General features: G+C 38.7%; 19 protein-coding genes, 2 long non-coding RNA genes and 2 other non-coding genes across 28 annotated transcripts; 13 read left to right on the forward strand and 10 right to left on the reverse strand.

Annotated features, from left to right (window-relative positions):
• Positions 1-2,363: 2,363 nt before the first annotated feature.
• LOC140791871 (protein GRAVITROPIC IN THE LIGHT 1) lies at positions 2,364-5,598 on the reverse strand. 2 transcript variants are annotated; one of them, XM_073142563.1, is made up of 2 exons: positions 5,240-5,598; positions 2,364-3,990 (listed from the first exon to the last, which is right to left on the reverse strand). In XM_073142563.1, exon 2 carries the CDS (start codon positions 3,880-3,882, stop codon positions 2,506-2,508), a length of 1,377 nt encoding a protein of 458 aa, XP_072998664.1. In that variant the 5' UTR covers positions 3,883-3,990; positions 5,240-5,598; the 3' UTR covers positions 2,364-2,505. The 2 variants fall into 2 exon arrangements, with proteins under 2 accessions (XP_072998664.1, XP_072998663.1); XM_073142562.1 differs by having other exon boundaries at positions 2,364-3,995; positions 5,240-5,564.
• A 3,920-nt stretch (positions 5,599-9,518) lies between these two features.
• Positions 9,519-18,007, forward strand: LOC140792976 (probable sugar phosphate/phosphate translocator At1g06470). The gene is made up of 12 exons (XM_073144254.1): positions 9,519-10,083; positions 10,195-10,364; positions 11,139-11,224; positions 11,346-11,395; positions 11,957-12,024; positions 12,519-12,619; positions 12,766-12,778; positions 13,069-13,253; positions 13,439-13,525; positions 14,209-14,303; positions 15,950-16,105; positions 17,382-18,007. Exons 1-11 carry the CDS (start codon positions 9,653-9,655, stop codon positions 16,065-16,067), a joined length of 1,404 nt encoding a protein of 467 aa, XP_073000355.1. The 5' UTR covers positions 9,519-9,652; the 3' UTR covers positions 16,068-16,105; positions 17,382-18,007.
• Positions 18,008-19,129: 1,122 nt separating this feature from the next.
• On the forward strand, positions 19,130-21,785 carry LOC140791919 (G-type lectin S-receptor-like serine/threonine-protein kinase SD2-5). The gene has a single exon (XM_073142647.1). The coding sequence runs from the start codon at positions 19,204-19,206 to the stop codon at positions 21,700-21,702; it is 2,499 nt and encodes an 832-aa protein (XP_072998748.1). The 5' UTR covers positions 19,130-19,203; the 3' UTR covers positions 21,703-21,785.
• A 128-nt stretch (positions 21,786-21,913) lies between these two features.
• LOC140791920 (small ribosomal subunit protein mL103 (rPPR7)) lies at positions 21,914-23,440 on the reverse strand. The gene has a single exon (XM_073142648.1). The coding sequence runs from the start codon at positions 23,374-23,376 to the stop codon at positions 21,994-21,996; it is 1,383 nt and encodes a 460-aa protein (XP_072998749.1). The 5' UTR covers positions 23,377-23,440; the 3' UTR covers positions 21,914-21,993.
• Positions 23,441-23,534: 94 nt separating this feature from the next.
• On the forward strand, positions 23,535-26,913 carry LOC140791922 (ras-related protein RABA1d). Its single transcript, XM_073142650.1, has 2 exons — positions 23,535-23,878; positions 26,009-26,913. Exons 1-2 carry the CDS (start codon positions 23,658-23,660, stop codon positions 26,439-26,441), a joined length of 654 nt encoding a protein of 217 aa, XP_072998751.1. The 5' UTR covers positions 23,535-23,657; the 3' UTR covers positions 26,442-26,913.
• A 181-nt stretch (positions 26,914-27,094) lies between these two features.
• LOC140791924 (uncharacterized) lies at positions 27,095-27,560 on the reverse strand. Its single transcript, XR_012109656.1, has 2 exons — positions 27,421-27,560; positions 27,095-27,323 (listed from the first exon to the last, which is right to left on the reverse strand). It is a non-coding gene; the product is annotated as an uncharacterized lncRNA (long non-coding RNA).
• On the forward strand, positions 27,318-32,324 carry LOC140791921 (uncharacterized). The gene is made up of 11 exons (XM_073142649.1): positions 27,318-28,094; positions 28,216-28,312; positions 28,834-28,895; positions 28,982-29,035; positions 29,265-29,324; positions 29,500-29,556; positions 29,811-29,853; positions 30,244-30,321; positions 30,541-30,880; positions 30,948-31,098; positions 31,729-32,324. Exons 1-11 carry the CDS (start codon positions 28,002-28,004, stop codon positions 31,813-31,815), a joined length of 1,122 nt encoding a protein of 373 aa, XP_072998750.1. The 5' UTR covers positions 27,318-28,001; the 3' UTR covers positions 31,816-32,324.
• A 192-nt stretch (positions 32,325-32,516) lies between these two features.
• On the reverse strand, positions 32,517-39,248 carry LOC140792126 (pentatricopeptide repeat-containing protein DOT4, chloroplastic). Its single transcript, XM_073142965.1, has 2 exons — positions 36,984-39,248; positions 32,517-35,456 (listed from the first exon to the last, which is right to left on the reverse strand). Exons 1-2 carry the CDS (start codon positions 38,898-38,900, stop codon positions 32,799-32,801), a joined length of 4,575 nt encoding a protein of 1,524 aa, XP_072999066.1. The 5' UTR covers positions 38,901-39,248; the 3' UTR covers positions 32,517-32,798.
• TRNAE-CUC (transfer RNA glutamic acid (anticodon CUC)) lies at positions 35,572-35,644 on the forward strand. Its single transcript has one exon. It is a non-coding gene; the product is annotated as a tRNA-Glu (tRNA).
• Positions 39,249-39,705: 457 nt separating the features above from the next.
• LOC140791968 (shaggy-related protein kinase eta-like) lies at positions 39,706-43,237 on the reverse strand. The gene is made up of 12 exons (XM_073142704.1): positions 43,102-43,237; positions 42,773-42,862; positions 42,629-42,688; positions 42,269-42,541; positions 42,110-42,184; positions 41,961-42,017; positions 41,736-41,876; positions 41,572-41,622; positions 41,390-41,485; positions 41,082-41,165; positions 40,466-40,567; positions 39,706-40,246 (listed from the first exon to the last, which is right to left on the reverse strand). The coding sequence occupies exons 1-12, from the start codon at positions 43,180-43,182 to the stop codon at positions 40,151-40,153; spliced, it is 1,206 nt and encodes a 401-aa protein (XP_072998805.1). The 5' UTR covers positions 43,183-43,237; the 3' UTR covers positions 39,706-40,150.
• A 4,434-nt stretch (positions 43,238-47,671) lies between these two features.
• Positions 47,672-49,260, forward strand: LOC140791969 (peroxidase P7-like). Its single transcript, XM_073142705.1, has 3 exons — positions 47,672-48,113; positions 48,218-48,409; positions 48,483-49,260. The coding sequence occupies exons 1-3, from the start codon at positions 47,889-47,891 to the stop codon at positions 49,032-49,034; spliced, it is 969 nt and encodes a 322-aa protein (XP_072998806.1). The 5' UTR covers positions 47,672-47,888; the 3' UTR covers positions 49,035-49,260.
• A 2,221-nt stretch (positions 49,261-51,481) lies between these two features.
• LOC140791971 (peroxidase 52-like) lies at positions 51,482-53,131 on the forward strand. Of its 2 annotated transcripts, XM_073142709.1 has the most exons (4): positions 51,482-51,605; positions 51,702-51,864; positions 51,971-52,162; positions 52,394-53,131. In XM_073142709.1, the coding sequence occupies exons 2-4, from the start codon at positions 51,817-51,819 to the stop codon at positions 52,946-52,948; spliced, it is 795 nt and encodes a 264-aa protein (XP_072998810.1). In that variant the 5' UTR covers positions 51,482-51,605; positions 51,702-51,816; the 3' UTR covers positions 52,949-53,131. The 2 variants fall into 2 exon arrangements, with proteins under 2 accessions (XP_072998810.1, XP_072998809.1); XM_073142708.1 differs by lacking the exon at positions 51,482-51,605 and having other exon boundaries at positions 51,627-51,864.
• A 1,738-nt stretch (positions 53,132-54,869) lies between these two features.
• LOC140791970 (peroxidase P7-like) lies at positions 54,870-56,245 on the forward strand. The gene is made up of 3 exons (XM_073142706.1): positions 54,870-55,118; positions 55,239-55,430; positions 55,515-56,245. The coding sequence occupies exons 1-3, from the start codon at positions 54,909-54,911 to the stop codon at positions 56,064-56,066; spliced, it is 954 nt and encodes a 317-aa protein (XP_072998807.1). The 5' UTR covers positions 54,870-54,908; the 3' UTR covers positions 56,067-56,245.
• A 1,034-nt stretch (positions 56,246-57,279) lies between these two features.
• LOC140791974 (probable serine/threonine-protein kinase PBL7) lies at positions 57,280-60,804 on the reverse strand. The gene is made up of 6 exons (XM_073142714.1): positions 60,203-60,804; positions 59,842-60,107; positions 59,611-59,746; positions 58,598-58,856; positions 58,294-58,426; positions 57,280-57,875 (listed from the first exon to the last, which is right to left on the reverse strand). Exons 1-6 carry the CDS (start codon positions 60,348-60,350, stop codon positions 57,606-57,608), a joined length of 1,212 nt encoding a protein of 403 aa, XP_072998815.1. The 5' UTR covers positions 60,351-60,804; the 3' UTR covers positions 57,280-57,605.
• Positions 60,805-61,811: 1,007 nt separating this feature from the next.
• Positions 61,812-65,138, forward strand: LOC140791975 (mitochondrial dicarboxylate/tricarboxylate transporter DTC-like). Its single transcript, XM_073142716.1, has 6 exons — positions 61,812-62,176; positions 62,477-62,560; positions 63,184-63,245; positions 63,693-64,054; positions 64,495-64,709; positions 64,802-65,138. Exons 1-6 carry the CDS (start codon positions 62,057-62,059, stop codon positions 64,856-64,858), a joined length of 900 nt encoding a protein of 299 aa, XP_072998817.1. The 5' UTR covers positions 61,812-62,056; the 3' UTR covers positions 64,859-65,138.
• A 542-nt stretch (positions 65,139-65,680) lies between these two features.
• LOC140791973 (CBL-interacting serine/threonine-protein kinase 12-like) lies at positions 65,681-67,356 on the forward strand. The gene has a single exon (XM_073142713.1). The coding sequence runs from the start codon at positions 65,730-65,732 to the stop codon at positions 67,131-67,133; it is 1,404 nt and encodes a 467-aa protein (XP_072998814.1). The 5' UTR covers positions 65,681-65,729; the 3' UTR covers positions 67,134-67,356.
• Positions 67,357-70,093: 2,737 nt separating this feature from the next.
• On the reverse strand, positions 70,094-74,706 carry LOC140791972 (protein MALE DISCOVERER 2). Of its 3 annotated transcripts, none has more exons than XM_073142712.1 (12): positions 74,455-74,706; positions 74,227-74,359; positions 73,929-74,000; positions 73,376-73,519; positions 73,178-73,300; positions 72,727-72,824; positions 72,186-72,638; positions 71,492-71,682; positions 71,285-71,417; positions 71,036-71,193; positions 70,775-70,963; positions 70,094-70,625 (listed from the first exon to the last, which is right to left on the reverse strand). In XM_073142712.1, exons 1-12 carry the CDS (start codon positions 74,540-74,542, stop codon positions 70,365-70,367), a joined length of 2,043 nt encoding a protein of 680 aa, XP_072998813.1. In that variant the 5' UTR covers positions 74,543-74,706; the 3' UTR covers positions 70,094-70,364. The 3 variants fall into 3 exon arrangements, with proteins under 3 accessions (XP_072998813.1, XP_072998811.1, XP_072998812.1); XM_073142710.1 differs by having other exon boundaries at positions 72,727-72,791; positions 74,455-74,673; XM_073142711.1 differs by lacking the exon at positions 74,455-74,706 and having other exon boundaries at positions 73,929-73,989; positions 74,227-74,325.
• Positions 74,707-82,287: 7,581 nt separating this feature from the next.
• LOC140792437 (uncharacterized) lies at positions 82,288-84,810 on the forward strand. Of its 2 annotated transcripts, XM_073143438.1 has the most exons (7): positions 82,318-82,359; positions 82,481-83,011; positions 83,154-83,230; positions 83,327-83,384; positions 83,505-83,685; positions 83,774-84,164; positions 84,264-84,810. In XM_073143438.1, exons 2-7 carry the CDS (start codon positions 82,570-82,572, stop codon positions 84,558-84,560), a joined length of 1,446 nt encoding a protein of 481 aa, XP_072999539.1. In that variant the 5' UTR covers positions 82,318-82,359; positions 82,481-82,569; the 3' UTR covers positions 84,561-84,810. The 2 variants fall into 2 exon arrangements, with proteins under 2 accessions (XP_072999538.1, XP_072999539.1); XM_073143437.1 differs by having other exon boundaries at positions 82,288-83,011.
• A 1,939-nt stretch (positions 84,811-86,749) lies between these two features.
• LOC140791861 (low-temperature-induced cysteine proteinase-like) lies at positions 86,750-89,293 on the reverse strand. Its single transcript, XM_073142549.1, has 5 exons — positions 88,697-89,293; positions 87,854-88,086; positions 87,627-87,764; positions 87,067-87,543; positions 86,750-86,958 (listed from the first exon to the last, which is right to left on the reverse strand). Exons 1-5 carry the CDS (start codon positions 89,229-89,231, stop codon positions 86,815-86,817), a joined length of 1,527 nt encoding a protein of 508 aa, XP_072998650.1. The 5' UTR covers positions 89,232-89,293; the 3' UTR covers positions 86,750-86,814.
• An 829-nt stretch (positions 89,294-90,122) lies between these two features.
• Positions 90,123-93,301, forward strand: LOC140791910 (uncharacterized). Its single transcript, XR_012109651.1, has 3 exons — positions 90,123-90,391; positions 91,950-92,239; positions 93,063-93,301. It is a non-coding gene; the product is annotated as an uncharacterized lncRNA (long non-coding RNA).
• Positions 93,302-93,829: 528 nt separating this feature from the next.
• Positions 93,830-96,302, reverse strand: LOC140791908 (F-box/LRR-repeat MAX2 homolog). The gene has a single exon (XM_073142632.1). The coding sequence runs from the start codon at positions 96,149-96,151 to the stop codon at positions 93,989-93,991; it is 2,163 nt and encodes a 720-aa protein (XP_072998733.1). The 5' UTR covers positions 96,152-96,302; the 3' UTR covers positions 93,830-93,988.
• A 9,786-nt stretch (positions 96,303-106,088) lies between these two features.
• LOC140791909 (EP1-like glycoprotein 2) lies at positions 106,089-108,016 on the reverse strand. Its single transcript, XM_073142634.1, has 2 exons — positions 107,540-108,016; positions 106,089-107,208 (listed from the first exon to the last, which is right to left on the reverse strand). The coding sequence occupies exons 1-2, from the start codon at positions 107,946-107,948 to the stop codon at positions 106,343-106,345; spliced, it is 1,275 nt and encodes a 424-aa protein (XP_072998735.1). The 5' UTR covers positions 107,949-108,016; the 3' UTR covers positions 106,089-106,342.
• A 1,223-nt stretch (positions 108,017-109,239) lies between these two features.
• On the forward strand, positions 109,240-109,310 carry TRNAG-GCC (transfer RNA glycine (anticodon GCC)). The gene has a single exon. It is a non-coding gene; the product is annotated as a tRNA-Gly (tRNA).
• Positions 109,311-112,698: the final 3,388 nt, after the last annotated feature.

The following is a 112,698-nucleotide window of genomic DNA, read 5'->3' on the forward strand; positions in this document are numbered from 1 at the left end:
ATGTGTAGTGTGGGGACAATATAAATTAACTCAAGTAAAGCAAGTGAAGAAGATTGAAACGAAGGGGAAAGAATAAGTGATTAAATTCCAAAGCCATCACCGACCCATCCATGTCATTCCTTTCATCTGCAAAAGAAACATATGTTCGGCAATAATCTCGGATTTTGATTGAAATTATAAGTTACCAACTTATTATTAGACCCAAAAAAAAAAATGTTAGATGCCTAGTTTCATGGCAGTGATTACTTTCTGTCGAATTCTTTGCGGGTTTTTAGGGCCAGTTTGATTTGAACGATTCTTAAGAGTTTGGCAGCTTAATGATGGGTCGCAATCCGATGAGATAGGTTAGAATGGAAGTGAGCGTGGACTTGGAAAATTGCAGTTCTGATAAGGGGCAAGAGGCAAGAGGGGTTTGCAATTGTTCACAAGTCATGCTGATGTTGATGCTCAACTATGATCTCCTCTTTTGGTTTTAAAATTAATTGGATGTTGTCTACTTTAGTGCGATTATTCCTATGCCTGCTCCCAGATGAGGTTAAAATGTCTAATTCGAAAAGGATGTTTCAAAATTTATTCATCTCTTTCGATCACTGCTCTGAAAGGTCACTGCAGTGCAGTCTCAAAACAGCCGTTGCATTCCCCAACAATAATAAGTTTTTCAGATTCCGAAACAATAATTGAGAGATAACATATACGATATTCACCAAGTTGTGCACAAGTTTCTTGCAATCGTATTCGGACAACAATATTGTGCACAAGTATGGGCTGAAAATAGTCCAGAAAGATGTCAAATGATTGTTTGAGCAATTCTGACAAAAAAAGTAAACGTACTCTGGTCTCTGTAGGAAAATCCTCAGAGATGTGTATCTCAGATTACACGACTGTGAGAAATTAAGCACACTGCAAGAGACATTACGGTAATCCATGACAATGACGACCATGATCATATTAAGGCAAATGGCAGCAATCCCAGGCTACATGCCAAAACTAGTGGAACAGCCGATCCCACATTCACCCTAGGCTAAACCGAAAGTCAGGCACGTCCTTTCAATCTCTATCTTCCCTTTTGCTGCAAATAATTCTCCAAACTAGCATCAGCTAACCGAGCCGGCTTCGGTCGCACACTCAATTTGAAATTATTTTTGAATTTGCCCCAGCTTGAACTGCTCATTTATTTTATTTTCAAAGCCCTAACTAGCGTCTAACAACTTCCAACGTTAGCCAGATTTTAGGGGAACAGGAAATCACGTAGGCATAACCTTTGGTAATTAACTAGCAATTTAGGGTTAAACTTGGTTATAAGTAGTTAGCAATTCCAAATCTCAAAGTCTGAGAACCCGAGAATAAGGTCAGGTAAATTTCAACTTTTCGGGAGCTGTTTGCTTGTTGCGGTTAAATTCCAAATCTCAAAGGTCTCAGAACCCAGAAATATTAATTATGTTGAGCTTGTGACATCAGCTGTGGTCAAGCGTAGTTCTTGATGAACTATGTCTGCAAATAATAAGAGATCTTTAACAATTCTTGTCAAACCTACTATCCAGCATAGTTATAATTTCCAACATAAAGAATCTCTAGAGCGAGGCTGGAAGACTGTTTGAGGCCCATCGGGCTGGGCCAAGTTTGAGGCCACCAAAAGCAGCCCACCCATCCAAAGCCTTTAGTTTGGTGAGGACGTTGTACCATCGCAACTTATTTAGACATGAGGAAATGCAACCAGTAAAACGGGGACTTTTCGAAGCAAAGTAAAGTTGTCCTTCACTTTAAATCCAATATTATATTATTATCTCTGCCGTCCTTTATAGACTTAATCACGCTTTTCACGATAACAAGAGTTTCAAATTTCAACAGCTATCCATGTCTTTTGTCCGGTAGGCAGCCTACACCGAACGATCAGCATCCAACTGACAACAAAGACTGGTCAAAGCATGGATTTAGCTCACAGGATTGGCACACTAATTCTTGAATTGGGCGAGCTAAAATCGAACAGAGAATAGCGGTCGTGACAAAGTACCCTGTCTCCCTTAAAGATGAGCAAGCTCAGAATTGAAACACAAACCACCAAGTAAATACCAATTCACAAGAAGCATACGAAAACTGACCCTTGGGCCTTGGCCTTTGGCACTTCCACACTAGCCGCGATGTCGACGGACAGGGACATGGTCTAATAATACGTATATATGTCCACATCTTCCCAGTTATACCCACCATAATATTACACCTTGAGAGCATGCCCACCCACCTGGAAAAATTCTAATCTAATTCCTCAACTACCAGTATCCTTCTCTTTTAATCAACAAATTTTAATTATGTCTCCGTAGCCTGTCATTATATGAGTGATGTAATGCATATGAGAGAGGGAGAGGGAAACAAAAAAACGCTCTACATATTATATTAGGATAATATATTGTACATAGCCGTTTAGAGTAATCTACGCCTACCAAACTACTACTAACCCCTTACACACGAGCACGAGCACGAGCACCTGAAGCCCGACAAGAAACTTGATCACGACCGTCCGCCGCGAGATGACAGGTAGACCTTACACTGTATGACCGTTCGCCCCACCCTGAACCCCGGCACGACGGTGAACGCCACAGTGGGCCTCCCGCCGAAGTCATCGCCGCCCTCCTCTTCGACGAGGCTCTCCATGTACACCTCCGAGTACCGGGAACCGCTCCGGACTTGGAATATGGAACCGACCGCCCCTCCTCCCTCCTCGTCCTTGGATTCGAACGCGAAGAAGAGGCAGTGGAGGATCCACACCCGCCTCGCCATCTCGGCAAACTCGGCGAACCACGGCGACTCCGGAAACCCCCTTCCGGAGCTTAACAGAGCCCTCTGCTCGAGGTTCCCAAAGAAGGACGCTTCCATTTTTGGGTGGACTAAAGACAGATACTTCGTGGTACAAAACTTCCCAAACTCCGAATCAAACAACTGCTTCGGATTTGCCGATTTCAGTAGGGTGAACTCCTCAAAAAACCTTCGTCCATCCCATTTCGATCTCTCTTCCAAAAAGGTGAGGTTGAAATCACGCCGATGGAAGTCGGAGAACATCTTGTTGCAGACATAGGATTCGAAGGCGAATAAATGATGCCCGGGCTTTGACCTACGCGCTGCGGGATGGATAGCTGCGGCGGCGTTGTCGAGATCCCAGCCGTTAGATTCCATCTCTTTTGTCATAAGCTTAACGAAGGATCTCACCGACTTGAAAGCATACCGCAGAGCGGTGAGGAAGTGGGTCGGGTTCAGGCCTGAGAGGTGGAGATCGTCGAGAGCCGCGAGCGATCGGCCTGGGTAAAGCCGGGCCTCGACAGCTCGGTGCTGCTTCTCGGAGTGGAGGAGCTGGTCTTGGAGGGATCGAACATCAGCGTCCTTGAGCTGGAGGTCGGTTTCGAGCTTGCGAGTGGTGATTTGGTAGGTCTTGAGTAGATTCCGCTGCTCCTCGATCTGGACGGCGAGGGGGGAAGGGAGCTGGAGCTGGAGCTGGTTGTTGATGTAGGATTTCTTGAGATTGGAGAGGCGCTTGAGCTCGGCGACGACCGCGGCGTCGGCGGATTGGATCGAGTCCGGGTCGTAGGGGGATTGGGCGAACTGGAGCTGAGCGTAGGACGCTTTAATGGCGGAGATGCTCGCGAAGAGGTTCGCAAGAAGGGAGTCCATCGCTTCTCTCTCTTTACTGAGTTGATGCTTATCGGCTTCGGGATTGAAAAAGGAGTCCAGACGGTGGTGGTCGCAGAGTTTGGTGGGGAAGTCTCCGATGTTGGCCGAGAACTTGAGCTTCTCAATGCCGTCGTCGTCGTGACGGCGAAGGCGGCGGAGCTTGGTGATGGCCTTCGCGATGGTGCCAAGGTTGGGCGGCGCCGCTGTTCTCGTGGACTCCATCTTCCTCTAAAGCAAGAAGAAGAAGAAGAACAAGAAAGAAAGAAGAAGAAGAAGAAACCGAGAGGACCGGAGGAGAGTGGTGGAGAGCTCAGACCTCCCAATATTATTCTGCCCTTCAGAAAAAAAAAAAAGAAATTTTTGAGGTGGGGAAATGGCGAAAAGAGGAAGGGGGTAGGAAATGCAGAAAGGGAGCGATGAGTAAACACGTAGTACTCTTCTTCTTCAGAAAAAAAGAAAGAAAAAAGAATAAAAGAAAGTAGACAAGTAGTACTAACGGCAATATATATATATATATATTATATATATATAAAGGTATCAATAATTTAGCTTCATATTCCCTTTAAATAAATAAAGAAATAATACGGTACTTGCTAGTAAAGTTCTTGATATATTTTTGGCGTAGAGAAATCAGGAATATGTTCTTAAAAAAAAATAAGGAATATGTTGCTGGTGTCAAACAGCTGGTAAGAAATAACAAAAGAGGGGACATTGATCTACACCGTGCTCGCTTGTCAGAGTTTATTATTAGATTTGGGTTACATGTATCAGTAGTAGCCCAGACGATCTCGACTACAACCTACATGGTTATAACTTACAGCCCACTCCTTGTCACAATAATGAATACTTGATACATCAAGTATAACCCTTAACAAATTGTTTGACTAGAGAAAATTCCAGATAATCTCTAACTACATTTTAGAACTACGAAATCTACCAGGATAGTTGTTACAATTACTACGTGGTATTAAGGCACAATGTCCTGATACCGGGACCAGCGTAGTCCCTGACTGCTTTATACCTACAAAGTGGACCTAATTACATAATGCAACACTCCTACCAGGATGGAACCAATGAGATGTCGGCATGAATTTGCAGAGTGGAAAGCCAACACTTTTCTTCTACATCTCACAGGATCGCTGCCATTCTACACCATATTGCTAATGGAGCCAACTTAGAAAGCCACAAAGACGTCTTTGGGAGCTTAATTTAATGGTGAAACCAAAACGGTTTGTCTATATCTCCGAGATGCCTCTTGTTGTTTGTCATACTTCGCACGTACCACCACCGGGATCACGTGCCACAACAGCAGTTTGAGATAATTAACCCCGAATCCGACAAGGCAAGGCGGTTCACCAAGGAAAAATGATAAGGACATCCAACCCAGTCTACACACTACTACTATACAGGGAATAAATTTATTACTCATATGCCATTCATTTCCACTTCTCCCAACTCGGAATGCGATTGGGCGAGTTCACACTCAGGCTTCGTTTAGCAAATAAGAAATAACCTACTATGGAAAGAAAGGGAGAAACCCTAGGATGCAGTTGATTGGATTTAGAAACCGGGAGCTTACCAGCCGGATCAAGGATCAAGGATCGGCGACGGGAGCTTCTCTCGCACCTCTTCCGACCTCGTCAACGGCGGAAACGAGTCAAAAATGGAGCCTTGGGCTCGCTTCGCCTTCTATCTCTCTCTGGATCAAATCTCCTCCGATGCGACGAGTGTAAATTTCTGAAGGAGGAGAGCAGAAGCGGCAAGGAGAGAGTAAAGTGAGGGGTTGGAAAGGACGGGTGGAGAGAGAAAGGGGCGCGGGAAGTGAGAAAAGGGGACAGGGAAAGCGCACAGATGAATAGGGAAACGCAGCGTCGGTATTAAAAACCCTACTCATTGGTGTTGATGCATCTACTCATATTACCGATACTACCCTTGCCTGCGAGAGAAATCTGAGGTAATTTAGTAATAAAGGGACTATTTGGTAAATCGGGTATGTTATACTCTTGAACGGGGTTAATTTTGTAAAAAATGTTTTCTTTTTCTTTTTCTTTTACTCGGAGTAAGTTAAAAGGAAGGACTGTCGTCCAGCTGGAGTCGCAGAGGCAACCAACGGACTGGAGGAGTTTTTAGGCGCGACTCACTTTTTAAAGAAAAAGTACACTCTCATTCCATTTTAATTTTCAGAAAAACTTGCATTCTTATAAAATTACATTTTACCTCCTATATTTTTTATAATTTAACAACTATATATATATATATATATATATATATAATATTTTTAAAATTATAATAATATTCTCTACCAAATCACACTGAGGGTATTTAAGTCATTTTAAATATAAAATATTTAACAAAATATTTTTACAAGTGATATTTTTAGAAGAAAATAAGATGTAAACAACAGTTTGGTTTAAAGAAAATAAGAAGTTATATACAAATTTGTCTAATTTTTAGGAGTTTACTGTAAAATTGGATCCAAGATCGGGTACTTAAAAGAAAACTCGTATAATAAATATTAATTTGGTTAAAAATTTCTAGCAATTAGAATCAGGATGATGGCACGTTAATATTATAAACGAATAAAGTTGATTTCTTTCAGCTACATGACAGTTCATATAGCCCTTGTCGTGATATCTCTCCATAGTATAAGAATTAACGCGTTGTTTTATTCTTAAAAATACCTGCGTGACGTTGAACATTGTCAATAGATTCGTCTATGATAATAATATATATGGTGCAATGATGGAACTACTCGGAACCAAATCTCACAACGCTACCATTTTATTATACAATAATACACGAAAGAGAACAAGATATAATCATGTCAGAGGACCTCATACTCTCATAGGCATTAGATTAGCAAGCCCTTTTTATTCCAATTTCCAACTGGGCTCATGATGATAGAATCAATATTAATTTTTGAATAATATACAAAATCCAAGATCTAACACGCTGTTTATATATTTTTTTTTAAAACGAGTTAATGTTGTTTAAATTTAAACTCAGAAATACTGACAACATTAACCTCTTTAATCGCGGTTTGACAAAAGTACACCTCTTCTGTCTTTTAACTCCTTAGCTTCCAAGGCTTTAATAATTGCTCATGCTCACAAGTTGGCAGGGCTACAATCTAATGTTTCCTATGACCAGACCCCGCATTTGCGAACCTCGGTGATACTACTGTTTAACAGTGATGGTTCAATTGGTAGGTAAAGCACATGATATATATATATATTTGTTTGTATGTATTGTTAATATAACTTTAAAAAAATAATCAGGTATAAGTTTTATTTTATTGGGTTCTTTTTCTAACCTACCATTTATGCGAGACAAGTTATGTGGGACAAAAGAGGTCCATGGCGATAGGCATTAGTGTCAAAATCAAACAAAAGATAGTCTTGAATCCATGGCTTTTTATTGGGCAGGATGGGGTTGTGCGCTCTCGTGGACCCGAAAAAAGACGAGATTTCATTATTTCGGCTAAGTTAGTGGCGTTGGGTGCATGAAGGCTGGCGTTGGAAAGTAGTCTTGATGTTTTAGATTGGATTTTGGAGTTTTGCTTTCTGGATCCTTTTTGTCCCATCAATCTTTTTGATATGAACTTATCACTGTAGTTTGGTAGTTAGATCTTGATGAACAACTTATAACAGACAACATGGTTTTATTTTTTCTATATTTAATATATTTTCAATTTTTAACGTCATATTTATCTGTGTATTAAGGGTATTATTATTGTGCTTGCTTGGTTTTTGAAGTATATTAGTTAGCCTTATTTTTCAGTTTTGATTTAAGTATCGTTTGACTAAACTAAAATAATGTGGTGTTTGGTTCTAAAAATATGTTTATTATTTATAATGTGATATGAAAGTGAAAAATATGTATTAAGAAAAAAAATAAATAATATGTAAATTTGATAGACAAAAATACTCTCTTACTTTCATGATAGTGGTTATTATTATAATATACGAAATATTATACGGTGACTATAATTATATTTTGTGATTTTAAGCGCATATCTCAAAGCAACATGCCTTAACCCCCCTTAATATGTACCAAATAGTATGGACTTGTAGCTTTAACCATGTAGATAGCCACTGCTGTCTTATTGTAAGCCCACAAATGAAACAAAATTGATAATGTGTTTGACGAGTAAACCAGCAAACAAAAGACAAGTAATAGCAGACAATTACACTAACAGCCTATTCATACATGTTAACATTACAGGCACCAAAATCTTTCTAACTAAAAGTTTAAAACATATATTATTTATGCATTACGTTATAACAATGATTCATTTTCAACTTTATTCTAACTAATTCATCCAAAACATGACAATGGCCTTATTTCAATTTTCAAACCCCCCCCCCCCCCCCTCATGTTACCAACATTCTAAATTTAAAGTATAAAATATAAATATTTTGAAAGAGATAAGAGAGAATATTAAATTAAAAATATTAAAATTAATATACCATTATTTAATAGTATATTTAGAATATAAAATTTATTGAATAATTTATATAAATTTAAATAATTTGTGTATAACTTGTTTATATGACTCGTAAGTATAAAATTTTGATAGTTTAATATGGTCAAGAGTTGAAATAGATGGCCCACACGTTATAGAAGTTAAGCATTGAATCCAATTTGAATTCTTTCTTGGGCTGAGAGGGAGACACAATCTTGGGCTGGCCCAAGCTAGGGCCCAAGTTTGAGATCTTGGCCAAGCCCATTATGAACAAAATATCTCCTAATTTGTAATGAAAATTCTAATCCGGTGAGTTACTTACTGTATCCAAATTCTAGGAAAAATAAATCGATATTTAAGATTAGTACAGAGGTGAGGTGTGAAAGAAAGAAAAGAAAAGAAAGAGAGACCAAAATGTTTCATTTCTTCGTCATAGCACAACGAAATCAATGCAATAGAATAAGGTGAAGAAGGTACAAGGTATGTGTGTAATTTTGAATTTTATTTTGTCACAACCTCCACAAAAATATCATGCCCTTAGGATTATAGGAGGATTTACTAATCAAGTCAAATGTATTTTAAGGGTAATGGGAACACAGGGACAATCCATGACATGGGAAATAAGTCTTATATTAATTGCTCCATGTTGGGATATTTACATTTTAAATGTCAATTAAACCAAAAAATCAGGATACCATCTTAGCCTATTCAAATAAAGGCAACAAATGGCATATAAATAATAATTGAAAAAAATTTATGGTGTCAATTATGATGTTTTAAATATTTTTTTTGAAAAAAAATATATCTAAAAGAAATGAGAAAAATCAAAAGAGACCATCATCGCTGGAATGACTGTTTAATATATGGTAGCAGGTGAGTTTATTCATACATATATATATCCATCCATCCACATCATGCCAACACTCTATCAAACCACCAACTATCTCATGGCCATGGGCCATAGTGCCACGGCCCATGCAGCAAGGAAAGGACCCAAATGCCCTTCCCCTAGAAACTTAGAAGTCAACAAACTTACTTAATATATATTGTATAATTTCCGGTCAAATATTAAGGAGTTAGATTAATAGCTCTACTCCCAAGTAAACCGCCAACATTTTATCAGACAACCTAAAAATTAATGACACCATAAATTAAATAATCACAAGAAGTCAAGACACGGAACTAATCGTAATTACTAATTAGTGGATTAACACCCAAGAAGAAGGAGAGGGGCAGTTTTGAAGATAAGAATATATGCGGAGGACTATTCTGTCCTTTCAGCGTTTAAACGTTCCAATAGCTGGTCTCTCTTTTTCTCAAATCTATCTATTTTTCCGACTACCTTCCCTTGGATTGCCCGCGACAACGACACCCAAACCAAAAGCTCACGTCGTCAACCCAATCCTAAATTCCAACATCGCTGGGGTTCAGGAAGATATCGTCTTGAATCAGATCGATCTCAGACGCCTTCGACTCCCGTTTTGAAACGTTTATATGGCGTTTTGAGATCTAGACAAGCGAGAACAGATGGGGGATAGCGATCTCGAATTGGGAAAGCAGGGGGAATTGGCTAAGACGAGCGCGGATGAGGCCGCGCTCGAAGACTCGAACCCTGCAATCCAGAGAGATGCATCCTTCTCGCGGGGGAGATCCTGCGAGGACACTTCAATGGAAGGAGTTGAGAACGGCGAGTTGCCGTTGATCCAAGACGGGGATTCGCCGAGATCTAATTTCTTCCGGCAGAGGAGCATGCATTCGAGTTCGAATGGTCACGAGGGGGATGCCAATGGGAAAAAGGTCGCTTCTTTTGATGTGGAGAATGGGATTCATACGAGTGATTCGATGGCGAAGCTGGAATCGTTGGAGCAAGCGGCCCATAATTCCATCTCGGCGGTTGTTGTACTCAAGACCCTGTTCTATATCTTGGTTTGGTATACCTTCAGTACTTGTTTGACGCTGTAAGTGCTAGGTTCTCAGCTTCTTGTTTGTTGAAATGCGCCAGTGAGATGATTAGATGAGTGATATTAATTGGTTGATTTGTTTTTTGTTTTTGTTTGTTTTTGGTTTAGGTATAATAAGACGCTTTTAGGGGAAAAATTGGGAAAGTTTCCTGCCCCATTGTTGATGAATACCTTCCACTTCACGTTACAAGCTGTTTTGTCGAAGATCATTGTGTGCTTCCAGTCCAGAGGAGCTGACAGTAGCGTAAAAATGACATGGAAGGATTACTTCCTTAGAGGTATGGATCTACTCTTGTTTCCTTATATTCATTCTAGAAGGTTTACATATTTGTCTGTTGGAAAGACATGGACTTAATTGTTTCTGCTTGTATGGGCTAAAGTCAAAACTTTGGATAAGGATTCAAATATTGCTACTTGCTAATGAAATCAATAATGTTCAGAGAGTCAGCATGGGATGCATAATTTCATTGTCTTGATGATTTATAGATTTTTTTGTGACAAAGTACAGAATTACCTTCTTAAATTTTGAGAAATCTATAATCGAGCAATTGCATATGTTCTTGTTTAATCAAATTCCATGCTTACATGGTAAATTTATGATCCAATGGGAATAGGAAAAGGATCATTACTCTGCTAGTCATTTCCTCTCATGTCTTCATGTCCCTTAGATAAAATTATTGTGAAATGCTGAGCGGAAAAGATCTTTTCATTTGTACATGATATTTCAGCCTCTGGTAATTGCTTTAACTTAATAAGGATCAGCCTCTGACCTATTGCTTGTGGAGAAATAGAAGGTGTGGGATGTTAGATATGCTTATATTAGAGCTACTGAAAATTGGATGTAAATTTTTCATACCCCAAGATATCTATCTTCCTACATCTTATGAAAATTGTTTTGAGAGTAAATTATTTATGCCATTTTATGGTTGTCTATTGAGCATGTCTTGACGATAACTAGATTTGCCTATTTTATGTCTTGAGATGTAAGAAGAGGCATATGTGTTCTAAGCTTTCTAATCACTAATGCTACAGATGGACTTGATGTTTTGCAGTTGTGCCAACAGCTCTTGGAACTGCACTGGACATAAACCTAAGCAATGCTTCTCTTGTTTTCATATCTGTAACCTTTGCAACAATGGTTTGTTTTTCTTTTCTTATTTATAAGGAAATCTCCTTTCAATTCATTCTTGTTACTGTACTAGTTGGGAATTTTTTTTTTTTTGACCGGTGCTTGTTTTTCCATTAACCATCTTATGCAGTGTAAATCAGCCTCCCCGATATTTCTTCTACTGTTTGCTTTTGCATTTAGGTAAGTTTTGATGGATCAGCTAAATTTAGCTTGTATTTTACATTCTCTCTAAGCAGGTTCCATTTGCAACTATTACTCTTGTCCATTTATATTTTAAATAAATGTTTGTTGGACCTTTAATGATCAAATTTGTAGATCAACATTTTTGTGTACTTAGTGTATACCAAGTTTTCCAATTCCATATATCTCCTATTTCTCACACGTAATAATTCCAGTTGAAGTGGCTTTAGAGAGGGGTTGTGACAGACGAAAATCTGAACTGAAAAATATAGCTGGACCTAAAGGCAGCCTTTTCTTTATACCAGTATTACAGTATGCAAGATCCTTCTTTGCTGTGTGTACTTGAAGTTCGCACATGAAATTCGTATGCTTGACATTTTCTATATCTTGGGTATTCGTTGTCTTCTGCTTTTGTGTGGTAGTATTTTGTTCCTATATGAATATTGAGGCTAAGGTCATAATTTAGTTGATCTAATGAATATCTTTCTCTCTTTCAGTTTTCCTTGTTTCTTTAAATAAATCATGGTTTAGCTAATCAGAAGTTGCCTTCAACTTTGTAAGGTTGGAGACTCCCAGCATCAGGCTTCTAGGAATCATATTGGTTATTTCCGTCGGAGTCCTATTAACAGGTGTGTAACTTCTCTTCACAAACTATTGACATTAGCTTTCTCTTTACAAAAAGTATATAGTCATGTACTCTGCTAATATTAAAAGTTTGGTTCCGAACATAGCATCATAGTATTCCATTTATAGTGAATATGTTTTCATCATTCAAGCGACAAAGATTATGCAGATGATGGTGTAATGAATTAGAGCAGTTTAGGGTTAAAGAGGGTTAAGTTGATCAAAATGTGATCAGTGTCGCACCTTATTTTGACTGTACACATTTTCAAATTGATTATTTCTTTCTTGCTAAAACCTATTTATTGGACTTGATATGCATGGATCTTACACAAATGACCTCAAAAGTCAAACTAATGAATCTTGAACTATTGTTGTCCATATGTATATGGTTGTCTGATAATTTTGCACTGTGTTGCTAGCTGATGCAGTGTTACAATTGAATGTATAACATTTTAGTTGGCTTTCTATAATAAGTATTGACTGATAATATTCTTCTCAGTTGCCAAGGAGACAGAATTCAAATTCTGGGGGTTCATTTTTGTTATGCTTGCTGCGGTTATGTCGGGCTTCCGTTGGTCCATGACTCAGATTCTTTTGCAGGTGTGGCTATAGATTCCCATTTATGGCAACTTTGTTTAAGCGTATTAATTACAAGTTATTCTTTTATAACCAACTTCCTAGTGTTCTCTTCCTACTCTGATGTTTTGCTCTGTTTTCTTGTACGCGGATTTGAACTTGACATGAAGAAAGAGGCTTATGGTAAGCAGTCCACCCTGCTCTATTTAGATGTCTTTGTAACTATTAATCTACTAGAGGATGAATATTGTGAATTCATGTGCACACATGAGTGCCTATGTTGATTTCTCTTTCTTTATCTAATCAGATTTGCATGCAAGTTGAAGCAATTACTTCTGCAACTTGTCTTAAACTTGACTCATACTACGCCTGAAATGCGATAAAATTGTTTTTCATTTTCACCTGTTGATATCTCCATAAATGTGACATACAAGATTATGGGTACATTCTGATGTTCTTTTGGTGAAATGCAGGTCTTAAGGATCCAATTACCCTTATGAGTAATGTTACTCCCGTGATGGCAGTGGCAACTTTAATCCTTTCTCTTGCAATGGATCCTTGGAATAACTTTGAAACAAATGTATATTTTGATAATCCATGGCATATTGTACGGAGTTGCTTATTGATGCTAATTGGGGGAGCTCTAGCCTTTTTCATGGTAATCATTGCATGCTTGGTTCAAAGATGTTTCTATCATACATCGATATTTGCATAAGTAAATGTATAGCCATCTTAATGTTATAATGTACACATGTTCATTCTTAAACAAGTATTTTCTTATTAAGATGATATATATTGCATTATCAGTGGTACTAGTAAATGAGACTCATTCATCAATTGCAGGTTTTAACGGAGTATATTCTCGTATCAGCAACAAGTGCAGTAACTGTAACAATAGCAGGTGTTGTAAAGGAAGCTGTTACCATTTTGGTAAGAGATGACAACTCTTGATTCAGATTGTTCTTGAAGAAATTGCATTATATTATTTGACTTCCTGCAATTGTGTAAATTCATTCTAACTTTCTATATTTTATTTTAACTTTATCTACATATAAATGTAAATATGGTGGATGGTGGGCCATCTATAGCCAGACTGTCTGGTAGTCTGGTTTGCATCTGCTTAACATAAAAGGATTCTTTTTTGTAAAAGTTAGAAGACGGAACAATCAGAGAAAGGCTCAAATAACAACCCTGCTTACTTCTTCAAAAGAAATATATGAAAGTTGCGATATTTTTGAGGTTATCCTAATTTTTCTTCACCTTTAGAAGGAGTACAACCCATACGTTGAAAATTTTTCTACCATATACAAATTATAAGTTTCATTTCTTACATGTATTCATGGTGACTCCTTAATCTTCTAAATGGTAGGAATAAATGATGAAGTGGTCATGCCAAACACTACTTAATCATTTAAATGCTAAACCCAGAAGAAGTAATAAACAAGAAGTGAATTGTTCCACCACTTTATCACTTCTCTTTTTGAATGCATCACTCAATGTTTTGACAACATGGTATGTGACATTCTTGTTTTCCTTTGGTAATGATATCTTAGGTATGTTGAAAAATGCAAAAATCTAATGTATTTATATCTTCTCAATCAATGTTGTTCCAGGTTGCTGTATTTTACTTCCATGACCAGTTTACCTTGTTAAAGGGGATTGGGCTTCTCACAATTCTGCTTGGTGTCAGCTTATTCAACTGGTACAAGTGAGTGAACAAACCTTTCTTCTGATATGTAGGGGTTAATGCTCAGAGATTGGAACAACTAAATGATACTTGTGTGATTTGAAAGGCATTTTTTTCTTTTACCATTAATACAGTTTTAAGTATAAAATATGGATAAATTATAAATCCAGGATTTTTCTTTTCAGATTTCTTTCCTCATTAGAACAGAAATACATTTAATTCTAGATAAATTTATTACACTTATCCTAACACTTCCCTTTGTTTCGAATGCATGACTTAATCTGAGCGGTATATCATACTTGACTCCCAGTTTCTTATTTTCTTGTGACCAAGAACACTCCATGTTTGTTCTCTAATACCTTTTGTGGACAGAACTGCCTAGCATTATGTCATGTTAGCAGTCATGAATGTCATGGATATGTGCCAACATTCTGCCTTCCTGTAAGATACAAGCAATCATTCTTAGTTCTTTCAAACTGGTGATAGATTTTTCTCCTCTTATCTCCTATGATGTGCAATTTTTATGGTCATCCGAAATGCTCTGTAGTTCCATGTCAGCTCATCGGTTAATTTGGCTCCTGTATTTGCATCTTTGTAGCATTAACTAAGAAACACAGAGACATATACTCTCACCATATCTGTATCGGATAAGATATTTGTCGGATGCTCCCTTAAAGTATCCAATTTTTTTACAAATAAAAGTACTTCTCGTATACTTGTTAGACTTATAAGATACTTTTGAGATTTCTACCAATATGAGTTAAATTGAAGGAGACAATTACCTTTCATTCCTTATCAGATGTAGAATTATTTGTGAAAAGATTGAGTTCACTTGTTTATTTTATAATCTATATTAGGAAATCATGTTACATTGGCAATTTCTTCTAATTTATAAATTGAATTCGCTTTTTTTTTTATCTTATACTGCTTAATATACTGAACTTTTGTATATGAATGGTATTTCTTTTAATGGATAAATTGGAGGTCTCCTTATATAAATTACCATATGCAACAATATTATAGAATTCCCCAATTATGAAAATGCAAGCATGCTCATAATATATATGTGTGGATGTAAAAATATACATATATGAGCTATATATCCTATGCGTATCATATCCTTTTATTTTAAGATTTACCGTATCACCATATTCGTATTCGTATTCCGTATATGTATCCATGCTTCATACTAGCATATAATGCTCGAAAAGCATTTGGCTTGCTATCCAGTTGGCAAAACCAACGTTATTGAGCAATGAGCATTATCTGTTTTCATGTTTCGAACTCAAGAAATTTCACTTTCACTTCATTTTATATGCCTCAATTCTTTGCTGTATCTCGTTGTACCATGTGATTGGTCCTTTTAGTAGCTGTCTTGATCCAATATTAAACATAGAACCCTTGAATCTGTTATTTGGATGTTGTCTGTGATTCTGTTCATCTCTGCTATTTACATGATCTCCAGAACTTTCCAAGACATTTTTTTTTCTCATTTTGACTCTTGAAAGCAATCTGCTTTGTTCATTCATCTCTATTTAATTTAGTACATCAGTTTATGCCAGATCAAGTGCTATCGTATCTTCTCTTTTTGAACGTGGATCAATATGAAGGATCGAATTGTTCTTTTATCATTTCAATATGTAATTTTGTTTTATAATTAATTCCAGATACGAGAAATACAAGAAGGGCCAGCTGATAGAGAATGAAGAAGTAGAGCCCTCTTCAAATGAAGCTGCAAAATATGTTATCCTTGATGACTTGGATCTTCAAGATGATGACACTTGATTCTCACCATCGTGGGAGCCCTGCTGCTACTCCAAATGGTAATATCCTTTTACATAATTTCCAAGGAAACAACCTGAGAACTCCTTGAAAGTTGATATCTTTGTAAGCATATTCTGTTGATTACAGGATGGTCTTTGAGTTAGCTAATTATAGTGGTTCAATCACTCTGGGCTTCCAATTTATTTAAATTCCAGATGAGTGTGAGATGGATTACAATATTTATTTGTGTTGCTAATGTATCTGCGCACACTTCTTTAAACTTTAAAGCCCTCTTCTAGAGAATGCCTGAAATATTAAAATAGATCCTCAATTCTGTTCCATCTTTTGGTAGCCGATGACAAAAAGTATATTTACCATCCTTTAGTAAAACTAGTGGAAGGAAGGATCTGTCCTATTAGGAGAAAAGATAATAATGCTTGTCTCATAAACCTGACATGATCTCTGAGACCTCCCTAATCTGAAAATTAATTTGCTACCAGTCACCAGCCACACAGAATCGATGTTTCAAAGTGGGGGCCAACTACCAACTGGTCCCAGATCTACGGTTGGTGTTGACACTAATCAGCTTACTAATAATTTGCAATGGAAATTACCTGCTAGCATGCAGCAAGTTTCCCTAGAAGATTTAGGCATTTACGCTTCCCTTATTGCTATTTCTTGACTATCTTTTTATGTTGCATGTCGTATCTTTTTAATTCAATAATGCGCTGATGATGCAAAGATACTTACTCATGGTAGTAGATTCTTTGGTAGATTAATCTTTCATATATTTTATCTTTTTCAAATTAAAATTGAAGTTCAAAGATCAAAATATGAGCTAATCAGGTGTTGAACATCTTTATTTCTCTGAACTCTCCCAAGACTTATAATAAGAACTCTGATCTTCTAAATATAAGTAGTTTTGGCTAAATTGACTAAACTGGCAAAGTTCACTAGTCTAAATCATTTAGTTGGTTGGCATTCGTATCTGATGGCATATATTATAGGAGTTCTATCGCTCCTGCTTCTCTGCATTTCTTCCTTAGGCTACGGATATGGACTTAAAAGTACTCTAAAGTTATCCTTCTCATTTTCTACTCTTTATTTATTGATGAAACCACTATGTTATCTCACCATATTTGACATCCACATTTAATCCATTTCTAATATTAATTTCATTTGGCAACTAAATAGTCAATTTAAAATGATGGGGCATATATAATAGTTTTTTTTTCTCTTACAAAAAGCTTAACAAAATTATATCTACATATGCCTTTCTTCTGCTTCCTCAGCCCAACCGATTGATTGTACTGATGTTTATGATGACTTCTACAGGAGGAATTATGCCCTCATGCTTTTTGTAGATTATTAGTCACTCAAATTGTTTCAGCCATGGAGCAAGTCATCTCCAAACAACGCGCGGAAGTTGAAGTCATGTGAATAGCTCTATTTCCACATGAGCAGAGAGCCTTCACACCATTTATGCTGCAAACTTCCACTCATCTCCTGAAAGCAAAGGATGTTCTCCATGAGTCGTCCTTGTTCATATGTTTACTACAGCTACTGCCGAAGAATCAGAAAGTCTGAAGTTAACAACAGGACAAAGGATATCTTGTTGCCATGCTAATTGGAGCCAACAGTACAAGAGATTGCATATTATTTATGCGAGTTAGATTCTGTATGTTCCATTCAATTGTTTCTTCATTCCTTAGATCCCCTTTTTTATTTTTTGTTAGATGCATTTGATATATGTTGAATTGTACAGCTTCCAGCCTCCAACTAAGACATAATGAAGTTTGTCAGGCTTGGAGAACTGTAATCGACTCCCTTGTAGTCTATAAACAGAACCAACGAGCAGAGAATAAGCTCTGCCCTTTTCTCATATATTTTTCATCACCAACTGTAACATTGATTGTAATTTCTTAGTCCTACAGTAATTTCAGTAGCTTTTTGTGTCTAAATTTGTCGTTATCTAGCCCTTGATGGTCAACATCCTTTAATTTGAAGTCAATTGTTTGCTTACAATTACTTAATTGCTCTTTGTGACTTGAATTACTTTTACAATCTATTGGAAAATGAAGACACTCGATTGCTTGATTTTGTTGTGGAATTGACCTTTTCTTCATGCAGGAGTGCTCCTCCTCCCAATTTTTCATCTTTTGACTGTTCAACAAAACTAAAGCTTGTTCTATGTTGTCAATTTATTCCATAAAGTGGCAGGTGGAAGTATTTTGAAACATGTTTTTGAATCTAGATGTGAAACTAATTGGAGGATAACAAAAGCAACTAGTTTTTAAATAATGAGCATTAGAGAAGTCAACTATCCATTCGGTCTGCATTCCCAATGGATAACGAGCATTGGAGGAATCAACAAACCCGGTCCTAGTATTCCCATGAATAATAATATATTATATAGGGATTTACGGAAATTTAAAATAGGAAAACTTATAAAAAATACCCCTCGTGTCTTAATTGTCACTTGTCTATAGAAAAGAAATCCTATTTTAAGGTTTTATATTTTTTATTAAAAGTAATAAGATATTATTTATTTCTTTAATTGTCATTAGATGAAAGTGAAACATTATAAGAAAAATATAAGATTAAAATGTATAACTTATGGATAACAATAAAAAAACAAAATGTACGGTGTCTCTATATAATACCCACTATTTTTATAAAATTATAATTTACACATTATATTTTTATTTTTTATAAATTAAGTCATATATTTTATCGAATATGTACAAAAAATACTCTAGGTTAGATTTGAACTAATATCGTAAAAATATTTCGTTAAGTAGAGATATATTATTTTTAAAATATTAAAATGCCCTTATATCTAGAATGACTAAAATGCCCTTAGTATGATTTGATTGAGAATATTTTCATAATTTTTTTAGTATAGTTAACTTAACTTAGAGATTTAATTAAATTTAACTAATAATCTAATGGCACAATATTTTTTAATAATACAACATGATTTATAAATAGTAAAAATATAGGATATAGATACAGGGTGTAATCTGTAAATTTCTCTACAAAATAAAATATACATTTCCCTCGTCGATCTTCCCCACAGTCCAGAACGCGGCTGTTGGTGACTAAGTTTCCACTCTTCCCAAAAAAGCAAGCAGTTTACAGAGAGATCTAAATTCCTATGCCTCCTCCCCTCTTCTTCTTCTTCTTCTTCTTCTTCTTCCCGACTCTCCATTCCCAACCATTCGACTACCCAATCGCAAACCTCTCCACTCTCTGGACCAACGACCCCTCTCTCCCCCACCATGTCTCCTACCCTGACGGCTCCTCCATCCGCGCCATCCTCCTCCGCCTTAACCCTTCCGGCTTCGGCCCCTCCTTCGCCGCTGGTTTTTTCTGCACCTCCCCTTGCGCCTCCTTCTTCTTTGCGGCCTTCGTTGTCTACGCCAACAGCGGCGGCCGCATCACCAACCCAACCCTCGCCATCCCCCAAGTCGTTTGGTCCGCCAACCGCCACCGCCCAGTGCAAGAGAACGCCACCCTCCATTTTACCCCAAACGGCGACTTGGTCCTTAAAGACCTCGATGGCGGCCTCGTCTGGTCGACGAATACCTCGTCCCGCAATGTTGTTTCCATGTCCGTCTCCGAGTCCGGCAACCTGGTGTTGGTCGACAGGAACAATTTGGCGGTTTGGCAATCTTTCGAACACCCTACGGACGCTTTAGTTCTCGGGCAGTCTCTTAGCCAAGGGATGAGACTGACAGCTAACACTTCTTCTACGAATTGGACAGAGAGTGATTTGTATCTCACCGTCCTCTCTGATGGGTTGCACGCGTTTGTCGACTCGAGTCCGCCGCAATTATACTTTCAAACAGGGATTAGTGGGACTAAAGCGGAGAATAGATCGACGTATGTGAGTTTCTTGAATGGTAGCCTTGCGATCTTTGCGCTATTCTTGCAGCCAGGCGAGCCGGACATGGTGATCTCTTTGCCTCCGGCGGATTCGGTGCAGTATATGAGGTTGGAGTCTGATGGGCATCTGAGGCTTTATGAATGGAGGACAGATTGGAAGATGGTGATGGACGTCCTGAATGTTTTCCCGGATAATTGCGCTTATCCGACTGTTTGCGGGCAGTATGGCATTTGCTCGAACGGGCAGTGCAGTTGCCCGAGTGCGGAGTACTTCCGGCCGGTGAATGATCGGCAAGCTAATCTCGGCTGCGCTGCGGTGACTTCTATTTCTTGTCAATCTATACAGGGTCACCAGCTCTTGGCTCTTGACAACGTTTCTTACTTCAATTACATCGATCTTGATGCAGCACTGCCCCAAGGGATCAGTGAGACGAGCTGCAAACAGGCTTGTCTAAACAACTGTTCTTGCAAGGCTGCTCTTTTCCAGTATGGTGGAAATGTCTCTCACGGTAGCTGCTTCTTGCCGTCGCAGATCTTTTCGTTGCAGACGAATCGGCCCGAAGTTACTCATTATAACTCTTCCGCGTTCATTAAGGTGCAGGTCATCCCCTCAACTTCTTCTCTGAGGAATTCGACAACGGAAAAGGGAGCTGGAGTTGGAGTTGTGGTAGGTTCCTCGCTTGGAGCTTTCCTTGTTTTGTTGTCCATCGTTGCCCTTGTCCTTGTGTTTGTACGCAGACGATCTAGAGAGGCATCTGAAGAGGACTTTCTTGATCAAGTACCTGGAATGCCGACAAGGTTTACTTTTGAAGAGTTGAGAGTAGCTACTTGGGAGTTCAGCACAAAGCTCGGAGAAGGAGGATTCGGGTCTGTTTTTGAAGGAAAGATAGGCGACGATCGAATTGCAGTGAAACGCTTGGATGGCATCGGTCAAGGAAAGAAGGAATTCTTAGCTGAGGTTGAGACAATTGGTAGTGTTCATCACTTCAATCTGGTGAGGTTGATTGGCTTCTGCGCCGACCGATCCCATAGGCTTCTGGTCTACGAGTATATGTGCAATGGATCACTGGATAAGTGGATCTACTACAGAGATGAGAATGTTCCTCTTGATTGGCAAACTAGACATAAGATCATGACTGACATAGCCAAAGGCCTGTCCTATCTTCATGAAGAGTGCAGGCAAAGAATTGCTCATTTGGATATCAAGCCACAGAACATCCTCCTAGATGATAAGTTCACTGCTAAGGTTTCTGATTTTGGACTATCTAAGCTAATAGACAGAGATCAGAGCCATGTGATGACTAGAATGAGAGGAACGCCTGGATATCTAGCACCTGAGTGGTTGACATCGATTATTACAGAAAAGGTTGATATCTATAGCTTCGGTGTCGTAGTTATGGAAATTGTATGTGGAAGAAAAAACCTGGATCACTCCCAGCCTGAAGGGGGTGTTCATCTAATTAGCTTATTGCAAGATAAGGCCAAGATTGGTCGGTTACTGGATTTAGTTGACCATCATAGCAACGATATGCAGTTACATGAGAACGAAGCCATTCGAATTATCAAGCTTGCAATGTGGTGTTTGCAGATTGATAGCAGTAGGAGGCCTTCCATGTCAATGGTAGTAAAGGTCTTGGAAGGTGCAATGGATGTAGAGACTAGCATAGACTACAATTTTGTAATCACGACTCCAGGCATTACTAGCAAAGCTGGTTACTTGGATGACTCACCTCCACCTTCTGCATCACTTTTATCAGGTCCTAGATGAAATATGATTTGTGACAACTGGTAATGCCGGTTGCATGCTGTACTTACATTTAAATGAATAAATTATGTCGTATGCTTTGATAATCTTTTTTGAAGTGCAATGTGGTCTTTCATCTGAAGGAAATATTTCAGTAAATTTCTCTGGTTTCATTTGTTTTTTTGAGGTGCAATTTTGTCTCCTTGCTTATTACACATAATGCAAAAAATTCGAAGGTAGAAAGACATAGCAATTATATATTTACTTGTAAATAAATAGATATAACACTTGTAAGATGACAAACTAAATGTTTATTCAATCCAAAATCAAACAGTCCACAAGCTCTGCTATCTTCCCCTGTTGAGAATCCTTCAAGACATCACCAACTGCCTTCTCCCACATACTCAGCTCCAAAGCGTTCACCTCCACCAATCTACGCAAAGTTGACTCCACTGAAACCCCATCACCTTCCCCATTAATTCCCTCCAAGAATTTCTTCAAACTCTCAGCTCTTGGTACATACCCTTTGAACAACATCTCATCAAACACCAAAACAGCCTCCTTAAACTCTCTAGCATTACACAAACCCTCAAATAGAGTCCGGTAACTCACCACATCTCGCCGGCATTCTCGCCTTGGCATATCGTCGAACAAATCGTATGCCTCCCTCCATCTTCCCTCCTTACAAAACCCAGCAATAATTATATTATAGCTTACCACATCCGGCTTACATCCGTTCTTCTCCATCTCATTCAACACCTCAAATGCAGCATCGAAGTCCTTCTCGTCGGTGCAAAACCCTGCTATCATTGCATTATATGCCACTGTATCCGGCTTTACTCCATTCTTCTTCATCTCCTCCAATATATCGACTACCTCCCCTTTCCGGCCAGCTCGAAACATCGCCCTGATAAGAGTAGAATACACCGCAGAATCCAAGCCTAGTTCTTTGTCCGACATCATCTCCTCTTTCAGCTTAAGAGCCAAATCCAATTCATTCTTATTACAAAGGGCCTTGATAAGAGTAGTGTATACATGAGCGTTAGGCTCCATGTTGTAAGAGTTTAGCATCATTTCTTTAACCCTAAATGCGTCATGTACTTTCGACTTATCGCACAGGATGGCTATTAGTGTCCCAAAAGTTGTCACTGTGGGAGGAATTCCTCTCCTCCGCATTTCGTCGAATAAGAACCGAGCGCTGTCTGGGAAAGCACGGATAAGAATGTTACAAGTGCACGCGTCCGGATTAAACTCCCCCGCATCGACATCGCGAATAAGAGATCGGATCGCCTCAAGATTCCTGCACTGGAGGAAAGCGTCGAGGAGGGAATTGAAGGATTTGATCGTCCTGGGACAGCGGAAGGAGGGGATCTGATCGAAGGTGTGGTGCGCCCTGTCGGCCAATCGGGCCCGGCCGTAGAAGGAGATGACGTGGCAGAAGAGGGGCTCTCTGGGACTGACGCGTGTGTCGAGGAGGAGCTGGGAGAGGACCTCCTCCATCTCTGGGAACATGCGCGCTTTCCCGAGCTTGGTGATGATGAGGTCGTAGGAGCGAGCGCTGTAGCGGAAGCGAGGGGTTCTCGACGTGGAAGGGGAGGGGTTAGGATTTCGGAAGAGGTCCAGGGCAAGGAGGGGGTTCTTCTCGAGGCGGAGGATGGAAGGGAGATGGAAAGGTGAGATCTTGGTGGGTTTCGCCATTGCGATGGAAAGGGAGAGGGAGAGGAGCGCGAACGGCACGAATCACTTCAAATGACTAAATTACCCCAAATCCATAACTCCTTGATGAGGTCAACTCGGTCATTTCACCTTTACGGCGTGTCGGGTTTAAAGCCGCTCCTTTCGGCCCGTGTCACTTCCCCACAAGAAACATCACCTCAACCAGATCGAAATCTCCGCTTTTTTCCCTTCCAAAGTTTTTAGAGAGAGAGCGCTCAGAGGGCTTGTGGGTTTTCTCGTAAGAGGAGAAGAGAGAAGAGTTAATGGCCGGATATAGAGCAGAAGACGACTATGATTACCTCTTCAAGGTGGTCCTAATCGGGGACTCGGGAGTCGGCAAGTCTAATCTCCTCTCGCGGTTTACAAGGAACGAGTTTAGCCTCGAGTCCAAGTCCACCATCGGAGTCGAGTTCGCTACCCGGAGCTTGAATGTGGACGAGAAGGTGATAAAAGCTCAGATTTGGGACACCGCGGGGCAAGAGAGGTAGCACTTTATTGGTTTTTAAGGAATACCCATCATCTGTTTGGTGTTTTTATTACTTGGCTTTTGGTTTTCTTGGTTGGATTCTGTGTCGGGTTTTATTTATTGGTGGCTTATGATTGTGGTTGTGTTCTACTATTTAGTAGTTTTGTAATTGTCTGCTTAAAACTTGTATACATTTGTAAGCTGTATAACTAGATCTGGTTTTAGATTCTCATGTTATATGGTGATTAGTGGAGCTTAAATCATATATTATGAAGCCGAATGCGTATCAATTTCCTACGGATCCATCATGGGGGGGGCGGGTTGTGGTGGACTTTGTAATGGAATGAATCAATGAGATTAGGGGTATCGAGCGTAACCACTTTATTAGTTGAGGAGGGGGTTGTCAATGTAATTATCCATTAGAAAAATAAAAGGTGAAAGTTTCAAAATTCACTTTGAGAAACTTATTTATCCTCGCATTATCTGTCCTTAACTAGAATTTTCATGATCTTCAAAAGTTCAATTTGCACCCTTGTAAAGGGTACATATAATAAAACGGCATAGCTTCGATTTTTCTTTTCTTTTCTAATTTATACCTGATTTTAATTTGGTCTCATAATTCCCTAAAATTTCTAGGAAGCCCTTCTTCCCTGCCCTTGCACATTTTCTTTATGCAATAATATTGGATGGCTGCATCATATTCCGGGAGGTGAAGGTCATGTATTTTGTTGCTAGGAGTTATCGTTTTTATACCTGGCAAAAGCATTCTAGGAGTCTAGAACACTTCTGGCTGAACCAACTTAGTACATGAATTTGCACAGACCTATCCTGATGTGCATATATTTAAAAGAGACTAATAGTTAATCATATCAAGACCATATAACTTCAGTAAGTTTTTCCCCATTTGATACCTGAAAGAAGCTTTTCAAGTATATTCAACTAGTTATATAGTTTGAGATCCTAGTAACTCTTCAAACCCCTTATCTCTGACATCCATGTGTAACACTGGAACCTCTATCTGTGGACAAGTATAAGCAAGTCCTACTTTTCTTTTCTTTTCTTTTTTCTTTTTTGAATTAGATATTTACTCTTATTTCTGAATTGTAGCTTAAATATTTGTAATTCTCGTAGTTAATTTTTTGGATTTCCTTATTGTATAGTGGTGTAGGTTTCCAGCTGTTTAACATCTTTATGTGCTTATATTTTAATATTTCTGCAGCTTTAAAGTAAAGGACTCAATAGTCTTAGTTGCATATGTATGTGTCTTTAATAGTTTTTCTGTCTCAACTAGTTTTTCTAATGGTTGATCTCAATAATCTTTACTGTTACTTTCATTCCCTCTATTTGTTCTTTCAGCATGTTGTATCCTATTTAAAAATGAATATGGAAATGGTTGATATGTCAATTATAGTCATACCAAGAACATATCATGTATACTGAAGATATTTGCTTGTCAACTGTTGCAAGAATACTTTCAAAAATGTAAGACATTTAGGCCCATATTTGCTCTGTTTCTAGTCCATGTCAGTTTTCCAAGGATTTTTTTTTTTCTGCTTTAGTCCCTTGAATATATGCAACTGTTATTGTATGCCCTTAACCTATGTCCTGTTTCCTCGGAAGAGCATAAGTTATATCATGGGTAATATCACCCAGAAAAATGCTGTTGCTAAATTTATGAAGAAATATCATATTTGCAAACTAATTTGCCAAAGTAAATCCAACTTTCTGTGCTTGCATATCTTGTAAATTAATATTTGTGCCATTATGTAGCACTAAAGATTCACAGGATTAGTGAGAAAATTCATAGCATTCGATGAGCAAATTCATAAAAGCAGAGGAATATATCAGAATGGCTAAATTCCATATGAATTCTCTTCGCACCTCCTTTGAGAGAAGAAGTTGTAGATGCTGATTGCTGTGCATTACAATGTAAAATTTAAAAAACTATGTGATGCTATGACAGTCTGCTTGATCTGGTACCGTAGGTAAATTCCATCTTGGCATAGTTATTTCTTGTTAGTTTGCCACTATCTCTAACTCTACATTAAAGTTTGCTTATTAGTTATTACTAGGCCTAATAACAGAATATTTTATGCATATTTATAATCAGCATGCCTTCTGAAGTCGTTAACTGTCTTCTTTCTTCAGGTATCGTGCTATCACCAGTGCATACTATCGAGGAGCTGTAGGTGCATTGCTAGTTTATGATGTTACTCGGCGTGCTACGTTTGAGAATGCTGAGCGCTGGTTGCGTGAGTTGAGAGATCATACAGATCCGAATATAGTGGTCATATTGCTTGGGAACAAGTCAGACCTTCGGCACCTCGTGGCTGTTTCAGCTGAAGATGGGAAAGCTTTTGCAGAGAGGGAATCACTCTATTTCATGGAAACATCTGCCTTAGACTCAACAAATGTGGAAAATGCTTTTGCTGAGGTCCTGACTCAGATCTATCATATCGTGAGCAAAAAAGCAGTTGACGCTGGCGACGATGCGTCTTCTTCTTTGCCTAGTAAAGGAGAGAGGATTGATGTAAAGGACGATGTTTCCGCGCTAAAGAGAGTTGGCTGCTGCTCAACTTAGATTAGTGCCCGCGTTTGGTTAGACTGTTTCTACAATTACTTCTGTTGAAACATGAGAGGTTGATTAGGTTTGATTTAGTTATATAGGTCATGTTATGAATTTGGCTGAATTAGATCTAATGGTTCTTTTGGTACATGCATTAGCATAATGTGCTTGTAATGTTGCAATTACAGAAAAGGATATTAGTGCTATTTGTGGCAACAGTGTTGTTTAATTTGTTGCGGTATGAACCTTTGGTGTTATTGATTGATTGATGTATTAAGGGATATGGCTGTCTGATTCGCGTGTGAGACCATACCATCTCAGGGACTTTTCAATCTGCAAATTGGAAAGTATGTTGGCTTTGCACAAGAGTGTTAATGAAGTGCAAGGGTTTTCCTCCTGCAGTGTATGTAATCTTTATGTACCATAGTGCAAAACATTGTCATGGAAACTTTGGTTGTGCACCTGAAATTTTTATGTTCCAGAATGACTACCTTGTATTATAACTAATCAGCTGTATGTATTTTGGGATATGGTTGCAAAGTTCTACAGCAGATTGGTTAATTAACATTATTTGCCATCTCCTCATTACCAATATCTCCTTCATCGGATCTGGCTTCTACTTTCTCTTAAGAATTCACGATCTATTAAAGAAATAGAAAACCGGCTAATTCTTAATTTAAGATCAAACTCATTAATTCGAAGAATGAGTGTTAATGGATTACATCTACGGTCATTTCAGAATCAAAACAATCAAACCATCAACCAAAAAAGACCCACCACCACCAATTTGTTGATGCACGATTACAAACTAACAGTTCACGGGATGATTAGCTTCCTCCCGGCATATATGGTGTCCCCGGTTATCCCGTTCGCCTCTTTGAGCGAATCTATCGACACCTACTAAGAGAAAACCACAGCAATCCATCATCAGATTCCGACAAAGATCGGATTTGAAACAGGAAGGAAGACGGGTAAGGAATGCAACAGAGCTCACCCCATGTTCTCTAGAGAGACCCCAAAGCGTATCTCCCTTCACAATCTCTATAGTACGACTGGGTCTCGGTTCCTCTTCCACCACCACGGGCTCCGAAGGTGTTGATTTCGGGGGGACTTCTTCAAGGGGAGGTAGAGTTGGAGAAGGTGGGGATTTGGGTCTAGGGGGTTTGAAGGTGAGGGCTTTGAAGATGCTCATGGCGAACTCAGACAAGGCGACTAACACGGTGGTCTTCGCCGCAGTCTGGTTTTCCTCTTCCTCCTTATCGGCGGAGGGCATCTCGTCAGGATTTGGATCTCTTCCTATGCTTGGTGTGCGTCTGCTCTCAGTTTAACTGAGCACTTTTGTACCAGATCGTCTGCGGTGCAGGATGTCTGAAATTTTTACAGTTAGGTATGGTAACCTGTGATTTGGTGTCAGAATCCTTGTTTGATTTGGGCTTGGACAGGGGCTCTGAGCCTCTGATATAGGCCCAGGTTCCACTTCGAGCAACGAAACTACATCGTTGCGACAAATCCGCAAACACTAATCTGGCACAAGAAAACGGGGGCGGGAGGTCACTCGATTGCGAGAGGAGAAGGATGAAGCCAAGGCGACTAAAAGGTCACAAGGCTGCAGTCACCTGCTGCATAGCCTCGCGCTCCCGCCCAGGGATCATCGCTTCTTCCGGCGAGGCAATCCCTAGTTCTCTCCTTCCCCTCTACTCTTTACGCAGGGGAAAATATGTAGATTTTTTTGTCAAATTGCCAAAGAAGTTTCCTTTTGATGACACAACCTGTCCTGTTGGTGATATAGGATGGTTGCATTTGCTGGTTCGATTTGCGCTGCAAAGATATCATTTTTACCATCGAGGTGGGGAAGGAACCTGTTTCTTCTCTATGTTTCAAAGGAGGTTAGTTGGGATTTCGAAGAATTGATCACTGTTCATCAATAATATGACTATTGTATCTGGAAATTTATATTTCAAGATTATATGGATGGGTTGTAATGCCATAAGTTGTTGCAAGATAATAGAATTATGTTTTCTTGTATCTTCTACTTCTCGGTCGCTCTTTATCAAGCACTACCAAATGTTAGTCATGGATCTCTTCTAAAAATATTTCTAAAGTAACCTAATGTGACATATGCTGTTTTTTATATTCTTGTTGTTTCATGACTAAGGTAAGAAAGTATCCAGGTAGGCTTCTATAAATTTTAGGTTGAGAAATTCTAAAATGTGTGAAGAATATCCACCCAGAAACCCTCGCTATTGACTAGTAGATTATATAAATGGTACTTTTGACTTTTCAAGCTTAGGTTAGGATTGAAATTGTTTGGTGTCACAGCTTTCATATTATTGTGTCTATGCTTGATGAATTTATTTACAAAAAACTACTTAAATGAATATCTGAAAAACTGTCCTTTTCTTGTCAGGAAATGAAGAGTTTGTATATGTTTCCTCTGGAGCTGAAATTTCATGTTTTGATGTACATATGGTATGAATTGCACTGTTATTTATCTATTTCCTCATGTACCATAAGTTGTGTAGGACTATTTTATACAAAAAGAATTTCTCTTGTAGGGCCCAGGGAAGCCATTGGAGACCTATAACTATAACAAGGATGAAATAAATCAGGTATCTGTGCCACTGTTTTAAGTCATTCTTCGTAAAACATTTCTTTTGGTTTGCAATCGGATATTTGAAGTTTCCTTTTGGAAACATTCCATTCTTGCTGTTCTCACCTACTGCATACTGCACTTTAGGCTAAAGCACATATATAAATGGAAGATTGTCTAATATTAAAGTAACAACATAATAGGTTTTGTACTCGTCTAATGGTTTGATTGCTTGTATGTTTATGCAGATAGCTTTCAGCTCAAGGTTAGGTTTTCTTGCTGCTGCAGATGATAGTGGTGATGTCAAGGTACTTATGGTGGTGGCATATCATTTTGTCGAAGTAATCCATATCAAATATAAAGTGTTTGCTTGAGTTTAATGATAGTATCTGTTTGGTTCTGAGAAGTTACCTAAACAGGCTTTGATTTGCGTTTTTTATATCTATTCAGCTATCTAAGGATTATGTTTTCTTCCTGTTGCAGATTGTCAAGACACACCAGAAAAGCCTCTACAAATCATTAAGAGCAGCCCATACAACTGTAACCTCATCCAGCACGCTACCTAGAACTTTTTACAGACATCCAATATAGTCAATTTTACTTTTGCTTTAGACTACTCATGTATTGTCATTATTATGACAATATCCTGACTAGGGAATTTTATAATTAATTATGATTCTTTCATCATTTGTATGCATTATGGTTTTCTGGTTAAATTTTGACTATACTGAGAAATCTATTTCTCTGCTGCACTTGTGCTAATTTTCATGGACCTTAGCTGATCTTTTCTACAGATCTGCAGCGCTGTGCAGTTCATTCCCTGGAAACCTTGGACAGGTAGCTCCCTGAAAAGCTAAGTAACTCAAATATATCAACAAGCTGTATTTTTCATTTTATCATCAATTAAGCTATTCGAGAATGCATGACAAAGTAGTATTTTTTTGGATGGAATTTCTCCATGTGCCTTTGCTTCTTTATTTCGTAGTTAAACTACAGAATTGCAATTGTACTCTTGGTGTAATATTCCTTCATTTCAGAACAGCAGAGATGTTCATAACTAGAAACATATAATTTTGATGATTTTTTTTTTCAGTTGGTGATGTTATTTACAATTCTAAAAAGTAGTTGTAGAAATGATTGTGATAGGCTCTCTTCATCTTAAACCATTAAAATACATGATGGTTTTGTTTTACCTTACCATTGATATCATTTAGGTGTATTTGGCAGCTATTACTGGCGGTCTCGACTCAAAACTTATTATGTGGGATTTTTCAAAAGGGCGGCAACTTTGTGTAATTGATTACGGTATGCGTACAACTGATTACTCTTTGCTTCTCCATTTCATGACCTCACAAGTCAATTCAATTGGAAGCTACTACCTTCGTTTTGGCTTCAACTTCGTTTTGGCTGCTCAGTTTCATTTATATTTTCTGTTCTTTTTTGAAGCAGAGTACAGATTCGACTATTTTCTTTGGTTTCAGATCTGCATGTTATCATATTTATTGCTCTTTTCTCTTTTTTCAGGAATACCTGAAATTGCCAATAATGCATCCTCCGGTAATGTAGGACAGTGTTTTAATCCTGCCTTTGTACACTCAACAGCAGTTCCTGAAGTGGATATGTTGGGGGGTTCTTACAAAGTTTGTGCTGTTGCAAGAGGAGATGGTGTTGTTGATGTAATTGATTTAGAATCTCTGTTGGCCCCAATGAAACCAAAGAGTAGCCATCAGCCAACAGGTTCTCAGTTAAGATCCAAAAAGAATGATGTCCGAGCTGCAAACAGTCGTATGTCTGGTCAAAGTGAATGGAAGATGATGCATCTAGATTACAGTTTGGCAGGCCATACTGCTGCTGCCTCCTGTGTGTAAGTAATTTTCATGTAGTGTTTCCGAATAGTCCTCTGAGATGTCTAACATTTGTTGGTTAAACAGGTCATTTTCAACATTTGGCGAGAGAGGCAAGTTTCTCATTTCGGGTGGAAATGATGCATCGGTGAAGCTATGGGACTGGTCCAATCGTTTTTCTTCTGTAGAAACAAGCTGCAATGACGTTTTAGCACTGAATATTGATGTGAATAAAAAGGTGATATCTACACTTTATTGTGACAAAGTTGTGTTCTTGACTATATAATAGGCAATGCTTTACAGTTTCTACATTTTCGACACAATTATTTTTATTTTTGTGTATGTTTGCATTGACATGAACAGAAGGTCATATCTACATTTCATTGGTTTGAATTCTGATTTCTTGACTATCTGATGGGAATACTTTGCTAGTTTGTCAACTTTTGACACAATTATCGTCTTGAAATTTGTTTGTGATAGCCAGAATATGTCCATGAGAGCATGCTCATTATTACGTCCTCTTTTATTAGTTTTTCCTTGCCTTATTGCTAGTAGTGTTGTTATTCCACAATTCTCTCACTGACATGAGATTATGTGACAGCCAACCAGCAGCTGATGTTCATGGGTATTGGTTATGTTTGTAGGCTATTTCATGGTTCTTGCAACTTATCTGCCTTTTAGTCGTATTCAGTTACCTTTTAGGTTTATTTGTTTTTCAGCCACTTTTTAGCAATCAAGATCTTTTTGTTTCTGGGTGTCATAGTACTTCCTCATCATCATCTTACTATGTATCAAGAAGGTGATTTGCCTTTATGCTACCTGTAAATTTTGAATATCTATAATAAACACTTATCCCCCATGTTGGCAGGTCAATTGGCTATGTACTTCCCCAAGTGATTCAGAAAATCTAATTGTGTGTGATACGTCCAAGGTACTAAAAGTTTATAGTGTTTAATAGACTGAAGGACTGGAAGCAAAAATAAACAACAGTGCTTCTAATTGAAATATCGTCATGCTGATGAGTTATTGGAGCATAGAGCTACAAGTGTTTCAGCTTTGCTAAAAGATTTTGATGTAGGCGGCAGGCTTCTCATCAAAAGTGGCTGTATTCCGGTTCTTCGATATGTATATCTATAACCTATGGACGACAAAAGAAGAGCAATGCCTGGTTTCGTGTCCATCTTGTATTGTAAATGGTGGTTGTACTCTTACGGTTCTGGCTCGTTATATATTCCCCTTTGGTAGGAATGTTCATTTCTCGTAAATGTACGCCATTTCTTTTTCTTATAGAACTTATTCAGTGAAGAGTCTGCCGTAGAAACTTTAAAGATGCTAACTTGACTGTCATATTGTTTCCCTGCAACGTTTTGGGAGCTTCATTCATGTAACTATTAAGGCTAGTGGCCACTGGTGACATTTTGAGCATTCCTTTTCTAATAAGTCGGTATGTTTTCTCTCTGCAAAGTATTATTGCTTCCATTTATTATGCACGGCTTTGAGACAATCACGTTATCAGTGGTTCTGTTGTTGGTCTTGCTTCTTTAAATTGTGGTCTTCTAAGGTTCAAAAAATACTTACATAACAATAAGATACAATCCACGTCAACTCTGGAGATAAATAATTGCAAGGAAAGGATGTCTCGATGCAAGCTCAGCGAAACTAAGATTTACATTTCGTTACACTAATTGATGGAAAATTGTTTACACGACATTGACCCCCTACCACTGATACATGATGATGTACAACACTAATTGGAACATGAACTTGAAATGGAATTCTTATTGAAGAACTCTTAATTACATCAGACTGCCAATAATAAGTTATATTTCGTGGAATGGTAGCTTGATATTGACCGCTCTTTGTAAGTTCTTCTCTGTATAAATACCAACAATTTGCTAGTAATCTAGCATGATAAGGATCAGTTTGTTGCTATTGTTTTTACCAATAACCTCTGCAGGAGCACCTCCCTTCTTCAAAATGATGAAAGCGGTTGGAATCTCTTAATATGATTTCTCTACTCACCATCTTGGATATGAACTTGGCAACCTCATGGCAGTCGCCACAGACTCTTAGATTCTTTGCAACTCGAATTGGTTTTCCTTTAGGGGAGTTCAAGATGCCAAAAGCGATTGCAAGCTTCTCACTATGTCCACAGAGAGCCTCTTCTTTCACTGTGTCATCTGCATTCATCAAAGCATACCTTGTCTTTGGAACATACGCTGCATAATTCATCTTTTGTCGAACCACTCCAAGGAACTCTTCTATCTTCTTTGAACTCGGATGTGATTTGTCCCCTGTAAAAAAGATATAGACTTTACTCTTAATCTCTATCCAACTGCATCCTGGGTTCTTCCTCAATCCACGGCCACCAATCCTCTCCCTGAGTTTCTTCACAGCCTCCCACTTTTCTGCTTCAGCATATATATTTGCAAGAAGTATATAGTACCCAGTATTCTCTGGCTCCAATTCGAAAACTCGCTCAGCAACTCTTTCTGCAAGTTTTACATCCCTATGGATTCTACAGCCACAAAGCAATGCACCCCAAACAGTGGAATCTGGTTCAATTGGCATTGACTCTATAAACTTATATGCTTTAGTTAAACGCCCAGCACGACTAAGTAGGTCAACCATGCAGGCATAGTGCTCCAACTTTGGCTCAATTTTGAATTCATTTCTCATGATATTGAAAAATCTCCATCCCTCATCTATTAAACCTGAATGACTGCAAGCATATAATATGGCAATGAAAGAAACTTCATCTGGCTCAATGCCCTTACCTCTCATTTCCTTGAAGGTAGCAATAGCACTTTTGCCATGACCATGCATGCCATATCCAGCAATCATCACAGTCCATGAGATGAGGTCCTTCGTGATCATTCTATCAAAGATCACACAAGCGAGCAGCAGTGCACCACATTTAATATACATGTCTACAAGAGCATTTGCCACATGACCATCCGCAAAGCAACCTGTTCTTAGTATGTGACCATGAATCTCTCTGCCTCGCTCAAGAGTTGAAAGGCTCGCAACAGCAGGAAGGATGCAGGCCATGGTCACTGAATTAGGTCTAAGGTGGAATTGCATTTCGCTGAACAAACTTAGTGCCTCATTAGGAAGACAATTCCTCGAATAACCTCCTATCATTGTATTCCATGAGATGATATCCTTGTTGACTGTGTGATCAAAAAGTGACCTGGCTTCTTCCATATCTCCACATTTTGCGTACATGTCCATAAGTGCATTGGCAACATACAGGCTCTTTTCCATAAAATTCCTCACCACATAATCATGAACAACCTTGCCTTTGTCAAGTGACCCTCGGCATGCACAAGCATGAAGAACACTTGTTACAGCAAATAGATCTGGTTTGATACCGTCTGATTCCATTTCTTCAAATAATGCAATTGCTTCATCAAACCGTCCAGCTCGAGTGTAAGCAGCAATCATTGCAGTCCATGACACGACACTTTTCTGACCCATCTTCTCAAAAATTTGAATTGCATTATCCAAATTTAGACATTTTGAATACATATCAATCAGAGAATTATTGAGAGTTACCTCTCTAGTGAATCCAGATTTTGCTGAATATCCATGAATTGCTCTGCCAACTGAAAGATAACCCATTTCAGTGCAAGCAGGTAGAGCACACACCACTGTTGCTAAATCTATGTCAACCCCACTATGCCACATAGTTATAAGCAATTCCACTGCCTTATTAGGAAATCCATTTGAAGCAAAACCACTAATTATTGAATTCCAAGATATGATATCCTTATGAGGCATTTCGTCGAACAAGTTGATTGCAATATCATTTTTTTTGCACTTCGAGTAGAAAGAGATGAGCGCATTCCCAACTGCATTATGAGCTTCAAAACCAAGCTTAGTTAAATACCCATGAATTGTTTCACCTCCCCTAACACTACGTAAAATGGAAAGGCACTTCAAGATACAAGAAAAGGTGTGCGAATCAGGCTTTGTGCTTGAACCCTGCATCTCCTTGAAAAGCAACATGCTGCCTTCAAAATCACCAGCCCTAACATACGCATTCAATAATAGATTCCAAGCGAAGGGTTCACCCTTTGGTGCAATCTGATCGAAAACTCTTCTCCCTTCTCTCACGTCACCGCATTTAACATACATAAACACCAATTTCGATCCCAAAACGGTGTCTATTTCAACATCTGAAGAGGATATCATGCAATGGACTTTCCTTCCATCATCCAAAGACCTGACCTTGCCGCAGAGCTGTAGAACCGAGCAATAAGTCTCGGAGTCAATGTTGGGACTCTTTGAATCAAGGTGGGTGACTATTCTCATGGCCTCTCTTAGATCACCCAATTGGCAAAACCTTCGGATTTCGGCATTAAGATCAATGTGCTGCTTCTCATGGATTGCAAGGGATGCTTTCTTAATGGTTGTTCGAGGATCTGGATGCAAAATTGCAAGTTGGGATTTCGAAGAGAATGGAATACGAGGGCGGTTTAGTTTCTTCCGCTTCCACTGATCGTTGGAAGGAGAAGGAAAGGAGTAATGGAGATTAGATAAAGAAGAAAGGAGCAATGCTGCCGCCATTTGAGTAAGAGAGGAACGAGCAGGCGTTCAAAATTTCCCGGGAAATTATCCAGCAATGACTAGTAGAAGTGTAAAACGGAATATAGGCAGAGCAGTTGCATACAGTCCTTAATCATTGAAATTGGAAACCTATCAACAATCCGTTGTAGTCTAGTTGGTTAGGATATTCGGCTCTCACCCGAAAGACCCGGGTTCAAGTCCCGGCAACGGAATACGTTTTTGGCAATGTATTTTGGTAAAAGGTAGTGGCACTTTCGTCATTTTACATTACGAATGTTCTCACGAGAATTAAGGTCTCGTCTCCTTCTCCCGCCTTTACAGGAGGAAGCTAAAAAGAAACCCTCGGCTACTCTCTGCTTCTGATCTCCCACATTTCTCTCTCCCTCCATGCAAGAAGTTCTATGAGGGAGATCAAGTTGCAGAACCTGAAGCGAGAAAGAGAATTTGCCTAAGCAGGCTGTCTATACTAATTCGTCTTAGGGATTTACGATGACAAGAGAAGAAGAGATCGTCTCGGCCGCGACGCTAAGGTTAGATTCTATTATCATAGTAGAAAACCTCGTTGGTGTAATCTTCAATCTTAGTGTCCTTTTTTCTCCAATTTCTCATATAAATTTTCCTTCAATATTTTTCAGCAAAAACATGTCTAACAATATGTTATTGCTGTATTCACTTGTTTTGAGATCTTTCTTAGCATAGATGTGAAAAGAATTGGAATACGAGATGAACCATGAATGTATACTCTAAGTGATTAATACAACACGAAGTATAATAATGCTGTAAGCCTGGTATCATCCAATTAGCATCCAGTTACACTGAAATCAAACATACGCATTTGATATGCATAGAAATAATCGCTTTCTATATTGACTTGGTCTTTTTTTCCTACGGGGGATAAAACATCTTGCTGCTATACTTGGGTCATTTGAGAGATTCCTCTCTCTCTCTCTCTCCCCCCCTAAATCACGAAGCAGGGAATCAAGAAATAAGAGAATGGTTGATCCCTCCAGCAATTGTCACTAGTTAGTCTGCTTCAGTTGCTATTGTTCCCCAACGTGCTCCTGTCCTGCCATTCTTGCATGAAATTGTAGTCCTTCTTACCAATTATATTTTTTGCATTTGCTCCACAGATTTCACAGTACAACCTACATCACAAAGACATTCCTTGGTATGATAACAATGTAGGATGAAAAAAAAAAGAATTGTAGTTAGCATTGACTGACATAGGCTTAATTTCCCATTTCAGAAGAGAAGAAAACTGAAAATTCAAGAAAGGAACAATAGCAAGAGTATACCCATGGAGGGAGAGAAAACATGGAAAAGAGTACGAGGGGAGCTAAGTGCACAAGCACGTCAGCCAGGGGTAAAGAGATGATAAGGACCAACTGAAATGGTTAGATCAACTGAAATTCGATGTACTATTTAGTCCTTTGGTTGTTAGGTGTTGTTGCTTCCAATAAATGCGTTCCTTTTATTTCTAGTAGTTAGTTCTACGTTTTAAGGAAAGAAATGAGAGAGCTCAAGCTTGGATTGCCTAAATTAAAGTTTCACTTCTCTCATGTGTTCATTTAAGATACTCAAAACATTAAACAAGACCTCCCACTCTGGATGCTGTGTTCTTCCTTCGGAAACAAAAGAATAGACTCCATGATCCAACTCTATCCAACTATGGCCAATGCCTTTCTTCACTCCCTTCTCCTTCATCAACTTTCTTATCACCTCCACATCTTCCCACCTCCCAAAATCTGCTAACATATTCGAAATCAGTACATAATATCCGGAATTATCGCTTGCTGACTCGATTATTTGGGCGCCTGTGTATATCCCGATTTCCAAATTTTTGTGTACTTTGCATGCTCCAAGTAACACTCCCCAGATTTCTATGCTTGGTTTCATTGGCATTGTAACAATTAAGTCGAGAGCTTGATTTAATCTTCCTGCTCGTGCCAATAAATCCACCATACATGAGTAGTGACTATCTCTAGGACTAGCTTTGGAGTTCTTCATGGTATTGAAGATTCTGATGCCTTCCTCAACTAGACCTCCATGGCTGCAAGCTGACAGCGCTGCGATGAAACTGACCTGGTCAGGATCTTCTAACATCCGAAAGACTTCAAGTGCATTCTCTCCTTGGCCATGGACAGCATAAGCTCCGATCATCGCATTGTAAGTGACCAAGTTCTTGTCCTCCATTAGATCAAACACTCTTCTAGACTCCTCTATCCTTCCACATTTCGCGTACATGTCAAGTAGTGCACTTCCTACAAAGGATTGATCCTCGTATTTGTTCTTAATTGCCCACAAATGGACTTCCCTTCCTAGTTTAAGTCCAGATACACCTGCACAAGCTGAAAGAACACTTGTAATTGTAATTGGATTTGGTTCAATCTTGGCTCTTGTCATTTGTCTGAAGGTGTCAAGTGCTTCAGTGAAATATTGGTTCTGCGCATAGCCTACGATCATCGAACTCCATGAAATGACATCCCTATCTCCGATCACACCAAAAACTTGCTCTGCACTTTGGATTGCACCATACTTGCTATAAACCGATACCAGAGCATTTCTAATCCTTCTATCTGGCTCTAAATTATGCCTGCAACAGTAGGCATGGATTTCTTTGCAATAACCAAAGCAAGGAAAACTAGAAATTGCTGGAAGAATACTAGCAATAGCAATAACATCGGGCTTCAAGCCTGTGCTTACCAACTCCTTAAAGACTGCCAGTGCTTCACTGGATAGACCATTCTGAGATAAGGAAGATATTATCCCGCTGTAAGTAACCACATCAACATCCAAACAAGAGAGTTTCATGTCTCTAAGAAGTTGTATGCTCTCTTCAAATAACCCATTCTGAGCATAGGCAGAGATAATGGCATTCCATGTAACTCGATCCTTTCCAGTCGAGCCATTGAATGTTCTACAAGCTTCAACAACTCTGCCACATTTTCCATACGCAGAAATGAGTGAATTTAGAACCATGGAGTCCTGATCAAACCCCATTCTCAAAACATAGCCATGCACTTCCCTGACAACCATAGCAACGGAACACAACATTATAATACCTATGATCGTTACTTGATCTGGCTTCAATCCAGATTCAAACATCGTCCTTACTTCTTCATAAGCCTCAAAATCCAATCCGTTAGTAGCAAATGCTGAAATGACTGAGTTCCACGAAACAATGTCTCTTTGGGGCATTTTGTCGAATATCTCAATAGTATCTTCCAAGCTCCCACATTTCGCGTACATATGAATCAAAGAGTTACAAACAAAAACATCTGAATGGAATCCGCTCCCCCTTGCCAATTCATGCAGCTCCCTGCCTTGGCGAATGTCCGAAAGAGAAGCACACGCCTTGAGTACACATGAGAAGGTGTAAGAATCGGGTCGAATCCCTTCTTTTCTCTTCCGGTGAAACAAGTCTATGGCTTCTTGGTACGACCCATTACAGGAATAACCCCTGATCATAGAATTGAGCAGGAACACGTTGCAATCTGCGGCTTTATAGAAGATGGTAATCGCCGTCTTTAGATCGCCGCATAGAGAGTACAAAGTAATGAGCTTGGTTGAGAGGAAGGAATCGTTCACGAGCCCAGAGATTAGAATCCTGGAATGGATTTGTGAGGCTAGCGTTCGGTGCTTGTAGTTGATGCAGGAGTCGAGCAGTTGGAGATAGTCTCGTGGTCCAAGGTGAGAGTTTGGCGGGAGGAGATGCCTCGTGGATGTAGTGAGAGAGGAGATAATGTAGAGATGGGTTTGGGGTAGTGAGATGGCAGCTCTCGTAATTGTGGTGGTGGTAAGAGGTGGGAATAGTTTCATGGCATTCTATTATTTTGGAAGTGAAGAGGCCATGAACATATATATATATATATATATATATATATATATATATATATACATCTAAACTATTGCTCACTTTTTTAACCTAAACGCCAGCATTTATTTTTCTCATTGACCCTCTTTATCTATGAAAAAGTTTTTAATTTCCTCATTACATTAGTTATATGTTAGATTTTTTCATTAAAAAATAAAATAAATATCATATAATCATTTTAGGCTTTATAAGAACTATTTCACCTTTATTTTAGTGGAAAGAAAAAATATTACAAATAAAATGATCACATAATGTTCTCTATTGATGTCGTAAGAGAGATGTTTCATATATTCAAAAATCAACGTTTGAACGCACATGTAAACAGAAGCAAATGTTAAGTCCCTAAATTAAATCAAAAGGCTATACCAACTCACCATCTAGTGAGATGAATCGACAACAGAAGAAAAGAGGACAATGATCAAATATACAAATATAAGGAACCACAATTTCCAATAGGTTAGAATGATGACATAATTGCACTATCAAGGCAAGAAGTAATATTAATATGTCAAAAAGGTAAGAAGCATGGTTAAGATGTTAAGGGTTGATACTACAGCTGCATCAGTCTTTACAGAACCACCCCCATTTTGCCCAAGCAATACTTCCAATTCCAACTGATCGCAAGGCATCAGCATCTCTCCGTGGTTAGACAATATACATGGTAGTCATATTGGCAGTGCAGAATTAGGCACCTTCCAATGCATCAGGACTGGTTCAGCTTCCATGAAGCAGAAAATTCTAATGATAGAAGTTTAAGATCATATCTGTCCTGCCGCAGGTTGTGCTTCATCAAAAAAAAAAAACAAAAAAAAAAAGAGAGAGAAGCTAAAACTAGTAACTCAGTCTATATCCCAGTAGGGTGCGGGAAATTGAAGCCACTTTGTCGCCTCACATGTTCTGGTAACAGCTTGTTAATAAGCTCAGGTGAAGCATTTGCCAACTGCAAACCAATAGAAGTCATGATAAGCGGAACTACAGCAAGATATCTTTTAACACTATGAATTGAAAGTCACACTTCTATGCTTTTCCTTTTTCTGTTCTTTAGTAAGATCAGCAAATCATTAGTACAGTCATTAATATTGTTCTCAGGAAACTCTACCAACAATCGAATAACAGCTAATGAAATGCAACGAAATATTACAACAGTTTCTAAACTTACTTCTTGCTTAAAGTTGAAAAGAGGAGGAAATGGACGACAATTTGGCAACCGTGCATTGGGTTCTCGCAGCTCATCAAAGAAGGGATGCGCGCATGCTTCGAGCTGTAATAAAGAAAATGTAAATGCATAAGAAAAGCAGCACTCCAATCCCAGAATGTTGATATTTTATTACTTGAGCATCACTTTTTAAACACTGCAATTGTCTGTATAATCTACTATACACAAACTTAGAAGCCTAACATCGTGCTCTTCTCATCACCCAGCAGAATAGACCAATGAGCCAAGAGGATGGCTGAGCTTAGACAGCAATAAAAGGGCATTACACCCACAACAGCAAACGTTGCCCTGACTCATTGGCTAACAACAAGCTGATTGAGAGATATCTAAATGAATGTGCAAGAAGAATAGAAATATACAAGTCACCAATCAGAAAATTTTGGCAGGTGAGGAAAAAATTTATAAGTATACAAAAGTATTCATTGTCAAATAATCTCATATATAGGAGAAAAAATGGTAAAACAATGAAGTGAAGATACTTGTATCTTTCTGTTCTCAAAATCACTATTTAATGCAACCGATACGTTATGCACAGCAAAACAAAGAAAAGAAAACTCACAGCAGTGCAGCGAAGACTTGGTGAATACTGAAGAAGACGTGATGCAAGATCTATAGCTTCTGGAGGCATTCGCTTGTGAAAGATCTGAACCAAAAAAAATCATTTGTTAAATCGTAAGGTTATATCCATCAAACTCCATAGACAGTGTCAACAAAACTATTATTTACAAACTGGTAGCATGTAAGATATGAGGAAAATGGCTTTCCCTAAAACAGATAACTCAATGAGTAAGCCATAGCACACATTCTTGAAGGCTAGACTTTGAACAAAGGAAGAAATAAGACAAAGGAATTGTATTAGATGCCTACCTTGTGCCATGGATGAGCTTTGATCTGAGGAAACCTAAACTCTGTATAATTGGGATTCATACACCGAATTTCTTCACGTGTTGGAGTGCCAAGAACCTGTGAGAGCAACATATATAAAAATGACTTTCCTTGAAAATTTAAAGAAAAAATAAAGGCAAATAATAAATGATATTATGATGTACCTTGATTATCTCAACAAGCTGGCCAACGGCACTTTCTCCAGGAAACAGTGGCTGATGACATGTGAATAAGGAAGAAATATAAGTATGAGCATAAATGCAAAACAATGTCGACCAAGAATTAATGGATAGGTATCCTAATAACCAAAGGAAGAAAAAGAACAAACCTGACCAAGAAGTAATTCAGCAAGAACACATCCTGCTGACCATATATCAATTGACGTGGTATACTCGGTGGCACCAAATATGAGCTCCGGAGCACGATAATAGCGAGAACATATATATGATATATTTGGTTCACCCTTGACCTGACACAGAAAAGTACAAAACAGAATATAAAGCAAATCCCGGTAAGATGATAAGTACATGGAAATTTGAACAAAGCAACATACCAGAACTTTTGCACTTCCAAAATCACAAAGCTTCACTTGGTGAGTGAGAGGATCAACCTGTATGATGCCATAAATCACAGACAGGGAACATCAGAACATATCTGCCAAATGTATCCATCATAACACTACAACACTAACTACAAACTTACCAAAAGATTTTGTGGCTTCACATCTCTGTGAGAAACGCCAAGGACTGCATGAATATAAGCTAGCCCCATAAAAATCTGTGGTCAGAAAGATGAGCATCAGAACCCTCATCCAAATATCCATTTCTTTCGTGTGACATTTGGATGACAAACTGAGCACACCTGATACATGTAAAGTTTCACGTAAATAAGTGGCATCCGTTGGTTCACATTGCTGTAATGCTTCATGACGCGGTAAACAGTCTCAGGAACATACTCCATCACCAAATTAAGGAAAAGCTCATCTTTATTTGTCGTAGAGAAGAAGCAGTGCTTCAAAGAGATCACATTGGGATGATCCATTGTACGCATCAATTGAAGCTCCCGGTTTTTGTATCGCTTGTCCTGCAATACCTTCTTTATGGCAACAGTCTCCCCTGTTTCCAAGCATTTGGCCTACATACAAGTAAGCAAATATAAAAACTATTTCTACTCAGGATTAATCACTGTCGAAAGAGGCACAAATTAACGATCCATGTATACCTGGAAAACGATTCCAAAAGATCCAGTTCCCACAACTCGCTCCGCCATGTAGGTAATGGTCTAGAAATTTTAAGCCACTGCCCAAGTTAGCAGAAACTCATTAAAACTCATACCAATCCATGCAGTAATTTCAGAAAAACTCACTCTTTTGGGTTCACCATTCTTTCCTCCAATTGTGGTGGAGATAATATTACCAGTGACCGGATCATTCCCCTCCAAAGCAGATGCTTCTCGCTATCGTTTGCAATGAAAACATCAATATATTATTCTTGAAAAACAAATTGCAAGATGAATAAGCATCGTATATGGTAAGATGTTTCAAGAGTAATAGAAAATTAGAGGAAATTAGGCAAACAGCGAAAATAAAACAAAGAAACCAAAAGGAAGGACACAAGTAATAATTTGGAAACCCTAGGTTACCGGAAAAGCCGGAAAGATCGACCGGCAAAGGGGGAAGGAGGGCATAAAATTACCTTCTCTGCACCCATCTCAAACCTCACCGGATCTACCGCCATCGCCATCAACGCCGCCGGTTGATGAGGCAACGACGCCATAATCTCTCTCTCTCTCTCTATTCTATTTCTCCACCCCGTCGAATTCCCAAAATACCACTCCTTTAACATTAATGCTTCTCCTAGATAATTAAAAGGAATTAATAACAAATTACCACTTACACAGTCATTCAATAAAATTACACTTTTGACACTTTTAGTCTTTTTGTTAATATGTCCATTCAGCGTATATTTTTGATATTATTATAATACACTCCTAAAATTCCAAACCCACCCTATATTTCTTTTAAATAAAATTTATATACGAAAACGTTTTTCTATGCTCTAAATAATAAACTCATAAATGCCTTTAAGCTCAGCTAGTTTACACCCCTTCTCAAATAGTGCATGAGTTTTATATTTTTTTTCTTTATTATTTTAAGATGTAAAATAAAATAGTTTTGATATAAATATATGACGAGAAAAAAAATTGAATTAGGAAGTAATTTTTGTCATATAAATATCAATTTATTACCCTTAATGTTTTGTTGAGGTGTGGCACGTGGCACCCTGGAGTTGTTGACGTTTGATAAGGATATCGAGATAAAATAACTGAGCCGTTGGACCGCATCTCATAAATCTTCTGTGTACTTTTGACCCAATCCTATCTAACGGTGAACCTAAGGGCATCTTTATGAGAAGGACCGTAATAACTTTTATTTTAGATTATTCTTAGAGTCGGTGGTCTAAATATAAGATGAACAAAATATAATAACGGAGCCACAAATATGGTCATCTAACTTAAAATAATAAGCTGTTCAGTCTAAGCTCTGAAATAGTGTGATGCTGAGTCTCGTAAACACTACTGAATCATTGCTCTAATTTAATCCAAATTAAACCCTGAGTCCGTAGCCAAGCAACAACGTATCACTTCATGCACGACTAACGCCACGTTTTAAAAGTTTCCAAAATCTATTATAAATTTGTAGCTTTCCTCTCAAACTCATGGAAAGATAATGCAGGTGGTTTAAAGTGGTGCTCTGTAATGAATGCTAGTGGTGGGACTTAAATGGCGCCCAATTTGCAATGTTATCAGCGGGAAGCAAAAATGGTTATTGATTTATTAATTATTGAGTTTGAGCCATAAAGAAAATGGCAATCACGCTAGTTTTGACATCTTTTACTACCTTCTTGGTTGCCAGTTTGCTCACGTTTTCCTAGTGAAAAATGTTAGCATCACAAACGGCTTCATGGTTCAAATGTTGAATTGAATTGAGAACCAACACATTTTATTATCATTTTCCCATGATACAAATCTAGTAGAGCTACAATTCTACAAAGGAAGAAAGCTTCATCTGACTTACTATTTTTTTTGGTTGAAATTTAGTTTAAATTTAGTTTTTCAGTATTTTTCACTCTTATTGTGTCAATGCGTTCGAACGCCCCTATAGCTCATTTGAACGTAATATCACGAGAGCAAATATTTTTGCAAGCGTTCAAATAACCTACAGGTGTTCGAATGACCCACAGGTGTTCGAACACAATATCCCGAAAACAAACATTTCTATAGGCATTCAAACACAATATTCGAAAAGCAAATGTGCTCGAACACCGGTCTACGTTCCGCATCAGAATTTTAGGGGCATTCGAACCGGCCCCGCGGGAGTTCTAATGCCTCGCAAGATTTTCCAACTTAAATCTAGCCCTATAAATTCTAAAGTGAGTTTTTAGGGCTTTCGAATGCGAGAGATAAAATAAAGAGAACTAGCTACCATTGTGATGAAGGAGATTAGAGTTGGAAAACTCATTATAATTGAAGATTTGTATAGTGAAGGAAAAATATTTTGCCCGTGGATATAGGTGTTAACCATATTGAGCATGATTCTCATAATCCTCTCAATCCAAGCTCTTTTGGTATTAACATATTACCCAATATTGTCCCAAAGGAATTAAGCAATAATGATATTACAGAAAAAGCAAGAAGATATGAAGAATCAGTGACAGCTAAATAATGAACATTCCATGTTAATATGTTTCACATTTAGATATTTTGTACAGCTGTAAAATTATTGTAATTAAGCAGAGAAACTTTATTTATAGGTAATGATTCAGACAATATAATGTGTGAGATTATTACAACTAATCATCTCTTTCTTATTTATTTTTAATAAGTATATTGTCAAACCACGTAAATCTTGTCTCACCTTTTTTATATTGTCTCTGTTACTTCTATTCTTAAGATTATTTACATATGACGACTAATATGTGATATGAAGTTATTTATTGCTATCACTAATAGCATCATATTAGAGTTTTTCTCCAGATTTATTTGATTTTGTCAGCAACATTTAGGGTGAAAATTTTAATTCCGCTTCCCTCGCCCTTTGAGCATTTAGCACAACATTTCTATCATCTAAGGCCACATGATACAAATCTCTCCTGGAAGTGGTGGGAAGTTTTAACGAAGCATACATCCACTTTCAACATAGGAAGCAACAACTTGGATGGTGATTAGATTGGATACATTATGTTTTATCTTGCTTTCAGTTTCGCGCTATGATGAAGTATTGTCGTGTTCTGGTTGTGATATTATTCAGAAAGCGATGAAGAGAATAAATTGAGAGCGATTTCTAAGTCTATTATGCAATCACTTTGTTGTTGACAAGGATGAGCATCTCTCGATCACTTTGGTGTTCCATCCACGGGTAGAACACTAGAAGACATAGAATAACTCATTTCATTGGCTTGGGCCAGCCCATTAGTGTGAAACCCGACATAAACTATCCCAAAATCTTGCAACTATGATAGGTTGTAGTTTGTTTTCAAGAAAAGGGACAAGATGCTTACAAGATCCGAGTTAAAGCAACATTAGATTAATCAAAAAGCATAAAGTTTTTAAGTGGTTGTGACATATCCCCAGAGCTTTAATTTGTAGTCATACTGTCCGGTACCCGTGTGTATGTAATCCACCAAATCCTTAGCATCTAAATCTACTATAATCTTAATTAAGCTTAATCCAACTAGAGCCATATAGGTGAACCAAGCCCACACAGCCAATGGGCCGAATAACCTGGACTGGCCCATGACACCCTTGGTTTAAATTTAACAATTAACTATATATTTCATTTTACTTTCATAGAAAACTGTTGGTGGACACAGCATGACAACGAAAGGAGTTTACTTCCTATGCTTCTTTCTTCCCCTCCAATGGCTCGCTTCATTGTTCAAACTTTGCATGAATTGAGAAGCAGCACATGCAAATTATATGCCATGACATAATCCCAGAAGAATTAGAAAGCAAGAAACATTTGTCTCTCAACACTTTCCATCATCTACAACTACATAAAAGCCTCGATCTCCTGGAGTTGGTGGCAAGTATCTATCAATTTGCAATAGGGAAAGCTATAACTCGATGATGATGATGATAAGATCGGCTAATTGGTGGTGAACAGAGGTGGTTGGGCCTATTAGAATTCCCTAATGGAATAGGCTAGTTCTAACCACCAAAGACCCATTTATTTTGAGACAGAGAAAGATAAAAGGAATGAAAAGAAACATATATATCAATTATCAGCTCGATAGAGAGACTGCCTAGTGAGCCAAAAGATCACCTTATCTGTGTAACTTTCATCAGATAGAGATATTTTACTCGGAAGGATTTCCAAAAATGCTGTTACAAGACAATGAAAGATAAATAGATAAAGAGATCCAAAGTGATATATTTTAGATATTTTCATAGGCATAAAGAATTATTTAAATATAGGTTAAATTATAATTTACCCATATGGGCTACAACAAGTTAAGGCCCTTAGTCAATCAATCGTTAACGAAGACGTGGAAAGACATAATTATCCCTATAAAAGTTATAATTTAAATTGAAAATGATAGAAATAGTTTAATTTAAATTCAAAATAAATAATGCATCTTGTAAAATATTCTCTTCCTATAGGCTATAGCACACCTCAAGGCTTCTTTCTAGAGTTGGGGGACATACCTACTTTATGCTTCAAAACTGAAGAAAAAAAGAATAGCAAAAGAACATAAGAAAGAGGTTTAGCTCCATAAAAATCCATTTTCTTATCCAAACACCCCACATGGCCTTGATAGTGCTAGCATTACCTCGAAGGCCTCATTACTGTTCATGAATTATATGAATAAAGAAATTAATCTACCCACCATAACCAGCCAGATCTAAACAAATGGTATGTACTATGAGTTTGTCTCACTTAACGAGATTACAATTTAAGAATTCCATAACTTGTTTGATGCGTATTGCAACGAATCTCTCAGCAGCCACTGCACAAACCTCATCGGGACATGTTGGGTTTAGTAGAATATTCTGCCTAATTGATTCCAAAGCAGGTAGAAATTTTGTAGTCACAACTTACAAGCATAAGTGGGTGGCCATTTCGAATAACCAAGAGACAAAAGATGTGATCATCTTAGAACACGTATTGGTATATATGTATATTTATATATAAACAACGAGACACGTGAAGCTTCCTTCCATTCCCTCTCACTACTATGTGTTAGGTAGTCAACATCGCTAATAATCCAGCAATCAACAAGTAGATAAAAGAGTATGGGGAGTCTTTGTATACTTACTTCAATCCCCATCAGTCTATATATTTACGATAGAAGGACCATTATATTAGTCAAAGAGAGATAAGCTGCGTTAGCTCCACGTACATGAATACATCATGTGCTCAAAAAGACTACTATAAATACGAGGCCAATGCAGGACATCCCAGCCATCCCAATTCAAAGCTATGGGTTTCTCCTCCTCCTCCTCCTCCTCCAATCGCTTCCTCACCATTTGTCTCTTATCTCTGCTAGCTTTCTCTGTCAATGGCCAACTAAACCCAAATTTCTATGCAACAAGATGCCCAAATTTGCAAAGCATAGTGCGTTCGGTCATGGCTCAAGCTGTGGCTAGGGAGGCAAGGATGGGTGCTTCTATTCTTCGCCTATTCTTCCACGACTGCTTCGTTAACGTAATAAAGTTATAATTAGTTCCTATTCCTTTGCTATATATGGCGCTACTCTTTATCTGAACAGATCTTGTTAACATATATCTATGTATTTATTTTCGTGACAGGGATGTGATGGTTCGATTTTATTGGACGACACTGCTAATTTCACGGGAGAGAAGAATGCGGGGCCGAATATGAACTCGGTGCGGGGTTTCGAAGTGATCGACGCCATCAAAACCCAAGTCGAGGCGGCTTGCAGAGCAACCGTCTCGTGCGCAGATATCCTCGCGCTCGCCGCGCGCGATGGCGTAAACTTGGTCCGTATCCAACTTACTATTCACGAAGAACTTCATATGCATGCTTGCTGATTGGTGCTCGTTATCCTTGTAGCTGGGAGGACCGACGTGGGCCGTGCAATTGGGCCGCCGCGACGCGCGAACGGCGAGCCAGAGCGCGGCGAACAGCAACCTCCCCGGGCCCGGGTCGAGCCTGTCGACCTTGATCTCCATGTTCGGGGCGAAGCAGCTGACGGCGCGCGACATGACGGCGCTCTCGGGGGCCCACACCATCGGGCTGGCGCGGTGCACGACGTTCCGCGGCCACATCTACAACGACAGGAACATCAACTCCACCTTCGCCGCCCTCCGCAAGCAGACGTGTCCGCAGTCCGGCGGCGACGGCAACCTCGCGCCGCTCGACATCCAGAGCCCGACCAGATTCGACAACGTCTACTACCAGAATCTAATATCTCAACGTGGACTGCTCCACTCCGACCAGGAATTATTCAACGGGGGGTCGCAGGATGCGTTGGTGCGGACGTACAGCACCAGTCCCGCGGCCTTCTCCAATGATTTCGTGATGGCTATGATTAAGATGGGTAATGTCAGCCCGTTAACTGGAAGTAACGGCGAAATTAGATTAAACTGCAGGAAGGTGAACTAATGGTAATAGAGATTAAATGGAGATATTAGATCTTGGGAACCAAGGTCTACGGGTACTTTAAGTACCAATAATGTTTTCTTTTGTTATAATTCGTGCTATTTTTAATTACTTGTGTAATTATGTGATTGCCGACATTGGTCACAGGCATCTGGCTGTGTTTATATGTCAGTTCAGAAGTGGAAGAAATAAACTGAGAGAGATTTATATGTCAAGTTGTTGACAAGTACTAAGATTGTTCTTTTATATATATATACGTGTTCATGAATTGTGAAAGATGCCATGAGGCACCACACTCGATCATTTAGGGGCCCATCCCACGTGGTTCCACATGGAAGTTTGTTGGCTAATTGAGAATACTTAGAGATTAGTTATATCCCCCCATAAAGTTAAAATTATTTCATAAAGTATAACTAATTTTGTACCCATCCTGATTTGATGTCAAGAGTCAGTCTCAAACGTCTTCCCAAAGAAAGGGGAAAAGTTAGAGCGGGACAACATGCTATTGATGAGAAATTAATCTGTGAATCTTTTTTATCAGTAATTTAGCCTTCTTAAACTCTTAACAATTCTTCTCTTGAAGATTGGTTTCTTCTTTCTCACATAAACAAGTTGAGCCCACGAAATTCTTGAATTTTTTTTAAAAATTAAGGATTCTTGAAGTATGGGATTTTAGGGTCCCTCACCTCGCATCCCTGGCTTCATTGGATTCTTCTAAGTACAGTAAATTAAGTTGGCCCTGTATATGGTCCATGTTAATCATTTATATAGCTCATAGTTGGCAAGTTTGAGCTGGCTATTCTATATAAAGTCTCCAAGGAAAAAAAAGCCAGGCTAAAGGCTAAAAAGCTAGATCAAAACATGGGGTAATTTGGAAGATGCAAAATAAAGTAAGTTGGAATAATGAGATGGAAAGAGAGAAATGAGATGGAAAGAGGAACAATATGAGTAATGTATGAAGATGCTAATAATGATCAAGGATCAATGGCTTGTTATGCCTTGCGGAGAAGCTTGAAGATGGTGGTTGTTTGCAATCAATTAAAGATAACTTAGAGTGGCAGTCATAATATAGAGGAGCAATAGTGCAACATATAAAAAATTCAATAGGATAGTATTTAGATAATTAAACTAATTCATAACATATAGGTGTATCTTGGTTCAAATCCCAACAGCGTCCGTTTAATTGAGACATTATTACATTCTTTTTTTTTAATAATATACATATAATTGTCCTTGTAGATTTATTATTGTTTACACCTTATATTTTCATAATACTCCATTTAAGCCTATATTTTTTTATTTATCTCCAAAAACACTTTACATAACAGTGTAGCTTAAAAGTAAGAATATTATTATTTTTAGAATGTTAAATACCATATACATATATATATATATATATATATATATATATATATATATTTGTATATGTATATTTGGCATTAGATATCTATTGTAAAGTCAAAATAATACCGTATTAATGGGCTAGTGCTCAGATATTTTAATTATTTGAATCATGTTAAATAAAATATGTCAAAAAAGAAGGAAGAATGTAAACAATAATAAACAAAAAAAGGGTATAAAATATTGTTTTCCTCGCATAAAATGCCGGCGGTTTAAAAGTAAAGGAGGTTAGTTAAGACATATTTACTACTTAGATAAACATAGTTATAGATAAAATCTTGGAGAATCCATTTATTTTGTAAGAAACATCTTGTAGAATGTAATAAATCTCACCGGAAATCTCGGATGCGTGAAACAGTGAGTTACAGCCTCGTGAGTGTTGAATAGATGACAGCTTGTGGTGGTACTCCATTATTTTGGAGCCATTATTAGCATTACAAAACGGTATTCATGCATTTGTTGACAAAGATGGAGATGGAGATGGAGACTCCAACGGCTCTCAGTTTGTTTACACAATTTGGATCGATTAGTTGACATTCTTACCCAAATGTGACTTAGAATCCACCTAGTTAAGTTAAAGAAAGGGAAATCAATTCTCTTTCGGTTCTTTAATACTTTTTAAAATCTATAGCAACAAAACAAATTAACTTAAATTACTTAAGAGTATGAAAATTTTGATCTTGAGAGAGACTTATAGCACCCAATAAATTAAAATAATTTAAGTTTTAAAATGGTAACTTAAATGAGTGAAAGGGAATAGAGATAGTGACTTATAGCACGTAACAAAAGGCACAATTTTGGTCCATATACAATAGCAACTGAGGCCGTTGGCCAATGAAAGAGGAAGTCCGAGTGATTGATGCAGCGATTCAAGTGGTCTAAAGAAGTCCACACTTACCCACTATGCTTACAAAATCTGGATAGGAAACGACAATAATTAGAACCGGATTTGATCTTTTATGGGTCAACTTTAATCAACTCCTGTGATGCAACTTTGAACAGTATCCACTATCCAGTTGTATAGCATAGTAGAAGCTTTTAATTCCTCTGACCAGCTATTAATCTATTCTCTAAAATATAACGCACGCGTATGGAGCAGCAAAGTTTGAAAAGAAGACCATTAACAACCCATTAACATTTGCATGCACGTAAGGAGGAAACTATATATACGAGGTAAGGGTGGTTTTCTTCTTTCATAACTCAAGCTTAGAATTCCTTCAAGTAGCTAGCCATGGCTTCTCATCTTATCGGCCTCTTGCTTGTCTTTAGTTTAGCTTTTGCTGCCCGCGGGCAGTTGTCTCCCACGTTTTATTCGAGCTCCTGCCCGAACGTACAGAGCATCGTAAGGGCAGGCGTCGCTCGGGCAGTTAATAGGGAGCTAAGAATGGGTGCATCCCTCCTCAGACTCTTCTTTCATGACTGCTTTGTGAACGTGAGCTATATATATATATATATATATTGATATATTCTTCTTTTGTACTAACATACTATATATATAAACGTGCCATCTTGTTACTCATCTCATCTCCTTTAACCAGGGCTGCGATGGCTCGATCCTCCTCGCCGACACGTCGACCTTCACCGGCGAGCAGAACGCATTCCCGAATAAGAACTCCGTTCGCGGATTCGATGTCATAGATGCAATTAAATCCCAGGTTGAAGCATCTTGCCCGTCTACTGTCTCCTGCGCCGACATACTTGCCCTCGCTGCTCGAGACGGTGTCGTCTTGGTATGAATCGATATCTTCTAAATGCTAAAATATGATGATTTTAGTGTCCCTTTGTCCAAAAAATTTTAAGGAATGCTAGGCGACTTTTATTTTTTTTATTATTCCATCGGAGATGAGAGTGAATAATAAATTGGGTTACGGACCAAACACTACCTTATATAATATTTACATAAACAAAAATGTAACAGCAATAATAATAGTAATAATATATAACAGTAGAAATCCTTGCAGCTAGGCGGACCAACATGGACAGTACAACTTGGTCGCCGCGATGCAACGACGGCGAGCCAGAGCTCAGCGAACAGCGACCTTCCGGCCCCGAGCTCGAGCCTCTCCACCCTCATCACCAAATTCTCCGACAAAGGTCTCGACGCCCGCGACATGACCGCGCTCTCCGGCGCCCACAGCATCGGCCAGGCCCGGTGCGTCAACTTCCGCGCCCACATCTACAACGACACCGACATCGACGCCAACTTCGCCGCGCTCCGCCAGAAGAACTGCCCGTTCTCCGGCGGCGACGACAATTTGGCGCCGCTCGATCAGCAGAGCCCCAACCGGTTCGGAAACAACTACTACCAGAATTTATTGTCTCAGCGTGGTTTGCTCCATTCTGACCAGGAGCTATTTAACGGCGGGTCGCAGGACTCGTTGGTGAAGCAGTATAGTAGCAACGCGGTGTCGTTCGCGAGCGACTTCAGAGCGGCGATGGTGAAGATGGGAGGGATCTCTCCGTTGACCGGGACGAGCGGGGAGATTAGATTGAACTGTGGGAAAGTCAACTCGTGATATAAGACCTATAACTCTGTGAGAGAGACTCATAAGTTTACTGCAACGGATATGACTGCTGCTTATCTTATTGTAATGGTCAGCAGCCAACTAAAGGGTGCAGCTAGCTTCCTAGTCTTGTAACGTCTTATAATGAGAATAAATTGCATCAAAACTTTGCCTACGATTGAATAGTAGGTTTAACTAGTTGTTATTAAGTAACTTCATATGGTTCTTTCATATTAAATTAAAGGTTTCATCCAGACGAAAAAGAAGAAGCCAATTGCTCCCTGACATGCGTGTGAAAAAGTTCAATATCTCTCCATAATTCGCAGTTGCTAGTCTGCATCAACGTCACTTTCTTCCCAGTTGGAGGCTTTAAATAAGCCCATCCGTAATAGCAAAATTAATTCACATAGAATTTTAACCAAACTTGAGCAACGTATTATAATTTTCTAGCTCCATGAAGCAGCAGATGATAATATTGTATTATTTTTGTTAAAGGAAAGAGAACATATATTAAAACTTAGCCACCTATACACAGGAGGGATTATATTGTATTTGAACATCAGTATGTCTTCCTACTTCTTAAATTAGGTAAATTAAATATCCAAAATTTGCATATATTACCCATCTAGAAGTCCAAAATTGCACACACGTCCACGGTCTACCTAGCCTTTAAATTACATATACTCCTACTAATTAAATGATATTGTTTAATATATATATACGTACCACTTAAAATTGCGACAGTATCCTTTAGCTAGGCCTTGGCCTTAATAAACGCTTCATATTAAACCACATGCATGAATTAGCACCGTTCGCTCATAGTTAATGGACACATCCTTGCAAGGAAAGTCTACTGTGACCCAAAGAAAAGTCTGAGAGACAAAGACGCCTACCTTCCTATATCGAGTATTATACTGTTACAGGACCCATTGGAAAAACGAAATAATATTCATATTTAAATGATGATTAATTCGATCTGTGTCGGCTGCTGACTACTCCTTTGCCTGTATGGCTAAGAGCACGTCTCTTATGTTTAATCAACAAGGACCACTAATCCTGGGTAGTGACTTATATCTACACTAATAAACATACGGAAAGTGACAATACAATAGGATTCACGATTCATATAAAATAGGAATAATATATACAATGTACACACGGAATACTAATCAAAGATATATCTGTCATTTGCCATATTAGTCAAATTTAACTGACTCGTTACTTGACCCATCATGTCATAATGAATTAATGTAAGTATCACTTTTCATTTAGATAAAATCTAATAGAATCGTGGTGACTCTGAGAAGTGTTCGACAGCACAGCCATGCCTAACTTCTTAATTCTTAAATGATAAAGTAGATCCATTGAAAATTAAGAACACTGGCACTTCCACTTGTACTTCGACTTTGTCCAACAAACATGCATGCATGAGAGCTGCGTACTGCATGTCGAAGAAAACTAAGCAATTGGAAGTTGTAAGCCATAATCCAAATACAGACAAGCAGATCAGAGCTGACCATTCCCAAAAGTCCACGCTAAACCACTCTACTATGAGAGAGAGGGCGAGTAAACGACACTCTTTGACGCGTCAACATCGGCGCCGCGTTTCACGTTGCATGAATCCAGTTGTATGGCCGGCTGAAATCGAACCCCTAATTTGACCCATATATCATTAGTCCATCGTGGTCGCATGAGGCCCGAAAAAAGTGGCTCGTCGGTGGAAGGTCACGTCACCTAGTCCACACTACATGTGAGTAAGGCCGGATCTTTTTCTTTCCAATTTATTATTTAATTATATATTGCCAAATGTGGACGCGTTTTGGCAGCAAAGCTTGACAATTTCGACCATCTCATTCCAATCCAATCCAATCTGTGCATGCAAAGGATCCAATCCATTATAAGTAGTGGTTCATGTCAAGGCTCTTCTACCATCTCAACTGAAGCTTATCAATTATTTCAAAAACAACAAAAAATGGCCTACTCCTCCAAATGCTTACTTGCACTTAGCCTTCTTCTTCTCTTTGCCTTTGCTGCACAAGGGCAGCTCTCGGCTAACTTCTATGCAAGGACTTGTCCAAATTTACAACGCATTGTGCGTTCGGCGATGATCCGGGCCATCAACAATGAGGCCCGGATTGGTGCGTCCATCCTTAGGCTATTCTTCCATGACTGCTTTGTTAATGTGAGTTGTCATTAAAATGCGTTGAGTTAAAAAAAAATTTTCTTTCTTGTAGCTCCTTCAACTAAGTGTGTATATATATATATATATATATATTTGTTTCCATTGTTTTAATTGTTCTAGGGTTGTGATGGTTCGATCCTTCTCGATGACACGTCGACCTTCACCGGCGAGAAGAATGCGTTCCCGAATAGGAACTCCGTTCGCGGTTTTGAAGTCATTGACACCATTAAATCGAATGTCGAAGCAGCTTGCAGTGGAACCGTGTCTTGTGCTGATATCCTCGCCCTTGCTGCTCGCGATGGTGTCTTCTTGGTGCGTGTAAATTTAAGCTGACAGAGAGAACGATATATTTTATTTTCTTCTTCAGGAAAGCATTTATAATATTTGATTTTGCAGCTTGGAGGACCATCCTGGCAAGTACAACTAGGTCGCCGGGATGCGACCACCGCCAGCCAGGCCACGGCCAACGCCGACCTCCCCGCCCCGAGCTCCGACCTCTCAACCCTGCTCTCCAAATTCTCCGTCAAGGGCCTCAACGCCCGCGACATGACGGCGCTCTCCGGCGGCCACACCTTCGGCAAGGCGCAATGCACCAACTTCCGGGCGCACATCTACAACGACTCCAACATCGACCCGAACTTTGCGGCGCTCCGCCAGCAGAATTGCCCGGCGTCCGGCGGCGACACGAACCTGGCTCCATTGGACGTGAAAAGCCCGACAAGGTTCGGCAATAACTACTACCAGAACTTAGTGGCTCAACGTGGTTTATTGCACTCGGACCAGGAGCTATTTAATGGAGGATCGCAGGACCAATTGGTGAGGTTGTATAGCTCCAATCAAGCCTTGTTCTTTAAAGACTTTGTTACGTCTATGATTAAGATGGGGAACATTAGTCCATTGACTGGAACCAACGGTGAGATTAGATTGATTTGCGGAAAGGTGAACTAATTTGTTCGAGTTGGAGCAAGATCTTGTTTAGTTTGCGGTATATGTGAGCAATATTTCTATTTGTTGTTGAATATGGTGAATTTTAGCCCTGGTTGTTGGGCTTTAATTATGTTTGTAATCTTCTGGACCTATACTTATTTCTGTCAAAAGTTGGAATGAAGCAAATTACGATTCATTTATTTCTAGCTTTCCTTTTGAATCATTGCCTTACATAGTTAATGATAAAGAATTAAGGGTAAACAGTATATTTATATTTCTTGCTTCATATGATTTGCAAGCCAATCATGCACTGCCAAGTATGCAATCAAAATCTAGCAATTGACTGCAGAGAATCACTTCCCATATTCTGGCTCTATTACTCAGTAAAAAGGCCACAAATAATGCAACAGATTTTTTTTTTTCCGAGTAATTTTAAAGCTTCCACTTTCAAACATATTTGAAATCATAGAAAAATCTCAGAGATTGTCTCGCTGACTCATCAACCACTACAGATAAATTTGAAACTAAACAAGACGGGCAGTCATGAGATTAAACAAAACTTTAGTTTTGTTTGGTATGATTGACGACAACTTTGGTCAGAAGTTCCATGCAAAAAATATAAAAAATAAAAACTTAGTCGGAAGTATCTTCTTCTTATGATTGACTATTGACATTAACCACTTCTGAGTATGTTAACATCAAATAGTTCTCTAATTAAAGCTTGATGGCGACTAGGTATGGAGTACAGGTGACAACGTTTAATGAAAGACTAATGTGTCCAGCTGTGACGCTGATTAAAAGCTTCTATCTTCCTGAATAGCGACATGGAGAACGACATGAACAAACTTGAACCTTTACCAATCTTTCTCAAGTTGAAAGGATTTACCTTTCTAGAATTGTTCATTATCAATCTTAGGTAGCAGGAATTTGCTTCTATTGTAAATATTTGAAGTGTTTTAGAAGATATAATTAAGAGCATAGTGGACTGCAATGAAACATAATAGTCCTCAACAACACCAAAATATTCATATTATAACCAGACTAAAGATGGATAGAGGAAATAGGCCTCAAAGAACATAATGGACTGCAGCTCATTAACTCTGTTATGCTAAGAAGAAATAAGTTGAAGATGTAGGAGTAATCCAATAGGCAGTTCCCACTTCAATACATTCAAACAATTGATGCTCAACCAGTCTCAGAAAGATAATCTATATACTGTTAAAGCATAGCAATGTAAAGAGCAAGAAGTGTAGATCTGGCATTAAAAGCGATTTTCCACTATCCAATATAGATGTCATCACCAAATTAGGTACTATGAAGCCCTTAAAACTGTGAACTTACTTACCACGCTAATTGCCATACAAGAAATTTACTCTTCTTACAAAATGGAGCAGCTCACCTGCTTCAGCTACAGTTCACTAGCTAAACAAACTCAAATTCTAATTAAAACCTCCAACGTTAGAGTCAAAGGTATCGAATGACAGTCATTCATCTTCTTATACCAGTTGTTAGTTTCCAAATTATTAATTCAGAGAAACTTGAAGCATTCTGGTTGCAAACTCAAGAGTTGGTTTTACCAAAGTCAGGTGACACTACAGGCTTGGAAGCATGAAAGCTAGAGCTGCAGCCTTTTGCATTCGGCCTGTTCTTAACGAGAGGGACGAGTGACTGGACAACATCTGCCATTAAAGGTCTGTAATCAGCCTCTGGTTGTACGCACATGGCAGCAATCGCAGCCACCTGAACAGCATCCTTCATTGTGTACTGACCTTCCAATGCTGGATCCATGATCTGTACAACTTTTTCTCTGTCGCTGAGGCAAGGCAGGGCCTTTCATTACGACAAGAGATTGCCAAATTAGATAAAGAATGGATTTGTAATGAAGAATTGAAGATAGTACAAACAGCATGCAGAAAACCATAAAGAATTTAAGGTGACTTCTTCAGACCAACATGCAAAATGGAAATGTGAAATTCCTAGTGAGATTAATTAGTTATCAACATAATTACCAAAGTTTGTTGGTTATACAGTCCTTCATATAACGTCACTGCATTTCTTCTTTTAGACAAATTGTGTTCAGTTCGAGAGTAAAACCACAGAGAAATATCAAGATGTGAAAAAAACCTAACTAGCACTTCTTTCACTAATGCCAACTTTTCTACTTCTCTATCGGGATAAGTGATCTCACACAATAAGAAGAATGCAGCATGAATCGGTAATTAGGATCATAAAAGAATATAATACTCACCCAAGTCACAAGAACACCTTCCCCAGGAGGCCTCTTCATGTCTACTGGAACCCTGCCAGTAAGCAGCTCCAAGAGCACAACTCCATAGCTGTATACATCTGATTTAGTAGTCAAATGTCCAGTTAAGGCATATCTGTATAGATAAGAATGGATACTCCATGTTAGAATATTACAAATAAGCACCAGAGAAGTATTGCAGGACTAAACATTGATATCAGCATGTTTGATAGTCAAAAGATTAAGATGAGAAATTCCACAAAGACAAGAAATTCACGATAACAACAAATAAGGGATTTGTTTTTACTCAGGGGCAACATATCCTTGGGTGCCTAAAACTCGTGTTGAAACATGGCCACCAGCTCTATCAGATCCAAGCTTGGCCAAACCAAAATCTGAAACTTTGGCATGGAAGTTCCTATCCAAGAGGATGTTGCTGCTCTTGAAATCCCTATGGATGACAGGTGGAGTTACATGCTCATGAAGATATTCTAGTCCTTTTGCAGCTTCAAGAGCAATTCTCATTCTTGTATCCCAATCTAACTTTGAAATACCACCAAAGGAACCTGCAAGTACCAATTAAGATCGTAGACAAACAGTGAAGACAGTGTTACAAAACGTGCCTAACAAGTATTTAGAGACAAAATGCATCAGAACATGCTTAGGAGTCTGTTACTCTGTTATTTGACAGATGAAAGAGAAAAAGTTTGAATGGTTTGATCTACGATGATAGCATGGCTTAGGCCATTTGTACCATACTAACTGTAAGTCCCATTATTATTTCTCCAAAATGCTTTTGATACTGGAGAAACAAATACAGGCCAGCTGAAAACAGAAAAAAAATCAACCGAAATGTATAATTAACATTCTTCCATTGTCTATGACCCTACTTCAATGACGGCTAATGCTGTTCACATGTCCTCGGAAGGCATTCAATCTTTCTTCTCACACTCTATGAGAAGCAGTAGTATAAATTTGTCCACTAAGAAGCAAACCCAAAGTATACCGATTTGCATATCTAAACAGATATATGAACTTAAGACAATGCATTAGTAGTTAACCCTACACATTAGACAGAAGTGTTGATCCCTGAGAATATTTTACCCCTTAGACAAAAAAGTTATGAAGTCCTTGCAGTAATATGGCCCCAAAACTTTTACAACAATATGCTCCAAGTCCGTGATCCTAATGCACCACTTAGCCAGACTTCCATATTAATCATATCGATCCCGAGCAGACCATTGTCTAAAACCCTAAACCCCCTTTCTGCAAGCATTTCTATAACTCAATAAGCAAAGATCAAATAGGAAACGATCATGCCTCCACTTGGATAGAGATGCTCCTGTAATCCACCATTCGCCATGAACTCATACACCAGAAGCCGGTGACCGCCATCGGAGCAATGCCCGATCAACCCTAATAGGTACGGCGAGCGTAGGCGAGTGAGCAACTCCACCTACATTTCCAAATATCCAAACTTTATCCGATCAACAAGGACCCCAGCAACTTTTAACAACGGAAATCAAAACATCTATAATGGATACAAGAGACCTCCATCTTGAACTCCTCTTCCCCTTGCTTCCCTGGCCGATCCATAAGCTTGACAGCAATCTTCCTCCCATCAGGGAGTACTCCCCTGTATACCGATCCAAAGCTCCCATGTCCCACCACATTGCCTTTCCCAAATCCACCAGTAGCCGCATGCAGCTGCTTGTATCCGAACACCTGCACACCTCTCTCGCTGACAACCACGGGAGCTTCTTCGTCTCCTTCCAAAGGCGTCTCCTTTTCCTCTTTCTCTTCCTTCTCCGCCACCTCTGACAAAGGAACCAAGGACCCATCAGCCTAAAGCAAGTGAAAGAGAAAGAAAAGAGAACGGGGAAATGGGGCAGGGAAGTGAAAGGGATCTCACTGTTAAGGGACTTGAGGTGCTTGGAAACCTTGTTGCTGATGTAGCAATAGTAGCTGAAGGCAACGAGGAGGGAAGTTAAAGAGAGTGCGGCTAAGACTACGATTACGAGAAGAGCCACTCCCTCCTCTCTCTTGTAGTCTCCCTCCATTTGGGTATAGCAAGAGAAGAAGAACGCTCTAAACTTGGACTAACTTTGTGATTCCAATGGCAGGAAGGGAGAGAGGGAGAGCGCCGAGGAGAAGAGCAGCGGAGGAGACAATGAACAGATGAAGTGCTGGAACTGAAGCGTGAGCACTGAGAGCAGGGTGTGCGTAGAGAGAGAGAGAGAGAGAGAGAGAGAGAGAGAGAGAGAGAGAGAGAGAGAGAGAGAGAGAGAGAGAGGATCCTCTGCAACGTAAAATTTGGGATTTTAATACAACCTTTATGCATTGGCTCTTGAAACATTCACAACCAATCAGGAGATGCCCAAGTACCATAAATGAAGCAAATTCCTGCAGTTGGGCAGTCTTCTATTTACGACATATCCTTTCAAAGAAAAGTTGGGAGAGAGAGAGAGAGAGAGCCAAAGGAAAAGTCATCAAAAAGATTAAGTAAGTGGGGTCAGCGGTTCAGAGCAGAATGCTACTATTTCTGTGGAGTTATTGGTGAGGGCTTTCGACCGTTTCTGATTAATTAATTATTTCCTCGTGATAAGTTCTGATTTAGCCAGGGGGTCTACGATGGTTTAGGGCTGGCTCCTAAGTGGGATAATGTGCTCCTAATTTAACCTCTTGTATTAATTATTTTTAGGAAAATTTTCAATTAAAACCTTATATTTAATCAATTTTTTGTGACTACAAAGGGTCTTGGGCTTCAGATGGGCTTCATCCAGAGCTTAAGTGGACAAAGGACTGAACAAATTTAGTAGAAGGGAATAGATATGGATGATGGCCCATGGCCCGTGATCGGGTTCGTACTTCAATCAAATCCGAAACCCGAGACCCGAAACCACGCACCGTTTCGTTACTTTCGTACTCGACTTTCCCAAACATCGTTACAACATTTGGAATAATAAGTGATGCAGTTCTTTTGAGGTTTTCTTTACCTCTTGAATGCGAAAAGAATAATGCGGATAGATAGAAACAAACTATTGTTTTTTTTTTTGTGTGTGTGTGGGGGGGGGGGGGGGGGGGTTGGGTCCATAAAAGATTAATATATAATAATTGTGGTAGGAAAGAAAAGAGAAGTATGAGGCTGTAAAAGGTTTGCATTTATGGATCACTAACGGCTATCCAACCCAATCAACTTGGGTCATGGGCATCCACATCTATTGTTACTTTTTCTATCCACTTATCTTTCCCTCCTTATAGATTCAATTGTCTAAATAGTTCTTGTTTTGCGTTGGCTATTGGCATATTAAAGATTCACATATCCCGTGATTTTTCTTTGTAATAAGGAAAAGAATAAGTACGTTGCATGTTAAGAGCTTGTGGGCAATGGAAGTGTAGGTCTAACGTTGGAAGCTAGATTTCTCGTTTAACTGATCTAACTCTGTTAATGCTCATTATGTTTTCATGTAGAACATTTAGGTAGTTATCTTATAAGTACTCCTTAAGAGTATTTTAATAAAGAAATAAAGTAATCTAAGCACGCATCGGAACTAGCACCTTGACAAAAAGAAGAGATGTGGGTCCCCCGATCTTCACGACGGCGAGCCGTTGGAAGCTCTAGGAGTTCTTGATCGCTTCTCGGCCTATTATTTAGTACCATCATCTCTCTAGAATTAGGTCTCTTTGCTCTCTTCGCCTTCATCCCCAAAGTCCAAGAAGCCTCACGTCTCGATCTCTCCCACTCTCTTCGCTTCTTTGGACAACGATGGCGGAGGCGACGCCGAAGAAGCCAACGGGTGTTTGGAGCACCGTCAAGCCCTTCGCCAATGGCGGCGCTTCGGGGATGCTAGCCACATGTGTCATCCAACCCATAGATATGATCAAGGTGCATCTTTTTCTTCCTTTCCTAGTTCACAATTTGATATGATTGAATGAAATGATGAAAAGATTGGATTTTGGGGGGCATCAGTGGCGGCGCCTTAATCAATTCGACTGAAAAGGTTGTCGACTTCAATTGTTCGGAGGATTGGACCTAGTTTGTTTTATTTGTAATCTTGTAGATCCAAGAAAGAAAGCTTTTTTTGTGGTATTATTGTAATGGATATTTAGTTGCTGGCGGAGCTTTTAGATCCAGCGTAAGTGAGTGTTCTTCCGGGTTGTTGAATTGTTTTTCTATGGTTTTCAGGTGAGGATCCAATTGGGACAGGGGTCGGCAATGCAGGTCACGAAGAACATGCTTGCCCAAGAGGGATTCGGATCCTTCTACAAGGTCTGCTCTTCTTTCTCTTTTCTTCTCCTTTTTCTTTTCCTTCTTAGTTTTCTATTTTCAAATTGTTAGCATGTAATCGTCCCTCATCTAAGTGAAGGTATTTTGGATTTCAAAGATAAATGAGTATCTTTTCTCATGTTCAGGTAGATTTTGTTGTGTTATTTTGCCATGTTTTATTAGTTTGAAGTGGATAAAGACATTCAAGGGCGAAGCAACTTGTGTACATATTCCACAAGTAAAGATTGCATTTAGGCTGTAGCATACAAGAAAACGAATATAATTTATCTCAATATCATGTCTCATGGCAAGTGGAACATCAGCACAGTTATAGATTGTCAATGGAGTTCTGTCAATGATTGGTTTTTCTTGAAGTATTTAGAAAGAAGCAAGTGTAATATAAGCTTCTGATAGCCATTTAAACTTTACAAACTTCTTGTCAGAATATAGCCATTTCAGTTTATCTTCTTCTTTTTTTCTCTTGATTGAATAACATTGGCCTTTTTTGTTGTCTATTTTGTCCATGATTTCATAGACACTCAGTTGTTCACTTGCGAAAGCTGATGTGATGTTTTTGAACTCTCATCTTTCTTTACTTGGTGATGATTAATTTGCTATGGAATCAGGGACTCTCAGCCGGTTTACTAAGGCAAGCGACTTACACAACTGCACGACTGGGATCCTTCAGGTTAGTTTTTGTATTTTGATCTTCCTTCAAATTCGTATTGTAGAAATATACTGTTAAATTTCATAACTAACAGTAGAGGAAAAATGAACTTGCATCATGTAGAAATATTCTGTTAGATTTCATAACTAATGGTGGAGGGAAAATGAACTTGCGTCATGTGAGGTACGGTGGTTGTTTCTTAAAACAATGAGCTTGTGTTAGCCATCAATCTTTGCATATTTTCTGTCTTTACCACTGAGGCTAGTCAAGCTGCTCTGAAGAATATAGAGCCCCAACTATTCTGCAAATTGACTTAATAAACTAGTTATAGGCATCTCTAAACTGTTTCGGGATACTCATGATTGTTGTTTTATGTATAGTTCTGTCTTTTGGAGTTAGGTATTTGATTAGTAGTGTTATTCTTTCCGAGATGAAAATCTATTTAGCAAGTGAATTTCTATTGCTCAGAGTTTTGACAAACAAGGCAGTTGAGGCCAATGATGGGAAACCACTGCCGCTGCTTCAGAAAGCTTTTATAGGTCTCACAGCTGGAGCAATTGGAGCATCTGTTGGTAGTCCTGCCGATTTGGCACTTATTAGAATGCAGGCTGATGCAACTCTACCACTAGCACAACGGCGAAATTACAAGAATGCTTTCCATGCTCTTTACCGTATTATTGCTGATGAAGGGGTTCTAGCACTTTGGAAAGGTGCAGGTCCCACTGTAGTGAGAGCAATGTCGCTAAATATGGGCATGCTTGCGTCTTATGACCAGAGTGTTGAGTTTTGCAGGGATTCACTCGGTTTTGGAGAAGTTAGTACTGTACTAGGTAAGCTGGTAAAAGTTGTTTGGAAGTTTTAATTTGAAAATGATGATAGATCTTTCTACTAAAAAATTTATATTTGAGATAATCTCGTAACTTGATGTAGGAAGTCAAAATTGGATCTGTATTAGATGGCAAGGGAGAGAAATGTATAACGAATCATGTGAAATTACTCTCAAAGCAGAATTTTGATGCTTTTTTTTATTTATCCTTTTCTTCTTGTGTAAATTAGACCACCTAAGTTATAAGAATATTATAAATTGCAGTTCATAAGAATTTAAAGTCAAATCGTTATGTTCTGCCAACATTTGTAAATCAGAAACCTAGTTGAGTATCCTTCAAAGATAATGAGAAACTCTTTGGATGGTCTGCAATATTAGGATGCATGGTTCTCTTCGGGAGAATGATTTGATCCTAATATGTGCTAATTTATCTTCTCTTTGCAGGGGCAAGTGCCGTTTCAGGATTCTTCGCATCTGCTTGTAGCTTACCCTTTGATTATGTCAAAACACAAATTCAGAAGATGCAGCCAGATGCAACTGGGAAATATCCTTACACTGGGTCTCTGGACTGTGCCCTCAAGACATTAAAGAGTGGAGGGCCTTTCAAATTTTATACCGGCTTTCCCGTCTACTGCGTGAGGATTGCGCCGCATGTCATGGTAAAACTACATGCTGTCCAGCTCTCGATTGGCTTCTAAACTATAAATGTCTTCTTCCCATGTTTAATTGTTTGAATTGCATCTTTATGCAGATGACTTGGATTTTTTTGAATCAAATCCAGAAGATGGAGAAGTCTGTGGGATTGTAGGAGTCCATGTAGTTCCGAGTGCTGTCAGTTTAATTATTTCTAATAACTCCCCGACTTGCAGAGCTTTAGGTTATGCTGTACCTTGGTTTTACGAGTCATAATAATTGATTATTTTTATATTATCTGGGAAACCACTCCCAGACGATTTCGTTTTGGGTTGACACAAATAGGAAGACAATTAACAGTTGAGTGCTCAACCTTGGATTAGCTTCTGTTGTGAATTAATTTTGAACTTATTCGTCCAAGTTTTATAATTTATCTAGATTTGGTCCTTTTTGTTTTTCTTTGTGTTACAAGCTTTTACACGATAAGTGATGATGATACATCATCAAGTCCGGAGCTTCTCTTGTTGTCTTCCCTTATCTTATACTTTGTAGCTGTTGGATATTGCAATTTTTATTGATTCTAAAATCATGCTTCAACTTTAGGCATAATTATGGGGAACAATTTGTAATTTTACTCTACAAATATATTTTAAACTTAAAGCATGTCATCGAGATTCATCTGTGTGGAGATAAATTCGTAATATTAAATATCTAAAATTAATCATTTCCGTGTCTAACTCCATAACTACCTATAACTGATTTATATTAACGGATCTCATCTTACCGTTAAAATGACATCATTTTAGATTTGACTTCTTTAGACAAGAGATTTTAGAGGAATATTCGTTCCAAGATTCTTGTAAATATACTTTTTAAAATTAAGTTTTTGTACACCTATCACATTGTGCACGTGACCCCAGCGCTCCCTTTGACCTAACGTGCACCATGAGAGATGAGCCGTCAACTTAGCCTCTCTCTCTTATTTAAGTCCACTCGTCTTTGCTTCTTCTTCGCCCCCCTCTTGAACTTTCTCGCTCTCTCCTCCAATGGCGGAGAAGAAAGGCCTCCTTCTCGGGCGTTACGAGGTGGGCAGACTCCTCGGCCATGGCAACTTCGCGAAGGTCTACCACGCTAAGAACCCCACTACCAAAGAGGAGTACGCCATCAAAGTCCTGGACAAGGAGAAGATTTTCAAGTCCGGCTTAGTCGGCCACGTCAAGCGCGAGATCGCGATCCTCCGCCGCGTCCGCCACCCGAACATCGTCAAGCTCTTCGAGGTCATGGCCACCAAGTCGAAGATCTACTTCGTCATGGAGTTCGCCCGCGGCGGCGAGCTCTTCAACAAGGTCGCGAAGGGAAGGCTCCAAGAGGACGTCGCGAGGAAGTACTTCCAGCAACTGATCTCCGCCGTCGCGTTCTGCCACGCGAGGGGCGTCTTCCACCGCGACATCAAGCCGGAAAATTTATTGCTTGACGAGAATGGCGATCTCAAAGTTTCTGATTTTGGACTCAGCACCGTCGCCGATCAGATTCGGCATGATGGTCGTTCTCATACCTTTTGTGGAACTCCGGCTTATCTTGCTCCGGAAGTACTCGCACAGAAGGGATACGACGCCGCAAAGGCGGACATTTGGTCGTGTGGAATCGTGCTATTTTTGCTTATGGCTGGGTACCTCCCTTTCCAGGATCGTAGTCTCATGATCTTGTATAGAAAAATCTTCAAAGGCGACTTCCGATGCCCCAAGTGGTTCTCGTCTGGGCTTATCAGTCTTCTCCGCCGGATGCTCGTCACAATTCCTGAGAGAAGAATCACCATTCCGGAGATCATGGGTAAGAGATGGTTCAAGAAGGATTTTCGCCAAATCAAGTTCTACCCTGAGGACGACGAATTCCATAGCTCTGATGACATTGACTCACCAAAGGCGGTCGACGACGAATCTCATTCGTCCTCCTCCTCTGAGCCTAGCACTCCATCCACCATCAAAACCTCTGCTTCTTCCCCTTCTTTACTAGGGAGCCAGAAGTACGGATTGGGAATGCGGAGGCCGCCGAGCTTGAATGCGTTTGATATCATTTCTTTCTCTCCCGGATTTGACCTCTCGGGGCTGTTCGAGGAGAAAGAGGAGGAGACACGCTTCATGACAGCGGCGTCAGTGTCTCAGATTGTATCCAAGCTAGAGGAGATTGCCAGCTTGGTGAGCTTCACAGTGCGGACTAAAGATTGCAGGGTGAGTCTCGAGGGAACTCAGGAGGGGGAGAAGGGGCCACTGAGAGTTGCAGCGGAGATCTTCGAGATCACGCCGTCGCTTGTTGTAGTTGAATTGAAGAAGAATGCAGGGGATAAGATGGAGTATGAGGATTTCTGCAGGAAGGTGCTCAAACCGGGATTGCAGGACCTCATCTACAACCCATCGGCTTCTGAGGAAAATATATCCTCTGACTCAAAGTAGAAGAGTAGAGACAGTAACATTTTATTATTCTTTTTTCATCCATGCATATTCTTTCAGTTCATAAAATTCTTCAATCTTAATTTCTATTTGTTTTTGTTTGATAACAGTATCATTAGTACTGTAAAAGGAAAATTTCATACTTAGATCTGTACATTCATTGTTAGGTTAGGCTTTCTGCAATTCCAATAATAACATCTCATGCTTTTGTGGGAGAAGTTAAATCCATTGAGAGCAAAAAAATTTCTGAATTCTGATTGCTTGAAGTGGTTGTATTTGATCTCCTTATAGACGGCGCGTATCCGATGAGGGTCCTTGCATGTTTGGATTTCAATTCTCAAGGGATTAATTGGTTCTTTGAGCCTAGAATCATTTATCTTTTTGTTCAGGAGGATCTTGACAAACTTCCCATTTGGAGATCAATGTCTGCTCAAACAATGTATAGCATCAGCCTGAGTTTTTTTGGTGCAGTACTTCAAGGAAAGAACGCAACACCCATTTCCATTTTACTATTATCTCATAAACATTCGGCTAACTAATCAGGGTTAGATAATTAAATCTTGAGAATGTTATCCAAATTCTTCACGACAAAAAATGATGCAGTGTAGATCTTAGTCCTTTTCAGAAGCTTAATTATTTAGTCATGGAAGCATATCAGATCAATCTTATACATAGCATCAGACTATAAATTTAGGAGAGAAGTATTCACCTATATCATATGTTCGGTGGACTGCAGAATATCTGCGATGAGAGTTGGCTTCTTAGTCAAGGTGTCAGAGGAGAGGATAAGAGTAATACGGAACATATTTTGCAAGTGATTGTGGCTAACTTTTATTTCTACGTTGAATAGATAAGATGATTTTCTTATTTACTTATACACTTACAACAATCAGAATCAGCGAAAAGCAGGACTTACTGCTAGCATTTACTTTCGGTTCATGAGTTCTTCCTCCATATATAAGGAGGTCTTTTGGTATAATTACATCAGATTCTGATGTGAATGATTAATTCGACTCAAGCATGTTTAATTTGTAATCTCAGTGGTACTTCAAGTCTTCTAAACATTAAAACATATATATATATGTTGGATTGAATCTGAACGGCATTAGTAGGCTATCCAGATGTAGATTGTAGAATTGTGTGTTCAACTATTCTGCTATCATTTATTACCTCTGTCCTATCTGATAAATCCGCTTATTGAACTATATTACTTGATATCTCATTGTTAGCAATAATCAGAAAGAAAAATGGTTGCCGCATTATAGACTTTGTACTAATGTAAAGACTAATTATCTTATGCGAATGAGAATTGTCAGTAAAGAAAATCTTGGAATTTATATTTCTTTGAATCACTGTCAGTTTTTCTCTTGAAATTTATATATGTTTGAACAGCTGGTTGTGACTTACCTAATGGATTTAAGTTATTTGGTCCTTAAAACTTCTGCTATCAGGTATGTCAAGCTTTCCCTCTATGATCTTTTGTTAAAACTGTAGGAACTACTCCCTCAAACTCCATCAAAATTCTTACCATGCTCGGAAAAACGAGAAGGATGTTTCGTCTCGCAACTTCTGTATTTAATGGGCTTACACTGGATATATGTAACATTTTTCAATATGTGCGCAGTTGCTCCTCTTCAGATGTTTCTTTCACAGGAGGTATAGATTGTCAGTTTCCAGTTCCATTCACTCACGGTAGTCATGGAATATTGGCTAAGTGTCAGGAATAAATGAGCTCCCTCTACTTTTTATACTTGCAGTATTTTCACCAGACATTCTTTTAATTATTAATGAACAGTATTATTACTTGGGCTGTTTCCAGAATATAGCTATAGTTATGAGCAATTTTTGTGGTTTTATCTCATATAGCCAAAAGAAACAAAATTCAGGAATTGCTCTGCCTCTACTCTTCTTTTCAAGCTTATAGTTCCCTTCTCAATATATATATATATATATATATATATAAAGCTTCTATGGTTAGAGAAGGTAGGTCGGATCTGTTTGGATCGGATTTAAACCTTGGCTTTGTTATAGGTGGATTGGATCCGCATCGAGGGTTATTTGAGTGAAGTAGTCGAATAAAAGTCTGAATAACTCCGGTTCTATTCCGAACCCTTTATCCGTAAACAGTCGCGGGTCTCGGAAATCGAAGTGGTCGTCCACGATGGAGAGCGAAGTCGGCACCAAGCTCGTCCGCATCCTCTACTTCGTCGGCGCCGGAGGTATTCTTCTTTCCCTCTCTTCCTTACCCTCTCAATTCTTCTCTTTTCTTATCCCCCCCTCTATCTCTCTCTCTCGCTTCCCAAATCTATCGAACTCTATCTCCTTGTCGCCTTCTCGCAGTGATCTGCACCAAAGGGATCAACTTCTGGAGAGACTACGAAAGGAAGCAGGCCATCGCCGCCGCGAGCACGGCCGAGTCGCCGCAGACGCCGGCGGAATTGGTCAACGGAGCCGCCGCGAAATCTTGAATCCGCTACAGATTAGGTCAGGAACTGTTCGGATGTGAACTTTGGCTAGTTTGGTTTGCTAGAACTGAGACTTTGTACTCTTGTTTACGTTGCAAACAATATTAATAAAGATATATGATGCAAGCTATTCTTCAGTTATATCTTAAATAATTTATCCATATGCTTATTTATGTGAAAATAGAAATTCCAAAGGCTAGACTTATAAGATTCATGCGTACTTGAGCAATTCATGATTAATTTTTTTGAACATTTCTTTGTGAATACACCTCTTTGCAAAAGACAAATTGAGGGCATGCAATCTCCCAAAGGGGCTAATTTTGCTGATTGCAATTGCTTGATCCGAGCACTGAGTTCCTGTCAGATCTTCATTGGTGTGAAAAATGAAAATCTATAACAACTTGTACAATTTTGAACATATATATAATTGCTTGCATATATTGATAGCATAGTCACAAAAAATGAAGTATATAGGAGTAAAAAGCTGTACTTCTGAACTATATAGAATCGAGTGCTCCTTATTTCTCATATCACATTACATTTCTTAGTACAGTTACAGAATAAATGTCTGGATTTCACTTTTCACCACACATAATCATTAATAACTCATGGGGTTGAAAAGGAATAGGCAGATATTGTAGGAGTGCGTTATGTGTGAGAGAGGTTGTTAGGGTGAAGTCAACATGGGAAGTAGGGAGACGATGATTATACCAAGTTGCTGCATTAACTCTAGAGGGAATTACAAAGCGGAACCACTTATAATTTTCTGCTAGCTTGCTTCCACAGAGAGGATCTCGAGTTCTGCCCACCAAAGAGGAGAAAGCCTTGGGTTTGCTGCATCAGGTGAGATTGCTAACACTTGCCTCAATTTAGTAGTAATCTCCTTCATCGTTGGCCTGTGCTTCGGATCTGAATGAATGCACTCCTGAATCACCTCACATATGATTTCTAGCTCGGTACTCTTGTAGTTCTTTAATGTTGGATCAACTAGATTTCTGATATTACGCTTGTCATTTAGATACTCTGTAGCCTAATATATCAATAAGAATACATATTATCAGAACTGATGGACTTGGCAAGCATATATTTGAGGAATTATTGAACGAGTATGCAAAAATAGAATATTAAGGCAGAGATCATGTAGATCAGTGGGAGAGATAATATGAAGGCAGGTCTTACCCAATTTAGGAGGGAGCCTTGTTCTTCAGAATAAGGAAGCTTTCCAGATATAATTTCCAACATAAGTATGCCGAAATTATAAATATTGCTCAAAGAATCAACAGAAGGCGTCTCAGAAGGATCAAAGTCATCATCTCCAGACAGATTTTGTTTAGTTACAGCTTCTTTCCAAATGCTTATGTCAGCAATCTGCACAAGCCCATATTGATATAAACCAAAAGCTGAACTCGTCAATAAATTTAAGTGAAAATGTTGCTGTACCTTGGCAGCATAATCATCTGCCATTAAGATAACATTTGAACAAAGATCTGTGAGTTCCACAGGTGGATTAAGTTCATGCTGCATGTATTGAAGACAGTATGCTGTGCCCATAATAATCCTCATTCTTGCAACCCAATCAAGATGTTCAGACCCTTTCACTGCAAAAGCAAGTATCTCCATCAGTATTGTTTTTCACTTGTTTACCTCCCAGAACTAAGAAAAAGTTTTTCAGTTTAAGAATCTTCCTACCATGAAGATGCTCAAAAAGAGTCCCATTGGGAGCATATTCAAAAACCATCATCCTCATAAACGGCTCATCTTCTTCACAGTATCCAAGGAGATTTATGAAGTTTTTATGATTTACGCTTGATAATGTTTCTATCTACACTAAAGAAAGTGAGGCCATTAGTAGTTGTATCTTCAAAGTGAATGCATATCAAGTAAGTAGAATCAGACCTTTTTTCTGAAACGCATTTCTGCACGGTTAGACCAATCTTTGGCAGATGCTACAATAGTAGAGACAACGGCAATCTCGACTCCACTTGACAACGTGCCTTTGAACACAATGAATTCAGGATAACTGTTGATAATGTTGCTGAAATCCTCGCAAGCAGCTTCGAGTTCTGATCTATTTAATTTTGGTACCCCTGAAGATATCAAAATCACGTGACAATGCTGCATCATCCAAAATAACAATGGAAGATCTATATGAAACTAGACAATCCCATTAAACTAATTTAGACTAGACAACGAATCTAATAGGATTCTATATTTTGTACTAATAAGCCTGCTTCATAAGATCCGATCCACAGATAGTTGCTGGAAAATTAGTGCCTCTCAACAGAACTAAATAGAAGCAATATCTAACGAAAAGTAAATGTACATCTTCAAAATTATTCTCCTGACATAAATTATTCATTTGAAGTTGTCCTTGAATATTAATGGAAAGATTGTCTACCATGAAGGGAATTTAGAGACAATTCTTGATCTTTATATGCCAAACTGGACGGCGCAAGATAAGAGTTTTAATTTGGATTGAAGCAATTAAAAGTGAACTTGAGTTGGGCACTCTCTTCAATCTTCATCCAAAAGATGATCATAGCTCTGTTAATATCATTCTAGGAGAAAAATCAGTAAGGAAAACATTTACCTGTGATAAGTGCCTTTTGCAACTGACAACTTAATCCGGTCTTCCAAGGGCCTATCGTTGCCTGCCCACGGCCATGGCAAATTAATAGTGTGCCTGCAGCGAGGCTAAGAAGCAATACGGCTGCTGGAATTACAAGCCACTTTCCCAATTTTTCGATTAATGTAGGTTGGTGATTCTGTGGCTTTGAAGATAATGGATGAAAGTTGGGAATACTAGTAGAACCAGGAATTAGATTTGTCGGCATTGACGTTGTTGACAATTGATGTTTTGAATTCGGAACTGCTGGAAATGATCCACTCCCGGTAGAAGGAACCTCAACAGCTTCTACAGGAATCAGATGAATGCCACTACTTCCTGAAAGAGCAGGTAGATTGTTGGCTTCCTGAAGAAGCTTACGATGGACAAAACTCCAAGTTTCCTGTGGATTGCCCACTGTATATGGCTGGATGAAACCTGCAACACAGAGAGAATACACGTTACAGTATAATATGCTCTGTGGAAGTAATGCAGATTACAGTGACCTGCTATAATCCATACTCACTAGGTAAATTAGCACCATATTTTCCTTTGTTGCCACCTGAAGAAGATCCCATTTTGGATTTGAACCTATATGACAAAAGTACCTTTGTATCCGAAGAACTAAAGGAGTTTGAGAGATAAAAAAAGAGAAGCTATTTAAATCTCATAGAAGGTTGAAATATCAAGTGTATTCATAGAACTATCAGCCGGTGAAATTCCATATCAGATATATAAGCATTACAACAAATAGAATAACAAACAAACGAGAACTCTCGAATGCAGTAACAATGCAGGTGTTCAACAAAGTAATCATTTGTATTTTCTACTTCTAGATTAGGAAAACAAAGTATTACAAATCATATGTAGTAAGAAGTTAGATCCTATTTTTTGTGGGAAGAATCATTGTTTTAAGGCATTCAGTGATTAAATGCAGTAACCAGCATGTATAATGGAAGAACTGAATAGTCTCTTACCAGCAATCAACTTTTCTATTTACACAGCGAACTCTAGTAGCTTCATCATGATAGAAGCTTCGGTTGCATTCTTGCATCTTAACGGAAGATGTAGCACCACGAAATTTGTTGTCACAAAGCAGACTAATAAAATAAGAGAAAAGGAAAATTAAAGTCTATTTGAAGAAATCAAATTGAAGATTAATTTGTTTGACATACAGGTACTTGAGTGAGTGCATTTCCCCTAATTCTACTGGAATTGTCCCATCCAAATTATTGCTGCTCAAATCCAAGAGTTCAAGCATGGTTAGCCCTCCAATCTCCTTAGGGATTGCTCCGTAGAAATTGTTCTTGTAAAGCACACTGCAGGCAAATGAAGCATTAATACATAAAAAAAAAATACAATTTGACAATGTTCACTTATCCAAAGGGGTGCTGCAAGAGTGCAGAAAGATACTACATATTTAACAGCAGTAATATAGAGAAAGAGAGATATATGGAGTTGCGCAAATTATCATGAGATCAAAATACTGAGCTATATTATGAAACTTTTGGAGTAGTCGATGCAAGTATCTAAAAATCAATTTGATTTGCGTCAATTAAATCTTCCATAGAAGCTATTTGTATACTAAGATGATAATTAGAGAAGTGAGGGCTATACTTGAATAAGGAACTTGCCAACTGGATAACTCATGATAAGGTTTGTAGAGATTTCATATGCTGCATCACTTCTGGGTTTTAAATTAAATTCCATATGAAAAGTTATACTTACAGAGATCTCAAGTGGCTAAGCTTTCCAATCCCATTCGCAAGCTTACCACCCAAACCCAACCCTGTTAAGTTCCTACAGGTGCAAGCAGATCAAAACATAGAATATAGGAAGGAAAACTAAACGAACAACAATTTACCCTTACTCTATTTGGAACTTCTACATCTTAGAATAGAAATCTTCAATAGAAATTTGAGGATCAAAATTTGTCTACAAAGGAATCAAGCACTTTGTTGAAAAATTCTAAATGCTATCACCCAAGAAATCCAGGGGAAAAAAGAGAGAAGGAAAATGGACTTACAACATCTCTACTTTACCATCAATGCAGTGAACACCAGACCAACCGCAGGGATCGCTGTCCCTGGAATCCCAATTCGCGAAAGCTCCATAAGGATCGATCTCCACTTTCGCACGAAACTCCAACAGAGCCAATCCTAAATTCCAAGAATCCATTTTCTCTAATTACCAATAACAACTACAACAATACCTCAAAAGATTGAAAGCAAAAAAGAATTTTTTTGCAATTTACCCTCGAGATTAAGCGAGAAGAATTCATCCGCCTGTAGTTGCACCATCAAGATAACCCACAAAACCCTGCACCACCATCTTCTTCCCATCTCTTTGCCGGCGACAAAGGACCAAAAACCAAACGCTCGCCAGGTTTCCCTCCTCTTCGCCCAGGTTTCGCGCGATCGCGCTTCCAAGAGCGACGAGATAACCGATCCGCTATGATCACTAAGTTTTACAATCAAATAAGAACCACGGTAGCGCCTTCTCCGTCTCTATCCCTCATCGTGTTTACATTTATCGAAGAATCAGCTAGTCGATTCGGACCAAATCGAAAGAGAGGATAGGAGATGGAGAAGAGAATTCAAGAAAGGGTAAAAGGAGCACACACATACTCTCTCTCTCTCTCTCTCTCTCTCTCTCTCTCCTTCCTATAGTTTGTTTAATTATTGGTGAATTAAGAGGCGAACAATGAATCGGGTCAGTGCGTCGGCGAGGAGACGTCGCCGGCGGCGGGAGAAGGGATTTTGGCGCGCGGCGGGAGGTTCGTATGGGTTTCGTTTGTTCGGTTTGGTTCGGTTTGGATGGATTGGAGGTGGGACCACCGCATCCATCGGGATCGGACGCGCAAATCTTTTTTCTCTCCACGTTCCATTTCCAAACAGTTTGACCGGCCCTCGCCCACCTCGAGCCCAGCCCATGGCCCAAATAGTATTGGGCTGGGCCAACGGAATTGGTCAAGCTTGAACGACTTCCAACTTATAACTTTTTCTCGTTTGGCCTTTCCTTTTTTACCAGAGTAGATAAAAAAGGAAAGGAAACATATATACGTGAGGAATTTTTGGAGATGAGAGATTGGTTATAAATACGCAAGAATACAAACATCTGCATTGTTTTTATGCCTGTTAAATTAGATACATGGGGATGGGAGTTGTACGACAAAATTCATGTATGCATGCATGCAGAAGAAAAGAAAGAGGCAGACAGAGGGCCCCCAGAGGAGAAGAAGGGCATATGGGACAATAGTTTGGTCGAATAAAATGCCTACGTTTGCGGCGGGACTTTAGCCAGAGCTAAGAGAGGGAGAGAGCTCTAGGATGGAGGACAGCCAACAGACAGGAAACTACTAGAGCTGATGGGGAAAAAAAAAAAAGAAACAGAGAGAATCTGTCTCGAGATGCGAGGTTGCGGATCTCAAAGCGCATTCAAGGGTTAGGAATTGAACTACTGAACCTTTCTGTAAAGATTTGACGTAAAAGTTGATTGTTTTAAGCTTGTTCTGGAGTTGTACACAAATTCTCTTTCAAGCCCACGTACCATGTTATGTATGTTGAGGTAATAAGACGAAAGACAAAGCTATATGTTGGACCACTGTTAATTAATATAAGTTTTGGGTCCACCCAAGAATGGCTTTATCTTAAGCCCTAAGATCCCAATACGAGTTTTTTTTTTAAAAAAAAAGGAAAGCAAAAAAATCCCTCCGAAGAATTCGGTGATCTCTGACACGATTACTTTGCATGTAATGCCAACGCTTTGTCCAGCCCAAGATAATAACAAAATCCCCTTAATTTCCAATGGGTGTTAGTGTGTTACTAAGAGGCGGTAAACTTCACGAGCACAATACAAGAGCTCCATAGAATTCCCTCCTAAGATTCTCCCCACTTCTCTTAAACAAACCCTTGGATCGACTTCCTATCTCCTCTCCTGTGAAGCTCTACCGACGATTCTTTTAAAAGAATTTTATAATTTGCACCCAACCTTTCACTTTTGTTATCATGAATACCCTGAAATATACATATTTATTATTTGGTCTCTCTATTTTTATTATTGCAAAAGTATTGTACCTTTAGATTGCCTAATTTAGATTTAACATAGAGATAAGTTAATTTAAGAGAAATGTATTAAAATCACCATATGTAATGCTTTTCTATTGATCCTTTTTCATTTTGATATTTATTATTCAACTCTTATGCCTAAAAATTACTGTTACATTAGCCTTCTTATATAGTTACCACATACATGAACCTTAATATTTCTGATTTTTTTTAAAAAAAAAGTCAAATAGCTAAAATAAGGAGTATTTTATTATTTTAGTTTTTATTTTAAAAAAATACTAAGAAAAAGTAAAACTAAATATGTTTGGTGTAAATAAATGATACAAAAGCACAAAAAAAGAGAGAGAGAGAGAGGGAGGATATAATTAATCTACAAAATCCACTATATTTTATATTGCTACAATAAAGACTGCAACTATATATATTTGCGTGATACTTAATAATATTAGTACTATAGTAGGAGTAGGATATTAGTTTGAGGCCTGGAATATTTGTCCTCTATGCAATTTGGAATCTCTATGGTTGTCGGATGAGCACAAGCATCCATATCTACGTGTGTATATATATATATATATGTATGCATGTAGATTAGTGCTGTAGACCTGTAGTGCATCAAGGTCTCTTGTGCTTCATGCTGCATATTGTTAATATATGATTGGTTTATGCAACGAAAATATGTTAATTAAGCTCTACTTGTTTGACTTATGAATCGGGTATTTTCCGCAATATGCCAAATTTTAGATCTCTATTGTGTTTGAAAACTTTGTGTATAGTGAAGTGACTGGCATCTGTCTCTAAAATAAGGATGCATGTTGACATATTAGGTTAAATTTAATTTAGTTGGAGTATTAAAATTGAGACAATAAAAATAAAATTAAAAGTTGAAGGATAAATATTAATAATAAACACAAAATATAGAATATTTTTAATAGCAGTTCATGACATCTCAAAAGTATTAAAACATGATACCTAATGATTTACGTGCGAAAGATATCAGATTCCAACCTTTTAATCTATAATTACACAAATATGAGCCCCAATGTACTCCAATTTAATAAAGAAATATGTTAGGATAGAGATTCCATGTGATTTAGCCTGTCACCTAATCCTCTAAACAATTCTCCCTCATCGTTGATCTAGTCTTCTCCCGAGGCCTCATCTTACTTACAAAAATTAACATAGCTGACAGCATAATTATAAAAATAATTAATCGATCCAATCCCTTTCTCACAGGCCACGACATGCAGCGCAAAATTCTCTTTGCCTTTTGGGGTGAGCTCCTCTCTGATATATTTATATATTTCAAATTGATCGTGGAAAGTAAATAGTTGGACTTTTGGGATAACGATGGGGGAGAGTGACGAGTCTCGAATAATTGGCTTTAATTGCAGACAAACCTTCCACTGTGATATTCCCAACACTATACCCCTCTCTCTCTCTCTCATCTATATATGTTTAACTCCTCGTTTGTTGTCTACTAATTAGCCCCATGCCCAAAGTATTCTGTCTTCTTTGTTTGGACTTGGGAAGTGTACATTGCCTAGTAAATTAACTAGACCAACAAAGACGACACTGTTATCTTGGACTATGCTGCATTCGGAGAGGGACCACATGGAAGTATAGGTTTGATGAGACTGTTCCATCTAGTGTGGTTGTTTACTTGTTTACTATGTGGAGATCAATGTTGGGGTGATCCGTTGTGAATCATACTTGTAACTCATCGATCAGGCACATTGTATAATTATAATTATATTTGAAATGTAATGTAAAGATAGTTGTATGATTAGAGCGGGTACTTATTGAATGTGTGTGATTAATACGCGGACACATATCTAATAATACACTTGAACTGATTATATCGGATCTTATACTTCCGGTCATCATCGAAAAATATATTCGAGTTTTTTTTATTTTTGAGCTGTGTGACGATGCAAATTTGATTATTTATGTGGAGAGAGGCACCAAGCTATAGCAAAAAAGTGAAACAATCTTGCGCTTTCCCTCTCTCTCCAATATGAAATTATTCTACATTTTGACTGCTGATAGAAGGCAGCTAGAGACTTCACAGTAACTATCCCTGAACAACCACCCAGGATGAGAAATTAATTCTCTCTGATTCTTCTTAATTTTTTTTATATATAAGTATCACCTTCCCACCTTCTCCAAACTATTCTATTTACGTACGGAGAGCCATTAATTTGCATGACAAGTCCACATATATATTATCCTCGTCAGATCCTCGTAGACTCATAAACCCACTAGTTTCTGTCAAACTTATGATGCATTTTTCTCTAAATTAATCCTTCGTTCAACTACCATCTTCCACTGGCTTTACCAGTGACGTGCTAGTTCCATAATTTGTTATAAGACTAGAGATCTACCAGATCAGCATGCATGGTGGCAAAAAACTAAGAAAGTAAATAGTGTTTAATTAACAGTGCGACGATCTTTTCGTTCTCAGTTTGTTTGGTACCTATGGACGAATTAAATATTAAATTGGGACTTATAAGTCTCAAATAGTCATGTTAATTTAATTAATTATCTTCTCTCGTAGCTAATATTCGTCTCTTAATTTTACTATCAACAACATCTTATTTATCATTTGACTTATCTATGATTATTGTAACTTAGCTTACGCAAAGTTGCTATGATTATTACGATATATATATATACAATACAGATGTCTTAAATAAATGTAAAAATAAAATACGTATACCATATGATTGGATACACTCTGATCCATTTATAACTCGAACCCGAACAATTCTAACTTGATTGGATTTGAGTCAACAAACCTTTGTACATCAATGAAATACTAACTTTTAAGACTAGACTCGTATATACTCTTAATTAGTTAGCTTTACCAAATCTAGAGCGGCCGATTGATTCTTGCACGGGTGCATAGCTTTCCACTCGCGGGGATGGCATGAACATCTTTCCTTGCCTTAAATGGTAGTAATCATGAGCCCAAACTTTTCCATGCATCCACCCTTCCTCCCCACCTAACCAACCTAGATTTCACGTCTTCCATGATTTGAGGATAGTTGACAAGTTTCGGTTGGTAGTTTGATGATATTAATCACAATCTCAATACCTCTTTTAGCTGCAATATGTATTCATTTCTTCCTATATGCAATGTATATGCAATGGAAGTTTTATTTTTCCCCCCTCCTTTTTTCGATTCAAAGATAGATGTTAATATATGATATTAAATTAGACGTACCAAGTCAAGTCTTCTCAGGCAATAGTGACGTAATATTTCATCTCGTATTTACGTACGTATGCAACCCTAAACTTGCCCCCAGAAAGAGTATATATATAGATAGATAGATACATACATACATATATAAATATATAAATGCTGATGGATGTGGACGCGAATGTATGCTTGGGAATATATTTTAGCATAACTATCAACTTTCATTAGTTTATAAGATAGATACAAACCGAGGTCAACTAGTAAAGCTAATCAGGTACATATTTTATATGTTAAAACATAGCTTAGATCGACGACAAGCTGTCAAAGTGGAAAGGAGGGACTAAAAATATGAGGGAAAGGTTCAGTTCACATGAGCAATTCTGTAGACCAAGAATAGGATTTCCATTATTCTATGTGGATACTGGAATTTTATGGGCTAGATCATAGATGCGAGACGTACGTTATTAATTTATATATCTCCTTCTAAAACTTAAACCCTAACCCGTGACCCCATCCACTTTTAAACCTTCTGGTGGTTGAGAGGCAGGTCCACTTCGCTTGATGGGATGATGAGAATTATTAAGAGAAGAGGAGAGGGGGTTTACTTGGATGGCTAGTATTGCTCTGATATGGACGTTAAGAGAGAAAGAAGGACGGAAGAAACCAGAAGGTCCTTTTTACTACCTGCTCTATGAGTAATTACATGACGAAGGTAAAAGAAAAACACCTTATTAATTATGTCAATATTTGACATTCGATCTATGTATTTTATTTTAAATATCTCAAAGATATTTTAATCTTTTAAGATTAAAAGTTAAAAAAGGGAACTAAACTTTAAGATTAAATTAGCTATATTTGAGGCATTTTTAATGTTTATCCGTTAGGTGAAAATTAATGCCCAGAAGAAATTTTAACCAATTTATAAAAAATAAACTTATTCCACTTGCATGGCTTTTTTTATAACTAACGTAGTAGATATTTGTGTACTTTAACAACTAATTGTACAAACTATGGGCGCGGTTTATCTACAGCCGAAGTTGTAGGAACTAGGAAACATCTGATGGATTATTAACTAATTTGTTGGGTAATTAGCAATCCACTGGTGACCAGCCTCTCAGTGTAGTTTCGAGAAAATTGCACTTTAGTTTGCCCCCACAGAGACCTGAGGGACTTGAAAGTTAATTAAGCTTATTAGGTTTGAATAATGACCAAGATTCTTGATTAATTATTAGGTGGCTTGTAGAATTTGCATATGAGAATTGCAGAGCAATACGTTTGTGGGTGTCCACAGAATAATCTCTGCATCGATTAAGATTGGCAAAAAATAAATAAATAAAAAAGTTAAAATTTTTCTAAGTCGGAAGAAACGTGTAGCTGATTCAAGTCTGACTCATTAGTTCGATTGAGACAGGAGTTCATATTTTCCGGAAGCATATCTTGATTTCTGCAACATAGCAGGCAGTGCCTGACCCATGATCCTTCCTCTGTTGCAGATCATAATATATTAAGTTTAAAGTTCTTAACCTTATTGTTTCTATGAGTTATTTCATTAAAAGGTTAATTACGGAAAAGACTCGTTAATTTTTGATTTGCATGTGCATTTACTCCTTATCCAATGGGCAAATTATATCACATATTTTTGGATGCACAAGTTAGAACAATGCTTAGAAATTTTTTTATCAAAAACCCTCTAAGTTAAATTAACCTAATAACAACTCGTAGAATAAATATTATTTGTATTACTTTGAAAATAAAATAAGCAAATATAAAAAATACCAACTTATATGACTTTAAAAGATGCTTCTTCTGAGCATTAGTGTCATTTTGTATCTATGGTTATTATTTACTTGAATTCATTTCTATAGTAACTATTCCTACTTTTTAGGCATTAAAATGAAAGAATCGTATGATAAATATTCGTATAATGGCAAAATGTGTAGTATTTTTTAAGATTAGTTTGCGCTAGCTTTAGAGAACAAAGTAGAGTTAACATAGTATTGATACATGGAATGTACAAAATAGAAATAGTTCTCGTAAATGATTACGAGGCAGCTACAAACTGAAATTGAAATCACTATATTATAGAATGTAAATTTAAAAAAAAAAAAAGAAGAAGAAGAAGGAATCTTACATGGTTGAACAATTCACACTTCTACTATCAAATTAAGGTTGTCATACAAGCTACAACGATTAAGACGGCCTACATAAAATTACGAGATCCCATCACTAGCGCAGCAGCTCCACATCACTAATCAAATCTTTTATAGTAATTAGATACCAATGTTACTTTTGCTATGCATGCTACGACACTTGAACTCCTCCCAGTTCCAAGCTCAACTTGGTGTATTAAGGATTCTTTATTTTATCCTTATAAATTAGTGTGATGAGTATGATTACATGACCGAAATAAAAATATACCAGATATTAATAAAAATAAAAGTGTAATGTATGAAAAATAGTCAGTTATATATCCGTCGCGTGGAATATTCTACTAATCGAGATCATTTACAAAGACAAAAAACACTCAAAGCAATATTTCCCCAGACGTGCTAAGTTTTGGCCCAATTGGGTTAGATCTAATTCACTGAGATTTGGAGCACTTTTAAGAGAGTTACCCAGATAAATTGCATGAGAGAAGTTGCAATTTGATGGAGCCAAGTTAGCTAATTAGCACTAGAAAGGCTATCTTCATGTAGGGGAAATTTTGTATGGTAGAATTAACTTGGAGTTGTAGCTTTCACTAAGGTTGCAAGTGTCAACTCTCATACCTCTCCTTTCTCCATCTATATATCCTCCTCCTCTCTCTCTCTCCCCCAACCCTACCCCCCCTCACCACACTATTCCATTATCCCCACGCATAAAAGAAAGGAATTATGATAGGAAATCAGTCAATGTAGGGTATACTTGCTCATTTTTCTACTATATTAAATCATAGTTTTTTTTATTACTTCCACAACCTCTTCTTCCATGCACCCTTATTAATTATATTTATATCAAAATTATTCCCCTCCCAGTCTTCTCTTCTTCTTCCTCCCTCCTTCGCTGCCCTCATCATTCTAAGCCAGGCATGGTAGTGTAGAGAGAGAATTGGGGGAGAAGGAATATGGGAGAAGGGAAGGAGAAGGAGGTGGTGGAAATCTACGAAGACGATGAGAAGAGAGCGGAGAGCAGCCGATCTCAAAGTAGGAAGAGGCCGTCGCCGAATCTAGACCTCAACGAGGAGGTGGTTGAGGGGAGCGAGGAGGGAGAGGTGGAGGGGAGCGACGATAATGATAATAATGACGAGGACGAGGACGAGGACGACGACTACGATGATGATGGAGGTAGCACCACGGATATTGCAGGAGGACGAACCTCCAGCAACAATAGCAGCAGCAATAATAACAACTGCAACAGCAACAACAATAACGATAAGAATGATAAGAGCAGCGAGCGGGTGCCGACGGTGAGGCAGTATATCCGATCCAAAATGCCGAGATTGCGATGGACCCCAGATCTCCATATGTCGTTCGTCCACGCCGTCGAGAGGCTCGGGGGGCAAGAGAGTAAGCTTCTACTCGTCTCAATTTCCCTTTTCCTTTGGTGATTTCTTCTACCAATTTTTGGATCACTTTTCTCTTGTTTGGTTTTTCTTCTCACCTTTTTTTTTTCCTCCCCTCTTTAATTTGGTTGATATGGGTGGCGCAGGAGCAACGCCAAAGTTGGTTCTTCAGATGATGAACGTGAGGGGCCTCAGTATTGCTCATGTAAAAAGTCACTTACAGGTAAGAGAAAAGAGAAAAGAGGAAACAAAAAGGCTTAAATTGGTTTAATTCTTATGAGATATATTGTTGAGTTATCCTTCCTTTTGATTGCATCAGATGTACCGAAGCAAAAAGCTCGACGATTCCGGGCAAGAGAAGGCAGCTATTTCTTCAGGTTTGAACACCTCTTGCACTCTTTTCTTATCAATTTCTATCATGATAATTGAACTGCGCGCTTTTGGCACTTATAGACATTTCTTTGAACGAATTAATTGATTTGGGGTTCTCAATGCAGTTATATCACCAATGGATTTGCATCTAAGAGCAGGTGGCCACTTACATGAGATGCTCTACCAAAGAGCCGTAAATTCATCACAACCCTTCAGGTTTGAAAATGGAGGCCTCTTTGCTTCAAGAAGTCTTCTCCAACGACCACAATTCCAACAGCCGTTTGATTTCAAGAACTGCAACTTACGGTAAATGAGAGATATATATGTGAAGAACAAGACCAAGATGTATATATCCTAAGCCTTGAACTCAAAACTAATTAATTATATATGGCAGGCGCCAAGAGTGGGCTTTCAACCAGCAGGCAATATCAAGAGCTAGTTCGATCAAGGATCAAGGCCCCGCGAAGGGATTAATACACGACATGATCTTTAAGAAAGATGGAAAGCCATCAACCTCCCATTTGTTCGACGTGAGGGATGCGATCACCGGAAACAGGAGCTGGCCGCCGCCGCGCGAAGTGGCCGGTAGCCGCAGCAGCTTCGATTGGATCGGTAGTAGTTCTCGGCCAGTCACAAAGGCCATCCCCATGGACCAATTCTTCAGTAGGAGCTACTACTACTGCGGAAGCAGCAGCAGCATTAATGCTCACTCCAACTCATCAGATCCTGTCGTCATTAACGAGAAACTAGAGTCTCATCAATTAGCAAATCCATTTCGCCTTGAGGTAATAAATTAATGAATCAATCTTCTACATCATAAAGTTGTAGCTAGGCTCATTAAGTGTGTGTTAAAATTGATTAATTCCTTGATTTTGTTGGTGCAGTTGGAGAAATATCAAGAGCACGAGTCCGTAACAAAAGTAGACGAGCTGCTCGAGAGAAGAGATACCACCTTGAGAGATGTGAAGAAGATGAGGATGACGCCAAATTTGCAGCTGAGCTTGAGCCCCATCTTGGTGGACGATGGAGGTAACGAAGTCGATAGCGCGCTCTCGCTATCGATCTCGCCGCCGACTTCCATGCGACGGAAAGAAACTAGTACTGAGACAGGTAGCAGCAAGAAGGCCGCTTTGGGGATGAGTACTTTAGATCTGACCATGTCAATTAAGGCATTGGAGTGAGATCTTTCAAGTACTTGTCTCAAGGCCTTAAGAATTTGCATAGTTGTGCTGCATATCGATCAAATAAGGTTTAGCCCAAGGGTTCATTTGAGACCATGCATTTAGTGGTAGTAGCTAAAGTTTTTAATTACTTCTCATCATGACTTCGGTCGTCTTAATTGCATCGCTTTGTTGTTACCATGAATTAGCACGTCCTTGGGGAATCCTTCTAATGAGACCTCTATAATGATAGCTGATTAATTAGTGTAAATTATGCTCCTTTTTTATTCTTCTTCTAATTCTTGAAATATTGTGTGTTTCCCTGGTTGATATATTAAATAAGTACTATATTAGGATCTTCAGCATACTAGTACAGATTAGGCAAAATAGCTGAAAGTAAATTATTTTGAATTTCCTAGATCGTAAAAGTGACATGAAGTACATGCTTGCTTTTATCATTTCTCTAAGAAGTTGGTGTGAACAGGTAATTTCTTCATAGTTGCCAAGTTTAAATTTCGTCGCTAATGCCGATATACATTAGAGTAATCATAACAAGTGCATTAATTCACGTTACGTATTAATTCTTAATAATATGCATACAGAGAGAGAACTCACTGTTCGGAACTTAATTCCTATCAACCTCAAAGAACATTAATATACATTCACAAAGTTCTACAGGTAAGAAGTAACAGTGATGGTTATATACCCAATAATTAATACGTGTATGTCCTTATATCCTTTCCGAGTGCAAAAGAGTTATAGGAGGTAACAAATTTGCGGCAAATGATTGCAATGGTTGACATATATCTGATGCAGACTATATCATCATGTTTTACATAAGCAGACATAAACAATAGCACAGCCAAATAGTCCAGGAGGCAAGTCACAGTCACTTACTTATCGATAGATATTTCTTCTTAAAGACATGATCTTAAAAGATCCTTTTCTACTTCCAATTCTTATACAACGTATATGCAATTCTGCATCATTTTCCATTTGCACTAAACTGCCATTTCCTCCTACCAGCCTTTTGAGGTTTAATTATAATGCTTCGTAAACTCTCTCTATCGGAAATATATATATATATATATATATATATATATATATATATATATAATGTTTCCTAGTTCCAATGATGGACTACGTGACAACTTGTTATGATGACATTGGTAATGATTAAAGAGAAACGAAATCATAAGGTTGGCACCTTTTCCTACAAGGTGCGATTAATGTCCGGCTTATAGAAGAAACTGGCCATAGAATGAACAGAGAGACATGGTCTGGTTAATTTTCTAACTTATATACCATGCGGTTCAAACTCCTCCATATATAGCTCACCATCATGTAGTGATGGAATATGGCAATTATTGTTTGGTCGATGAACATAATAATGTTTAGAGATGTAAGTAGAGAGAGAGAGAGAGAGAGAGAGAGAGAGAGAGAGAGAGAGAGAGAGAGATTGGTGGGTGAAGGAGTGGGTTTATTTTGTGTTTAAAAATGAGCAGTAGAGTTTTAAGTTGATAACATGTCAGTGTCAGTGAAGTCCTCCACAGTTAAAATTCCACCAACTATATATTATATTATCGGATTGTCTCCTAATTAGGGCATGAAATTTCTAACATAAGTCACATTCCTTCAACCAAACGACGCCAAAACGAGACCCCACACTTGACTTTGACCTTGTTCCTTCTTTATCGCCTATCAAACTAACGCAGCGTAGTTTCGTAGTCAGATTCACGAGTAAAGATGTCCTCATATCAAAATGTTCGTTCTCTGAGGGTCTCTTAGTAAATACGTATGGAGTAAAAAGAGAGGCCAAGTGCTTAGCTGGAGAGATGTGTCACGTGTTTGGTTGCTGACAGCGCCCGCATCCTCCGCCTCAACTAGAAGAATTATTCGTCGCCACACATGCATCGCCATGCTGCACGTGAGATGTAGGTACAGCATTCACATGCATGGATGGATCTTATTCACGTTTTAAAGATCTCTAAAAAGCAGCACTTAGGAGTTAATTATCTCCCTCGTTTCCTAATATAAAAAGAAAAGTTACTATACCAGAGTTTTAATCTTCATCAAATATAAATATATATATATATATATATATATATATATATATATATATATATTTTAAAAGGTGGGCCAGGCCCAGGATCGAGAATGCTAGTAAGAGGACGATGAATTGGCCCAAGGATTAGTCCAGCCCCAAATCCTTTATCTAAACATTGGGGGGATTAAACCCATCTCTTCAAATTTATTTATTTTGCAGCAGTGAATTTTACATGGCTTCGAGTTCAAGACCGCCTCTCTTCCACAACTGAGGTTGATAGTAGTTAGACTCCCCTTCAAACTTTGTCCATGGTAGCTTATGCTTTGCGAGCTTTAGTCTCTTCGCTGCTACACCTATGAAGTCTCTGTTGCTCTGCAGGAAAGGAGAGGTATAAATTAGGAGATTATTCGATGTATTATTATACTAGTATTGTCCTATAATCATCTTAACAGTGTTTTTGAGTCAATAAAGATTCAAAACCTGGAGACAGAGCCCATCTTGTATGTCACAAATTGGGTAGTCATGGGGACAGCAGTAGATAGTCCCAGCACAGCACACGGCATTCTCATAAGCGCAGCAACCATAGAGAAGGCAATACTCTCCAAACTGGAGTAGGCAACAACAAGTCTCCCCAGATGGACAGTATGATAAATCTCCACATATGGTTGGTGAAGGGCTAGGCGGCGTCGGCGCCGGCGGTGAAATGGCAGGTGAAGGGTAAGGAGGTGAAGAAGTGGATTCTTTTGTGGGGTAGGAAGCCATTGCGTCAATTGCACAAACACCATAAGGTAATCCTGTATTCCTTCTGATGTATATATATCCTTGCATTCCCCAACTTGTGCCCCATGAGTTTTTCACAATCCAGTAGTCTACATTGTCTTGTGATCCATAACCCACGATCAGTACTGCATGGTCGATGTCATCTGGATTGCTTGAGCAATCTCCATCATAGATTCCCTGATGAAAAGTAAAATTGTTCATCTTTTGGTATCAAGAAGACATTAATAATGTCACATTAATTAGCTTACTTACTTACTTACTCCTGTATATAGCTGAAAGTCCAACGATGATCCATCAATACCAACACTGACTGGCTGCTGGACGACGGCGCAGAGAAGCGCCGCTTCATTTTGAGCTACATCTTGGTATCCATCAATTTCGACCACTTTGATGTTCTCCTGATCATTAGTTACACACATTAGTTTACTCTGCTTCTTATTTTTCTATCAATGCAATTAAAAAGTAGTTTGATGCTTCAATATTTTACCTCTTCAATGTTACATATGCCATCTTTCCCAGTGTATGGATAGTTCGATTCTGTGTCGATTCCTCCATTATTTACAACCCACTCGAATGCATAATCCATGTAACCTCCTTCACACCCTTCACTTGTTGTGTCACAGTCAACAAGTTCTTGCTCAGAGAGGCTGATAAGGTCTCCTGTGGTTATAGCATTTATGCCTTCCATTGCTCCTGTTGAAGAGAATGCCCAGCAGCTCCCTGCAACAAATGCGAGAGTAGTGATGCATGGTGATAAATTTAAATGCTGTAGGTAGGAAAAATAAACATCCATAAAATGCATATGCAATTACCATATAATTTGTTTCTGTGTATTTACTTATGAAGATGGAAATTGCCTACTGATCATATATAACTTGTAAGACGGCATAATTTGTCTATTAATTTCCTGGAAAAGGTATGTTTAGCTTAGCTCATATTTTCTTTTGAAATAATCTTCTGTTGTCTTATTTTAATTTACATACAATTTTTTTTTATCTTTCTTTTTAATATATATTGATCATTTAAATTATAGAAAAACGTTTACCCCTCTGACAGTGTTATCCGAAAATGTTAAATAATTACTTTACATCTAATTTATTTCTTTTCTCCAAAAATAAGAGTAAAACTAATCACGTGACACTCATATATTATTTTCCAATTAAAAATCTAATGGATAATTAATGAAAGAAGTCATTTATGAGGTTTTCAATTTTCACCAAAATAAAATAAAAACAAAAATAAAGAGAGCATACATGGAAATAGACAATTAGTTTGCTTGCTTTCATTAATATTACAGACAATACTGAGAGAATGAACAGATAGTACTAACCACAATCTCCTTGGTCTTTTACTCCAGTGACTGCTCCTCTCTTCCTCCAGTCAAGCGAGCTAGGCGCTTCGCAGCTCTCCTCCCTCCCTCCCATGGCCATCTCCTCCACCCTGCGCAGCTTCTTCGTCTCTCTAGTCCTCAGCATCCTACTCAAGTACCTGGCTCTGAATTCCTCATTACTCAGATCAGCAAACTTGTTGAGTCCTACAAAATGACCAGATGATGCGGCTCCTTCCTCTCTCGCATTCCTCTGCCGTACGACGTACTCGAGGTTCTTCCGGAAGCTCTCAAATCTTTGCTCCCTCTCAGCCGGATATGCGTACACTTTGCCGTGCTTCTCTCGCCACTGCTCGAAGAGCACCGTCGCATGCTCCGTCGCGTTGGAGGAAAGGTCATATCCAGCAAAGGAAAACTCACTGGGGATCGAATCTACAGTTGAAAGCCAAAGAAGGATGAGGAGGGACGCGGTTTGCACTCTTTTGGGAGCCATTCTTGGATCACTGAAGAAGGTAGAACAACTGAGCTCGTTATTCATATATATGTAGTAGGGGTTAAGAAAGGTAGTTGAATGTTTTACTAGGACATTCTATTAGGTATACTATTTTTTTATGAGCATGGCAAATGACTATTATGTGTGCATGGTAAGTTGACAGTCTACCCTTCAACCCTTTCGACAGTCAAGCTAACAGTCGCCAATGGGCAATGGGCCATTAGGTTTGAAGTTGCTTAGACGCCAAGCTAATATTTTGCAAGATGTCCCTCAAATATTGTCAAATATTTACTTTTTACCCTCCACAGCTAGTTGAAAAAGGAGAAGAAGAAGAAGAAGAAGTAAAAAAAGAAGTTAATTACACTTCTTTGACCTTTATAATTATAGAATTTTTCTTTGCTACAGTTGATCTCTTTAACTATTCAAAAATCATCAAGTGGGTTCTTCGTTAAGATTTCTAATAGAAATTTGACACATGATTTCATTTTTAGCCAAAATATTATCTTCTTCAAATTTATATATATATTTTTCTCTCAAACTTCAGCCTCATACATAAATCTTACAATCACAATAACCCCTTAACCTATTTATAGAATCACAATAATTTCCGATCGTACTGATCATATTTGTCAGTAGGGGCCTAATAATTTTGAATAGTTTTTGGACAAGTTTTTAAAAAAAATATAAAAGATTATATTAAGAACTAATTTTGGCGAGTACAAAAGTCTCCTCTAACGTTAGAGACCAAAATCTGTAATAGTGCAAAGGGTAATAGAAATGACACGAGGGATCAAAATTTTATTGTCTAACAAAAAAGAATTTGGTATCGTTAAGAAGACGATTGTACCCCTGCTGTTGCGGTGATATTTACTTGTTAAGCTTAATAGGCGGTCCCTTGAGCCGAGTCGCGCCTCGTAACCTCAGGATGAGCCCAGTTGGCGAATTGTGATTGGCTCTCCACCGTGGTATATGCTCGGTAGTCGGTATGTACCACCAAACTTGAAATCATCAAGAACGCGGAAAGCCTTCACGATCACATCTCTCTTTCCGATGGCCTCTTCTTCTTCTTCTTCTTCTTCTTCTTCTTCTTCTTTCTCTCCCTCTCGTCTCTCTCCTCGTGATGCCCTAAGATCCCCTCCCAGGAATCCCGCATCGCTAGTCCGATTGGTTCGCGGATGGTAGCAATGAGATGCTCAGATCTACCGGTGAGTTCGTCGCTCGAAATCTTTAGCTCTTCTCCGTTCGGTTTATTTACCCAGTTGATAGGGTCTTGATCCGTATTGTTCTTTTCAAGCATTTTGTTTAAGCTCTCGAGCTCGACTTAGTCTCTTTCTTAGATCGAAAGAGTTCGATCCTGCCTTGGATCTTTGGTTTGTTTGGCTGGAGTAAGTTAGCCAGCATTGGATCAATCTAGAAGTTCTTCAATATTAGAATATTTGTATCCTTTTCTCTGGCAATTAATTTAAGCTCTGTCTTGGTATTTATCGCCTGCATCGTCCCGATCTGAATGAGGAGTCGGTTTTGTAATATGATTATACATTTATACTAGAAGAAGCGTCCTGAATAAATTGGCTGGCTGGGGCCAATTCAAGGATTATAACATAACCACTCTTACCTTGATCGTATATTCTTAAAATGTGCATTATTGAATCCAGCAATTTGAAAGAAGAAGGGTTCATTTTTTCAAAAAATAAAAAAGAAAGAAAGAAGAAGGGTTCAGGAAGAAAGAGTGGGGATCGAATGATAGTATAGTTTGACTCAGACATTAGTGGTAATGTGGTTCTGGCAGTTTGAGGCTACAATATATTAAATTTATATCTAAAATTTGTGTTTATAAAAAAAACAAAGATCTAAATTTTGCCATGTTTCGTGGTCTTAAGTTCATATCTGTAGCAACTGGGGAGATGAATACAAGAGCACCAGTGCCCATCGTTTCAGGATGTGGACAAGAAGAACTTGATTATATTCATTTTAGAGCGATAACTGTCACTGCTTTGTCTTAATTGCACTGCGATACCCTTTTCTTTATCCTAGATAATCACATTTGGCATTTCTATCATTAAGTTCAATTGTCACATCATTTCAAACTTGATCGCTGAAGACAATTACTATAACTGTACAGGTTTAAACTATCAAATCGGTACCTGGATCTGATAAAGGCCCAATTAAAACCGGTGCCAGTAGTGCAGATTTTAGGTCCTTGTATGCCAAAAAAAAAAAAAACTGGTCCACAAACTTGATGGTTCCTATATACTTCACCTACCGCAACATGGACATGGAGAGTAACAGTGGTGGGTCTGGACAAAAATTAGGACTCAAATTACTGGATAGGTGATATCCAGTCCTAGCTCACCTTATTATCACCAAGAAGCTGCAAGTTGATGGCTTCATAGAAACAGCATAACGATGCACGCAATCTGATCATATTTCGACCTTTAGGACATTGAAAAGCATCACCCCAATTAAGCTTTGATGCATCTTATTATGTGGATAGTCACAGCACCGGTTATTTTTCATTGTTTCAAGATTTCTCAAAGCCTAAAGTTGTTGTTTTTGAAACAGAAATTATTTTCGTTAGGATAAGATAGAAATCTATGAATATTGCAGTCCAATTCTGAGTTTCATGCATAAGAACTGAAGAAAAGAAAAAGAAAAAGAAGAAGAGATAATAGGATACTAGTTATAGCTTGTTGTCTAGCTAATTTGATTTCATGCCAGATCACCGATTAGGGAAATTAATCACTATTCTCTGTTCTTTTCTAGCTCAGAGAATCTTATGCTGGCAGAAATGATGAGGAAAAGATGTTTTGGACAAGTTGATAAACTTGCCAGCGCTCGGGTTAATCGACAATTTGTGATCTGTTTCCTCAGTAGAGGGCCACATGCATTGAATTGAAGTGATTTTGTCCTAATTGTTGGGCAATCTGTACTGTTACCTCAGACTGCTGATCTGATTTTGTGGTCCACTGTAACTTTGTCTACTAGTCTAATGCCCAATGGCCTCTAAATATTTTTGGTATTGGCAAGAAGAACTGCAGTCTCTTTTGCATAAGGTAGTTGAGCAACGTTTCTTTGACAAGAACAAGTTTTATAATATATGCTTTTCTTGGTCATTTCATAGTGCCATGCATCCTCTTACTATAATAATTAGTATCTCTTTTTTTTTTTCTTGGTTTCTTTTTATTTTACCTTTTCTCACCGTTGGTATTACCTTCTCACAGATTTATTTTGTTATATCCTAAGTTCAATTATTCTAGTACTAGGGCTCACTTTGTTGGTCTAAGCAAGTCCTTAGCATTCCTGATCATCGCTTTGACCTTAATGATGCTTCCAAAAATATCAGAGAAGTTGCAAAATAAAGTTGTTGCGATACCCTTATCTTTCCTTTGTTGGAACTTTAAACTTGAAAGTAGCAGCCTTTTAGCTTGCTCACTAACTCTTATTGGCCTTTTGTTTTCTTCCATAGCATTACAAATTCAACAGAACTAGTTGACTGAATTTTTCATAAAACGAGTTGAGGGGTCCTTGATTATCACCAGAAGTTCAATTTGATTTCTAGATTATTGGAGACTGATGATTCCTCTCTTTTTTTTACTTTCCGAACGAAAGCTGTTGATCCAGATCTTAATTTTACTTGCCAAATACCTCTGGCATGCTACCTTAAAACGCAAATAATCCCTTATTTTCATCAAACACCACTGTAGTCAATTTACTTGCAGATGTTCTATTATGTGGGAAACTTCTGATGAAGGCCGATATTGTTTGTGTTTGTGGACTTCCTTTTTCAAATTTTCAGTTTTCTTCTTGAACTTCATTGCTCTGAACAAACCTTATCTTTTTCTTTTCCTGTTCCTTTTCCGTTACTTTTGCAAGTAGGGGATTGAAGTGCATGTACCAGACGTGTATGGTTTATCACCATTAGCGGAGTGCAAATAGCATTTTGAGGTACACTGGACTGTAAACGTATGTAATGTCTCATTCAAAGAGAAATGCGGCATTTAATAGGCCATTGGACCATCAGAGAGTTGGCTCGAGTGAAGGCCGTGCTTCATTTTTCTTTTTCTGCATTCCACTATACAAATAGAACCAAGAATCTGGCAATGTATAAGTGTTCTTCTACAGGTACTCTGTCTAGGTATTCTATTCAATGACTAAAGGACCAACACTGGGGTATCCTGGCTGACCTCTTGGCAAACTAATTTCAGGTATTTTTATTAGCAAGTGGAGTTGGCATCATACTTGTCTCTTATGCTTTCTATCAGTACAGTGTGGTGACATGCAGTTTGTTGCCTTTTGATTTGTCTAGATTTCTGGGCTTTGGGGATGACTCGTTCGCTTGATTCTAAATACTTCATCCTGGAGTTTGTAAAACAATTCCACATGCATGAAATGCTGTGTCAGCTTAAATGATATGTGTTTTCTGTATTCCACTCCTGTTTTGCCTTCTAATTTACCAAATTTGTAGCTAATAAAGATCTACTTGCACTGTGAACATTGCAGGTTCAATTAGTCAGATTTTGTTTCATAAACTACACTAGCTAATTCTTTTATTTTCTTCTTAGAACGAGGTTTTGGCTCCTCATGCATCTTCCAGTGCTTGTCTGGCTAACATACAGCAAGTTAAGACTGTAGCAATTCAAAAATAATGCGAAAGATATGTTGTGAAACTTTTATTACTCAAAAAGAGGAACAAGTATTGCCAATTCTCACCGAGGAACTCTAAGATTGTTCCTGTACCAGAAATCACACACGACTCACTTCATTCTCTGGAACTTATTGAATTTTACGCATCCCTTATTAGGTCAGTCAGGAACTACTCTGTTGTTCAGTGCATCCTCGAAGCGGCTGCAAGAATCCACTCTCATCTCCGTGCTCATGTCGTTCTCCGGCGCAGGGTAGTAGTCTTCCCTCAGCTGCACATCCCTCAGATTCTGCATCATAAGAAAGAACCTCATGAAGTGCTCATGTGTGGTTCCATGGATGAAGAGCTTTCTCAGGCTAAGGCACTCCTGAATCAACCCGGTCGCTGGCAGCGAGAGGCTCCTCTGGTTCACCTCCTTGTCCTGCGGCGGCCAGTAGTCGAGCTCATAAAGATTCAGATCCCCGATCCCGTGAAGATAGAACCTCTCCCACAAGCTCAAATCCATCTGACCCATGGGCGCCGTCAATGCATATCCGATAGCCTCACCGCAGTCCAGCTTCATCTTCGCCAGCCGCTGGTACTGCGCAAGAAAGCTCAATCCAAACACTCGCTGCGTAGGCTTTGGGCAGGTCCGGCAGTCCCCTTCCACCTTGATACTTATCTCCTCCAGCACGGGGCAACTCTCAAGTGCATCTAAAAGTGGCGTGAGCACTTCCCCGGCCGGAAACCAAAGTGACAAGTACCGGAGCCGCTCCCAATTCCGGGACCAGAGGCTATTAACACCATTGCCGTAATGAGCAGGACCAGCTTCTTCGGAGTACCTACATTTCTTTCTCGCTGATTCATGCGAACAATCCACACCATCCTCAAATTCATCGACGTCCGAGCCATCTGCAGCATTCTCCGGGTCTTCCGCCGGCTGCTCCTCGAGCCCGGGCTTGACCCAGACACAGTCGAAGTGGAGGCGCTCGAGGCGATCCCGGACCGGATCCAGCGCACGCAGGGATCGAGTGGAGTCAAGAAGCTCGCAGCCGGAGATCCTCACCTCCTTGAGTGTGGATCGCAGCGTGCTGGCTAATCTCTTGATCCCTGTCTCGGTTACTCTATTGCAGCCGTGGATCTCAAACTTGGAGATTCTACGGCATCCACGAGCAATGGCCGCAAGGCCGGCGTCGGTCAGATCAGAGGAATTTTTAATGCAAAGCGACTCCAGCCCTCCACAGACGGCAACGCCGTCGAGATGAAGCCAGGCGGCCTTACAAATGCTTTGGAAATGCCCCAGCTTCAGGGACTTGATTCTGGGGCATCTGTGGCTGAGAGACTCAAACGCCGGCCCTGCATCCTGGACATTATGGCAGAGATCAAGCGCGACGTCCTCAAGCCCGCGAAGCGCGGCGAAGAGGTTTTGTAGGCCGGCGGCGGTGATCCCGGCGTCCTCTTGCGTTTGCTCGCCGCCCCCAGCTGCGGGCGCGGGGGAGAGGGTGGATGGATCCACGAGGTGGAGAAGCGTAAGCCGAGGGCAATTGGTGGCGAGGTCGAGCAGCGCATCATCGCCGACAAAATTTATATACCTGGGGTTAAAGATGCAAGGAGCAATAAGATGGCGGAGGTTTGTGCAGGATTCAGAGATCACCGCGAGCTCAGAGCGGCCGAATCCTTCGGAGGCGGAGGCAAGGAGGAGATTTAGCCGCGTGAGCGATGCCGCAGCGGTCGGATACGCTTGGAGCGCTGGAGGGATGTCCTCGGTCCAGCAGTAGAAATCTGAGAGGTCGAGCGAGTCGATCGCGGAGCAATTGGCGAGGAGAGGAGCGAGGTCGGAACCGGGCGAGTGGTGCGGCCGCTGGTGCCATCGCACGAGCTTGGCCTCGAGCAGCCGCGGCCACTGCGGCGCCAAGGCGTATATAGTGGAGGGTTCGCGGGCGTAGACGACGAGCGAGGCAACGCTGGGGAAGGCCTGCCCCAACCGCTGCGCGATGAGCTGCTGGTTGGAGAGGTGGTAAGGTTGCAAATTTTGTTCTTCTTGTTGGAAGTAATTGGGAGGAGGGGGAGGGAGGAACGGATGGCCCCACGGGGAGAGGAGGGAGAGGTCGAGGCAGGAGACAGCGGAGAAGCATGTGGGGAGGAGGAAGGGGTTGCGCACGTTGCCGCGGAGGGAGAGGGAGGTGCGCGTGGAGCGCTCTAACGTGCGCCACCGGCTGCACACGAGTGAGACGGCGTTCCGGGTGCGCACGTCCTCGATTAGAGAGATCACCTGGGTAAGTATGGGTTCGGGCAGGTCGTGCAGCTGCGTCCCTCCTCCTCCTCCTCCTCCTCGCACGGCCATGCGAACTCAGGAGAAGAAACGGGGTCGAGGATAGGGGGATTGGGGAAGAAGGGGACGGATGGGTTTGTCAGGCATGTGATGGTGCTTCACTTTTTCTACTGACGAATCTGGGCTTTCGTCGGCCCTTAACTTACAATAAAGATAGAATGTTGGGCCTATTCATTATTCATTCATTAACCATTTTGTACTCTTCTCGGTACAGTGAAAGACGACTTGTCCGCATCTCGTGTTTAGAAATTGGAAATTACTACTCTCCTCCAAGTGAGACATGGCTACGTGTCCAACCTGGTCTAGCAGTAAATAAAGCGTTGGTTATCCGGGGCTTATCCTATGCACATGGATTGGTCCTTACGCAAGTTCGTTCCCACACGAATCTTGGCAGAATCGTGTGAATCCCAAGGTACTAAAGCCCTTCAACGATCTCTTATATGGCTATAACTGTGTGCTCGTCTATTTCGAAATCTCATGTAGCTGAGATTGTGTATTCCACCTGACTGTGAAAGTATTATCTTTGACAGATATTGCTTTTGACAACTTGACCCGGACATCCCAACTGCATTCGTACGCCTTTCTTTATCTCTTCGATTCTGAAATATCTCGCTGTTAAATTTTATGTGATCTTATCAGGATGGGTGTGCTTTTTAGAGAGATAAAAAGTGAAGAAGCAGTTAGGACCCGACCCGATCGTCAGGAAATATCTGCTGCTTTCCATCCCAATGCCAACGTTCAATTCTGTAAGTAGACTACGTATGTGATACATGTCAAGTGATTTATTTCATTATTAAAGAAATAATTTTATCTTTAGCAGTAGTAGTAAATATTAATCATGTGGGCTAGTAATTTTGTACTCAAATGGTTAAAATGTTCGTGTTGTATAAATATTTTCAGATACGAATATCAGCGATATTATTTATTTGAAATATCATTAAGACCCCCCACATCTTAAAAAAGAAGAGGTATTACTCAGATATATTGCGATTGCTGTTTCTTTTATGTATTGACGGATATATGAAGCTATGTATCTCATGTTTGGAAAGAGAACTGACTAATTATTCATTTTCTTATTGTGTTGTATATGAAAATGCTTAGATACGAGTATGTATATAAACTCTAGTCAATATTTTTAAATTCTTGCTCAAGTAAATATGTGAAATAAAAATTAATATATAAAGTAAAGATGAACATCAAAACTTTTTACGTTGAAAAATTTAAACAGAAAAAAAATTACGGATCCATACTCAAATCAGACCAATTGTTAATTAACTATTGCAGTTAACAAAACTAACTTACAAAACAATATGTCGAGATTGATCTTTCGTCTTGGTGACTCTTAAGACGAAACCCTTGATGTGTAGAAGATGAGACGAACATTGGCCGGTGAGCAAATATTATTTCTTCAAAAACTCTACTTACCTAGGGTTATGACATCTCAACTCTTATATACCTTATAAAAATAAGACCAAATCTAAGTCAAATAAGGTCTCACGTAACTCTAGAATTTGCAAGTTATATGGGATCGTTCGAACATAGCCCGCGTGCATTCGAACACAGTAACTTGATGTCTCGAGCACTTTCGAGCGGGCAAATATGTCTCTCTGTATATACAAATATGCTGCGAATTTTTGAGGGTGTGTTCGAATAGTCAAATGTCTCTTTGTATGTACGAACACACTGCAAACTTTTTAGGATGCATTCGATCTACCAGAATAATATCTCTGTATGTGTGAACACCTGCAATGTGCGTTCGAACGTGATGTGAATACGGTGACTTATCAGATCTAAATATTAAAAAAATTCAATCTAATATGCTCATATATAAATATAAAGACACTTAGAATAGTTTATACATATTTGGTAACACTAAAAACCTAACAGTATAGTATTATAGTATCTTCTCTGCTTTTTATGCTTATTTTTTTGAAGGTATTATGTTACTTTTTTATTGATAATATTTTAGTGTGAGCAATTAATCTGTATTTTTGTGTAAACTCATGGAAGTAATCAACCCTCTCTTGTCCAGTAAAATAGATGTATAAGTGGCGCCATTCAGTTGAAGGGACATTAATGACACCAGAAATGACCGTCTTTGGATTGGAACGGGATGTATAAGTGGCGCCACTCAGTTGGAGGGACATTAATGACAGCATAAATGTCTGTCTTTGGATTGGAACGGAGGGCCCCCTTTTGAAGCAGCAAACATTTTATCACCATAAGGTAAGTTGTTTCCTATATGCTAAGTCTCTCAAATATCCTAGAATTCTTGTTGATGACTTTATGATATTAGAGAAGGTTTACATACGAAATACTGATATCAGAGGTGTATTTCGTAAATAAGCCTTTTAAAGGGTATACAATCTGATAAATCTTTCTATAATACGATAGAGGTACTTCTCAATAGTATCTCGGTGGTGCTTCGTCATCACTGGATCTAGGACCCTCACCACGAGGACTGATAGCTATTGTACGATGATTATATAGTCGTTGTATTTCAGAGTAGAAAAAGGTTGATAGCGAATGTATAGATTTCAACAATTTCCTTTGTTCACACTCTCATTGTTGAGAAGTTTTTTTACCAAACTAGCCCTCTCAAAACTCTTTTTTACTCGTTGAGTCTACTTCAAAACTTAAATGCAAGAATAGATATATTTTATTGTCACAAAATTGTTGATCGGAATAATGACTTTTAAATATAAGTCATTTTTAGGTACTAATTTTTAAGGAAGAAATTTTTAGATAAGTTATTTTTCCATTTAGTGATTTTTATATAATAAATTATTGAACCGAAAATTAACTTATATGAAAAAAAATTGTAAGACCTAAAATTTTTTTTAGCAATTTTAAAATTTTTCTAGAAATCGTTGATCCGAAAATTGACTTATATTTAAAAGTTGTCATTCTAGATGCAGAAAAATAATTAGCCATAAATTTAAAATAGCCAAGAACTTCACTGTTCGGTAGGAAGCATGCAGTGATTTGTTGGGTAGGAAGATTTGCGGTCAGTTTTTGAATTCAGGTTGTAGTCCATCGCTGTAAATAGGTGGGTCGATAAAACTAAAATGAAACTTGATTACAGTATAAAGAGCAAACGGCACAAAACTTTTTGGGTAGAAAACTATTATCAACTTCTCTAATTAACTTATCCTCATCCTTACAAGAACAAGAAAGAAAAGAACGTAATGCGTTAATAATAATAACAATAAGAATAGTAATCCTCCCAACAACTTCTTACATTAATATTTCGGATGTTCAAACTTCGAAATTTGTCGCATCGTTAGCTTCCAAGATTCTGTGGATGCTGCGGTGATAATTTCGCTGTGGAGGACACAAAGACGACTCCCAACCATACTGTCTGCCATGTGACCTTTCTCTTTTATGGCTCGGACCACGTACATTGTGGTGTGATGGTGTCCTGGGTCATGATTCAGGACCACGTAGCCAAGGATGAAAAAAAAAAAAAAAAAAAAAAAAAAAAAAATATATATATATATATATATATATAGCACCTCTCGTCCTAGGATCTGAATCGAGCCTGGTGCAATATATACGAGGAGTAAAAGGTTTCTGGAATGTATATGTATATATAGCCTACGGCTACAGTGGGCACCTCTCCCATGATATGTCTCTGTTGCCTTTACCACAGACGCGATGATACTTATCAGCCTAGCCTAGGTGGTGTAGACTGGGTTTAGGTTGTTTACTTTAGAAAGACACATTTTAAATTAGAGAAATTACACTTTACGTTGGACACAATTAGATGAAATACTGTTGTATTTTCATCATAAGCACTTAAACCACATTGGTTAATCCCCCTATGGTCTGACCAAAAGTGTAATTATTAGTTTATTATTAATTGAAAGGTAAAATGATAATTTTATCCCTATATGCCGAGTCACGATGAACATTGTTTTCCTTTGAGCCGGAGCTCATATAAATATAGTTTTATGGTAGAAAATTGGTTATTAATTAATATCATTAAATACGATGAAAAAAATAACACTTTAGTCCTGACTACAAAAAATTAAGTGGTTAAGTACGTTAAAAGTACATGGGTAAAATACAATTGTGTCTAATCACATATAGATTAAATTATAATTACCCTTTTAATTTTTTTTTTTTGTAACCCCTCTTAATATCACACCTACCTCTCAATCTGCATCTCACTGAGACTGTAGTCTTAATTTTTTCTTGGAATAATATTTTTGAAGTTCTCACATGCTGACTAGTAGGTCTGTCACTATAACTTAACTTTGATAGCTTGTTTGGGTCTCTATTTGGATGTTATCTAGAAAGTCTATGTAACTGCATGTGGTATATATTCAACTCACGATTAATATCTTAGTGGTTAAGACATTAAACAAATAACAAAAATTAGTATTACCCAAACTATGCTTACTTGCAAGCCCTTGAATTTTGAGATGTGCACACTTTGTAAACGCGTGAGAAGAAAGAAACGAATAGAAAAAGGTAAAAGGAAGAGGAGGAGGAGCCGAAAGGGTTTCGGCAGGCAGAATATATATAATCTAGAACATGTGCACCTCCTAAACATCTCTTAAGTTAAAATCTTGTGGGCACCAACCAGCACACCACCTACATCTTTTTCAGATGTAGAAAAATGATACAACGTTATCCCTTATTAAAGGAAGATGCACAGCGCACGCAGCACGTGTCCCAACCTTGTAGCGTTTTGTCGTATCAATGGAATCGTGACTAAGATAATAGATGTCCCTATTAACTCTCTTTAGATTATTATTTTCGATCCATGTACTCAGTTATGCGTGACAGCTCGAGCGACTCTATCATCACTGATGGTCTTATAGCGTATTTACCACAAACTGTGCAACAGACGCCTGCCTGCCTAGTGGAAATTATTTTAACCCAGAGCATGCTAATTGTTGTAACCTACTTGATAAATTAGTCATTGACAAATAATTTCCCTAGGTGAAACATTGTCTAAAATGGTGGGACTATGTTAGACAGTTAGATTTTTGTATTGATAATTCATATATTAAAAATATTATTTGAATGCATTTAGAATATTTTGCATGAGCATGATTATATAATAATTGAATTTTTATTTATCACGCACTTCACAAGAGTTGGAACTGACTTAAAATTTTACAAGAGTTCAAATGAGTTAAATATATCTTCAGGATCATTAGAAGAGTATTGTTACAAACCGACTTGATCTAATTCGAAACGATTCTAGACTAGATTAGGGACGTGACTTTTGAAGGAAGTTGCGGATAATTTAACTATTGGATCTTTCTGAATTTTGGATATGTTGTCGCCTTTAAAAAAAAGCTTTCTAACCCATCCAAGATCGTAGATTTTAGATGGTTAGATTTTGAGATATCGACCGAACAGTGGTTGAAGGTTAAATAAACCCTAACTTGACAGTCCTTTAATGGCGAATTCAACGTATAGTATAGTCTATAAGTGGTTCTTATATTTGCACATTATTAATGGTTACTTTGATCCTTGAAAATGATTCGTGTTTTTTACTCAGATTTAAGATTTTTTATAAAAAAAATTATTTGTATTTCCTTAGATCTCTAATTTTAATTATTTGTCTATATTTATATTTCTACGAGAGGCCATTATTAGTTTAAAACTTTTAATTAGTATGAGAGCATATTTTATATTTACGTTTTCTTTTACAATTGCCGCCTTAGCTCTTACTAAACCGCAGCTAGTTTACCTTGAATCACACACCTTAAAACTCAAGTTTTGAAGAAAAAATAATAATAAAGCCATGAAAAGGATTTTTTCCAGTTTCCATTACATGTTCAAGTCGTGTTGGTAAGAACATCAATCTCGAGGCGTATCGGATGGTCAATCTTTAGACCATCTAATCCATTGTAGCAGTGCAACTTGGGACTTGGGAATGCATGAACCCATCCACCGTAGCTTAGAGGCCTTAGAGTTAGGTCTTTCGCACGCGATGCGACGTGGCGACGAGTGGAAGAGGATTAGATTTGGGATGCGGGGTCTCGTTCTCGTTTTGCAGCAGTGGTCGGTACCCCCACCACACAGTATTATTAGTACCATCCAATTGTCCTCACGTACGCAATAGAAGTCAAGTCATTATCACTTTACAGCTCACATCGCATTTCCCAATTAACACGTGTATAAAGTGAAAAAAAACACACATTTTTAATTCTCTCTCCTTTTTTTATTTTTTATTTTTTGGTCTAATTGCATTTTTGAGCTTATTGGGTACAATTTCATGTATAGGCATTCTTCGTTGTAGAAGGTTCCTAAAAGATTAATCGTTGATATAGAATATTTATTATGTGTCTAATACCCACCATCTATCTTCCTATTACATGCATTACCTTCTGTTTGTGCTTATTGAGTGCAATAAGCAATGATATGACGTGTTAAAGAAAACGATAAAAATATTTAATTTATTTAAGATGTGTTTGGAATCAATTCTAGCTAGAATTCAATTGGTTTTATTTAGATTCAATTTAATTGATTCTATTTAGAAATGAACTGTGTTGTTTGAAAATTAATAGAATTGAAATGAAATTTATCTAATCTTGTGTTGGTAAAGAAAGTAGGAAGCTTTTTTTCTATTTTATCCTTGGGCATCAATAATTCATTGTAACAAGATAATGTTATTTCGAATATTACAAAACTTAACGTGAGTAGCAAATAAATTTCATCCGAATCGAATGGGACTTCAAATTATGAGATTTCATAACATATAATCATTAAAATTATTTGAAATATCATCACTTAAAAGTTCTAAATAATAGACTTGGGAACTAGAAATCTAAATCAATTGAATTCCACTTAATTTTTTTTTCATAAAAAAAGTGGGTTAAGTCTCAATTATATTTATTCAGAAGAAAGAATACAAACAAAATATGTGTGAGCTTTTGTTATAATCAGTGTTTTAAAAATCAGAAAAGGCGATCGCCTCGCCATTCAACTTTGCGATCGCATTAGGGGTGTAAATGAGCTGAGCCTGAGCGAGCCGGCTCCGGCTCAGGCTCGATTTGAAATGAATTTCGAGTCTTAAAATTGGGCTCAAGCTCAGCTTAGTTCAACTCGAGCCGAGTTTGAGCTTGAAATGAGCTTATTATCAAGCCTCATTCAAGCCAAGCTAGGTCGAGCTGGACCAAGCCAGATCAAGCCCAAGTCGAGCACCGCGGCAACTTGAGGAGGACGAGGCGGCCGACAACTTGAGGAGGACGAGGCGGCTGGCACCGCAGCAGCTTGAGGAGGACGAGCTCACGAGCACGGGTGCTGAAGGAGGAGGAGGAGGCGGAGCTTGGCGAATGAGGACAAGGCGGCACGACACCGCTACAGCTTGAGCAAGACGAGCTCACGAGCACGGGTGGCGAAGGAGGAGGAGGAGGTGAAGCTTGGCGATGGACTGAAAGAGGACGAATAGACCGGCACTACGGCAGCTTGAGGACGAGCTCACGAGCATCGATTTCGAAGGAGGAGGCAAGCTGGTGATTTGAGAGATGTCAGATGTAAGATTTGGAAATTGGGTTTTGTCAGAACCGTTTTATACTGATCCGAGCCTGAGTGAGCCGTCTTCAACTTAGGCTCGGTTAATTTTGAGACGGCGACGGCTCAGACTCAGCTCATCTTTAATCGAGCTGAGCCAAACTCTAACTTCAGCCAAGACGAGACAGCTAAGGTAGCGGTTGGCGACATCGTTCAGTAATGGCGAGAAGCGGCAGCATGCGATGGCAGGAGATACAATCTGTCATCTTTCCTTCTGTCTCACTCACATATCGAAGGTCCATTTTTTTATTCTGTTTTAATCAGTTAATCGGTTATGCTAGGCAGTTAGACAAATAAAAAAGTAACTTAATTAATTATCTATTGAAGAATAAATACTTGTAAATCAGTAATTAATTTATTTGTTAAGTAAATTCGTTAAAATGTTTTAATCTATTAATCACTTAGTAGTTAGCCTATTAATTTGTTAATCAGTAATTATTTGATTAGTGATTACTAATCTTTGAATTAACTGTTAGTGATTAGTGATTAACTGTGAGACTGTGAATTACTGAATTAATTGTTAGTGTTAAACTGTTAATCAATAGTAATTTGATATTGTAGCATAGTGCATCTTACGAATTTTATATATACTATATTACTATTAAAAATTATAAATAGACCTTGTATAATTTTTCTTAATTATTTTATATAAAAAATACTAAATTGTCTTGTTTCGTACCTTATCGTACGAATCTTCACCATCCATCTTCCATCATCGTCCGCGGTCGTCTTTGAAAACATTGTATGTATCGGAAATGTTATTTATTTCTCCTTTTTTATCTACCGATATTAGCTGTTAGTTAATTAAAAGCAGAGATGTGTGATATTAGTGATTAGTTAATTAAAATCAGAGAAGTGATTAAAGAGCGAGGGAGAATATATAAATGGAAGATATTGTAGCAATTATTAGTCGTGCTTGGATGACAATTGGGCACGTCGTTATGATATCGTATCATCGTTATTGTAATCTTGAAATGCTTTTGTTCCGGATAAGGATGGTCCCTTTCCCTAGCAAGCGGACACGTATCCTCTCACGTGAAGGGACATATACGAAAAAGGACAACTCAATCGCTTTCTTCCGGACTCTCCCTTGGCTTACTCGATCATCATGTCCTTATCCGATGGCGAGTTGGATTACCCCTATCTACATTTATCTTATCCGAAGAAAGATCCGAATCCTGTACTTAAAAAAGGACAGCCAATCACCTTAAACCACTTGTCCTTCGACCCTTCTTCCAGTATAAGAGAATCGGAAGAATATTAAGACTTACTTGGCTTAGTTGTTATTTAGTCTCATGGTAACTCATCCTTCCTTGGAAACAGATAAATTTTTATATCTATTTTCTGACCGTAAAAATGCATATATTTTACGGAGATGAGGTTGGATGAAATTCTCTGCTTGATTTAAGGGATGGTAGCGAGTAGTTAAAGCACGCGGGGTGCATACGAATAGATTATTCTTCATCTATATATATATATATCCGAGTTTGACTACTTGGGTGATTCAAAGTTTAACATATCTTATCAACAACTCTTTACACTTAATATGGAGTACAAGATCCATGGAATAACGCGGATATAGGAAAACAATTGTCGATTTGTGCCAGTCGGCCTGGGCTTATTACTAAAGGCCTAATTGACATGAAGCCCAATCAACTTACAGGCTCGGACAAGGCTGCTAACTGACAAACTAACGGCGATTCTTTTCCTTAAAAAATAGGGGGAGATTTTATATTATTAGGTGAAGATAAATCTAACAGCTAACTCACCAACTGATGGGTAACGATGATTTTTTCTATATATATTCTAATAATTAGCCCTCGCTTACTCCAAATGAAGGAGAGTTATGTTGAGCCCAAGCCTGGTCTTGGTGGGCTGCAGTTGGTCAAGGCCTATATATTGGACCAACTCAACCGTAAAATCCCTGGGCTGGATCTGACTCTTGCTTGATCCTATTGCTAATCTATAATGGCAAGTAATTGGTAGATCCACATTTCACCATCTTTCACCATTTTAAAATATAAATTCCCCGTACTCTTTGGTTCTGCATATATCCCTTAGGATAGAATACTAGAATATCCACTCTTCAGCACCTCGTTACTTTCTTTATTTCTTTATCTATCCCTGGAATCAATCACCTGTCACCTGGACAACGAGATAAGATGATCACCACGTGAAAAAGTTAGTTCCCCTCTTCCCTCCCGTCCTTGATAGATGCCTCCACCAGGCCAGCTGAGCCATTGATTGGTTAACTTAGCCGCCTATCCTACATGCTCAGATTTTAAGACCCATATGTTTTTAAGTTTTATAGTAAACTTCTGTTTGAATACTAATCAGTTTAACCTTAATTCGCTGGACTAGTTTAAGTTTATACTTACTCCACATCCAAATCATTAATTAGTTAAATTGTCGCTAACTTGCAATACGAGATCTTTATTTCTTTTGAGAAAGTAGCGGACTCAAATTGCAGGATATTCCTACAACCAACCACCACAGCTGCAGACCACTTGCTGCCGACAGCCGTGGAGGACCATTCCCTAACGCGTCTCCGCAACCCCCAACGGACCCACCAATCCTTTGCCATTATTAGCCACAAGCAGACAACAACAACTACTAAAAAAAGACCGAAACCAAGATCGATCTCCACCGACCACCCCCTCCCCGTACCTACTTCAAGTACTTGACGTACGCCGCGTGGCCGGTCTTCTCCACCTTGCGCAGCGTACCGAACGCCGTCGCCAGCCAGCACCTCTTCTCCACCTCCCAGTACAACACCCCCACGCACGTGCACTGCACGCTGCACCTCCTCTTGCACTCCTCCAACCCCACCTTCCCCTCCCCTTTCGTGTACGTACTCAAGAAGTTCTCCACCCCAGCCACCTTATAGTACTCCACGGCCCCACTACTACTACTACCCCTACAGTTCCCCAGGCTTGGCGGCGAGCACCTCTTGCTCCATCCGAGAAGGCCCTTGGGCGAAGGGCAAGCGACGCACATCTCGTCTTCGCAAACCCCGAAGCTTCCACACTTCTCCGGCAGAGCGCAGCCGCTCAGCCTGCCGAGGTCGTCGGAGAAGAGAGCAAAAGTCTTCTCCCACGCCCTATAGTCAACGGGGTCGTAGAACGTGTACACTGCCAGATTCCCATCCACGTCAAGCCGCAGGAATGACAGCGTGGCGTTGTACTTTGGCCTCGCTAGAATGCTCGTGCCTTGGTCAGTGGCGAACCTAAGCTCGTAGGCGAAGGCCTCATCCGAATCGGGCTCGCACTCGAATTTCGCCAAGCCTCCCCTGAAGCTTAGTTCTCCATCCGAGTAGTTATAGTATGGGAGATTGTTCACGTACATTGTTATGCCTCCGGAATCCAAGACCAGACTATATTTTCCGAATGACCCATCGGTTGTAGATTTCCTGCTCACGAGCTTCGTAATCCCGGTGGCTAGACTAAGAGACTGGCCAACGAGAAGTGTGTCAGTTGGGTGGTCAAAACTTTGCCAAACGAACCGGCCTTTGCCAGCATAGAGCACAATGTTACCTGTGAAGTCATGATATATTGTTAGTACGTGGAACATTTATTTCTCTATTGTATATAGATCAAATTGATGAAAAAATTAACATTTATTACAAATAAAAATAAAATAACATTTGGATAGTAACGTTATGGGTTAGTTAGCTTAAGCTTTTGGGTTAAAAATATAATGTAGATTACTATGAAAGAGTGCTCCTCTTAACTACAAAAGTAGTCAAATTTCTTAAATTTAAAGTAAAGATGCTGATACAAATACTTAAAACTGTTTTGAGCAAGTTAACTGAGATAGTGCTTATGCGAAAGGAAGCGTATTAAACTTTGGGGTGAACTGGGTTACCATTGGGCAGTATCTTGAGCCCCACCACTCCTTTGTTGACGGTGGAGGAGGAGAAGACCACACGGCCGTCGGCGTCGGCGAGGACGAGGTTGCCATTGGAGAGGAGGGAGAAGGTGGCGTTTTCGTGAACCGGGTTGCCGCGGTTAAACTCCCAGACCCAGCGGAAGGTGGACTCGGAGCGGGTCGTCCCCATGCGAAGGGCAAGGTAGAACAAGCCCGGAGTGGTGTTGTAGAAGGCGAGCTGGAATGGGGAGGTGGCGATGGGGAGGACGCGGTAGTCGGCGCCGTATTCGGTGATGTAGGGGCCGAACTCGCCTTCGTTGGTGTAGGTGAAGGTTTCGACTTTGGATTGAGCTATGCTACTGGAAGAGACCAGAACTAGAAGGGTTAGGAAGAAGGAGATCGCCATTGTTGAGAGAGAGAGAGAGAGAGAGAGAGAGAGAGAGAGTGGAGTGGGAGTTGGGTCATGAGTACTGTTCGATTTATAGAACGTGATGCGTCTTTGGATGCGATTATTTTTTTCTTTTTTAAGCTTATCGTTATCCATCGAGTCCAATTTGGCAGCTCCTTCTCTCAACGTTCTGGACGACTGGAGACAAATTGTGGATCTGTTGCAACTGGTGGCCTGCCGAATTGCTGCAGGAATTTAATGCACGCCTAGACAATTAGGCCATGTTGTTTTGAGTTTAAAGGAACTCTAAACTATTTCAGTAATTTAATATTTTATTATTATTTTTATATTTTATTAAATTTATTTTTTAAAAATTAAAATTAAAAAATAAGATTAACTAATCTAGTTCTGAACTCACTCTCAAACCAAATAATTTAGAGTTTTCAAATACGTACCAGTATATCGATCACAAATACTTAGTATTCGACAACTATCTACATCAAAAATTGGATAAAAGAGGGCTAGAAGATTAGACTGGGTGAGATCACGACGAACACAAATCGATGAGCTGATACACCCTAATATATATATATATGTCCGTGCGCATCAAGAGCAGCATCATATTTCAGCAATGGAAAGTAGAAGATATTTATATGTTTTCATACGCTACCTTGGTGGAAGCCTCGTGCGTGGGCTGCGCCAATTTCTTATAGATTTTATTTTCTTTATCTTCAACTGTTAACATGATTGGTTAAAGAACTCACCATTGGATGCTAAGTACCAAAACTTGAGGGAATACCTGCAGCTTTTGCTGCGGGGAATCTTGTCCAGTGACCTGTCATCTTTTGCCCTTAATGCACGAAATTTTATGGTCTTTTATCTTCTAAAAACTAAAGCCCCTCTATTATGAAAGAAATATTAAGTGATTTAATGATTTAGCTCAACATTTTGACTTCGCAGAGTAGCTCGATAGTATAATGGTAATGTTTTAGCACTACTTAGTTCGGAGCAAATAAACTAAGTGACTTAGTATATTTATTAGAATTTAATATAGCTTAAATGACTGTATCCAACATTCAAGCTCTTGAAGGATAAAATAAAATAAAAAATTGTGGTCTCATTCTATGGGCCACTAAACAATTAATAGATTGGTCTTATTCCGGGGACAACAATCAGTGGGTCGCAAACCTCATGTGACAGATTAGATCAGTTAAATCCACGGGCCGGATTGAACGTGATTAGGCCCAGAATTATAAATTATTACCAAGATATTATTCTATTTTGTTTCTATAATTTATAACTTCACATAGCACCAGTGGTCTAGTGGTAGAATAGTACCCTGCCACGGTACAGACCCGGGTTCGATTCCCGGCTGGTGCAATTTCTACATATTGTTTTATTTTTTATCCTTTTATGTCGCAGGAAACTAAGAATTAATTCGTTTATCTTCTTGTAAATAAACTACATATTTACGATTGAAGTTTCTTTTCTTCACCTCCCTCTCTCTTTTACGATCGACTTGGTAGTAACCATCTGTGCCACTGCCCCCAAAAAGAAGTAAAATGATACCAGTTTTTGTAGTTTAAATTTAAATATTTAAAACTTTTTAATTCAATTTTAGTGCCAATATTTTTGGCCAAAAATAAATTATAAAATTATTGAACTACTCATGTCATCTTTAAATCAGAATATATTTTAATAGACATCATATCTTTTTATCTATTAATAATTACAACTTAGTCTGAGATACAGACGGGTTAAATGTTTTATTATGTTTTAATACTTAGGGTAAAATTAAAATCCGGCCAAAAAGAACTCGGGAGAGGGGTGAATTGTAATTTTACCCATTAATATAATATACTTGCTGAGCTACTTCTATCTTTCGTCTCTTACTTTATCCGTACTATTGCGACACATGGGCTGCTACCAAAACTTGACTCATTATGGGTAAGCACTCTCTTGCTCTTATTTTTGGACTCCAAGAGCAGGGCCCACGCAAACATCACTCATGCTCATGCCTCTGGCACGGCCCACATATCATTCACTCCATATAAATAATTACGTGGCGTAGACTGAAGTTAATATGTATAGTAAAACAAGACTTACTCTCTGTTTTGGATGGAGAGAATAGGAGAGAAGATAAGGGGAAAAAAAGAAGAAAGAGAATGAGAAGAGAAAATAACTTTTTCTCATCTTACTTGAATGTGACGAAAAGAGAAGAGTTCGGTACAAGTTATAATATCTAATATTTAATTATTATCATTTAAATTTGTTAATAGAATATAAAATTTTTAGATAAATAGTGTAATATAATAGGGGCATATTTGAAATATTAAAATATAAAAAGGTCTATATTTTCTTTTCTTTTTCTTTCACTTATTTTCTCTCCACTTTCTTTTGGAGAGAAAAGAAGTGACAATTAGAGGTTTTTTTTCGCTCCCTTTATCTTCCTTGATCTCACTTTATCTCATAGAAATTCAATCCAAACAATAAAAAAATATTTTCTCTCCCGACTTTCCTTTCTCTTCTCTACTATTATCTCCATCCAAACAAGGTGTTAGAATCAAGGCAGGTGCGCTACGGTAACTTTCACCCCTTTCCTTTTCTCTTGTGTTGTCGCTCCACCTAGGCAATTCTGGCATCGGTTCCCTCCTTTGCCTTCGCTAGTGTTTCCCTAGCTAGGGAGGGAAGGGTTGTCTCCCCTATTGTATTACTTTTTTTATCTTCTTCCTCATTTTCTGTCTTTGCATTTTTTTCACGTGCTAATGATTATTTTGACGTAGGCTAGGGCTTCTCTCCCATGCCTACTACGATGCTCTTGTTCGATTGTTTAATGAGGCACGAAGGTGCGAGGGTGCTCTCTTCTCGGCTCTCTCTTTCTGTCTCTCTCTAACGAGAAGGTGATGTGGCAAGAGGGTGCCCTCCTCTCGGTGGGGATTGGAGCTGATGTGGAGTTGAAGCTTCTCCCCCCTATGCTTGCCCTTATTTGACTGTGACAAGAGACGATCAATTCGGTTGGAGCAAGGTTTTCTGGCTTTGATGAAATTTTTATGACTACTCCCTTCACTTAGAGCTTATTCCATAGGAGGGGGTAGCCTTCTTCTCTTCCCTCTAGTGGTTAAATGTTGGAGGTGGATTCAGTGGTAGTAGGATCATTATCTTTATTTAGTTTTTTTACTTAGCTAATCTCCCTACTCTGCTTTGAGATTTGTAATGGTTATAACTAGAGGTGATTAGTGAGCTCGACTCGCCTAAGCCAAGCCCAAACCCGTATGGTTTTAACTTGGCTAAGCTTGGCCTAAACCCAAGATGGTAATGGACGGCATAGACTAAGCTTTTGCACGCTTGGCTCGACTCAAAAGCCTAACTCGCTATGCCGACCAATGGCTCAGTTCGTTATGCACGTCTATTCTTATTATATTTAAGTTCTACATGGAATAATTAGTAAATTGGATATCAATATATAAGTGTATTCATATAAAAGATAACTAAAATATTTTCATGAAAGCATATTATGCTCGGCCGAGTAAAATATAATATTTTTTAAATTCGACGCGTTACACTTAACCCAAGCAAGATATTTTATGGACTAGTGAGCAGTAACAGACTATAGTATTCTAGCCTGATCTAAGTAATTCGTGGGTTAGGTCATGAACACATATTTAACTCCAATCTGCTCAAAAAGCTTAGCACATCTGATGATCATCTCTAGTAACGATAAAGATCTAATTAGATGGCCAATTATTCTTGTATGTTGGGATGTCGATTTATTTAGATCTTGTACGTAGTTTCGTTTTAAGGTTGATGCTTATTATTTTCTTGTTATGCTGGTAACGGAGCTATTACAAATTATCTCCTTTTCCATCTATGTGTCAAGCTTATAATATCTGTTTGAAATTAGTAATACGGTATACCTACGTAGTTTTCATTTTCATTAATAAATAAAAATACAAGGCTTAGAATCTACTCAAGTGTGGAATTATGAGGTAGAGAAACAAACATGCCAGATCTCTAAGGTCGATGAGATGGCTTCTAAGGCAAAGCTGGTATGATGTGAAGCACTAGGGGAAGGTTCTTCTATCATTGGGGGTAACTTGTTTATGCCTCCTTGTACAACATTTGCAAGTGATGCGTTGGTCCCATCGATTTGGATTCTTATTGCTTTCAGACATCAAATAACAAATCTTTTAGGTGTGATCTTGTTTGCTTTCTCATGATAGTGGTTTTGTACCATTCCTAGCTACACCTTTTTATCTTTTTATCTTATTCTCTATGTTTGCCTTATGGTTAGTAGACTGTCATTTACTAGATTATCAAAGTCATTAACCTAAATGTGAGTATGCTTTGGAGTAATCGGTTAGTTAACATAATATCTGAGTAAAAAGATTTAGATGTTCAATCTCACCGGACCTAAGTTTTATTTAGAATATAAAACTTGCACTATTTAAATTAAATCTACTTTTTAATTCTATCAAAAAAAAAAGAAAAGAAAAAAAGAAGAAGATCCATCTTATATTAGCCTGTTCAAGTTACAACAGTAGTGGATGGAATCTTTCAATCTACAAACTGAGTGACAACTTGAGATGCCTTTTCCAAGGGATCAAAAGGGAAGACATGATCCGCCATTGAAGGTGAACAGGGAGAACGTTCTGACCACCACCATTGCCGTGCTTAAAATTTTGAGTCAACTGCCTTAATTTACTAAAACTATATATAATTCCATGCAAAGATTCCACTCACATCTCACTCAATGAAACGTTACATGCAG

The sequence above is a fragment of the Typha latifolia genome, chromosome 7 (assembly GCF_019914945.1).
Source record: "Typha latifolia isolate L0001 chromosome 7, TyphaL0001v2, whole genome shotgun sequence".
NCBI classification, from domain to species: domain Eukaryota; kingdom Viridiplantae; phylum Streptophyta; class Magnoliopsida; order Poales; family Typhaceae; genus Typha; species Typha latifolia.

What these genes read in the sequence shown, in the direction of transcription:
- LOC140792976 (XM_073144254.1), top strand. Translation starts at nt 9,653, where the DNA reads ATGGGGGATAGCGATCTCGAATTGGGAAAGCAGGGGGAATTGGCTAAG. An exon ending in CTGTAACCTTTGCAACAATG is followed by an intron (nt 11,225 to 11,345) that starts GTTTGTTTTTCT and finishes CATCTTATGCAG; the next exon opens with TGTAAATCAGCCTCCCCGAT. An exon ending in CGTCGGAGTCCTATTAACAG is followed by an intron (nt 12,025 to 12,518) that starts GTGTGTAACTTC and finishes TATTCTTCTCAG; the next exon opens with TTGCCAAGGAGACAGAATTC.
- LOC140791974 (XM_073142714.1), bottom strand. Translation starts at nt 60,350, where the DNA reads ATGGAGGGAGACTACAAGAGAGAGGAGGGAGTGGCTCTTCTCGTAATC. An exon ending in GCATCTCTATCCAAGTGGAG is followed by an intron (nt 58,857 to 59,610) that starts GCATGATCGTTT and finishes TGGTACTTGCAG; the next exon opens with GTTCCTTTGGTGGTATTTCA. An exon ending in CAAGGATATGTTGCCCCTGA is followed by an intron (nt 58,427 to 58,597) that starts GTAAAAACAAAT and finishes TTATCTATACAG; the next exon opens with ATATGCCTTAACTGGACATT.
- LOC140791909 (XM_073142634.1), bottom strand. Translation starts at nt 107,948, where the DNA reads ATGGCGATCTCCTTCTTCCTAACCCTTCTAGTTCTGGTCTCTTCCAGT. An exon ending in GCTCAAGATACTGCCCAATG is followed by an intron (nt 107,209 to 107,539) that starts GTAACCCAGTTC and finishes ATGACTTCACAG; the next exon opens with GTAACATTGTGCTCTATGCT.
- LOC140791975 (XM_073142716.1), top strand. Translation starts at nt 62,057, where the DNA reads ATGGCGGAGGCGACGCCGAAGAAGCCAACGGGTGTTTGGAGCACCGTC. An exon ending in AACCCATAGATATGATCAAG is followed by an intron (nt 62,177 to 62,476) that starts GTGCATCTTTTT and finishes TATGGTTTTCAG; the next exon opens with GTGAGGATCCAATTGGGACA. An exon ending in GGATTGCGCCGCATGTCATG is followed by an intron (nt 64,710 to 64,801) that starts GTAAAACTACAT and finishes ATCTTTATGCAG; the next exon opens with ATGACTTGGATTTTTTTGAA.
- LOC140791919 (XM_073142647.1), top strand. Translation starts at nt 19,204, where the DNA reads ATGCCTCCTCCCCTCTTCTTCTTCTTCTTCTTCTTCTTCTTCCCGACT.
- LOC140792126 (XM_073142965.1), bottom strand. Translation starts at nt 38,900, where the DNA reads ATGATCAGGGGTTATTCCTGTAATGGGTCGTACCAAGAAGCCATAGAC. An exon ending in TAAATGAACACATGAGAGAA is followed by an intron (nt 35,457 to 36,983) that starts GTGAAACTTTAA and finishes AAATTTTGAACG; the next exon opens with CCTGCTCGTTCCTCTCTTAC.
- LOC140792437 (XM_073143437.1), top strand. Translation starts at nt 82,570, where the DNA reads ATGGGAGAAGGGAAGGAGAAGGAGGTGGTGGAAATCTACGAAGACGAT. An exon ending in GAGGCTCGGGGGGCAAGAGA is followed by an intron (nt 83,012 to 83,153) that starts GTAAGCTTCTAC and finishes TGGGTGGCGCAG; the next exon opens with GAGCAACGCCAAAGTTGGTT. An exon ending in GAAGGCAGCTATTTCTTCAG is followed by an intron (nt 83,385 to 83,504) that starts GTTTGAACACCT and finishes TTCTCAATGCAG; the next exon opens with TTATATCACCAATGGATTTG.
- LOC140791973 (XM_073142713.1), top strand. Translation starts at nt 65,730, where the DNA reads ATGGCGGAGAAGAAAGGCCTCCTTCTCGGGCGTTACGAGGTGGGCAGA.
- LOC140791969 (XM_073142705.1), top strand. Translation starts at nt 47,889, where the DNA reads ATGGGTTTCTCCTCCTCCTCCTCCTCCTCCAATCGCTTCCTCACCATT. An exon ending in TCCACGACTGCTTCGTTAAC is followed by an intron (nt 48,114 to 48,217) that starts GTAATAAAGTTA and finishes TTTTCGTGACAG; the next exon opens with GGATGTGATGGTTCGATTTT. An exon ending in CGCGCGATGGCGTAAACTTG is followed by an intron (nt 48,410 to 48,482) that starts GTCCGTATCCAA and finishes TTATCCTTGTAG; the next exon opens with CTGGGAGGACCGACGTGGGC.
- LOC140791970 (XM_073142706.1), top strand. Translation starts at nt 54,909, where the DNA reads ATGGCCTACTCCTCCAAATGCTTACTTGCACTTAGCCTTCTTCTTCTC. An exon ending in TCCATGACTGCTTTGTTAAT is followed by an intron (nt 55,119 to 55,238) that starts GTGAGTTGTCAT and finishes TAATTGTTCTAG; the next exon opens with GGTTGTGATGGTTCGATCCT. An exon ending in CTCGCGATGGTGTCTTCTTG is followed by an intron (nt 55,431 to 55,514) that starts GTGCGTGTAAAT and finishes TTGATTTTGCAG; the next exon opens with CTTGGAGGACCATCCTGGCA.
- LOC140791921 (XM_073142649.1), top strand. Translation starts at nt 28,002, where the DNA reads ATGAAGCCAAGGCGACTAAAAGGTCACAAGGCTGCAGTCACCTGCTGC. An exon ending in ACTTTGTGTAATTGATTACG is followed by an intron (nt 30,322 to 30,540) that starts GTATGCGTACAA and finishes CTCTTTTTTCAG; the next exon opens with GAATACCTGAAATTGCCAAT. An exon ending in ATATTGATGTGAATAAAAAG is followed by an intron (nt 31,099 to 31,728) that starts GTGATATCTACA and finishes CCATGTTGGCAG; the next exon opens with GTCAATTGGCTATGTACTTC.
- LOC140791908 (XM_073142632.1), bottom strand. Translation starts at nt 96,151, where the DNA reads ATGGCCGTGCGAGGAGGAGGAGGAGGAGGAGGGACGCAGCTGCACGAC.
- LOC140791971 (XM_073142708.1), top strand. Translation starts at nt 51,664, where the DNA reads ATGGCTTCTCATCTTATCGGCCTCTTGCTTGTCTTTAGTTTAGCTTTT. An exon ending in TTCATGACTGCTTTGTGAAC is followed by an intron (nt 51,865 to 51,970) that starts GTGAGCTATATA and finishes TCCTTTAACCAG; the next exon opens with GGCTGCGATGGCTCGATCCT. An exon ending in CTCGAGACGGTGTCGTCTTG is followed by an intron (nt 52,163 to 52,393) that starts GTATGAATCGAT and finishes AAATCCTTGCAG; the next exon opens with CTAGGCGGACCAACATGGAC.
- LOC140791922 (XM_073142650.1), top strand. Translation starts at nt 23,658, where the DNA reads ATGGCCGGATATAGAGCAGAAGACGACTATGATTACCTCTTCAAGGTG. An exon ending in GACACCGCGGGGCAAGAGAG is followed by an intron (nt 23,879 to 26,008) that starts GTAGCACTTTAT and finishes TTCTTTCTTCAG; the next exon opens with GTATCGTGCTATCACCAGTG.
- LOC140791968 (XM_073142704.1), bottom strand. Translation starts at nt 43,182, where the DNA reads ATGGCGTCGTTGCCTCATCAACCGGCGGCGTTGATGGCGATGGCGGTA. An exon ending in TTGGAAGTGCAAAAGTTCTG is followed by an intron (nt 41,877 to 41,960) that starts GTATGTTGCTTT and finishes TTTCTGTGTCAG; the next exon opens with GTCAAGGGTGAACCAAATAT. An exon ending in CTGAATTACTTCTTGGTCAG is followed by an intron (nt 41,623 to 41,735) that starts GTTTGTTCTTTT and finishes ACATGTCATCAG; the next exon opens with CCACTGTTTCCTGGAGAAAG.
- LOC140791871 (XM_073142563.1), bottom strand. Translation starts at nt 3,882, where the DNA reads ATGGAGTCCACGAGAACAGCGGCGCCGCCCAACCTTGGCACCATCGCG.
- LOC140791920 (XM_073142648.1), bottom strand. Translation starts at nt 23,376, where the DNA reads ATGGCGAAACCCACCAAGATCTCACCTTTCCATCTCCCTTCCATCCTC.
- LOC140791861 (XM_073142549.1), bottom strand. Translation starts at nt 89,231, where the DNA reads ATGAATAACGAGCTCAGTTGTTCTACCTTCTTCAGTGATCCAAGAATG. An exon ending in ACTTTCAGCTATATACAGGA is followed by an intron (nt 87,544 to 87,626) that starts GTAAGTAAGTAA and finishes ACTTTTCATCAG; the next exon opens with GGAATCTATGATGGAGATTG. An exon ending in AAGATGGGCTCTGTCTCCAG is followed by an intron (nt 86,959 to 87,066) that starts GTTTTGAATCTT and finishes CCTTTCCTGCAG; the next exon opens with AGCAACAGAGACTTCATAGG.
- LOC140791972 (XM_073142712.1), bottom strand. Translation starts at nt 74,542, where the DNA reads ATGGGAAGAAGATGGTGGTGCAGGGTTTTGTGGGTTATCTTGATGGTG. An exon ending in ATGCACTCACTCAAGTACCT is followed by an intron (nt 73,301 to 73,375) that starts GTATGTCAAACA and finishes TTATTTTATTAG; the next exon opens with TCTGCTTTGTGACAACAAAT. An exon ending in AAATGCGTTTCAGAAAAAAG is followed by an intron (nt 71,418 to 71,491) that starts GTCTGATTCTAC and finishes TCTTTAGTGTAG; the next exon opens with ATAGAAACATTATCAAGCGT.